The sequence below is a fragment of the Mus caroli genome, unplaced genomic scaffold, assembly GCF_978045245.1.
Source record: "Mus caroli unplaced genomic scaffold, Mus_caroli_1 scaffold_10, whole genome shotgun sequence".
Taxonomy (NCBI): domain Eukaryota; kingdom Metazoa; phylum Chordata; class Mammalia; order Rodentia; family Muridae; genus Mus; species Mus caroli.
Window position 1 is genome coordinate 73138040 of NW_028227265.1, and position 144179 is coordinate 73282218.

At 39.3% G+C, this 144179-nt stretch overlaps 2 protein-coding genes, 1 non-coding gene and 1 pseudogene across 8 annotated transcripts; 2 read left to right on the top strand and 2 right to left on the bottom strand.

Annotated features, from left to right (window-relative positions):
- Positions 1-23250: 23250 nt before the first annotated feature.
- Positions 23251-64481, bottom strand: Fbxo8 (F-box protein 8). 2 transcript variants are annotated; one of them, XM_021169668.3, is made up of 6 exons: positions 64230-64481; positions 50550-50886; positions 46051-46177; positions 27265-27383; positions 25081-25277; positions 23251-23875 (listed from the first exon to the last, which is right to left on the bottom strand). In XM_021169668.3, the coding sequence occupies exons 2-6, from the start codon at positions 50876-50878 to the stop codon at positions 23688-23690; spliced, it is 960 nt and encodes a 319-aa protein (XP_021025327.1). In that variant the 5' UTR covers positions 50879-50886; positions 64230-64481; the 3' UTR covers positions 23251-23687. The 2 variants fall into 2 exon arrangements, with proteins under 2 accessions (XP_021025327.1, XP_029336202.1); XM_029480342.2 differs by lacking the exons at positions 46051-46177; positions 50550-50886; positions 64230-64481 and adding an exon at positions 42382-42447.
- On the bottom strand, positions 53939-54572 carry LOC147002425 (ferritin light chain 1-like; annotated as a pseudogene).
- Cep44 (centrosomal protein 44) lies at positions 64474-88360 on the top strand. 5 transcript variants are annotated; one of them, XM_021169667.3, is made up of 12 exons: positions 64474-64918; positions 66236-66395; positions 68077-68213; positions 69996-70143; positions 71241-71387; positions 72463-72588; positions 74459-74626; positions 75586-75792; positions 76803-76875; positions 85903-86027; positions 86284-86321; positions 87050-88360. In XM_021169667.3, exons 3-12 carry the CDS (start codon positions 68125-68127, stop codon positions 87090-87092), a joined length of 1164 nt encoding a protein of 387 aa, XP_021025326.1. In that variant the 5' UTR covers positions 64474-64918; positions 66236-66395; positions 68077-68124; the 3' UTR covers positions 87093-88360. The 5 variants fall into 5 exon arrangements, with proteins under 5 accessions (XP_021025326.1, XP_021025323.1, XP_085700077.1 ...); XM_021169664.3 differs by lacking the exon at positions 66236-66395; XM_085843951.1 differs by lacking the exon at positions 66236-66395 and having other exon boundaries at positions 64474-64842.
- Positions 88361-95966: 7606 nt separating this feature from the next.
- On the top strand, positions 95967-96098 carry LOC115031814 (small nucleolar RNA SNORA17). The gene has a single exon (XR_003837475.1). It is a non-coding gene; the product is annotated as a small nucleolar RNA SNORA17 (small nucleolar RNA).
- Positions 96099-144179: the final 48081 nt, after the last annotated feature.

Sequence of the window (144179 nt, forward strand, 5' to 3'; positions counted from 1 at the left end):
CTCCTCCTCCCCCATCTTCCTCCCCTACTCTGCCTCCTCCTCTTCCTCCTCCTCCTCCATCATCTTCCTCCCCCACTCTGCCTCCTCCTCCTCTTTGTCCTCTTCCTCCTCCTCTTCCTCCTCCTCTTCCTCTTCCTCCTTTTCCCTTCCTTCCTCCTTCTCCTTCATCTTGCTAAGTAACTCAAGTAAGCTTCAAACTTGCTGTCCTCCTGCCTCAACTCACCCACCCTTCCCCATACCCAGCTATAATTGGTTTATCGGGTAATTATTTGAGTTATCTTTTCGCAGAATCTCCACCCATACAATCCTCTTATGAAATGTGGTATCTAATGGAATATAATTCAAATAAATGGTTTTGTGAACAAAAGAAAACCACCAATATTGTACTACTTGCCATTTTAAACAGAGTATAGTATTTGTACATACATTTTATTTCTTACTTTCAAGGTGGCCCCTCTAACTGATATTACAATAAATCACAATTTCAATTCTTAACCCTAACCTTGAGACATGCAGTTACTTAATAGTAATAATAGTCTCCATCTTCAGAAAGGTTTTGTCTTTTACTGAAAAAGAAAATAATAGTCTCCATCTTCAGAAAGGTTTTGTCTTTTACTGAAAAAGAAAAGAAGGAAAAGAAAAGACAGTTACCTTGAGAAGATCTGGTAAATGCTAATGACGCGAAGGAAAAGTTCTTTGCTGAAGAAACACAATGAAGAATAAGCTACAAGTTAGTTACAACTCTTATTTCAATATCATTCTCAATTGAGTATGGCATTTCTGAAACTCATAATAATGATATTTCTTTCTATAGGGAACTACTTATGAAACACAGTTCCAAAAATTGAATTTCCTTCTCAAGGCAGGGCTGAGGTATAAGGCATGACATAAATGTTCCCACCATCACAGAGGGCTTTTTTTTTAAATCATGGATTCCAACTGGAAAACAATTTAAGGATGTTTTTGATTGAAAACAAATTTTGAACCTTGCACACATTACATCCAAGATGCATTTATCACATTGTATTACAGTCGGGAGCAGGGCAACCATATATCCTTAGTTTATGCCTGTTAGGTTGAAGCACCATCTGGTTTGGCATTTTAGCACACTCAAAGGTGTCCTGGCTTAGACAATAAACCCCAGAGTGCCCCAATTGAAAGGCAGGTGCCTGATGGAGAGGCTAAGGCTCACTGGGGTGGTCTTAAGCTGAGCTGGGTCTGTTTGACAAATTACTAATGCCTAGAGATGTCAGGCTGATCTGTACACAGAGGAAGACATTGAGGAGAAAGTCAGGTGTCGGGTCAAAGGCAGAAATTATCAGTCGAGGTGTGTCTAGAGAGTGCCAAGGACTGTGGTAAGCCCATGCTGAAAGATTCCGCATCTCATTTCGACTAAGAACAGAAATGTTCTAGATAGCGCGAGTTCTGTAGATAACAGGACCTGTTATTTTTAAACCGGGTCTCTCTCTGTAGCCCAGGCTGGCCTCAAGCTCCCTATCCCCTTGCCTCCGCCTCCAGGATGCCAGTTTGGTTTCTTTAGCTTTGTGACTATAAGTGCGTTAGATGACAACACCTTTGTAAAGAAATCAAGAGCAATAAAACATCTTACAAGATGACGTGCTACTCCAAGGCGTTTCAACAATCTCTGAGACGTTCAGGGATGAGGTTGAACTTGGAGTGGTATTTGTACACATCATAGTCATTAGGGTGGGACTTAATTTGGGATAGTATAACTAGTTTTGAGTATTTTGAATATAAAATTAGTTACAGTCTATTAACTAATTAACAAATATTCTTGCCAATTAATTAATTAATTAACTTTATATCCTGACCACAGTTTCCCCTCCATCCTCTCCTCCCAGTCCATCCCTCTCTCCTTCCTCCCTCATCCACTCCTGCCTCTGGAACAGGAGAGGCCTCCCATGGATATCAACCAACCTTGGCATATCAAATTGCAGTGAGAATAGGCACATCTCCTTTTGAGGCTAGACAAGACAACCCAGTAGGGGAAGAGGATCCTCAAAGCAGGTAACAGAGTCAGAGACAGCTCCTGCTCCCACTGTTAGGAGACCCATGAAGTGGAAATTTCTGATTTGGTTGGAGACCCAGTTGTGTCTGGAGGCTGTTTTTGTTTGTTTGTTTTGGTTTTGTTTTGTTTTTGTTTTTAGAGGATGTGTTGCTGAAGCAGACGTATGAGAGGATGTCTTAGAACAGACACGTGGTGTGTTTTTCTGGATGCTGTCTGATGAAAGGGCATGTGATGTTCTGCTGGAGCAGACTCTTGAAAGGCCATGTGATGCTTGGAAAGAGCATGAGTATAACCCAACAGACCGTGGACATCACTCTGGCATTGGTTCAACTTGCTGGTCTTCATAGCTTCACTTGCCTAATTTCATTGAGAGAATGCAACAAAGAACTTCTGGTGATGTTCCAGCTGCTTCTTGTCACGTTGGCTGACTTGTGCCGATAGACAGAGCCTCTCAATTTCTTTATGGATGGAGCTGCTACTGCTGATTCATGTTTTGTTTAAAATTAAACACCTCGTCCTAAAAAAGGGTTTCTGATTTTAACTTTATAAATGGCCATTTTCCTATATGCCATATCTGTCATCTTCTCTCTATCCAGAGTCAGCCCTTTGTACCACTAAAGGACAAATACTGCCCCCTTTGCCCCCTTTCTCCCTTTCTGCCTTGTTCCCACCCCTCTCCCTCTTCTTCTATCTCCTGTCTTTGTCTCTTATCCTTGCCCTCTGTCCCTCTGGGACAAATACATCTCCTTTTGCTGAGAACTTGATCTGAGACCTTGGTTTGGGGTTCTGAGCTGCCTTCCCTTTCAAAATTAATGCAGCCTGGTCAAGACACATAAATAAAGACATGATGCTTCGCACTGCTTGCTTTGAGAACACTAGTCAAAATCAGCTTTGCCCACTCAATGAGTCCTTATTTAGCCTTTATTTAGGCCATGTCGCATGCTAAATACATATGACAATATTGGTCCATGTCCTCAATTTCTATGCTTTCTCCTATTGGCCCCAGATAAATTCCTCAAAGTTTTATCTCCCACCTGAACACTAGATTTTTTAATGAGAAATGTCCCCCACAGTCCTGGCGGTTTCCAGTTAGCGGCATTGTTGGTAGAGTTAATGGTACAGCCTTAGGGGAAGTACAGCCTTGCTGGGGGAAAGCTTAGGATTCAAATGGTTCCAGTACTGCAGTGTGCGCTCCCTGCTTCCCACTTGCAGTCCAGTATGTGAGCTCTCAGCTTCCTGTCTCTGCCACAACACCTGTTGCTTGCTGCAATGCCTCCACTCCACTACTGAGCAGCCTTTTGCCTCTAGAACCATAATCCAAAGATACGTTTCTTTCTATGAATTGCTTCAGGCATGAGCTTTGTTACAATGACAGAGAAGCAAGATTAACAGTCTAACTGCATATCACTCAAACAGAATTGTCACCTCTGTACTTGAACTGACTAAAAGTGAACATGTCCTCCTTCATACTAATGCCCCCCGCCCCCACCCCTGACGACCTATTGTCACTTTCTTCTCTACCATGAAAAGTGGGGACCCATTCCTGTTCACCTTCTGACAGTGACACTTTCTGCTCAAGTGGAGTAAGCCTTTCCCCCCTCAGCTTTGTATCCAACAGCCAGTAATACACTCTGATGATTCACTTCATAATTCTCTGAAACTCTTTGCTACCCCTTCTTCTTCCCTTGATATGGCTAAGGTTCATATTATATTTTACTCACATACAAATTTAAATCAGGACTGATTTTCCTAGTATATATTTTATCGCATGCCTACTTTACATTTTGGATTGGCATTGGGAAGAATGGAAACAGTTCAGGAATGACACATTTTGTTTTACAAAGCTCCAATTGTGTTCAAAAATAAAATACTGAATCTCTTTTTCAGTAGCATCCCCCGTTACATTTTTTTCAGTAATTTCTTGACTAAGCTGCTGCATGCATCTCACTCTTTTATCTATAATAGATTATCTAAGATTCCAGTACAATTTTGTTTCTGTACTTTGGTTTGAGAATTCCTGTCAAAATCACATTTTTGCCAATAAGAAAATATTAAGATAACATATTTTCTCCTGTTACTTGGGTTAGTAACTGTCTTAGGGTTTCTGCTGCTGTGAAGATACGCCATGAACATGGCAATCTCATGAAGGAAAATATTTAACTGGGGCTGACTTACAGTTCAGAAGTTTAGTTCCTTATCATCATGACGGGAAGCATGGCAGAGCGCAGGCAGCCACGGTGCTGGAGAAGGAGCTGAGAGTTCCACAGTCATATTGGCAAACAGCAGGAAGTGACTACACACTGGATGTGGTTTGAACAGCTGAGACCTAAAGGCCTGCCTTCAGTGACACATTTAAGACGCATCTACTCCAGCAAAGTCACACCTCCCAATAGAGCCTACTCCCTGTGAGCCTATGGGGACCATTGTACCCTTCTCCCAGCCTTGAGTAGGCTAAACAAACAACCCCAAGATGGTTTTACAACCTAGCTGGGGTCCCTGGCCTTGCTGCATTTCCAATTTCTTACCTGAGCTTTGAGGGGTTGATGGACTACCTGCTGGGCTTGCTTTGCAACCCAATCTAGTTAAAACAAAGGATGGGTCTGTGGGCTTTTCCTATATAAGCACAGTGCTGAAAATTAAACTGAGCCTTGATCAGAAACTTTGTCTTGGCTTTATCTTTTCTCTCACACCCATTCTTTTTCATTTCCAGACCCCCTTTCAGGTAACCCAGTTAATCCATGGCTGCTGGGCAGCTACAGACAGACCATTCTCTTTTAACCCATCACAGTGAAGTACACAAAATACTTTAGTGCCACAAAGGTACCATCAAGTCCCAGTGTTGCTTGTGGTCTCTATAATGATCATGTGATCCTTCAAAAGCCACAGCATCCCTATCAACTGCTATATTATGTGTACCTGCGTGAACTGTGATTGACCCAGCATGGATGTGCTTGCCTTCCCCCACCAACACCACTGCCTGGCTCTAAAATGGGATTTCTTTTCGTTTGTTCTAGATTAAAAAATTTAAATTTTGTGTATGTGCAAGTCCAGGAGGGAGGGATCTGTCCGTATGAGTACAGCTGCCAGCTGAAATGAGAGGATCCCCCAGCAGCTGGAGTTGTAAGTGACTGCGAGCCACCAGATGTGGGTACTAAGAACCAGCCTCAGGTCCTCTGCACGAGTCTGTGCTCTTAGCCTTGGGTTGCCTCTCCAGCCTCACAGCTGCCTTTATCTGCTTGAGAATTTAAATAATGTGAATGCACAAAAAATGCCTTAAATATATTGCCCTGTTACAGGTGCTAGGAGCTATGTAAACCTTCACTATACGGAGTAGAATATGAATATGTGAGAGATGCAAAGTTTTTTTTTTTTTTTTTAAGTGAGAAAACCATAGAATGCATCAGAAAGATGTGAGCCTTATATATTAAATGATTGGCTACATTGACATCATTGGTGAAATACTAAATATATTCTGAATCACAGTAAAGTGAGTAAGGAAAGAACAAGATACTTAAAATAAGAAATATGTTAAGTGATACCAGTAAAGTTGGTAATATGAAATTTTAAGAAGATTTTAATTTGCCTGATTCGATTTTTTTTTCTTAGTCTCCAACTGCATAGCCTCTGGCTTCACACAGCTTTCATCTGTTTCTATTTCTTCATCTCATTGTTCCTCTTCTCCGTGAACTTTTTTACACAACAGCGACAGAAGTCTCTTTAACTTGCTGCTTTTGGGAAATCTATGGTTAAATATGATCATATTAAATTGTTTTACTTACCATGAAACACAAGTTGACCTTATGAGAGAAAACACAAAAGGAAATACTGGTAATACCTAGAAGAGAGAGATTTTTATCGATAAAGTTTTGTGTGTGTAAAATTACCTCTATTTAAGAATAAATTTGTCTATTGTGTCTGACATAAGATATAAAGCACTTGATTTGGGTAGGTTCCCGTGTGCTGATTCCTTGAGCAGCAATGTTTTATATACTGACTAGTAAAGAGACAGAATTTACTCACAGTGGGTGATCAGTATGACATTTACCTTTGTTCTGGGTTTAAAATCAATGTCATGAAAAATACATTTGCCTGAGATGTGTTGACAAACCCAGCTTTCTGAATCTGAGAACCAGACCCCAGTCAGCACAAGTCCATCATGGTAATAAACTCTCCCCTGGGACAGCGGTTACAAGGCACTGGGTTTTACTCAGTGAGATCTTGGTTCCATACAAGATTCTAGAAGCTTCTCTAGCTTGCTACAGAATACTGCCATAATCTCTGATGACGAAAATTCTAGAAAACTACATGCATTCTCCTGTTCCAACATCAATTAAATGAAAAAGAGAAATGCATGCTGTTTTAATTTTGCAGGTAAGGAAAAAAAATCCCCAAAGAGAAGTGAAATGAGTAATTGTGACCTCCTTGTGAATACAATTGGATGTTGCAGTTTATTTCCATGAATAACAGATAATTCTAAACTGTATAAAGTAAATGTTGTGTGGGAATTTATGAGTTTTGAGCATATTTGAAATGCAATCAACTATTGGAAAGCCCCTTACATGGCTTTGGGAAAAACTCACTGCAGAGGGATGCGATGGGCGACTGACATACTGTTAACACAACACACGACTACTTCATGTTTTTCTTTCTTGTTGTCAGAGTAAAACCTGCAGCCCTGGCAAGGGAGGCCAAACCACTGGATACTCACCACGAATCCCCCTGTGATAGAAGGCTTGTCTGTGCAGTGATCAGACAACCTAAACTTGTGCAGCATCAAACATCAAGGTACTCATTCATTCTGTGCATTTTCATAATAGAATGCACATCGTGTTAAACTTCTGCAGAAATAATCGTTAGACATTTGTTACATGGTTAAGATTTTTTTGTATGATGCCTTTGTTGGAGGAAATCCCTTTGGTGTGAAACCTATCCGGCAGATTTAAAAATAAAGTCATAAACATTGGTACTTAACTGGTATCCATACTTGCTGCACATAACAATTTTTATGATGTTATTATGACTCAGCATTGGTATTGAGGTGAGTATTGAAAACTGGTATTCTTTATAATTGGCATTGGCACATGTTTACATTAAATACAGTATAATAATTTTATAAAAGCACATTCATAGTATCAATACAAAGAACAATTTTACTTTGCTTTTACTAAATAAGAAGCCATATTCATTCGGTACATTCGTGTCATCTCATCATGCAATTTATTCATAAATTTATGAATAAAATGGTATAATAAGTCAAATTTATTCTCACAAATTAGCTTAAAATTCAAGTAATTATCAGGTCATACTTATCTGTATAACCGTGCTTTAAAAGGTAAAAAATGATTTTTCTGTCCAACCGCTTTGACGCTTAAACAAATAGAAAGAAAAAGGAAATAGAAGGTAACCCGAGATCCTCATTTCTTTGTTTATTTTAATTTTTAAAATGCATTAGAGGGGAGGGAGGACAGCAGGAAAAAATTTCTCTTCAAATACTTTCCTTTGCAAACTGTCAAACCCCCCTTAGCGTTCTAATAAGTGATTAACTGCTTGAGAAGAGACTGGAAACAATATCTCAGGTTTGTGTCCCCAAACATACACATTTCTGGGGTAGACTTTTAAAGTGTCAATACTGGAGAGGCAGCTCCGCTGACTCAGACCGGTACTACTTCTCCTTCGTTAATTTCTTGCCTGGAGAGTGGTTTGGGGCGACAGAGTGGCGTCCCAGTTTCCCAGGTTGTTGCCCTGACAAACTGCAGTGGTGGTAAAGTCAAGGAGTCTGACAAAATCTCATTAATCATTTTAAATTAAACGCAACCATCCCATCTTACCGCAGCCAGAAGAAAGACCCTCCCCCTCAGCTTTAACAAATGAAAATTTGCTCAGTATAGATTTGGTATATTTTTCTTGTTGGCCTTTAATTCAATTAGACAAAGAAATAACATAAAATAACCTACTTTTCTACACTTGAAAACAAAACATTTGTCTGAAACATGATTTAGCAGAGCAGGCAAGTGTCCTAAAAATATAACAAACTTTGAATAAAAATATATGAAAACATTCTGAGGGCAAACGGTTTCAGTAAATTAGAAATAGTGTTTTTCTTTATTGTCTTTATATAGTTCAGTGAATTAATTTTGTTTTACCTAAAATGTGTTATTTTAAACATTTTAAAAAGGAGATTGAAAAAAAAACCTGCAATGTGATTTGGTATATTCTTTTCCCTTCCATTTTTTCCTTTGTAAGTTTTGATTTGTTTTATGTGGTAGTTGTACTTTATCTATATACTTATATACATATTTGTATATTTTTATACCTTTAAATGTAATTTCAATAAGTGGTTTTACATGTTACTAGTAAACATCACAAGGATGGATTTGGATCCACCTAACCAGTATGTTACACAGTATCTGATGCTTTTGTAAATACGCAACTGCCCCAAGATTAGAACATTCCAGATTCTTCCTTTTTTTCTTTTCTTTTCTTTATAAACAATAAATATCTTAAGCATGGTGTGCTTGCTTTGTTGTGTTTGCTATTATTTCCTGAAGATGGCTTCTTGGAAGAGAACAGATTCTCTTATGGATTCTTGACATGAACTCTGAGCTGTGGAATCAGCAGTGATATTTAGAAGTTGGAAAGCACATTTCAATTAGAAATCACTGCTATTTTAAATATTAAGACTTGTGAATAGGCTTGCTCTTGTGAGCATTATAGTCAGTGGTAATCGTCATATTATCATACATGGAAAAGAATAGTTAAGTAAAGAGTGAGAAGACAATGACTTCAACTTCTGAAGTTAAAAGCAATTAAAGGAGGGGACTGGGAAGGTGGCTCAGCCCTTAAGTACATGGGCTGCTCTCACAGGGGAACTGGGTTCAGTTCCTAGCATCCACGTGGTGGCTCATAATCATTGATTTCCCTAGTCCCAGGAGATCTGTCATCCTCTTCTGCTCTTCTAGGGAACGAAATGCACATGGTACACAGACACGCACACAAGCAAAACACTCATACATGTAAAAAATGCTAAATAAATAAAAGCAGGTCATGTGTTAATATTAAAAATTAAAGCACCAGTGATTGATCCAGTAACCTGAATTTAGGAGTCTTGGTGGCTGAACATTGTTATACTTAATCTTTTTAAAAAATTTTTATTAGATATTTTCTTTATATACATTTCAAAAGCTATCCCGAAAGTTCCCTATACCCTCCTCTGCCCTGCTCCCCTACCCACCCACTCCTGCTTCTTGGCCCTGGCATTTCCCTGCACTGGGGCATATAAAGTTTGCAATACCAAGGGGCCTCTCTTCACTGTGATGGCCGACTAGGCCATCTTCTGCTACATATGCAGCTAGAGACACAAGCTCTGGGGGTACTGGTTAGTTCATATTGTTGTTCTACCTATAGGGCTACCCCTTCAGTTCCTTGGGTGCTTTCTCTAGCTTCTCCACTGGGGACCCTGTGTTTCATCTTAGAGATGACTGTGAACATCCACTTCTGTATTTGCCAGGCACTGGCATAGCTTCATACGAGACAGCTATAACAGGGTCCCTTCAGCAAAATCTGGAATATGCAATAGTGTCTGGGTTTGGTGGCTGATTATGGGATGCTGGAGAGGATGTTGAGAAAGAGGAATACTCCTCCACTGCTGGTGGGATTGCAAGCTTGTACAACTACTCTGGAAGTCAGTCTGGAGGTTCCTCAGAAAATTGGACATAATACTACCAGAAGATCCAGCAATACCTCTCCTGGGCATATACCCAGAAGTTCCAACTGTTAATAAAAACACATGCTCCACTATGTTCATAGCAGCCTTATTTATAATAGCCAGAAGCTGGAAACAACCCAGATACCCCTCAACAGAAGAATGGATACAGAAAATGTGGTACATTTACACAATGGAGTACTACTCAGCTATTAAAAATAGTAAATTTATGAAATTATTGGACAAATGGATATATCTGGAGGATATCATCCTTAATGAGGTAACCCAATTACAAAAGAAGTCATTAGATATGCACTCACTGATAAGTGGATATTAACCCAGAATCACAGAACATCCAAGATACAATTTGCAAAACACAAGAAAATCAAGAAGAGGGAAGACCAATGGGTGGATGGTTTATTCCTCCTTAGAATAGGGAACAAAATATCCATGAAAGGAGTTACAGAGACAAAGTTTGGAGCTAAGATGAAAGGATGTTATACTTAATCTTGATGGTCAACTCTGTAAGCTCTTCAATCACCAGGGAAACTGTCTATTTGGAGTGAGAGAACCCGCCATTCTATGGGTGTGATCCTAGATTGTATAGAAAGGAGAAAATGAGCCAATCACAAGAATTCATCACTCTCCTTTTCCTGGCTCTGGACACAGTGTAATTTGTTTCAGATTCTTGCTGCCATAACGTCTCCATCATGATGGATCATACCCTTGAACTGTGAGCTGAAGAAATCCTTTCTTGAGTTGCTTTTATCACAGAGTATTCTATTATAGAATCAGAAAGTAAAAGGTATGTGCATATATGTTATGTGTGTGTACAGTGTGTTGTGATTGTGTGTGTGTGGTTTATGGTGTATGTTTGTGTCTGTATGGTGTGTGAATGTGTGTGTATAGTGTGTGAATGTGTGTGTATAGTGTGTGTGTGTTTGTGTGTGTGTCTGTGTGTGTAGAACACAAAAGTAGAAAGGGGATTATGAGAAGAGAGGAAGAGGTCTTAACAAAGTGGAAAAAATAGGGTAATGGACTACATGTGATATATTTAAGAGGACAGAGGAGGTCAGCATGAAGTAATTGGGGGGAGGTCACATGGGGGCAAATAAAAACAAAGAATAATGATAAATATGCATGAAAATGTCACAATGAAACTCATCACTCAGTAGCTAGCAAAATATCAGCAATAAATACAAAGCTGTTAATTGAACAAATTGTGCCAGGAAAAAGCTCTTGGTGACAAATTTGGAGGAAACTAAAAATATTTTAAGCACGTTCTCCTTCTCCTCTTTTTTGATTTTTCACCCTCTCTTCTCCTTTGCCTCAATCTCTCTTTTATTCATTCTTTACTTTCCATCCTCTTTATTCATCATTTCTCTTATTTCTTCCTTCTCTCCTTTCATTTGCCTTCCTTTGTGCCATTTCTTCTCAAATATGACTTGTATCATATAAAACATGACTAATGACTATATAAGAGTTTGTCCACTTGATTTGGCACATTGTAGACTTGAGACAACCCAGCTCTTATTGGGGAAGAAATTATAGACAGTTTAAGAAGCACTTTTGTGGGTTTCAGCAGAGGTCAGATTACATATTGGGTAAAAGAATAATTATTTAGTGATGATCTAAAAGCCATTAGCAGCACTGTGACCATTGAGCCTCAAAGAACTCAATCACAGATGGAAAGAGAGTCAAGAAGCCACAGAAGAGATGGAGTAACTAAAGTGTAGACTATAAAGTAAGTGTCACCCTCAATATCCTTTTGCAGATGAGAAGGGACTGTGGATTGAAGCCATCGCCTCACACGTTAAGCAACTTCTCCTCTTATACCCCAAGATCTCTGTATCCTTCTGGACACTTCTTCCTTATCCCTTACAATTCTATTTTCCTCCAGACTTTCTGAAGTTTTTTAAAGTTCCTTTTTCTGTCTCCCTTTTCTACCAAAATATAAAGTCCTGTTTCTCAATTTTTATTTTTAATTTTTAAAATATTCTGTGTACGGGTGTTGAGCTGCATGTGTGTACATGTACCATTTGAGTGGTGGCTGTCTGCAGAGGCATATGGGTGCTGGAAATCGAACCCGAGTCTTCCGGAAGAACAGCCAGTACTCTTAAGTGTTGAGTAATTTCTCCAGAGCCCGTTATTCTCTTTGTTACGTATTTTATTTCTTTTGTGTGCAGGGAAGTCAGAAGACCTCTGTTCTTTACACCATGATATGGCATGAATGTGAGAACACATACAGTTATTCTGAACAGCTATGTATGGATGACAGGAACTGCGGATAATGCTGTGTAAATGTGATCACATTCATTAGCTTCTGGAGTTGGTTTGTGGGAGGAATGTGCCCAACTATGAAACTACAGACTAGGGAAGCCCTGAAGTGCTATAGTCAGAGCTAAGGGAAGTGAGGAAGACCAGAATGCCAACCAAAGTACACATAGCAAATACTGGGCTTGTAGGGTTTCAGAGGAGAACAGAGACAGAAATGAATGCAAGCCATCCATGGTGTAATCTGGAAAAGCAGCCAACACATTCTGTCTCCTTAAAGTATAAAATAACTTTCTGTAGGCAGAGGAAATGTGACAATAACACACATTTAGGCAACAGTACGGTTACAGATTACTGTTCTTGACTACAAGAAATTTACAAAGAAAGCAGAAAACATGGAAAATTTGCATCTGGGCCAGTAGAAGAACAATATGTGAATTTCAAACTTTGGACAAAATGGCTGAGGAAGAGATGGCAGTAATTTGAAGAAATTAGGAAAAGTGAAATATTGGAAAATGTGTATGGTGAATCATGGCCTATAATTCTCAAATCTGAGAGACTGAGGTTGAAGGATTTCTGTGAGTTCAGGTCAGCCTGGGTTACATACTATGTTCTAGGTAAACCTGGGGAGGGAAAAGAAGGGAGAGGGAAGGAGGGAAAGACACACAGAGGGACAGGGAGATGGATGGAAGATAGGATGCACTTACACTAAACTACACTACACTACAGTACACTACACTACACTATACTACACTACACTACACTACATGAATAGAGTCTTGCGAGCAAGACTCCCATCAAAGTCTCCAGGGTATAAAAACAGAACTGAATTTCACAGTGCCTAGGAAGGTAAGAACTTACAGGGTACATGCTATAGTGGGGTTGTCTGGAGAAGTGATTCCCCAGGTTCAGCCAGAATGGCATATAGAAACTACACCAACTGTGGTCCAAATAGGCCAGGGTCTATCTTGATCTGGCATATGAACTTGGGGGTCATTATTGACATTAATGTTGGCAGCATTATGGGAACATTTAGGCTTACACCAAGAACTAGAAAGCTATCGAGGCTAGGCAAGGTGTAGCAGGGACATTTTCCCTACATGGAGTTTCTGAACGAAGTAGGGAGCTGAAATTGAAATTGATTTGTAACTTACAATGGAGACCTCTGGAAACTGGAAATTTCAGAATAATGGGGTATCTTCCAGGGAAAGCTGAAGGGACTGAGTATAGCTGGTCTAAGAGGAGGGTCATGTGTACTACAAGTGGCAGAGTCTGGAGCCTAAATGACATCATGAGTTCCAGATCCCAGACAGGTGTGGAGTTTATTGTTTCTACTGCTGGGTTTTGATCTCGCTTTGTTCCAATTTGTCCTTGCTCTGGCTACATTCCTCATGTTTGGAAAGGGATTCTGTATGGCATTGCATACTTGAAATATGTAACATTTTGTGGTTTGCATCTTATTTTACAGAAGTGCATCATTAAAAAGGTTGCTTTAAGGTCCTGAAGATACCAGAGTTTGGGCTTTTGAAGCATTTTTCCATGGAGATGTTCATAATTTTGTGGGGCCCAAGGGAATGTTATCGTTTGAATGGGATGTTTCCACCAGGCTCATGTGTTGGGACACTTGGTCCCCAGATAATGGTATTATTGGAATAATGGAATTGGTATAATGGAAGGTTGTGGAACTTTTAAGAAATGAAGTTGGCTGTCAGAAATGAATCTTTATGAGCAAATTTGTGTTATTGCCAGGCCTTGCTTTGGCTTTTGATCTATGGAGATGTAAGGGGGCCATGTTGTATGTCCTAACCTCCTAAAACCTCTCACTGCCTTGGATGAAGCTGGTCCCAGTTCTCATGCCTCACCTACAATGCCAAACTATAATCTCTATAAATCATAAGCCAAAGATAAACCCTTCTCTAAAACGGGGGCTGCGGGAGGGAGACAAAGGAGAAAGACATTGGCAGATTGGCATGCCTGCATCCCTGCCCCACAGCCTTGTCTATCTCCCAGGAGGACTACTCTAAACGGGGACACAGTTGAGACCACTGCCCCAGTACTCATGCCAGCTGGGACTCCACAGAGCTGATCAGACATGGGATCTATCCCTCCCCGCTGGAGCCCCATCACCTTTTTGGTCAGTATTTCTACCTGCTCCCATGGCAGATGAGTGTACCTGCTTCCCCCTCCCCAGAGTCTTGCCTATCTCTCAGGAGAACATCTCTAACCAGGGATGCAAGTGGTCTATTCAAACCAGAGAAACAAAACTGCCTAACTTCCAGGAGGCCTGCTGTAACTTGGGACATACAACTGCACCTGGCACTGGGGAGGCCTGCTCCAATCCTAGACAGCCAGACCAGTTAACACCAGAGAAAACCAGATGTTAAAAGTTAAGTAAGAGAACATAATCAACAGAAGCCAATGCAAGTTGGCATCATCACAATCCAGCTCTCCTACTACAAGCATCCCTGGATACCCCAAAACACTTGAAAAGCAAGCTTCTGACCTTAAATCTTATCTCATGAAGATGATGGAAGCCTTTAAAGAGGATATAAATAATTCTCTTAAATTAATATAGAAAACCACAGTCAAACAGGCAGAGAAACATTTATTAAAGAGGAAACAAATAAATCTCTTAAAGAAATTCAGGAAGGCTCCCAATGGAGAAGCTAGAGAAAGTACCTAAGGAGCTAAAGGGATCTGCAACCCTATTGTTGGAACAACATGATGTACTAACCAGAACCCTGGAGCTCTTGTCTCTAGCTGCATATGTATCGAAAGATGGCCTAGTCGGCCATCAATGGAAAGAGAGGCCCATTGGACTTGCAAACTTTATATGCCCCAATATAGGGGAATGCCAGGGCCAAAAGAATGGGAATGGGTGGGTAGGGAAGTGGGGGGCGCTATGGGGGACTTTTGGGATAGTATTGGAAATGTAATTGAGGAAAATATGTAATAAAAATATAAAAAAATAAAAAAATTAAAAAAAAAAAAAAAAGAAAAGAAATTCAGGAAAATACAATCAAAAGGGTGAGGGAAATGAACAAAAGAACCCAAGACCTAAAAGTGGAAATAGAAATCAGATATGGAGAAATGGAGGCAACTCTCAAGATGAAAAACCTAGGAAAGGGAAAAGGAACTACAGATGCAAGCTTCACCAAAGAATACAAGAGCTAATAGAGAGAATATCAGGTGTAGAAGATATCATAAGAGATATTGACACATTGGTTAAAGAAAATGACAAGTGTGAAAACTTCCTAACTCAAAACACCCAGGAAATATGGGGCAGAATGAAAAGACCAAGCTAGAATAATAGGACTAGAAGAGAGTGAGGATTCCCAGTTCAAAGGACCAGAAAACATCTTCAACAAAATTATAGAAGAAAACTTCCCTAGTCCAAAGAAAGTGATAGCCATAAATGTAGAAGAAGCCTACAGAACACCAAATAGATTGGACCAGAAAAGAAAATCCTCCTGCCACATTATAATCAAAACACTAAATGTACAGAACAAAGAAAGAATATTAGAAACTCTAAGGGAAAAAGACTAACAAATATATAAAGGCAGACCTATCAGAATTGCACCTGACTTCTCAACAGGGACTCTAAAAGCAAGAAGATACTAGACAGATAACTTGCAGTCCCTAAGAGACCAGAGATGCCAGCCCCTACTATTATACCTAGTAGAACTCTCAATTACAATAAATGGAGAAACCAAGAAAGTCCATGACAAAACCAAATTTAAACAATATCTTTTTACTAATCTAGCTCTCCAGAGGATACTAGAAGGAAAACTTTAACACAAGGAGGGTAACTACACCTAAGATAACACAAGGAATTAATCATTTCACAACAAAAACAAAAGAAGAGAATCCCCACCACCACAGTCCCACCTCCAACAACAAAATAACAGGAACTAACAATCACTGATCATTAATATCTTTCAACATCAATTCCCCAATAAAAAGAGCTAACAGATTGGATGTGAAAACAGTATCCATCCTTCTGATGCATACAAGAAATACGCATCAGCAACAAAGATAGATAATACTTCGAGTAAAGGGCTAGAAAAATGTTTTTGAAGCAAATGGTCCCAAGAAACAAGCTAGGATAGCCATTCTAATATCCAATAAAATAGGCTTTTAACAAAAATTAATCAAAAGAGATTCATAAAAGAAACTTTACTAAAAATACAGTACACGTTGAACCCCACACCATAAAAGTGGGAGATGTCAACATACCACTTTCAATAATGGACAGGTCTTTGAAACAGAAATTAAGCAAAGACACAATGAAACTAACAGAAGTTATGTTAGCACCTTCTTAGCATCTCACAGAACCTTCTCCAAAATTGACCATACAATTGGGTACAAAACAAGCCTCAACAGATACAAGAAGAATGAAATAACCCACTGCATTCTATCAGACCACCACCATGGAATAAAACTGGACTTCAACAAGAGAAACAACAGAAATCCCACATACTAATGGAAACTGAACAACTCTCTACTCAGGGATGAAATAATGAAAGAAATTAAAGACTTTCTAGAATTCAATGAAAATTAAGGCAGAACATACCCAAACTTATAGGACACAATGAAAGCAGTGTTAAGAGGAAAATTCATACCACTAAGTGCTTTCATAAAGAAATTAGAGAGACCCTACACTAGCAACTTAACACCACACCTGAGAGCTCTAGAACAAAAGGAAGCAAACACACTCAAGAGAAGTAGAGGGCAGGAAATGATCAAACTCAGGGCAGAAATCAACCAATTAGAAACAAAAAGAATGATACAAAGAATCAACAAAACCAAAAGCTGAGAAAATCAACAAGATAGACAAACCCTTAGCTAAACTAACTAAAGGCACAGAGAGAGTGTCCCAATTAACAAATTCAAAAATTAAGAGGTAAACATAACAACAAAAACTGAGGAAATTAAAAAAGTCATTGAATCTTACTACAAAGGCCTATACTTGACAAAACTGTAAAATCTAGATGAAAGAGATGATTTTCTAGACAGATATCGCATGCCAATGTTGAATCAAGATCAAGTAAACTATCTAAACAGTCCCATAACTCCTAAGGAAATAGAAGCAGTCATTAAAAACCTCCCAACAACAACAACAATAACAACAACAACAACAGCAGCCCAGGGCTAGATGGCTTTAGTGCAGAATGCTACCAGACCTTCAAAGAAGAGCTAATACTAGCTAATCACCAAACTATCCCATGAAATAGAAATGGAAGGAACACTACCTAATTCATTCTATGAAGCCACAGTTACCCTGATACCTAAGCCACACAAAGACCCAAAAATAAAAGAGAACTTCAGACCAATTTTGCTTATGAACATAGATGCAAAAATACAAACTGAATCCAACAACACATAAAAACATCACTCTCCAAGATCAAGTAGGCCTTATCCCAGGGATGCAGTGGTGGTCCAATATACAAAAACCCATCAACATAATCTACTACTAAAAACTTACTCAAAGAAAAAAAAATCCATTGATCTTCTCATTAGATGCTTTTATAAAAAGCCTTTGACAAAATCCAACTCCTCTTCATGTTAAAAGTCTTATAGAGATCAGAATTCAAGACATATCTAAATGTAATAAAAAGCAATATGTGCAAACAAATAGCCAACATCAAATTAAAAACTTGAAACAATCCCACTAAAATCAGAGACAAGCCTGCCCTCTCTCCCTATCTATTCAATATAGTACTTGAAGTTCTAGCCAGAGCAATAAGGCAACAAAAGAGATCAAGGGGATACAAATTGGAAAGAAAGAAGTCAAGGTATCATTATTCACAGATGATATAATGGTATACATTATATCATGGATTGGTGGGATTAACAAAATGAATATGGCCATCTTACCAAAATCAATCTACAGATTCAATGCAATTTCCATCAAAATTCAGACACAATTTTACAGACATTTTACAGACATTGAAAGATCAATTCTCAACCTCATATGAAAAAGAGAAAAACCTCAAAATAGCCAAAACAATTCTGAACAATAAAAGAACATTTAAAACAATCACCATTCCTGATCTCAAGTTGTACTACAGAGCAATAATAAAAACTTCATAGTATTGGTACAGAGACAGAAAGGTTGATCAATGGAATAGAATACCCAGAAATAAACCCACACATACTTCTGAACACTTGATCTTTAACAAAGAAATCAAAACCATACAGTGGAAAAAAATGAAAGCATCTTTAACACATGGTGCTGGTCTACCTGGCAGTCTGCATGTAGAAGAATGCAAATCGATCTCTATTTGTCACCCTGCACAAAGCTCAAATCCAAGTAGATCCAGGACCTCAACATAAAAGCAGATACACTTAATTTAATAGAAGAGAAAGTGAGAAATGCATTTAATGCTTTGGCACAGGAGAAAATGTACAGAACAGAACACCAATGGCTCAGGCTCTAAGACCAACAATTGATAAATGGGACCTCATGAAACTAAAAAGCTTCTGTAAGGCAAAGGACATAGTCAATAGGACAAAACGGCAGTCTACAGATTGGGAAAAGATCTTCACTACCCCTACATTCTATAGAAGGCTAACATTCAAAATATATAAAGAACTCAAGAAGTTATAATCTTACAAACCAAATAACGCAATTTTTAAAAATGATGTACAGAGCTAAACAGATAATTCTCAACAGAGGGATTTCGAATAGCTGAGAACACTTTAAATGTTTGACATTCTAAGTCATCGAGGAAATGGAAATCAAAACAACCCTGAGATTTCACCTCACACCAATCAGAATGGCTACAATAAAAAGCAAAAAACAACACCCCCCCCAAAAAAAAAAACCTCAAAGGACAGCACATGCTGGCAAGGATGTGGAGAAAGGGGAACACACCCCTCTATTGCTGATGGGATTGCAAACTTGCAAAACCACTCTGGAAATCAATCTGGCAGTTTCTCAGAAAATTGAAAATAGTTCTACCTGAAGACCCAGCTATATTGCTCCTGGGGATATACCCAAAAAAGTGTTCCACCATATCACAAAGACACATGCACCACTATGTTCATGGCAGCGTTATCTGTAATAACAAGAAACTGGAAGCCCAGATGTTTCTCAACTAAGGAATGGATACAGAAAATGTGATTCCATTACACAATGGAATACTATTCAGCTTTTAAAAATAAGAACATCATGAACTTTGCAGACAAATGGATGGAAGTAGAAAATACCATCCTGAGATAACCCTGACTGAAAAGGACATGTATGGCATGTACTCACGGATAAGTGGATATTAGCCAAAAAGTACAGAATACCATGATATACCCCACAGACCCTAAGAAGTTAATAAAGAAAGATGGTTCAAGTAAAGCGCTTAATCTCATTTAGAAGGGGAAACAAAATGATCACGGGAGACAGAGACAGGGAGAGACGTGGGTGGGAATGGCAAGGGAGAGGGAAAAAGGGGGACAGGATCAGGTATAGGGGAGACAGGAGAGAGGCCCAGAGGGCCAGAAGAATGAATGGAAATATGCAGCTGCCAGGGGTGGGGTGGGGTGGGAGTTGGGTAAACCTCTAGGAAGTTCTAGAGACCTGGAATGGGGAAAACTTCTAGAAGTCAATGGGGTTAGCCGAAATGCCCAATAGTGGGGATATGGAACCTGAAGAGACAACTTCCCGTAGTCAGACAGGACCCACAAGAGGACAGATGGGGAAAACAACCCACCTACAAAACTTGATACCCATTTGCTCCTGTCTAAAAGAAATATAGGGACAAAAAATGGAAAAGATTAAAGGAATGGCCAACTAGTACCAGCCCAACTTGGGATCCATCCCATGGGCAGGCACCAGTCCCTGACACTATTACTGATGCTATGTTGTGCTTATAGACAGGAGTCTAGCATGACTGTCCTCTGAGAGGCTTTACCTGCAGCTAATTAGACAGTTGCGGATATTCACAGCCAAGCATTGGACAGAGGTCAGGAACCCCTATGGTAGGGTTAGGGGAAAGATTGAAGGAACTGAAGGGGATGGCATCCCCATAGGAAGATCAACAATGTCAACTAACCTGGATCCCTGAGACTGAGTCACCAATCAAAGAACATCCACGGTCTGGTCTGTGGTCCTTGGCATATATGTAGTAGAGGGCTGCTTTATCTGGCCTCAGTGGGAGAGGGTGCACCTAATCCTTCAGAGTCTTGATGCCCCAGTGTGGTGGGATATGGGGGAGACACCATCTCATAGGCAAAAGGGGAGATGGGGAAAGAACTCTGCAAGGGGGGACCAGGAAGGGGGACATTTGGGAATGTTGTAAATAATACAAACACACACACACACACACACACACACACACACACACACACGCATGCACGCACACATACCAGAAGAAAGGCATTAAAGTAGAATTGCATATTCAGCAAGAATTTCTTCAAAAAGAATGTTATATTCAAATATAACAATGAGTCCCACAATACAAGCTAATATCCATGTATATATGCAGAGGACTGGGATCAGGTCCATGCAAGCTCCTTGCTTGCCCATAGGAACCCTGCTTCGTTGATCCTGTGGACCATGTTCTCTTGGTGTCCTCCATCCCCTCTGACTCCTATAAATCACCCAGTCCCCGCCTCTTCTGATAGGAGCTGGATGGAGAACTCCAAGTTAGACTCTCTCTGTGCATAACACCCGGCTGTGGGGCTTAGCACCACTCCCTTATGCTGCCAGAGGAGGCCTCTGATAACAACTGGACAAGGAAGTATGACCTGAGTGCCATTAGGAATCATCTCATTGATTTTGTTTTTCTTCCCCAAGTCATATTTGGTTCTCTCACATAGTGCCTTGTCTTCTTATATCTTTTGTTTTGTCCTACTTGGCTGTGGACTCTTGGAGGCCTGATCTTTTCTGATCAATGTGGGGAGTGGCCCTGGGGGACAAGAAAGTGTGGGGAGCTGGGAGGAGTGACGAAGGGGAAACTGTGTTTGGGATGCAGTGTCTGTGAGAGACAAATCTATTTCAATAAAAGTAAAACAACAACAAAAAAAATCAAATAAAACTATGATGGTTTCTAGCTGACTCCAACTTGAATGGATGTTCTCATTTTGAAAAGAAAAATATTGTAAAAAGGGCTTGAATCTTCACAAAATAAGTATTTAAAATTGTATTATTGGCAAACATGAAAGAATATTTTTTTCCTCATTTAAAGATGCTTGTTAAAAAAGACTTTGGATTTTGTAACTTAACAACTCTAAAATTGTGGAAGAAACTTCATATAACTGACATATCAATTTAATTTGCATGGGATAGGCATTTGTAAAGATTCACATATTTTTACATTTTCTTAAATGTAAATTATACCTGGAAGTGAAAGATGGTAAAAATGTAGACCTTTCATCAATGATATATAAATGTATGTGCTTAGCAACAGAGAATGTAGATTTTTGAAATTAATTTTGCTATGTTTAAAACATAGCAGCCTTATTTATAATAGCCAGAAGCTGGAAAGAACCCAGATGCCCCTAACAGAGGAATGGATACAGAAAATGTGGTACATTTACACAATGGAGTACTACTCAGCTATTAAAAGGAATGAATTTATGAAATTCCTAGGCAAATGGATGGATCTGGAGGGCATCATTCTGAGTGAGGTAACATATTCACAAAGGAACTCACACAATATGTACTCACTGATAAGTGGATATTAGCCCAAAAACTTAGGATACCCAAGATATAAGATACAATTTGTTAAGTGCATGAAACTCAAGAAGAACGAAGACCAAAGTGTGGACACTGTGCCCCTTCTTGGAATTGGGAACAAAACACCCATGGAAAGAGTTACAGAGATAAAGTTTGGAGCTGTGAAGAAAGGATGGACCATCTAAAGACTGCCATATCCAGGGATCCATCCCATAATCAGCTTCCAAACCCTGACACCATTGCATACACTAGCAAGATTTTGCTGAAAGGACCCAGATATAGCTGTCTCTTGTGAGACAATGCCGGGGCCTAGCAAACACAGAAGTGGATGCTCACAGTCAGCTATTGGATGGATCACAGGGCCCCCAATGGAGGAGCTAGAGAAAGTACCCAAGGAGCTAAAGGGAACTGCAACCCCATAGGTGGATCATTATTATGAACTAACCAGTACCCCAGAGCTCTTGACTCTAGCTGCATTTGTATCAAAAGATGGCCTAGTCGGCCATCACTGGAAAGAGAGGCCCATTGGGCTTGCCAACTTTATATGCCCCAGTACAGGGGAATGCCAGGGCCAAGGGGTGGGGGTGGGTGGGTGGGGGACTGGGGGGGGAGTGTATTGGGGACTTTTTGGATAGCATTGGAAATGTAATTGAGGAAAATACCTAATAAAAAAAAATAAAAATAAATAAATAAAATCATTCAGATGAGTTGATGGGTGGAGGAATGGGTTCATATATGCTGAATAGAGTGGAACTCTGATTGTAGGATCTAGGTGGAGTGTTCAGGCTTTCTCTGTAAAATGCTTATATTTTCTACCTGAATAATTCCATTGGAAAATTATATTTAAAAAAAAGGATATAGAGTGTGGAAATTAAACTTTTTTTTTTTTTAAATGACAGTCAAATTGAGAAAGAGAGGAGATAGAGAAGGTGGGAGATTTCAGGTGGTAACACAGATAGCTACAGAAAAGAGGTCGGGGTAGACAGAGGGAGAGATCAATGCATCACACTCCAAAAAATAACAAGAGAAAATAAATTCAGCAGTTTTCCCCTTATTACACAAGCATGTGCCATCTCTGAATGCAGAACTCATGTCCAGGTACCAGTACTGTAATGGAGCATAGGATACAGCACAGAGAAAGCCCTTGATAAATATTTGAAGAATGTGATTCACAGCATAGTATCCTATTATTAGTTAACTAATCAAGAGATCAAGATTAGGAAAATAGTTAACACTGAGTATTTCAGAAACAAGGAAGTAAATACCTCCCTGAGTTCTAATCACATTTTATTCTGTTTATAAATGTGACTTCTAAATTCTGACACATTTTTATATTCTCAATGTTTAAGTGATATGCTGAAACTTTATTAACCCAGAAGTTTTAAAAATGAATCAAATGATATGTTATACAAATAAGGCCAGTTTTGCATAGTATATTAATATAGTAACAAATCAACCCTCTTTTCAAAGTTCAGAGAAATGGGAAGCTGGTATTGGTTTCTAGGGTCAGATCCAACTTTGACAAAGTCAACAATATTCTTAGTTCAGAGTCAAATAAATTTCCAAACTCAGTTCAAGAGAAAAGGAAAACCTTTAGTTAAAATCTTTACAATAAAATAATTATGATTATAAATCTCTTCAGTTAAATATGCATACATTACATGGTATTTGTAAAAGGATGGAAATGGATAGTTTCCAGAGCAATCTAATGCACAAACACTCCATTTACAGAGCATATGTCAGTTTAACATTCTCTAACAGTTGTGTTAGACAGTGGCTGTTTTGTGCAAACATGATGAGCAAATTAAGAAAGTTCTGTAAAATTAGTTAGTTTTGAGATTTCTAAACTAGAAAACAGTGAAACAAAAAAGGTGGGTTCAGTCAAGCTGGATTTTACACACAGGCTGGACTGGAGTGACCAGTGCTGATGCAACCCCGCTGCCACTAAGTCTGTCCCTGGGTAGCCTCAGTCTGGAGTAAAAAGTTGAAGTTCAAACACTTGTGCTTTTTTATGCAGCCACATGGCCAATAAGGTAGATGTTGTCATAAAGGTGTCCTACAAAATCTTCACTAATGTTCTGAGCAGCACGGCGCGTATTTCGAATAAACTCTCTTTTTGACATTTTATTCTTCACATGAGGACTAGTGAGGTCAATGGAAAGTAGAATCAAAGAGTAGCACAGTACATAGACAGCATCTGGAAGGAAAAGGAAACACACCATTAGCTAGCTCAAGTATCCACAGGGCTTATGGAGACAAAAGTTCAGAATCTCAATAGATCACACAGGGTGGCCAATCCACCCTGTGGGCCTAGGCTTTGCTTCCAGGTTACTCTTTCAGCTTCTGTCCTGGGAAACTGTGAGATTGCACAACCTGAGTCAACATCATCCACTCTGACCTTCAAGGCGATGGGCACACTCTCCAGTTCAGAGGACCTTCAGGATGCTTTAGGAGTTTTATAGTGAAAACACATTCCGAATTTAATATTTCAGAACTTGCTTTTCTCCTGAGACACATCCAACTATGATTAAATAAGTTCCACCAGGATCTTATGATCCTGCCCGATAAAAAAAAAGGTCAGGATATTTATGTTTAAAGAATGCTTTTTACAAAAACCCAATTTAATTTGAAAGCATATTTAACGATATGAAATGTATTACCATGGTACTAAAAATCGAATGTAAAGAATTTTTAAGATCATTAAATCCCTATTCTCATTGGAGAGATATGCCTTTAAAGTGGGTGCAATCTGCACTTTTAACGCCAAAAATTAATCTTTAGGGAAAACATTGTGCTGACTGAGCTAGTACATGCAACAAAGTAGTTTTCTTTTTTCATATAGTCACAGGGCAATACTTGATGCTTATATCACAGCAGTAGCAACTATCATGATATTTGCTATGCTATTTACATTTTAGGATCCTGCAGTCTTAAAGACAGCTAAGTATTGTATCTTATGAACATGTTCAGCAAATATCACATAACAGGTAAATGTTTTGTCATCTTTGACTAATGCACAATTCTTAATACAAAGATACAAGTAAATTTGTAAAATGAACATACACGTATGAAAGTTGAGAGAGCACAGCATACATAAGTATATACATGGTGAAAACTAATTGTATTAAAAATAAATTTTAGTAGAAATATATTTTCATCTATATGCAGCTTATTAAAAGCTTCAACATAACCTTTACAGTCATTGGCAAAAATAACAAGAATAACTAAAGAGTTAATCAACTTTCTTCATAAAGCTATGCATTTCATGTGCAAAGGGTAAGTACATGTCCTCCTGAGTGTTCTATCCACACAGTGCAGCAGGTAAGCAAGTGTTTAGCATGTGTAGATTTATGCACACACACATGCACACGCACACGCACACGCACACTGAGCTATCCTTACCAGGACTAAGGCCAAGCTCTCGCATGAGGTCAGGATTGCAAGCACAGAACCTATGTGAGAACTTTGTTATAAGAGTTTCAAGGTACTCCCCACGTTCTTCAGGGGCATGAATATGACGAAAAAATTCTCTCAGTGCATTTGGCAAGAACTGATTCCTAAAATTATGCAAGGTTACAAGGTCATCCAAGACATCTCTCCTAAAGAAAGAGAAAAAAAATCATAATATCATTTTGTATAAAAGTACTTGATTATTGATTAAGATATCAGTATATTTTATCCTTACCCTTTAAAACAATTAAGTATGATTATTTACAAAGTTAAGCTACTTTGAACTTCTCAAATAGGCTAAAATAAAGCACATAAAGTAAAATACAGAATTCTACGAAGAACATAAGATTTCAAGTATTGCAAATGTTGCTCAGCTGGTGTGGTGAGACTCATGAAACTGAGGCAGGAGGATCATAAGTTCAAAGCTAGTCAAATCTACACACAGACAAACAACCTCCTTGCTATTTCTTTCCAAGTGCCCTCTGATCTATGTCCAAAGAGCTCTAGAGTTGATGTCTTTTAAATAGTAATGAGTCTTCCTCTATTGTACTAAAGCACACATTCAGAGCTAAGAGCTAGCCATGTATTCACATAGAGTACACACTGTCTTGCAGTCTGCTCTTCCTTCCTGATGGTTTATTGTAAACAGTTTGTGTTTAGAAATAGATTCACATCATTTTTTAATGGTTACTCACCATCCAAACATATGGGCATAGTAATTCTATGTATATATATATATATATATATATATATATATATATATATATATATATATGTAAGTGTTTATAATTGTATAAATATTATATAACATGTAAACATATGTATGTTATATATTTTAACCTATTGCATGTAATGTGCAGTGTGACTCTTTGTAACAACATTCTTCAACTGTTACTGAACTAAAACTTGATTACAGGATCACAGTCTTCATTTTGATCAATTACTTATGGCAAGGCTAGGCAAATATAGCCAGTGGGCAAACTTTGACCTACTGCTTGTATTTGTAAATAGATTTAATGGAACAGGACCATACTGCTTTGTTTATAGTTGGCCTGAGTCTGCTTACACAACACAAATGGCAGAGTTATAAGCAAAGGCAACAGAGATCATGAGGTCAGCAAAACTAAATATTTACAGAAAGATCTACAAAGAAGTACTAATCTCTAGGTCCTTAGCATTTAAATACAAAGTAGTTAAGGACAACACCTTCCTTTGGAGACTTCTTTCATGACCAGCATGCTGATGTAGATGCTCCTCTGAGTATTCTTATGTGTGCATTTAACTAGAATGTAAGGGCACAGGTGACTATCTCTCTGATGAAAATGTTATCTCATCCATCAACTCTACCTGAATGATTGCATATTAAACGTCACGGTTTTAAGACTTAAAAAAGGTGTAAGGATGTTTTTTGTCTGCATGCCTGTCTGGGCACTGTGTGCATACAATACCCACTGAGGACAGAGAGGATGAATGATCTGGCACTGGAGTTGTGAGCCACCATGTAGATGCTAGGAACTATACCCAGATCCTCTCTCTAAAGAGCAACAAGTTGTCTTAACTGAGCCATCTCTCCGGGTTCACTTTTGCAGAATTTTCAGGCTGCATAGAATCACTCTCTGCAACATTATGTGACTATTTGTATATCCTTATAGTCCTTAGGTTTTGAATATTACAATTTGTCTTTACAATAGAATTTTTAAATGGGCAGTTTTGGGATTTAGAACTTCTGGTTACCTAAACACTTAGCTCATGACTAACTATTAAGAAAAAGTCAGGGCTGCAACTTCTACCAGGATGTCTGCTTTTAATTTGCTATCCCAGGGATGTTGGGGCTATCTATCATAGTGTCTCTCTCTCTCCCCAGTTCTGGCTGGCAACAGATTTGGGAACCTCTGCCTCAGCTTCTGTGTGCTGTCAGAACAGCTGTGTCAGGCCATACATGGCCATTTCTTACTTTTATAATGGCAACCTTTTAGAAACATGTTAACAAAAAAGTCAAACCAACTGTAAGATATAATAATCTTTCTTTTATTTTTACTCAATTTTGCAACTAGATTATTCTATGTACTATAGCTTTTAAAATAAAGTTAACATATCACTTAACTCATTTCTGATAAAAATTTAATTTTGCTTTACCTTTCATCAAGATAGATTCTCAGCTTTTTCCAATTTAGTGTTCTGGTACAGAAGATAAATTTTGCTATTTCCTTTGGCGAATCATCTAGGATACCCTTGGACATAAAGTAGCTCACTCCCTAAGACAGAAAGACAAGGCTACATAAGCACATTTAGCCATGATTTATAATTTTAGTAATTAGGCAATTGCAGAACCACAGCTGGGGGTTCTTTCCAGCATTACTGTAGTGTTTATAGCTTTAACATGCAAAATACTAGCTTAAGTCTGATCTAAAACTAGGATGTAGTTGGTAATTTACATGCAATGAAAAGGAGGAAATTCAAAGTTAAAATTCATGAAGACATACTATTTTCAGGCTCGTGACAGGATAAATTAAGTATACAGAAATAGGGACTAATTTGGGAGGCGATGTGGTCAAGCCATGAGATATACTATAAAAGTGAGCTTTGTAACAATTACTTCCTTTTCCTAAGAGAAAGTAATTTTAAAGTTCACATATGTACACTGTGGTATATATTTTAAGGAAATAGTTTTTTGAGAGAGAGAGAAAAAAAAAAACAATTGGATTCTCCAAATGAAACACTAACAACTTTGTACTGGAAACAAAGATATTATTTCAGTTCCAGGACAGAAGGCAAACTCCAGGTTGGCTCAACATTGTCTTTAAACATCACTACATTTTGCAAGCATCTGGCTAAAATCCCACTGCGACAAAGCATGTAAGCTGTATTTGGCTGGTTTATCTTTGAATTTCCTTTTCTCTGCATGCAGAGTTGTCCAGAAAAGCATTACCCTTACATCTGTATCTACTTTGACTTAAGTCAACAACAACAAAACAGCAAGAGCAACAAAAAAATCCAACCGCTGAAAGCAATGTTCCCTCACATTCAAATAAATGACAGGTGCATTTGAATGTGCAGTTATTGAAATAAAAGGCAAGTGTGTTTATTTCAACTTGTAGTTCCAGATACATGCATTCCCATGAATGCGTATGTCTGGATACTAACATAATGTGTGCAGCTAACTGGCAGAGAATATAACATATGATGTACATGCAACATACTGCTTTCGCACATAAATTCCTTCAGCATTTCTTCACTTTACAAACACGTTGTACTCAGAAATACTGTACACATTAGAATCTTAAAAGTTAAGGATTTTTATGAAAGACTCTCAAAGATAAAAAAATTTCCTCATTAAAATTTTGTATTAAAAAGTTTAAAAAGCAATTTGGTACTAAGAGGGAATGCTTTTTGAAAGGTTATAATTATCTGCAAATTGCAATTTGAAGATAAGAATTTTTATATTAAGCTGATTTTATGAGCCATCAGAATGTTAACAGCAACATTATCAACTTTCATGTAAGATGCAAGACTATAAAAGCAATGCTCAGGCATCAACTAGAAGAGCAGACTATGACAGCATGAAGCTTTCCTGTCCGATCAAGCTGTATCCCACTGACTCCTAGAAACAAAGGCTACATGTGGTATTGTGATCAAGATAGAAAGCCTTTTGTGGGAGGGAGGCTCTCTTGGAAGTGAGTGAGGGGCAGGGACTACACAAATGTTAATGTTTGTTCCATCCTTTCCACTGTTTGTCTGAATGACTGAGAGTTGACTGTATGCTTACTCCTCTGCCTAGCAAAATGTGAGTCATGTCTGTTTCCCAAATGGCTATATGGAACAATGGCAAAATCCTTTAGAATTATTTCCAGTGGTTAATTTTAACTGAAGTGATTCAAAGACAAGGGGATGTTTATTATGCATTATAGTACTTTATTTATAATACTTTATTCAGACACCAATTACCAGATGAAAGATATAAAATTCTTCTAGTCTCCCTGTTAAAACTACACAAAAATAAATTTATAATTCTCTAGATACATGATGGTGCCATTTCAACATTATTTGATGTTATTTACTTGCACAGGAACCTTAATATGTGGCTCATTAAGTATCATAAAATATATTTAATAATAATACACTGTTGGTCATTTCCTTTTTATGGAACATATGTTTGGAAAGCTAACATATTTAATCTAACTTAAGTTCTCTAAAATAATTGAATGTGAAGAAGTGAGCATACATACAATTCAGAAAACTGGGAAAATGACCTGAAATAAGCCAACTTTATTGATTTTTCAAGGAAAAAAGGTACATGCCAGTTTCAAGGCTAGGATTTCTCTGAGCAGGCAGGTTAGCCTTGTAAGCATAGGAGGAGTAGCCAGCAAGCACAAGTATCAGTTCAAATTAGCATCACAGAAGAAAGCTCAGTTGCTCAAACTCTGTCATCTGCTTGATTCATTCTTCTTTTTTTGCTTTTCCAAAATAAACTTAAGTTTCAAATTTACTACTATTTAACTCCATTGCTTATTTAAATTTAATTCCTAGTTTGAATACTATTCTGTTCAACTTTTAGAATGACTTCAGCTGTTATGATCAGGGTAGTTGCTAGTCCTTACGTGTAGAGAATTCTAAAACATGTATGTCAGGTAATCAAACAAACCACAATGGTTATGGTCTTGTGAGAAGGCTCCAAGCCATAAAGATACGCTTAGCAGTTAAATGACTGGTCAAAGTAGGTGGCCCTTAGAAGTATTTCTAAAGGAAAGTTACTGTGAAGGTAAATATAATTGGTATAGAAAACCAGCATTATGCCCAATATTTACTCATAATGTTCATATTAATATCAATTTTTTTGTTTACTGTTTGGTTGTTTTTTGTTTTTCAAGACAGGCTTTCTCTCCATGTGTAGCCCTGGCTGTCCTGGAACTCACTTTGTAGACCAGGCTGACCTTGAACTCAGAAATTTGCCTGCCTCTGCCTTCAAAGTGCTGAGATTAAAGTTGTGTGCACCACTACCCAGCTTAAAAGTCTACTGCTTTCTATTTGCTTCAAAAAAAATATTCTTGCCAGGATTTACTCTTAAAGGAGGCCTGAAGGCTACTGATGGGCTCAGGCACCATGACTCACTGGAGTCATCTAATCAACTCCAAAGAATTAGAGGCCTTTAAGAAACTATCCATTTAAGCTTCATAGTTACATATAGTATCGGATACCCAGAGACTGCTTTATAAAACAGACACACGTGCATGTTTACATATCTCTCTATACATCTGACCTTGAAGCTTTACATAGGTACAGTATTGAGTAAAAGACAATGAGTAGTGTAAGACAAGTATGTTAGCCAAAGAAAATTTAAGGTTATTTGTGGTGATGACATAGGTATATAAATAACTAGAATATATCCATAAGACAAATTAATGATACAAGATGGTTGAAGAAAGCTTAAATGAACATGTAAAATAAGCATTTTTAACAGTCCGGTGCCAGAAACAATTACTAAGAGCTAGGACACTTGGATAAGATTTGAGGGAGTGAAAGGTCTCAATAGCTTTGATGAAAAACACACTGAAGAAAGCAGTTTTACTTTTCTGTATCATGAGAGCAAAGGTAATTCGAGAAACAAAGTTGGGCTCTTTTCAGGAAAGTAAGTCTAGGACTGAATTTTATGGCAAGATCTGTATGTTCTAGCCACATATAAGCAAAAACCTCTGAAGGCTACATAACAAAGTGAAGCAATGCTCTACAGTGTGACTTTGACAATGTAACAATTCTCTTAGTGTGGATCTGCTTTCTGGCCTGTTATTTAGTTAACCTTGGTACAGAAACACTTCCTAAAACTCCCCAAGTTTTAAGTTAATCACCATTTCGAATAGAGTAAAATCACACGTTTCTAAGCCCCTCCTCAGCTGCTCTGTGTCCCAGTTGTATATGACACAAGTCCCATGTTGGTTGCCCTGGTGTCACAGTACTTGTGATCAATGGACCATTAAAAATGCTCTGAAACACATGAACAGTAATGCTAGCAAAGGGACCCCACAATGTGACTCCTTTCAAAGAAAAGGTGGAAATGACATAAATCATATAGAGAACACATTCATATGCTTTCTATTACTGTATATTGTTGTATGCTTTCTATTTACTAATTCTTGTATTTTATTATTCTTCATGATGAGTTAAGTTTTATAGTTACATATGCATAGAAAAAACAAAATATATATAGTTTCAGGACTATCTACACACAAGAAGCTTTTGGGAATCTTGGAATATGTAGCCTGTTGAGACCATGAAGAAAAATAATGGGCTCTAAATTAAGTAAATGGCTATGGCAGTTATCCAGGTTTGAGCATGTACAAAACAGCAAAGTAGAAAATAATAGAGTCTAAAACATAATTTAAAACTCTATATGTCACATGAATGAAGTTAAGAGGTGAATATACTTGATAAATGTTAAGCATCAGTCTACAAGGCAATGAAGTGAAAGATAACCAATTTTCTGGTTTGATAAAGAGGAAAATGACTTCAAAATCAACATAACAAAACAAGAGATGGGCCATAGATGTGACTAGTTGGTCTCAAAAGTGCTTGTCTAGCATACATGAGATTCCATCCCCAGTACCAGATAAAAAACAACAACAACAACAAACCAAGAGTGTCAGTACACATTTGTAATCCTGGAATTCAGGAAGTGGAAACAGAATGAGTCCAAGGAGTTTGGGGCCAACATGGAATGGGGTATGTGAGACCCTGCCTCAAGACAAACAAGCAGTTGAGGGTGTTAAGGCCCAGGGAGAGCTCAGTGCTCGGTACTTGTTCACTGTGTGCAGAGCCCTGGGTTTCACTCCAAATAAGAGAGGAAAAAAGGGAGGGCATGGGCATAGGAGATGTATACACACACACTCACACTCACACACACACAAACCCTATCTTTCTGCTCTTTCTAGTTAATCTATTATTACTTCAGTTAACACTGTGTGTGTGTGTGTGTGTGTGTAAAACAATAATGAAAAATACAGTGCCCAGAATATGAGAGAGAGTATGGGGGTAATGATGTACTGATGAAATTATATCTTAATAAAAATCCAGAATAAAAGTATAGGGCTGGAAAGATAGCTCAGCCTTTAGGAAGCTGCTCTTCCAGAGGGCCAGGGACAGTTCCCAAGGATCATAGGATTGCTTATAACACACTCTAACTTCAGAAACAGGGGATCTGGCGCCCTCTTCTGGCAAGTCTGGGCTCCAGTCACATGTGTGTGTAAACATAATAAAGGTGGGGAGGGGAGGAGGAAGGGGGAAATACCAATACACATAAACAAACAAACAAAATAAATACAAATAAAAAGGAGACCCACAGTTGGGAGGAGTAGAGGTGTATGCGGTGACATTAGAGGAGGAATATGGGGTAGGAATGATAAATATGCGTAGTATGCACATATAACACTCTCTAAGAATTACAAAAAGATGTTTTTTTTTTTTTTTGGTTTTGTTTTGTTTGCTTTTTAGTATGGAATAGAGTTTATCAGAGGCATGGGGAGGAGAGTTGAAGAGGGAGTAGAGACAGAAAAAGGTAGAGAGAGAGAGGGGTGGGGGAGTAGAGGCCATGAACAAGTGGAGCAGGGGAGGGGAGTGGGGAGAGAAGGAACAGAGAGGGAAGAGAGTAAGAGGGCAAGAGAAGAATCACAAAAATATTATGCTAAAACTTAAACCAGTTTCCAGTAGGAGTTAAAACAAAATGAGTGGCTATTACAGACTTTGAACAAGAAATCTTACAGGTAAGTAGGATGACAGAAGAATGTCTTGGAATCTAAGAGACTGGGGTATAATAATAATAATAATAATAATAATAATAATAATAATATAATAATAAAAAGGATGTGTACAGGTCCATGTCAGCCCAGTATACAAGTATATCCCATTACCCCATTACCAAGGAGGCTGAGACAGGAGGGTTGAGGCTAGCATTGGATAAGCATTGAGTTTTTGGCTAGCTAAGACTACTATTAAATCCCAGTTTAAAGAAAAATTAACACCTCACATACAAACACCAAACGACCAAATGAAAGCAAATTGAAAAACAAAACCTTGAATGACAGAGAGAAGTTACAAGAAGTGGCATCATCACTAATTCAACAAAAGGGGTCAGCTGCTTCTGTCCATTGATTGGGTGCAAATACCTGCATCTGACTCTTTCAGCTGCTTGTTGGGTCTTTCGGAGGGCAGTCATGATAGATCCCTTTTTGTGAGCACTCCATAGCCTCAGTAAGGAGAAGGGTGATACTGTAGGAGGACCAGAAGTCTTAATTAATCTGGACCCTCAAGATCTTTCAAACACTGGACTACCAACCAGGCAGCATACACCAGCTGATATGAGGACCCCAACATACACACAGTAGAGGCTTTCCAGATCTGTGTTCATTCAGAGAGGATGCACCTAACCCTCAAGAGACTGGAGGCCCCAGGGAGTTTAGAGGTCAGGTGGGGTGGGGGGGTGCGGGCATCCATGTGGAGACAGGGTGTGGTGGGGAGGAGGTGTGGGATGTGGAATGGAATATGGAGTGTAAAAAATGAATTACAAATAAAATTAAAAAAAAAAAAGAAGCGATACCAAATCACGCTCTATGCTCTGACTACAGTGCTGTCACCTAATGATGTGAAAACAAGCTATTTACTTAAAACTTTCTGAGCCTCTTTCCTAAACAGTAAACGCCTTAGGAGAGCTTTTTTATGGTAGCATTACAGTGACCAAGGAAAACACAGCAGGTCTCCTTTTAGATGGTTCCAGGAGATCACGGGAAAACAGGGCAGCAAATTGGGAAAAATGAAAGTAGTGACTTTCCAGAAGTCTCTCCATGGACTTAGTCAAGTTCAAATTGACTACATAAGAAGTGAGCTCAAGGTGGGGAAACTGAGGAAGGCACACTCACCTGGAAATATTAGTACATGGTGGAGAGGATGGAAAAATTATTAAGAGAAAGAAGAAAAAGGTCTATCTTTAGAGATAATTTTGAACTATGTATGCCAAAAAATAAAAGAAACTTGACAGAGAAAGGAAACCTGGAGCAAAGCAGATGAATGAGAGAAGGTAAAGACCAAAGACCAGCCAGGGCGCACAGTGCTGTGCAGCATGGGACAGGGCATGGTATTAAGAATGCAAAACCAAAGCCCATGTTGGTTGATTGCTTTTACAGTAATTTCGAAGGTTTTCATAAGTCTACTACTTAAATTTTAGCAAAAAAAATTATAACACAAAATAATTCAATCTAGATTTCTAATTTTTCTTTCCTGAGGACTGACACATAAGTTTTCACATATCTGAACCATAATGAAACAGGAAATTCGAGTATGCTGCGCCATGTAGAGTAGAGTACATTAAGAGGTATAGCCCACTTCAGAAGTCCCCCTTCCTGGAGTGTGCACTGTAGAGCAGCTACAGACAGTCTGCACAGGAAGACTCAGGCAGAGAACAAGCACAGCACAAAGGGAATCTGCTCTGCTTGCTCCCAGTTTCTTTCCTATAGCACTGCAGGATGCTAAGGTAAGCATGAAATCTTACCTTCCTTACCTAGTCAAGGATAAAAAAGAAAATAAAAACAGCAAAGCTTGAATAATTTTTTAAATGTATATGAGTACTCTGTAGCTGTCTTCAGACATACCAGAAGGAGTATCAGATCCCATTACAGATGGTTGTGTGCCACCATGTGGTTGCTGGGAGTTGAACTCAGAACCTCTCGAAGAGCAGTCAGTGCTCTTAACTATTGAGCCATCTCTCCAGCCCAAAGCTTGAGTAATTAACAATGACTTATCTGGGGATATCTATCTGGGAATGAAAAAAAGCGCCCACCTTTTCATTTATGGTGAAATAAATGCACAAGATTTACTAATGAGAAATTTCAGTAAGTTTTTAACCTTGTTATTTCATCTTGTTATATACACTAAGTTTTGTAATATTTTCTTTCTTCTGTAAGTGTGCAAAGCCCTGTCACATGCTTAGAGACCTTCAGAATATAATTCAGAAGTAATGTGTGTTTTTAAGGACAACCTGAATGGGCCATCTCAAAATTCACTGCTTTAGCATATTTCCCAAGAGGGAATGATTCTGAGAAGATGACCTTTGTACAGACAAAACTACATCTGTCTATGTTACTGAAAATCTTGTCCTCACAAATAGTGACTAGACATAGGAACTCTTTGAAGTCTCTGTTGGTTATCTGTTTTAAGGAGTTGCCATCTTTCCTCTCAGGGAAACACCCATAAGGAGGTCAATGACTGCAAACCTGTATACTGTATGGCACTAATAGGAAAGGGTACACCAGGAATGCAAATGTCACCCGTTCTCCTAAGAGCAAAGGACATGCATTATCCACATTATGGTGAAGTGCCACTTGTGGGCAGTGTAGATGTCCTATGACTAATTCCCTCAAAGCAAATCTTATCATCCTAAAAGCACATTTCATCCACAGGGTAGGAAAATTAGATTATTCAGGCTGGAGTGTGGGATTCAGGAAGAAATCACTTTACTTATGGGTACTGTTTAAACTGAGGACTTTTGTTTCTATGGACTTTTGGTACATAAAAATAAAAGATGTGGAGAAATGGCTGAATACTGGCAATATGTACCTGAAATTCCTTGTGGCTAGAATGTGTCAATAGGAAGTCTCAGATAAAAGATAGACAGGTAAATAAGAATCCAAATGGAAATGAAAAACCTTTTTCAAAGAAACTTAAGAGATATGGAGGGTATCTACCAAAAACATACAAAAACATACAAAACAGATTTGTATGTTTTTTTTTCCAAAAAAGAGATAGCAATGACATTAGACAAATAACTTGAACCTTTTTAAGTTTTAAATAACTGAAAGCCCTGTTAATTAATTTAAATACCTTGAAACAGAAAATGAGCCACACCTGTGAGTTCCTAATGGCTCTTCACAGAGCCTCACCTTGTCACTAAGGTGCATCACTAAGACTGCACATACATAATGGCCCTTCTCAATCACAAGGTATGACACTTCATCACTGAAGTGGCTTAGCTGAGAAGAAGCCCTTGAAGCCCCTTCTACCTCAGCAGGCTCCAGGCTGGCAAAGAAGCTTTATTAGCTACAATGTGCTTAATGATAATCCAAACTAAGGAGACAGCGGTTTTTACACATGATTTGGAATTCTTGCTTAATAAAATGTCATATACAATTACTATCCTTGAAAACAAAATTATACTTTTTCATAATCCCTAGACACATGGATATCTGAGGTATATTTAGGAGCTTTGAAACCTTTTTAAAAATAATTATCAAATTTTTAAAAAGTATTAAGAGTACAGAAGTAGAGGAATGCATTCATGAAAACAGCATGCTACTGTGTATACCTGCCAGATAATATGCTAAAGTCAAAAGAGCTCACCAAAGCTTGGGGATCCTGGTCTGGCTGATGCACGCGACATAAAGAACCTCTACTCAAGCTACAAAGAGTTATTTACTAGAATCTAAAAGTTTAAGGGGAACATCAAGGCCTAAAGCAGAATCTGGCTCTTCAAATTCTCAGTTACCGGAGCTGTACCTGGAGAACACATATCTAGACAAATCTATGGAGCAGTTAGAAACACTGAATACTTAACTTGCCTTACTTTATTTAACCAACATAATACCACTAGTATTTGAACTACTTATTCCATGGAGGCACAAACAACACAGAGGTTATTTACTCCATATCAAAATGACATAACTCATGAGGTCAAGATGCTTATAAGACCCTCCCTGAGGACATGTGGAAATGCCTCAGATTTACTTCTTAGAGGATAGAGGATTGTTCCAAATCACCACCAGCAGTAGTCATTGTACACTAATGACTGGCCTAGAATGGTTCAGCCTTACAATCTTGATTTTAAAGAAAGTATCCCCAAAAATTTTATGATGAAAGAAGTCTTGTCTGTTGCAGCCAGAAGTTGGAAACAACCCAGATGTCCCACAACAGAAGAATGGATACAGAAAATGTGGTTCATTTACACAATGGAATAGTACTCGGCTATTAAGAACAAGGACATCCTGAGTTTTGCAGGCAAATGGATGGAAATTATCATCCTGAGTGAGGTAACTCAGACCCAGAAAGACAGGCATGGTATATACTCAGTAATAACTAGATATTAGCTTTTTTAAAAAGTACAGAATACCCAGGATACAATCCACAGAACTAAAAAAGGTTAACAAGTCATAGGGGCCAAATAAGGATGCCTCAATCCCACTTGGGAGGAGGAAGAAAGCAATCACAGGAGGGGGAAGGGAGGAAGGAACCTGGGTGGGAAAGGGGACAGGGAGGGGAAGAGGGGAAGAGGGGAAGATGATCAGGTATTGGGTGGGGGAACAGTACTGAAGCCCTGAGGGCCAGCAGAAAGAATGGAAACAGGCAACCTAGGGAGGTAGGCAGTGCAGGGACCGTCCAGAATGTACCAGAGACCTGGGAGGTAAGAGACTCTACAGGACTCAAACAGGGACCTTAGATGGAATGCCCTATAGTTGAGAGAGGTAACTTATAGAGCCCACCTCCAGCAAAAAGACAGGGCATCAAATGAGGGATGGGGTTGCCATCCCAGAATCAAAAACTCTGACCCATAATTTTTCCCATCTGAAAGAACTGCGGGGTCAAAAATGAAGAAGAGCCCGAGGAAAAGGATGTCCAGCGACAGGCCCAAAGTGGGATCCAGCTCAAGGGGAGGCCCCAAGGACTGGCACTATTACTGAGGCTATGGTGTGCTCACCAAAAGGGGCCTATTATGACTGCCCTGTTCTCTGAAGACCCAACAAGCAGCTGAAAGAGTCAGATGCAGATATTTGTACCCAACCAATGGAGAGAAGCTGCTGTCCCCTATGGTTGAATTAGGGAAAAGCTGGAAGAAGCTGAGGAGGAGGGCGACCCTTCAGGAGAACCAGTGGTTTCAACTAACCTGGACTCCAGAGATCTCTCAGACACTGGGCCACCAACCAGACAGCATACACCAGCTGAAATGAGGCCCCCAACACATATATAGTAGAGGACTTCTGGGTCTGGACTCAGTCAGAGAAGATACACCTAACCCTCAAGAGGCTGGAGGCCCCAGCGAGTGGGAAGGTCTGCTGGTATGAGGGCTGGAGACATCCTCGTGGAGAGGGTGGGGAGGAGGTATAGGATGAAGAACAGTCACAGGGTGGGCTAGGATGGGGATAATGTCTGGAATGTAAAATTAAAAAAGAAATCTAATGGATAAGTTCACACTCTGGTCAATTTGTTGAAAAATAAAATAATGTTATAGTTAGGTTTTTCCATACTTGTAAAGCCATGACTAAGCTTATAGAAACCTTACACTTGAATACTGAAGCTGAGGGAAAACTGTCATTTACATTTCTAATTTAGCAGCCATGTTGGGAACATCAACACATAAATTAAAGAAGAGAGGCAACTATCTTACGTATTAAATCTAGAAAGTGATATCAAGGATTTGAAACTATTCGTGTATCAAGTTAGAGGAAACCTAGTCAGAGAAAGTATGCTAAAAGAAATTATGGAAAATACATTTTTCTTTAAAATGAACTTAAGATAACCAATATAATAAGATTTCTAAGTATATTAACTAAATTGGTAATAAAAGCACAATTTAAATGAAGAAAAAGACCCCCTCACATAATACTGCCTACCAACACACTGCCCATTAATTTCACTTAATTTTTATTTCTTATGATGATTTCACAATGGACAGCAAATCAGCATTTAACATAGATACTAAAGGAGACAGCGGAAAGCACATCAGGGGCTCTGACAACACGAGCCAACTGTGGGAAATCCATTTCTCTGAAAAACGTTTCCTTTGACTCCACAACCTGCATGTAACGTACTGCAATAACTCTAGGAGACAGGACAGAAAGGGAAGACCTGATAGATAATAAAGTTGATTTCACAGGCAGGATAAAGTTGTTTTCTTAACTATAAAATTATCTATAAACTAGACTAGATGTAATACATACATGCATACTACATAAACACACATTCATATATACATACAGTATTCTCATCACAAAGGCAGATCCCCCCACCCCCATTCCCCATACTTAGGTTTACAAAAAAGTTACAAAGACTTCAGTATAATTCTGCTGATGTTGTAGTTTACAGGACTAAATTACATAAACACTTCTGGGTCAATAGAAAAAGGAATAGAAAGGATTGCATGGTTGGTTTAGGCCTGTAACTCAGATATTCTCTTAAGTAAGATGCTAGAAGCAGAAAAGAGGGACTCACTCAGCCTTTGGGTAAGCACTCCTAATAGTGACTACTTGCAAGGGTTTGATTCTCTCTCCTTCAGTTATGATATCTGCTGGGTTGGAGGCCTTATACCCCAAGGAGGGACACTGGTACCAGAAGCATAGCAACTGGAATAGATAGAACACTACAAATTTATCTTCATATTTGATGTGAGAGTTTAATTGGTGTAAAAGCAGCTAGTTGATAATTAGATAAATTTCCAACTCAAATACAGCTTACCTAGTTTTTCGTCGCCAAGTTAATACTTTTAGTCTGTTAATTGGTTATAATATGTCAAGTCATGCAAGATATACTGGGGCAATGGTGGCCAGTCAATCTTTGGTTTACTTTGGGGCTATGCCTCAAGAGAGAGCCCATGCCCTACACTGCCTGGATGGTCAGCAACTGGAAACTAGGTAGTACAGAGACCTAGGATAGAACCAAACACAACTGGCAAACCAACAAACAATTCCTAATGAACTATTGCTATATTAATTATACTAATAGACTGGTATCTTGTACAGTTGTCACCAGAGAGGCTTCCTGCAGCAGCAGATGGGAGTGGGTGCACACACCCATAGCCAGACTTTATGCAGTCTAAATTGGAGGTCTTCATCAGGTCCCTCCCCTCAAAGTTTGGAGAACCTCCTGGAAGAGCTGGAGAAAAGACTAGAGGTCAAGGGGAATGAAGGACACCAGAGAATCAACTAAGCAGGGCTCACATAGACTTACAGAGACTGAAGCAGCAAGCATGGAACCTGCATCAATCTCTGCCAGGCTGATAGATAGCTTGATATTTTTGCTGGGCTCCTAACTGTGGAAGTGGGTGTGACTCTGACTTTTTTGCGTACTCTTGAGACTCTATTCCTTCTGTTGGGTTGCCTTGTCCAGCCTTGCTGTGAGGGCTTTTTGCCTTGTCTTGTTGTATCTTGTTTTGTCCTATTTGGCTGCTATTTCTTGGAGGCCTGCTCTTTTCTGAAGAAGAAATGGAGGGGGAGTAGATCTGGAGGAAAGGAGAGGGAAGGGTTGAGATGGGAGGAGTAGAGGTGGGGAAATGGTTTGGGATGTACTATATGAGAGGATAATCCATTTTCAAGGAAGGAAGGAAAAAAGGGAGGAAGAAAGGAGGGAGGGAGGGAGGCAAAGAGATATGGCAGCTCTTCCAGTCAAAGTCTACAGACTATCAAAGATGAAATCACTGCATCACTGAGACATCTTCCTCAAACACTTTAAGTCACTGTCAGCTTAGCTGGTCCATGAAGCCAAAGCATTCTGCTTGATAAATACTGCAGGTATCAGTTCATAAAATGGGGCGCCGGCTGAGAAGCACATCGGCAGCTACTTACTGACCCAATCATTTCAAGATAAGCTTCTGCTTATATCCTAGCCAAGAATCAGAAATTCAACTTTCTCTATCTATAGGCTGTAAAAGATTGCTCAAGGTATATACATCTTCCTGTCAATAGGGCTTATTCTCAATTACTTACAACATATAGTTATTACTGAGACTGTTTTCTATTAAAAAAATAAGTAAGTAAAAATTTCTAGCTCTGTAAACCTAGAATTAATCTCAAAATGTAGAGCATTTTCCAGAATACCTATATGGCCTGCAAGTCTTCACTGGAAATACAGGAGACATTCAGATTTTATACAGCTCATACAGAGAATAAGATAGCAAAGATTTTATTACAAATAGTCAATAATACAAAATTACTTTTCAGGGGCATTTGTATCACTCTATAGCAATATTGAATAATGCTTTAGAGGTTTATTTTCTAAAGTAACACTTTCCTTAACAAATTAAGTAATAACTAAAACACAAAATATGAAAATTATTTCAGTCTGTCAAGACACAACAAAACTGTTATTTTTAAATAGTAAGAACTATCAGACAATGGAAAGGAAAACAAGAAAATGTAGGTATAGAGATTCCATTATAGAGATGGTAGGTTAACTTTAAAAACAATTATAAACCAACAGAGCTTTATCAGATAGCTGCAGATATATGACATCTCAGCCATTCTTAAATTTGTAAGTGTATCTCTAAGTGTGTTTCTTGGAATGTTCCTTAACAATGTCTCACACTACGTGTACTTGTTGAATCTTCCCTATATGCATCATGCATTATAGGCTTTACAAGCTGTAGTGTAAGCAAGCCGGCTAACTAGAAATCTATCCTACTCAAAATTACTATGACTTGGGAATTCCTTCCTTACCGTGTAACTGAGAATGGTCTTTATGTTCTGACAAAACCAATTGGGGTTATCTATCCTTAGGAGTAAAAGTTGAGATATTTAAACTACCGTCCCTATGCTATGAAGTAGATAATAACCATTTTCAGGCTATACATAGAAAACTTAGTCAAATCTCTAACAGTAAGGTGAGTGCCTTATTAAAATTGCTCCTAAAAAGGAAGACGTTATATATTTCCTGGTTAAACAGAAAAAAAAATGTTGTTTTAACAATAAACTGTGTATCTACTTAATTCATTTCCATGTAAAATAGGTCAAACAAAATACTTTCCGCAATTGTTTTTTATCCAAGTAAAAAATCATAATATGCATATTAGTAAAATGCATAAGGGTGTATGTAATTAGTTATTTCTGTATGAATATAGAAGAAATTTGCTTACCTCGCTAATGCATACTTTTATATTGTAAAGATTATTTAAAACATACTTAGAGAGTTGAAAACAAGTCTATATTCACTATGCTTACTATCAGTTTTTAAGACTCTAGATTTAAAAATAGCTATGTCCAGAAAATGTTCTAAACAAGATGGATGAAAAGTACAATTTATCACGACACTCCTAGCAGAATAGAATTGACACACTGAACTTGTACATGCAGGGAGAAGTACAACTTAGTGTAAACAGAGAGTACTCCGCACATTCCTTTACTAGAATGTGGTCACTGCCACACAGCACACAAGCTCATGCACAAGATCAAGACATTACATACAGCTGGGATCACAACGTCATGCAGATAACAACAGCGTGCTAGATAATCGTACCAAATTGTGCAGATGTTCTCCCCCACCCCATGAGCCACTGCCAGCAGCTGCTATGGAGTTTGGTTACCCATATCCATGACATGACGGTGTCCTTTGGAGAATCTTGTTCCCTGTGGCTGTAAGTATTCTTATTTTTATATTTTAATGATGTTTGCTACGAAAAAATCTTACGTACAAAATCATGGAAAAATACACGTTTTATATTCAACAAATATTTGTAACTTATCTCAAGTAGCTGCAATAAACACCACTTATATATGAACATATCATCAACAATAATTGACTGCTTACTTAGATAAACCCCAGAAAATTATGTCTGATGACAGTGCTCTAGTGAGTGGGGGAAAAAGAAATCTCCAAAAAGTCCTTTGACTCTAGCATTCCATTCCCATGATCTGGCTATACTCATATTGCCAAGTTCTCCATGAGAATATCTTTCTGATAACTTTCTTTTATGTGACTTTGATTCACTTTGTAAGCAATAAGCAAACTGAATTTGTATTTGTAATGAAAAGTAGGATAAAGTCCTTAAAATTATTTCCCTCATTTTTCTGAATACATTAAATGGATATCGGTATTTAAATACCTTTTTGGGGTGGCCTATTTGTACTATAAGTATATTTTAGTAAATATGAAATTTTTTTTTGCTTTAGGTAATATCTACTAAAGTACTGATATTCACAATAACATAAAATTAGAGTTTGGAACCACAGACACGTGGAGTGGCTCAGCTCTGTGCGTCTGGGCAGCACCTTTCTGAACAGTAAATTTATTTACTCAGGAACACTCTAAGCTATTCTAAGCTACTCTAAATCAGGCTTGTGCATGAAGAAAAGAAATACAGCCAACTCTCAATAACAATGAAAGGCAGGATGAAAAAGGAAACTGAGGATCTAAAACTCTTATCTTGATAACTTGAATTCCCTTGCTGAGCAAATATTTGAACTAAAAATTTAAAATTCTAATTACATTACAAACAAACTTGAGTACTAACTTTTTTCTGTCTTCCCTCAAAACATTCTAGGAGTTACTAACAAAAGCTCTATGATATAATGTATCCAGCTGCAAACATAGAAACATACTTTTGTGTCTAATTTTTCCAATTTAAACATTTAAAGCTATCTAGCCCATATCCTAATGTATGAGGTCAGAAGTTTTTTTCTTTCTTTTCATAAAAAGCATGACTTTATAATTTGTTTTTAGAACTACAAGACACTTAGGAAGAAACAACTACTTACCAGAGTTAGTACCAGCAATGATATCTCACTTTTCTGACTTTGTACAACTCGGTACTTAACAAGTTATACTTTGCTTACAATGGAACATTTGCAAGACATGCGAATTGAAGATGGTACTCTGATTTAACATCCATATAATTTATGACAGAAGCCAGTGAGACTTCACAAACTGGCATAATAAGGTGAGGGCTTACAAAAACTGTCTCTCCTCATTTACATATCCAGGAACAAAACACTACACTAGTTGTCCTCAGTTCTTCTCCAGCAATCTCCACGCAATTGCTAAGCAGACCAAAGCAAAACATTTGACAGCTCAGTATATGACTGTTTTAATGAGCAATCAGTAAGGTCTAATTATAATTAAAATAAGAAAGGCTATGAAACTGATCCAGTCTATGAATAACTATAGTGAAATTTCTGTACATTTGACACAGTGCATGACATGCTTATGGTATCTGTTTATACAGAAGATACTGTGAAAAGCAACTATAGTCTACTACTGAATTGAAAAATTATAATAAAGAAATAACCAATAGATTCAAATATATGGTAATTCCTTACTGTTCACCATAGTCTAAGAAGTAGATTTTTATATTATAATGGCTTCAAATATATATTGAATGCTAGCTTTTAATAAATCATCCCATTTTCATTAAGAATACTGTGGGTTGTTTTATTTTTCTTTCTTTTTTTTTTTTTTTTTTTTTTTGGCATGGTGGCACACTATCTATAGTCTCAGCATTTCAGAAACTAAAGCAGGAAGTTTAAGGTCAGCCTGAAACATTACAGTAAATTCAAGACAAGCCTGGTCTTTAAAAGACACTGTCTCAAAAATCCCAAAATAACAAGAACAACTAGAAAAGGCATTAGAGTTTCATCTGTTTTAAATCATTTGTAAGAAAAAAAGAAAAGATAATTGTTATCTGAATGTGAATACTATAGTAGGTTTTATAATGAACCATTTGTTATATTTGTAATGATTAAATGATAAAGTATATGTTTAAAAATGGTATTTAGCTTTATAATTGTGCAAGAAAAATTTGACAAGGAAAGTATTCGTAGTAAGTGAAAATCAATTTATTTAAAGATGTATTCTCACTGCATTACTTCATTCATAGCTATAAGAACAATAGATTAGATTTAAGCTTAAAATTTAAAAGCCGGTAGAAACTCTTTCCTACTTATAACAAAATTAAGATAATTTTAGAACTTGGCTGCATAGTTCAATTATTTTTTCCCTTTTAAAGAGATTTATCGATCTATTTATTTATTTAGTATGTATTTTACATATATGAAATGTATATGAATACTCTATCTGCATGTATGCCTGCATGACAGAGGAGGGCATCAGACAAAAAGTGTATCGGATCCCATTACAGATGGTTGTGAACCACCCTGTGGTTGCTGGAAATTAAACTCAGGACCTTTAGAAGTACAGCCAGTGCTCTTAATAACTGAACTATCTTTCCAGCTCCCGACTTAAATAATTATTAGTAACTTTTTAACAGATGGTAATTATTTAAAAATAACTATTAAGTTAAAGTAGTTCTAGTTAATGTTTCCACAGAAAACAATGCATGAGAAGCAGTAACTCTCAAGTAATATCATTTCCATTGAGATCTGAAGGCAAGTCCAGTAGCTGTGGAAGCATTTGTAAAACTCTTTTTTTCCAAGATACATTAAAATAAGATTAGAAAAAAGTCGAAGGAAAAGTTTTCTTTACATTTTTATCACTTTTAAATATTATAAAACAATTAAACAACATAACCAAGAAGAGGTTTTAGGAAACATGAAATTATATTTTTAATATCAAATTATTATTATATTAATATACATGTATGTGTTTGTGCCACAATACAAGTAGTGTGTAAGTTAGAAGGCAATTTCGTAGTCTGTTTTCTCCTTTCACCTTTATATGGTTTCTGAGGATTGAATTCAGGCTGCAGACTTGAATAGCAAGCTCCTTTCCTACTGAGCCATCTTGCCAGGTAAAGTTATTACCAGTCAGCATTTTGATACAGGACACTAAGATGATGTTTTCTGGGATTATCTCTAATACAAGTACCTCACTACCTGATAGAGTACATGGGAAGATAATGCTGCAGATATAAGTTGATGAACATATTACATGAGTGCTCTCATTAACAAAAGTTTATACTCCCTGATAATATGTATCAGACCGGCAAAGTAAAGTATATGCCTCAAGAATACTGCCATACAGGGTTAGCAGATAGACAGGTTAGAATATAACCAGGGAAGGCAGACAAAAGAGACTATGCCATCTAACAGTAACCAGAGGCTTGGTCTTTCAGAGATTGGAAAGGCATGTTCAGTTACTTTGAATTTCCCCTAAAGGTTACACTATTAGAAGGCAGCAGCAGGATCATACGCGTGCACCTGAGGCAGATAGATAACCCTGTTCTCCACTTACCTCCTCTGGGTTGGCATTAAAGGTGAGGCTTCCCTCATCTAGCTGCATATACAATTTTCTAAAAGAAAATCCTAAAGGTGGGTTCTTATTGTATATAGAGCAGTGACCCCATGTGGATTTACACAACCTGTAAACATAAAAGAAAATATGACAAAAGTTACTATATTCCCTAAGAGAGGGCATACATTCACACAATAAAATTCTGAAATGACACAAAATTACTATCTAAGACTGGAATCATGTGAAGGAAATTTTGAATGCTTTCATATAAAGGAAACAAGAGTCTTAGTGACCTTGCTTTCTTCAAAAACATGGAATTGCTCTTGGAATATGCTTTGGGCTCCTCCCAAGGATAGCAGATAGAAGTGAATTTACATCAGATTATTCATTATAGCTACTATTGTTATTTATTTAGATGCCTATGTGGAAAAAACATGTTTTTCCACATAAGGCTTGTCCTTGTGACTCAATCCCTCACTCATATGGTTATTCTTAGTACTTAGAGTATAAACTGTCTGACACTGAATAAAACTGATTGTTCCTTAAGACTTAAGGGTTTAACCTTCATGTTTAACCTTCACCCTCCCAGGTCCCACTGCCTCTAGAACAGTAAACAAACTTTTATTTTAAAAAGTCTGGTTTCATAGAATATAATAGAATGGATACAATTAGCATTTTTGGTAGCCCTTAAGAATTTCACTCACAGAGATTAATCTTATTCCTGAATACTATCTGAAGTTAAGCACAAGCAATCAAGAATAAGATCAATGATAGATGACAATCACTTAAGAGATTACTAAATTACAGTCACTATGTTCAGGGTTTTAAATGCACTGGCTTGTTCAATCCTGTCAACAGTTCTCTGACGTCGGTGGACCACACAAGAAACTGTGACAAGCAAGATCACAAACACTCCTCCATTGCTGTACACAAACTTGTACAATCACTCTGGAAATCAATTTGACGGTTTCTCAGAGAGTTGGGAATAGTTCTACCTCAAGACCCACTCTTGGGCATATATACAAAAAATGTCCCACCATACCCAAGGACACTTTCTCTCCTATGTTCATAACAGCTTTATTCGTAATAGCCAGAAACTGGAAACAACCCAGATGCCCCTCAGTAACAACAAAAAATTATGGTTCTAAATTTATTTATTTAATGGTTATTAATTAATTTATTCACTATTTATCTGGATCACAGAGCCCCCCCCCCCTCCATGTCCCCTTCCCCTTCTCCTTTGAGACAGGGGAGGGCATCCTTTGTACTAACTTCTCCAGGCACATCAAGTCACTACAGGACTGGGCACATTCTAGAAAGAAAATATGGTTCATTTATACAATATAACACTACTCAGCTATTAAAAACAAAAACATCATGAATTCTGTGGGCAAATGGATGGAACTTGAGAATATCATCCTGAGTGAGGTAACCCATTCCCAAAAGGATATGTATGTACTCACTGATATGTGAATATTAGCCATAAAGTACAGGATACCCATGCTAAATTTCCCACATAGCTAAAGAAGCCAAATAACAAGGAGAACCCAAGGGAGGATGCTTGAATCTCACTCAGAAGGGGAAATAGTCAGTGGAGGAAGGGAACTGGGTGAGAGAGGGGATAGGGAGGGGAATAAAGGTGTATGGGGGAGGTGGATCAGGAGTATGGAGACCAGGTAGAGAGGGCCTTGTGAGTGAACGGAAATCAGTGGCAGCCGAAGGTGGGTAAGAATCTCTAGGACATGCCAGAGACCTGGGATGGGGGAGACTCCAAGGGGTCTTATGAGGGTGACTCTAACTGAGACTCCTAGCAGTGGGGCTAGGATATGGAGCCTGAAGTGGCCACCTCTTTTAACCAGGCAGGACTCTCAGTGGAGGGATAAGGACACCAACCCACCCACAAAACCTGCGACTCAAAATTTGTTCTGACAAGATGTACAGGACAGAGACTTTGGAAATGGATGCCTAATGACTGGCCCAACTTGAGACCCATCCCATGGGCAAGTGCCAATCTCTGACACTACTAATGAAACTCTGTTACTCTTGCAGACAGGCTTCTCGTATAACTGTACTCTGAGAGGCTCCACCAACCAGCTGACCAAAACAGATGCAGAGACCCATAGCTAAACATTAGACAGAGCTCGGGGAGTCTTGTGGAAGAGTTGGGGGAAGAATTGTGCGGACTGGAGTGTAACCTACCCCCCTCCCCCACCCCCAACCTGAAGCAGGCTGAACCAGACCTCAACTTTGCTGCCACTAAGGAGATTACCTAGGGTGGAGCATGCCTCCCTAGATCACTCTACTGTTCAGCCACTGTCACTGCTACCTGCTGGGAGTCCAACTAGCTATTCCAGAGACTACACCCTATCCTGCATGTGGTCACCTGCAGCTGGGCTCCAAGGATGAACTGGCGGGAATGGGCCTCCCCACTCCTTTATAAAGCACATCCGCCATTAAACATTTGAACCTTGAGCAGACTAGCATGTCTCGGTTCCATTACTTCTCAACCTGCCTAGGTTCCCTCTTCTCTTTCAGCTCCAGGCTGCCTCCCAGGCTCGAACCCAGACATGAGAGCCGCAGGCTGGCCCCAACACTGGAGGGGATAGGGATTCCACCAGAAGACCAATAGATTCAACTAACCTGGACTGAAGTACCAACCAAAGAGCACACATAGGCTGGACCTAGGTAGGTTCCCACCCATACATACCATATGTACAGTTTGGTCTTCATTTGGGTTCCCTAACAACTGGAGCAGGGGCAGTGCTTGACTCTGTTGCCTGCTTGTGACTCCTATTCTTTCCTCTGACGAGGCTGCCTTGTCTCAGTGGGAGAGGATGCAAGGATGCCCCTAGTCCTGCAGTGACTAGATGTGCCAGGGTGGGTTGGTAGCTAGGGGGCCACCCCCTTCTCAGAGGAGAAGGGAAGGGAGGAATAGGGGAAGGGCTATTGGGGGTGGGGGGGTAGAAGGAGAGGTCAGGGCTTCTATCGAAATGTAAAGTGAATAAATAAATTAACTAATGAAAATTTTTAAAAAGTCTCCAAAACACACGCAACTAATATACATTCCTGTACCACCTAGATATAAGTCTTACTCAGAGCTTGCAGTGTTAAGCTAGCTGGGACCTATTAAGTCCATGCCAACTTTGAAGTAACAGTAAATGTTGGTAAAGGAGACTTGTCTTTTTTTTTTCCCAAAAAAGAATACATAAACAACAAATTAAACACAGCGCCATTCCACAACTATGAACATCAAATGCTGTGATGCTAAGCATGCTTAAGATGCTGTTCCAAAGCCATGACTCTTCACTACTACAAAGACGTGCAGCTGTTAAAATTTTATTCAACCTTGAATAAGGACTGTATCTCTTAATAAACTATTTTCTGTAGCATAGGATCATGTGTCTCAAATTTATACAGATGTATTGCTTAGCATTTGAAAGCTAAAGTATTTAGTGAAATGCCTCAAAGTTCTGGAATCTATTAGAGCACATTAAGACAAAAATACTGAAAATGTATTTTAATATATTTAAATGTCTTTAAAGCTCTCATAAAAACATTTTCAGACTAAATCAGCTAGGTATGGTGGTGTTCACCTGCAGCTCTAGCAATGAATGAGAGGCTGAAGCAGGAGTTCCAGGACTTTGAAGTCAGTCTGGGCTACAAACAAATGAACAATGAAGCAAAAAACCACAAATTATTTGTGGAAAACGCTAAGATGTGAGGGAAAAAGATGACCAAGAATAAGCCAGGTGTAAAATATTATTCTAATCTTTTATAATAGTTCAATTATTAAAAACTCATTTATTTTAAATAATGCTATAAGAATTTGTACTCACACAGAAAGACAAGGCCACAAACAATAAAACAGGTTGTTTATGTATATTAGCTGACAATAAATACTTTTATACTACAATCTGGAGACCTTAGGAAGATCAAATCAGAAATGCTGCTACTGAAAATATACTTCCATTGGAATTTGGTAATTTCAATTAATTTATCAAATCTGTCAATTAACTTCCCAGTCTAGGTATACTACTACTATTGATAAGTTCTTTATCATTATAAAGGCTACTTTAAGATGGGACTTAAGTTTTGGGAAAGAATACTAGAAAATCTGAAATCCAGTGATTCTTCTAATTGGTAGCATTTTCAAGACTGAAAAAGAAGGAAGAACCCACATCATGGCTGTTTAGGAATAAATGAGATTAAGAAAACCACTGTTTCACAAGAGCTCAGAGTATGGTTTAAATCGACACTGGTGCAACAGCTGTTAAGATTTATGTAACAAACCGTCTGTCATGCTTTTCCAATGTTCACCTGCTTTCAGTGATGAAAGGAGTTTAGAAAAAGCAGAGGTGAAATTGTCATAATTTAAAAACTGATGCTAGCAAACACTGTAAGCTCATATTAAAAGAAATTATTTCACAGTGCATACGTGCTATGAAAAGAAGATTAAACTGGATAGGGATCTTAGTTAACTATTGGTGAGTTTATCTTACCCTTGCCAGAGAAGTTCATCATTAGCGAGGTCTTGCCAAACACAGGAAGCTAAGCAAAGGTCAGTTGCATTCAGGTAGGATAAGATGGTGAAGCTCAGCTCAGGAGGCAGCATTTCCAAGTTTATGAACCCCTCCTGTTCTTTAGACTTCCTTGCCTTCAGAAGATGATAGATATCGATGCCTCCTTGGGCTTGTTTCCGGTGGCTGGTGTGAGAAATGTTGCTTGAAGCCACTCTCCTGCTCTGTTCTCTGCTGAGGTAGCCTGTCTCACTGTAGGCTTCCTGTTGGAGATGATGGTTTCTGGCCACTCTCCAGAGTCCTTGACCCATCTGCAAGCCTGAGAGAAGGCCAGAGAGTAGTAAGGGTGACAAAGCAACAAACCATCTTTCCCAGAGGTATAACAAATCTGACACAAAACATGTTTATTGGAATTAAAAGTTCTCATTAAATCATAATATCAAAAAGAAAACAATCCACTTTAGAAGAGACTGGTAATAGCTCAGCAGCTAAGAGAGCTGCAGGGTGCTGAGCATGGTGGCGCACGCCTTTAATCCCAGCACTCGGGAGGCAGAGGCAGGCGGATTTCTGAGCTCGAGGCCAGCCTGGTCTACAAAGTGAATTCCAGGACAGCCAGGGCTATACAGAGAAACCCTGTCTCAAAAAACCAAAAGAGAGAGCAAGCGAGCTAGCTGCAGGGTATTATAAGGAAGAGCTGGGATGCTTCAAATGGAGCACTTGGAAGAGAAGTTTAAATACCTCATTTGCTCATGGCCTCTCCACGAGCTTGCTTGCTAAAGACTTAAAATTCACAAGTAACATAATCATTTGTTCATGTAGTGGGAATTAAGTTGCTGATGTCCTGAAAACACAAGTTGCATTTACTCAAACTTATGGGCTAGTATTAAATCCAGCTCTGATTGGAGCCCAGGACTCAGTTAAGCAGCCTCCAGACCCTGCTTTTTATCACAACTCAGGCTCAGCTAAGCTAGTCCCTTTTAACCAAACTCCCAGATGCATAATAGCTGTGATGCAGGCTTTCCATTTAATTCCTGCCAGTCTACACTTAGGCTGTAGACAGTAATAAAATGTAACACAGGCCCTGAAGTCTAATTCAAACCTTATAAATTAGACACCTAGAATAAATTTCTCAGCAATAACTGCCTATTTGGTTTCATGGCTGCTTAAAAATAAAAATGTAATTTAGAGTAATTTTTCAACTCTTCTCCAAATAGCCCTGTGGATTTGTCCAACACACCTGGGAAAAGATATAAGAAGGTGTGTTCGTCTCCGCCACCTACTTGTCACCTGTCGGAGCAGCTGTTAAATATCCTGGATCCCCCATGCACAAATATTTAGAAAATGACTGGCCTAAACTTACTTGATATTACTTTCAAAGCTAGAAGTTTTTCCTGAGAAAATAAACCGAGGAAACAAAAAACTAAATCAGGAAGACTATTTAATACAAATAATTACTTTCAGGAATCTCTTTCAAACAAAATATTCTTGTTTCACTAATCTGAACTATTCCAAAATTTTAGAAAAAGAATACTGATTTTCACATGAAGTCAGTAAAATAGTGACATGATTTTCTTGGTATGATTTGAACCATAGATGGAACACAGAAAGAAAAAAATCCACCCCTGTTAAACAAATGAAACAAACCACTAGATACCACTATGGAAAGGTCCTAGAAATAACTTCAGCATCCAGAAGAACTTCAAAAATGTAGAGAACATTATTTTCTTAATTAAAAAGAAGTCACATGTATATTTACTAAGTTTGTGGTTATTATTGGGACAAAAATTGAGGTTATGGATTAAATAACCTGTCTGTTTACCTCTCTCTCTCTCTATCTCTCTCTCTTTCTCTGTATGTATATATATTTATATTTATATATATATACATGTGTATATATATGTATATATACATATATATGCACACACACATATATATGTATATGTGTATATATATATATATATATATATATTTATATCTATTGCAACTATGTTCATAATAGCCTTATTTGTAATAGTCAGAAGCTGGAAACAACCCAATTGTCCCTGAACCAAAGAACAGATACAGAAAATGTAGTATATTTACAAAATGGAATACCACTCAGTTATAAAACAAGGACATCATGAATTTTGCAGGTAAATGGATGGAACTAGAAAGTATCATCCTGAGTGAGGTAACCCAGACCCAAAAGGGCATGCATGGTATGTACTCACTGATAAGTGTATATTAGCCAAAAAGTTCAGAATATCCATGATACAACTCACAGACCATATGAAGTTTAACAAGAAAGAAGGCCCAAGTGTGGATCCTTCAATCCACACTTAGAAGGTGAAACAAAATAATCATGAGAGACAGAGGGTGGGAGGGGAAGGGAAAAACGGGGGCAAGATCAGGTATGGGGGAAGACAGGGGAGAAGTCCAGAGGGGCCAGGAGAATGAATAGAAATATGCAGCAGAGTGGGGTAGGGGATGGCGGGCATGGGATCTCTAGAAAGTCAGACACCAGGGATGTGAGGGGCTCTCAGGACCCAATAGGAATGACCTTAGCCAAAGTGCCCAATAGTGGGGAGATGAAACCTGAAGAGACCACCTCTAGTAGATAGGCAGGGCCCCAGTGGAGGGATGGGGACACCCACCCATCTCAAAAATTTTGACCCAGAATTATTCCTGCCTAAAGCAAATGCAGGGGGGAAAAATGGAGCAGAGACTGGAGGAAAGGCCACCCAGAGACCTGCCCAACTTGGGATCCATTCCATGCACAGGCACCAAACCCTAACACTATTGCTGATGCCATGTTGTGCTTGTAGACAGGAGCCTAGCATGGCTGTCCTCTCAGAGACTCTATCAGCACCTGACTGAGAAGATGCAGATACAGCCAACCATTGAACAGAGGTTACGGATCCCTATGGAAGAGTTAGGGGAAGGATTGAAGGAGCTAAAGGGGATGGCAACCCCATAGGAAGAACAACAGCACGAACTAACTGGATCCCTCAGAGCTCCCAGGGACAAAGCCATCAACTGAAGTGCATACATGGGCTGAACCTTGGCCCCTGCTACATATGTAGCTGAGGACTGCCTTGTGTGTACCTCAGTGGTTACTCATTGCTTGATGCCCCAGAGAAGGGAGATTCTAGAGGGGTGAGGTGGGAGTGGGGGAGTGGGGGAGCAATCTTTTAGAGGTGAAGGGGAGGGGTGATAGAGTAGGGGCTCATGGGCTCACGGAGGGGGGACAGGGAAAAGGGCTAACATTTGAAATGTAAATAAATAATTTTAAAAATTAAAGTAAAAGAAACTGGTAATGGCTCAGCTGTAATGAGCACTTACAACTCTTTTTTTTTTTTTCTCCCTGTTTCAAAAGCTTTATATTTATTTGATCAAAGACTAGGGAGAGGCTCCAGGACGGTTACAAAGCTGCCTAGTGGCTTGAGAGGTTCATTCAGGTGGAGGTTCTGAGGCAGGCTGGTGCAGAGCAGAGGAGGGAGCCCCGTGGAAGGCACAGACGCCTCATAGTCGTGCTTGAGAGTGAGCTGATCAAAGAGATACTTGCCCAGAGATGTCTGAAACACTCCAGTCTGTGCCGGTTGTGTCCCTGCCAGCCTATGGAGGCTGGTCAGGTGGTTGCCCATCTTCTTCATGAGCTTCACCTCCTTATCCAGGAAGTAGCTTTCCAAGAAGTCACAGAGATGAGGGTCTGTGCAGGCAGAACCCAGGGCATGCAGATCCAAGAGGGCCTGGTTCAGGTTCTTCTCCAGGGCCAAGGTAGCTTCCATGGCCTTCTGGGTTTTACCCCATTCATCTATCTGGAGATGCCTTCAGCACATGACGAGTGCACGGCCTCCAAGATCGTTCTACAACTTGAGGAGGCGCCCTCGAACTTATCCTTGGCCAATTAGCAGAAGAAGTGGCCAAGGCCTCCAAAGCCACGTCATCCCGACCAAAATAGAAGGCCAGAGAGAGGTAGGTGTAGGAGGCCCGCAGATGCAAGAATTTCAAACTGAAAGTCACATTTTTTTAAAATACTTGCAAACATGAGTTTTAGTGTAAATATGAGTTACTGTGATAAAATTACAGCTGGCTATTTATATGTACTAAGGAAAAAAGATAGTTCTATCTTAAAAATATTCTTGTAGTACAGGCTAGTTTCCATGTATATAGAAGTTACTTCTCATTTTCATGGCAGTGCCTTCTATACAGTTGTTATAAACACTGAAATGGTGAATATTCAACCACTGCTCTGTGGAAAATGAAAGGTTAGGTTCAGGCAATGGGCAAATAGGTAAATGAATGTGGTGCAGTAATGTGTGGTCTCCTAAAATTATGCAACCACAACTGACTATCAGGTCCTTAGTTACTACTTACAGCTTACATTATCAAGTACTGTGTGTCTCTCAGAGACATTATATACATTTCTGGTTTAAGAGTAAACTAACTCATATTCAGTTCAGAATACATGTATACATTAGAGTAATGGACAGGGAATTCTGGAATCTTACTCTCATGGCTGCTGAGTGACTGTGAACACTCTGGGAACATGTCATCGAGACTGAAACATGGCTGTTTTTAATTAACTTTATCATAAGATTTTTATATTTTGGTTTCTTTATTAACATTTCTTACATTTCAATTTGATGATGTGCTCCCAAATTTCTATGTTGTTATAGTAGAGTAGCTGGGCTGACATAAATAGAAACAAGATTTAAGATGGATTTGAAAACAAAGAAAACTTTTGAAAAATATTTCAATATTTTAATCCATAAAATATTGTAATCCATAAGCTCAATTAGCTAAAGCTGTCTTCAAAAATGAACAGCATATGAAATGGCTTAGCCCCTAAAGGCACAGACTGATGATCCATGCTGGATTCCCAGGATCCACATGATAGAAAAAGAGAAATGACTCTTACAAGTTGTCTATATGTAATGACAAAGGCACACCCACACACATCCTAACGTACTCATACAAATATAAAACACACATATAAACACGTATGAAATGAAACATATACAGAGTATATCAACACATGTTTGAAAAGGGGAAAGGCTACACTCCTTTGAAGACATAGCCACTGGTAGGTGACTCAAGCCACTGGGGTCATGACAGGAACTAGGGCGATCCAAAGTAAGGTAACAGTAGATGGCTATGACCAAAATACATTGTACACATGTAGGAAAACTCAAAGAGTTATTAAAATATTATTTTAAAAGAGATAGATTAGTTTAGAATACTGCAGATAAGGAAGCAGAAACGTATATGTCCTAAAAATGACAAAAAGGTGGAGGACTCAAAAACACACACAAAAAAGGAGAACAATTCAGGGTGAGATGAAAAATGGAAAGCAGGGGGTTAATTTCTCTGGGTCACTGTTTCCTTACCTGTACAATAAGAATAGAAAAGATCCTCCTTTGGGGCCTGGAGATAAGATCCAGCAGTTAAGAGCATGTACTGGCCTTGCCCAGAACCTGAGTTAAGTTCCTAGCAGCCACACTGGGCAGCCCACAACAGCCTGCACTCCATCTTGGTGGGATCTGATATTTTGGCTTCTGTGGGCACCTGAACACACATGCACATTACCTCACATAGACATAGAACACATACACATAATCAAAACTACATCCTTTTATGCACAATAGTTACCAAACAGCCCACCCAAAAGTAAAGACCATCAGCCTTATTGGGGTCTGTACATCTTAGGTCATCAACAATTTATTTTCACAACAATCTAATGTGAAGTCATTAAAGTATTACCAAAACACATACACAACATCATACAAGTTTTTGTATTCAGTGACTTTTCAGTAAAGCTTAACAGTTTTCTGTGTATATTGGTGTATTGGGAGGTTTATTTTGGATGTGTGTGTATACATTTGCACATGGAGGTCTGAAGTCCTTGATTGCTCTTCACCTTTAGTTAACGATGCTGAAGCTGAAGCTTATGGATTTTGACAAGGATGGTCAGTCAAGAAGCTTCAGGGTCCACCCCTATAATTACAAATCCACTCTATATACTGCACATTCTTGGGAGCTGCTTGCACTTCCAGAAGATGAAGCTACTATGAAAAAGTTCATCTTTCAAGTTTCACCTTTCCAGGCTACTTGGTATTTCCTTAAAAACTACCAATAACATTTGCCTCCCAGACATAGTTTCTCTATATATCCCTGGCTGTCCTGGAAGTCACTCTGTAGACCAGGTTAGCCTTGTTGGGATTAAAAGTGTATGCCATAACTGCTGTGTGTGGCAGTATTTCTTAAAGATGGACTGAGTTAACTAAAGGCAAACTATAACAAAAGCAATTATAATACTTTGAAAAGGGAACCTTGGAATTAACTTGATTGTGTGCCTAATGGGCAGATGTTGGACAATTTGGATATAAAGTATGAAGGGAAATCATGGATTATATTATATTAATATTAAAAAACCTACAAATCTATATAAGTGACTAATGAAAATATAAATAAAATAGAAGAGAATGCTTTTTTCAATATTATAATCCCCAATAAAGACAAGGAATAATGAAGCTAGAAGTCATTTCATAACCTTCAGAGAAAAAAAAAGCAAGGTACAACTATCAATAAATCTAGAATGGAATTTGGTAGAGAATTAGCAGAGTTACTCTCCAATGAGAAACATTAATGAATTAGTATGTGTATGCATGTAATATATGCAGGTGCCCAAGAGACCAGAGGGGAGCATCAAATCCCCTACCAGACATGGGTGCTGGAACCTCAACTCTGGTCCTTTTGAAGAGCTCTTTAATTGCTCTCTTTGACCATAAGAATAATTGCCCCCGCCCCCAAAGTCAGAGGAAAACTTTTACAGAAAAAAGAAAAAATATATATCCCAGGTATTTTTTGGATGTGGAGAGTTAATTCTTAGATGCTCTGGTCTTGTCTTGTTGCCTTCCTTTTGTTCATAGTATAGCTGGAACATTTATGTAATACTCAAAATAAACATTAACCAATTATATTGTTTCAGTGCTATAAATCAGTTTATTTACCATTCTGTAATAACCACTCAAAACTTGTATATATCATTACACCTTAATTCTCACAATCATCTTCAAGGGTCAATGCATAGACATACATACAGATAAGATGCCCATATACATAAATAAAAGTAAGTCTCAGAAAATATAGGAATTCTCAGACCTAGAAAACATTACAGGGCAATTAGCTCTTGCAGATTGGCATGCCCCAGGGGATCCGCTGGGCAGCGGATTGGGCGGGAAAGGGTCTAACCTGGATGTTCCTGGTACAGAAGGCTTGGTGAAGTCCAGGAGGGCTGTGGCTGGACAATGGTACTCTGGGGACAGCATGCAGCTCAGTGCAGCTGGGCATGCCCCCCAGAGGACCCCGTTTTCTACACATTTACTTCCAGTATATGGCTACATTAAAAAAAAAAAAAAAGATGCCATTTTGACTGATCTCTCTCTCTCTCTCTCTCTCTCTCTCTCTCTCCCTCACACACACACACACACACAGAGGCTGCACACACACACACACACACACACACACACACACACACACACACAGAGGCTGGGTCCTCTTAGATCACTCACTAATTAAGAAAATGCCCTGCACTGCATCTGGATCCTCCACAACTACTGGATGTTAGGTAGGCATTTTTCAGTTGAGGCTCCATCCTTTGAGATTCCAGTCAAAATCTATACAGAGGCCAACAGGAACAATAGGAATAGAAGAGTCTCTCAAACTCAGATTCTAATGATTTATTTTGTCCTCAGGCAATCTGATTCCATAAAGTTCTTTCTAAGCTGTGTTAAGTTATACATATGTGATGACTGACAAACCATTTCATGTGAATTTCATGTAAATTCTCATCATATGATGCTAATTTATTTCACTATGTTTTACATCTCAATAGTGGAAGTATAATTTGTATATAAATATACTAACTCAGATAAAGTGCTAACATACTATGTTTAAAATACAGATCCGATTCAATTTTAGAGATTTAAATTTTAAGTAATTATTAAAGAAAATTCACATATTGGGTTTTTTTTTGTTTTTTGTTTTTTTGTTTTGTTTTGTTTTAGAGAGCTTTTCTCAAACAGACCATAACAACTTCATGTTTCACTATTTTAGGTCTTAAAATCTTCAGGTGTCATGAAGTGGTATTAATGGAGAAAGAACGTGTGAGAGTCTGAGAGAAAATACTTTCAGTGAGGCACTCAGAATCAGATTGGCAGCCAATAATTTATGTCTGGACACCCGCAAAAATAGACAAATAGACCACCAAAGTTGTTTAGAGTAGACCAGTAACATATTTTTTTTTTTAAAGAAACACCTGATAACCAAGCACAGTCCTAAAATTTAGAGTCCACAGTTCAGAGAAATGAAGGAAGGTCATTCCACAAGGTGGTCTTTCTAAAGAGAAAAGGGAAACAGCTAAGCACTAAGAGGTCACAAGGCACATGAAACACATAAAAGCCCCACTCATTAAACTTAGAGATCTGGCCCTGAAAGAGCAGGCTTTTTTTTGTTTTTTTACTAAAAGGCATACCATTTGTGGGTCGCTTTAATCCAAAAAGATTTACAATATTGCCTTGTTTTCTAAAGGTTGCCGCTACCCTCACCCCCACCTCTAATTTCTTCCTATAAATGCTAGCAAAATAGCATTTAAATGTATGTAAGAACATGAAAACATGTTATGCCAACATAACCACAAATCTGAGAACTTTAGGTTTATTCAACTTCTTCAGTTTGCTTTGACCCAAACATGATGTTGTTTTAACTTGTACATACAATTACTGTGTCATATTGCTCACAGATACCAGTTTCAAAAACTTGGTTCTTCTTTGACAGAATTATTATTTACCCTGCACAGCTATATGAGCACCCAGGACGATGGCACATTCTTGCCTACCTCTCAATGCACATCACCTAAAGTATTAAAACAAAACACTGAGGGTGATCTGAGCTAGGGAGAGAGTCAGAAATGACATGACTTTAGGCTTCTTCCATAACAAATTGTGAGAACCAGGCAAGTCTCATAAAACCTTGAAGTCTCAGTTTTCTCACAGTATTTGGTTAAAATAAAGGTTCTGAGCTTGATACCACAAATCTCTTTCAGCTATACATGTTTTTTGTTTGTTTGTTTCCTGCAATTAATAAAGAAATGTAAGGCATCCAAGTAGGGAACAAAAAGTAAAACTATCTCAGTTAGCAGATATGACCTTACATAGTGTAGAAAGCACTAAAGATTCTGCAAAACCAAAGTAAAACAGAACTGAAATTCACACACACACACAAAAGTCACACACATGTTAATGATTCTCTTTCAACACTGACTGATTGGAACTTTGTGTTTATGGACAGCTGGAATGTAGATATTCAGAATCAAATTATCTTGAACTATTTTTAATCCCCAGTAGCCATCCATTGCTCACTGTGTCTGACCTAACATCCTTATGACTGTCACATACAGCTTTTTGGGGTGTATTAACTTAATAGAGTAACAAACTTCACCAACCAAAATGCTAAGCATGTATCAGATAACAACTGAAACCTGTGGCAGAGATTTTCCTGATTTCTTACAGCCCACCTTCCTCATACTTCTATCCTCTATTTGAAAAGGGCCTTGATCCAGACTTTCTTCTGTTCTGCGGTTATAAAAACGTCAAAAAATGTTAAGGTTGGAACACAGTAGTTGGAACAACCTGAAGCCATGTTCTCAGATATGGAGTCATGTTTAGCTCCAGAATAACTATCTTTTATCCTCTTTGAAGTGAGAGCTGTGTTTTTGTGTCAAAAACAAAACAAAACACCATATAATTAACAAATGACTTCAGGAAAAAGACAGTAGGCTAGGTCAGCAGAAAAGATTAGTTGTATTTCTATACAGTAATGAACAATCTGAACAGGAAATTAAAGAAGATAATTTCATTTGCAAGAATACAATATTTAGGAATTAATTTAATCAGTCAGGTGACTGGGGACTTGTACAGTGAAAGGTACAAGCACTGCTGCTGGAAGTGAGAGGGAAATAAATAGAAATACATTCCTACCCATGAACCAGAGAACTCAATATTGCTAACATTTCAATACTACATAAAGACAATAGACATGATACTGCTTATGTGAAATACTTAGTGTAGACAAAATCATAGACATAGAATAGGATTGTCAGGACCTGGTGAAGGGAGTAGGGAAGGGGTGGTTGATGGACATACACTTTTAGCTGTATAAAAAAATGTAAGTAATTATGGAGGTAGATAGTGGAGATAGTCACTAGCCACTATAAATATATTGCATATCATTGACTGGTACATTTTTAACTGAATAAACTGATAAATTTTATTTTGTGTGCATTGCTTTACCACAATTGAAAACTTGAAAGACAATTCCATGATTGTGTAAAAACAAAAGAGGAAAATTACCAAAACTTGAATACCAGGGAAAGATGGTAAAAGTGGTGAGTTTATTTAGTATCTGAGGTTCCTGTCACTTGTTTCTCCACCCCCACCACATCTATAAATAACTAAGCAGTATGGGCAGAAAGGCTAAGTGTGGTTTACTTCTTAAAGCTGGCTTCTTCATTTAAATGTTTAAACAATTCTATATGCACTCTATTCTGGAAGAACGTGTAAATGGATAATTCTAGAACTAAGCACCTTAAATTCATTGCTCAAACTTGAACTGTGTATATCTGTTTTGTGCCCATAAAGTTGGATAACATTTTGCAAATAAATAAGGATTCCCAGTACCTGTCAAACATGGGAAGAAGCATGGACAATTTTATATTGGGTCATAGTCGAAATAGTGCCATAACAAACATGAAGCGAGAATCTTTTGCTCCCAACAAGCTTTTAAGGCTAGTCAGCAAAAGCTGTACTGGTGAAGTGCAATCAAGTGTATAGAATGAAGCTGGTGCCAGTGGTGCAGGACAATCAAGGGGGCTTAGAAAGGGAAGAGACTTGCAAATCTGTACTTGCTAAGAACCAATGAGAATCAAAACAGTCTTGACTTTCTTGTGAAGCATGGGTAGTAAAGGTTATTGTTCTTTTTTAAACCTATGTCTTTATTGGATCACACTCGAAACTATATAATATACAATAAACCAACATAGTTTATTTACTAACAGAATGCTGACTAGATAAAAACAAGTAGATCTAAAACAGGTTTATTTACTTTAAAAAAACCTTTAAATAATATAACTTTAAAGGCCATCAAAATTTTATGTATTGCTATTGTTAACACACTTTAATATAATTCTATCTTGAAAAGCCCAAGATCATACTTAGGGTGTGTACCCTTGTTTTATTAATTCCCTCTCTCTCCCTCTGTCAATGTCCTTACTAAAACTGTATTAAATTTATTTTTAATAAACCTTGCTTTATAAGTCTCATCCTACATTTTGTTGCTGCTGCTGGTTTGCAGCAAGGTAAAATATTCTGGCTTCAGCTGAGTAGAGGTCTTTAAGGAGCACACCTTGGACTGATATACACAGCAACATGGAGTATAGTTCTGTTACCCACTACCACTCACACTTGCCATCTAAATATTTTTTTTAAAAAAATCAAAGCACATTTCCAAAACACACTTTTCCCACCCCCATTTGATCACACGGGTTTAACAGAAATTTTCCACTGATCTGCATTTTATCTATAACCAGCCCTAGCCTTTTCCTAACTGTTTTCCTTTTCAAAAGCTATCTTCGATACATTTATTTTGACCCAATTTCAGCTATGTAAAAGGGTAAAAGATAACCTCAAACACTCTTTTCAGATTCTCTACCCTTCAGGCAACATTAAATAATATTCTTTAGGATAATTAATATAAAATATTTCTAAATTATTTTTCTGGAGGAGCTGATGCTAGTATAGTTCACATATTACTTCACAATCAGGCTTTTTTTCCTTGTCAGAATTAAATTCTTTTGGACATACTTTGGCTAAGATATTCTTATGTAATGATTACTTTTAACTGCTAAAAGTACATGTTAATAACATGATACATGTTATCAGCCACATTTGTTCCAGGTGCCTCTAAAATCGATGCTCCCATCGATTTTGCCTCCTGTGTTATCCTCTGCCTCTCTAATGTGGGTTGGGTTAAAGACTCTTAACAAACACACTATGACAGCAGTGATAGGGTATCACTTCTAAGATTAGATTATAAAATATAGGTATCTTCCCTCAGTTGGATGCTTTCTCCCAGCTTGTCTGTTGTAGGGGAAATCAACAGCCATACTCTAAGGTAGTTTTCTGAAGAAAACCCACTTAGCAGAGAATCTAGTGCAGCTGGCAACTATGTGCACGCACTTGGAAGTACAACCTTAGTCCATCTCAATGCAGTCTCTCAATAGTATCACAAGTCCCAAACACAGCCTAACCACTACCTCACGAAACAAGCTGAATTGCTCTGTTGAACGTTGCCCTGATACTTGACTCAAAGAAACCAAGATAATACATGTTTGTTGTTTTAAGCTGCATTAAATTTGGGGATAATCATAAACCAGCAATGTGAAACTAGTGACGATACTTAGGTAATTGTTAATTTAGACAAACTGTATAAGCAAGAAGTTTCTGAATTATCCTGAAAATAATACATTTATTTATTGTTCATTCTGAGACCTTCTCTACATTGTAAAAACAAAATAAAAAACAAACAAACAAACAAAACCCAACAACAAAAACCTTTCACAAAGGTAACCGGAAGCTCTTCTCCTCAGAGTGAAAGTGCCAAAGTCCAAACAACCAAAGCAAAGAGACGAGGACTTAGTGACCTGTTGCAAAACCATACGTCCAAGCCTTTGGAAGGCCAAGAAAAAGGATTGCTAGCTAGGGACAGTCGGGGTTACACAGTGAATTCTGGGCCAGCCTGGAGTACACAGGAGACCCTGTTTCAAAACACAAAGACGGAGTGCAAACACTGACATGAACAACAGTTTGTATTCAATTGCAGTATTGAGGGAAATGCCTTGAAGAGAATATGGCGCGCGCGCCGGTGTGTGTGGGAGTGTCTTTAAAAATAAATGTCTCACTTATAAATTAAGTCGTCACAATTATTAATCAGTAAATACAGAACGAAAAATAAACCAGAAATATATCGAGTAAGAATTGCAAACTGCTATGGGTTTTGTCTAGACAATGTGTACTGAGTACATAAGATGTGGGAAGTGGAGCGTAGCCACATTAAAGGAAAACGAAAAGGAAAGTGTTGAACCAATTTTATAGTCTGTTTGGAGACTGTAGCAACGAGCAATCAGCGGAGGTCTTAAACTGGATATGTTTGAATTCGTATTAAGGGGACGCCGTAAGAAATGAAGCGTGCCTGGGCATCGAACGACACTGTAACCACCACAAAAGCAACATGTGAAACTGAAGAAAGTAACCTCCACCGTTTGTCATCTTTCAAGAGGGACGACACCGCGTCGCTACCGCGAGTCCCAAATCGACCTCTATACCAATGGCCTAGAAACAGAAGAGACTCACACCCGCCTCTCGACTCTGATACATCATTTTAATAAGCCACCGCCGCTGTCACTCAAAATGTCTCACAATACCCATTGGTCCTAAACTGTTGCTTGCTGGGCCGGGGCTACCAAGTGGCAAGCATCCCTAGCCCTCACTTCGGAGGAGAAAAGTGAGAGCGTCCGGGCGGGCGGAAGAGGCAAGGCATCGGAAGCCTCTGTGCCTACGCGAGTACCTGAGCGACCTGGGACCTCCACCGCCGCCGCGACGACTCGGCCTGTGGGCGGGGGCTGTCAGCCGAGAAGAAAATGGCTCAGCCGGGAACTGGTGCCCAAGCCATGGAGAGGCCTGTCCAGAGCGCACGTGTTCGCGCTGGAGAACACGATGGCTGCGAGGGAACCAGAAGGCTCCCCAGACTCCCGCGAAGTCACAGCACCTCAGCCTGCAGAAGCCCGAGTGGCGGACCTTGCAAGGGTTTGACGTTTCCTATTGTTGCCGGAAGTGACGTCGAGGAGCGGCTCCTTAAAGGAAAAAGATTTCCGTTTTCCTCATTCAGATTCGCCATAAAGTCTTTATGTTTTCGCTTCTCATTCTGAACGACTCTGGCCATCAAAATTATGCTAATTTGAAATGTGACAATCAATAAAAGACACGCAATTGATAAAACTTTCATGACAGTCGAGTATCCTGAAGAAGCTGCGCGAACGCAGTGTGGAATCTGCACCTAGGAATGCCAGCATTTGGGGCAGCCTGTGGCTCGGAATGTTTAGCCGCCGTTCGAACTCTCGGCTCGAACTCTGAGTTCTAAAAACAAACCGTCGGCACGAGGGGCGACCCGAGGCGCGGGCGTAAGGCTCTGGGGCTGCAGACCCGGTTCCCGCCACGTTCTCGGGTTTCTTGTGCGCCCTTCTTCTTTCTGTGTTGGTACGGTAGCCTTGGGAACCTTTCAGTTTGCTTAGGGGCTGCTGGCTGAGCCAGAGCTCGTGAACAGGCTGTGCTCTGGCTTGGACGGAGGTGGCCCTTCTGCTGTCCTCACCGAAGTTCCTGGGTTGTAGGCGAACGATCAGGTCTACCGTCTCATCCCTTTAAATTTAGAGGCAGAAAGGGAATTCGAGATGGGACTTGCTTGTGTACCAACTGGTATGGTTTTGGAAGGCATCAAGTAGAATGAATCGGAGTCTGCCCTCTTTGAATTGTTTTGTAGATGCCTTTAAGTTTCTTTCAGTCAAAAATACATCTAGCTCCAAAAGACTGTCCGGAATAGAAAAAGTACTCCTTCCTTCGTGTACTCTCTCTCTCTCTCTCTTTCTTTTTCTTTTTTTTCCATCTTCATGGTGTTTTTTTTCCCCCCAAAATAATTCTCCATCTACTTTGAGGCCTACGATTGCTCTGTATGAAAAGAAAACTAATTTTAACATATGTATTCTAGGCTTACTGCTACACTAGACTATTTTACAGAATTATTTGCAAGCATTTTAACAGTGTTTTATGCGTGAACACAGCGGTTCCCTCATCGAATCTTACAACAGCATTTTCCTAATATCTATTACGGAAAGATTTTGTAAATTTAGTTTCTACAGATTTGTATCCCTCTATCTTAAAGTTTGTCTTTTAGATATGTCAAGCGGAATCTCAAAATCCTAGCTATCCACTGTGATTATTAAAGGCTAGTTACTTTATCCAGGGCAAAATGATTTTGAAGTCCTGTGACATGTTTTTAAAAACCTGTAGCAGCTATGAAATTGAGCTGGGTTTGAAACAAAGTATCTTAAACTGCTGAGCTGGGAGACTAGCTCAGTTGTAGAGCCATTGGGTATGCCAAGATCCTGAGATCGGTTCTGTTCCCCACCAAACCATGTTGTGCGGTGCTCACAATGTCTTCCAGCAATTCGGTTGGTGGATTTGATTTGTTCCTAACTCTTCAGAAAGCTAGTTAGACCAGTGAGACCTTAATGATTGAATCTGTATATGGTCTTCATTTAATATCCTGTGATAAGTAATATAAAGTGAAAATGCTAATTTTATTTTTAAGTAAGTTTAATTTTATCTCAGGTTAACTACGGTCAAGTGTAACATATGTATCAGTACTTGATTAGCTTCAATTCATAGTAATAATTTTAGTATTTACTAATTAAAAAATACTAGGAAAGCCTTTCTTGAAAACATACTTCTATGATCTTGTTTTTTTAAAAATACCTTTATGTTTTTCTTTTCTGTCATATCGTTTCCCTCCACCTACAGATACAAGCTGTACTTGAATCTTACTCTTCTTTAAAATGTTTATTGTGCTGGTAATGAAGAGGATGTGTTCCTGGGGCATACTTTATTGTCTGAAATTTCATTACCAGAGGTAGAAATAATGTAAAGATAAATGTCTTCTATGATACCAGCAAAAGAAAAGGTAGCACCGAGTATTGGATAAAATCGCATGTCCTGGGAAGATGGGATATGAACAGAACTAACAATTGTGTTGTCAGATGGGTCTGGAAACTAAAACAAGATCAGACCTGCAATCTTAAATCCCAGGCACAGTGTTTGTAGTTACAGCAGAGGCTAGAGTAGTTACCACGTCACCTTTCTTAGTCAATAAAGGTTGATCTGGGAAGTCTGTCTTAACATATCTGTATGTCTTTCTAGCCCAGGCATCTGGAAAGATGGGAAATAAGCCTTACTGTTTTGACCAGTATGTTGTATAATTTAATTTTAGGATTTCTTTCCCCGTCCCCCCCTAAAATCCTCATTGTCTAAATATATTACTATTTAGTAGGTAATTTGGTGTTTCAAACATGCTGACCATAGCATCAGTGCAAGGATACTTAAAAGTACATTCAGCAGCTCGCTCCTCAGGAGCAGACTGAGAATAGGATGCTATCCCATGGACATGGAATAGGTGCTCAAGTCTAGAGAAATGGCCACAGAAATGGTGGTGACCCAGGCTTAGAATTCTGCACATTGCCAGCTTTATATACTCCTCCTGATCTATATAGATGCAGAAGTGTCTGGGAAGGGGTGATTTATATGTCGATAGTTGCTGAAATACAGTGCGTGGACAAAAATCCCTAAGTATAGTTAATCTAATTCTTGAATTGTTCTTTCTTTCTTTCTTTCTTTCTTTCTTTCTTTCTTTCTTTCTTTTAATATCAGTGATTTCATTTTAAAGGAGCTCCAGTTTCAGAGAATCTCTTTTCTGCAGGAACTCTTGTCATTTTCTTGAGCAAGATATTAGTGAACTATGAGTTTGGTTTGGATTTTAATATAAGCATCTCTAATTGGCAACTATATGAAATCCAAACCCTGGGGATAATAACTTAAATCTGTGCTAAATTTATCTTCATTTTTTGGTTTATACTATATAGGTTTTATAAACATTCAGGGCAATTAATGATAGCGGCCATTTCAACTTGATATTTTTTTCCAAATGGTACCAGCTATGATTTGATAAGTGTCCTCCATAGGCTCATATGTTTGATAACTTGGTTTCCAGCTTGGAGTTCTAATTTGACAGGTTGTGCAATCTTAGGGAGGTGGGACTTAGCTAGAGGAGGTTGCTTGGGGAGTGAAGATGCCTTAAGATGATAGATAGCCTGATACCAGTTCTTGGCTTTCCTTCCTCTGGTCTGGGGTAATGTAGGCTAGCAGCTACTGTGCATTCCTGCCACCTTGTGCTGCCTGTCACCATGTCACGATGGCTTCTACACTGTGAGGATCCATAGCCCCTCAGGCATTGGGCCAATAAGTCTCTTTTTCACTGAGTAAAGATTATAGTGTATTATCATTCAAGGTAAAACATTTGGGAGAGTGCTAGATGAAGTACATTGGAAGAACATAAACACAAGACATACTTATGTTTTTCGAAAGGAAAAAGTAGAGGATGAGGTTGAAGCCAAGTTTGCACTTAGGGTTGAGAGTTGGCACAAGGCAGTAAGCCCTTAACCTGCCAGAGAAGTGCTAAGTTCCGAGGAGTGGAAGTAGGTGGTGTAACCTGCTGGGGAGACACACAGAGTAGATGAAGGAGATGTATGCACAGTAGAACAGAGCAACTTCCCAAAGTGTTAACCAGGACTTCATAATTTCATTTTTAGATGAGAGGTTGTAAGATTATTTGAGAGTTGGAGCTGAATCGGAATATAATGGCAACAGGTGACTTAAAAAGAAGCTTGCGGAAGCTAGAACAAGTGCTTCGTTCACTAAATTACCCTAATGAGGTGGATTATGTCGGGTAAGCTGTAATGCATTTGATATTTGAAACTTACTGGTGGTTTTCTTTTCTTTTTCTTTTTTCTTTTTTTGTTTTTTCCAGACAGGGTTTCTCTGTGTAGCCCAGGCTGTCCTGGAACTCACTCTGTAGACTAGGCTGGCCTCGAACTCAGAAATCCACCTGCCTCTGCCTCCCTAGTGCTGGGATTAAAGGTGTGAGCCACTACTGCCCGGCTAGTTTTATCATTATTATTATTATTTTGCAAAACGTTCGAGATACATATGACATGATGAAACTAATAATTCTTTTTAATGGACCCTATTTAAATTCACTTTTGGGCTAACAGCTTGGTACAGGGACTGGCTGCCCAGCCTGATGACCCTGATTTCAATCCCCAGGCCTCACACTGAAACAAAAGATCCAGCTCCCTCAAATTGTCCTTTGTCCTTCAGAGGTTCCTGTACTGTTGTAGATGAGTGTGAGTGCGCAGTGAACAGCTGTAATAAATTCAAGAGAAATGTACTTGTGTATATACATAGCTAATGTTATAATATTCAAGTATATGTATTTAAGAAAGCAGAAAACTGTAGGAACTTATAAGTATGAATAAAAATTTCAACCCAAGAGGATTTAAGATGGCCGTTTGTTAGCTGTATATATCTCAGTCTAGATGCTGTCTCTAATTTTAAGCTCACTGGAGTATAATGGATTTTATTAATTATATAATCTGCCGTTCTCTCATTCTGCAGGGTAGTAGTATGTTTAATATAGCCAACATGAGCAGTGACCATTTACTTCATGTGTTCTCTAGCATGGAAGATTCTGATTAGTGGTGTTTCTTAAGGTAGCCTCCATGCTATAAAACTCTTATTAAATTTTGAGTGGAGTGTTGGAAAGATGCCAAGAGCACCTGCAGCTCTTCCAGAGAAATAGAGTTTACTCCCAGCCATCCCATCAGGTGCCTTCCATCTGCAGTTGCTGTGGGCAGGAAACATACAAATAAAAACAAAAGGCTTTTTAAAACTTTGGGGTGGCGATGGGGAGGCTTACACACACATTGCAATTCTGTGGAAAACATTCTGTTCATATGTAAGCACAGTATAACTTCAGCTGGCTGCTAACTGAAGATAGAATTCATCTGCTTCTTTGTGCAGGATTCAGCAAGTCATTACCTACCAGTAAGTAAGTAAAGAATTAGAAACAGACAGTATGAGGCATCAGAGACTAAGAAGATGGCTTCATGAGAACCAGCATTAAGTAATGAGTCATAACGAATACGTACAGATAAAGGCAGCATGTAGGGCCCTCCTCCTAGACATAGCACAGGCTAGGAAGGTACAGCTCTCGAAGAAGCAGAGTGGCACCTCATCACAGCATAAGCTCTTCCAGTGGTTCCTCATTCATAACTTAGAGTTTGTAAGGTTAATTTTTGCAGGTTTGTGTAGGAATATATGCCTTAATATAACAAATGTTGCAAAGTATAAAATCTTCTTGAGAACTGTAAGGCAGTACTTTCTTTTCATTTATAGGAGATCAAGTAAGAATACACGTTAGAAAAGCCATAAAAACTGTAGGAGATAGGCTGTCCAGCAATAGTGAGGTTCAGAGCACATGAAAGTGAACAGTGTTGTTTCTTAATCTGATCAGAATGGCTCAGAGTAGCAAAGAGAGTCTGGAGAGTCATGTCTATCTTCATTACTGTGTCTATAATGATAACCAAGTTATTGACAACACTGCTAATTATCCTTAATCACCCAGGCTTTGGACCTATGTGAGTTAAGTCTTTTTCCCTTTTCCCGACAGCCTGATAAAGGGAGACACAGCAGCATCCTTGCCCATCATCAGCTACTCTCTCACTTCATACTCGCCTTACGTAGCAGAACTCCTAATGGAATCCAGTATAGAGCTCATAGCGAAGAACGACGTGCGATTTACAGATACTGTTTACAAGGTAGTCTGAGTTTATGAAACAATAATTCTTTATTGAGTGATTTTTAAAATCAATACTTTAGTAATAACTATCGAAACACAGTTGCTTGTTCACTTACCAATGGTATATACATCTGAGAAATGCATTGATAGGCAGTTTTATCATTGGAAAAATATCAGAGTGTGGTTGCAGAGACCTAGATTTGTCTATATGCATAGCCTATTGCCCTTGGGCTACAAACTTGTAATGAGTTCCTGTTCTGAATATTGTGTGAATTATAGTGCAGTATAAGTATTCATATGTCTAAACATGGATGTAATTAAGTTTAATTACTAGGCCATAGGGAAAAATTCAGCTTCATTATAATCTAGGGCTATTATCATATGTGGTCATGTGTCACATGTGTATATATTTGACCGAGTATTTTCATAAGTGTTTATTTCATTAACATGTGGTCTCTATTGCAATAAATATACAATTCCTGTTTGCTTTTCAACATTTCCTATTAATTATGGCAACTGGTAAACATTTGTCATTGGCTGTAATTTGCCTGCTTTCTATGAAATTTTAGTAAATGTTTGTATACTGGAGGAAGCAGGAGAGAGAACCTTATAGTATACACAGTGAAGCTTTCATAGTTTGTTCCTTGAGATCCGAGACAAGATCTATCTGCAGTAGCATCTAGACACTTGAATGGAGACTGAATTTGATCTGTTGATTTCGATTTTTAAAAACTTAATGTTTACCATTAATTTTATCAAGTGCTATGAATTTTGTGTGTGTTTGTTTTGTTTTGTTTGAGACAGGGTCTCACTAGCTCTGGCTGTCCTAAAGTGCTCACCCACCTCTCCCTCTTCACTCCCTCTTCCTCTCCCTCCCTCTTCCTCTCCTCTTCCTCTCCTTCCCTCTTCTTTTCCCTTCTGCCCCCTACTCAACATATCCCTAGCAACTTGTCTCATTCCTGAGCATAATTCAACACCAACTCTATACTTTTAGTAACTTTACTTAATGGCTTGATCTTTCTCTCAAGGGTAGTCATTACCTTCTGATCAGGTGGTTATATAATTTTGAATTAAACAAATAAATTGTTCCTAATTATTACCTTTATTCCTTTGCAGCTTCTTCGTGATCAATTCGATTATAAACCAATTTTGACAAAAAAGCAATTTATACAGTCTGGATTTGCTGAATGGAAAATTGAAATTGTCTGTGATATATTGAATTGTGTGATGAAAAAACACAAGGAATTGATTGGCCTTGACAAGGTAATTTTACAAATAGATTTAGTTCTAACTGATGAAAAAAAAAACCCACTATTTAAATCAAATCAGCAGCAAATTATTTAAAAGTGCATGGTCAGTGGACCCCAGAGGTTCTTTGGCTGTCAGACTCCTATGATTAGAGAAAGCATGGAGGACCTTCGTAGAAGAGACTTAAGTGCAGAAGCAAATGCACTGAGGCAAAGCAGCAGTGTTCTCGTCGGGGGAGGGGTGGGCAGCTAAGCTTCGCAGGTGACTACACCAACTGTTACAGATGTCAGTGTGTTATGAAATGAAGGGGATTCTTGCTGTTAATGGTATACGTGGAATTGGGGAATTGTCTAGGAATTTCAAGGGCAAATCTAGGAACTAGGATTAGTTTCTACCAAAAATGAGTTGTATAGAACCAAGCTGGGAACTGGAAGGGATGTGAATGTGTAAAACCACAGAGGTGCTGAGGAGTCCGACCTCTAACTTTTATGTCTCAGAATCTCCTCTATAGGGCAAAGATTTCACAGCGAGCTTCTTGCCAAGGACAGGTCACTGTAATACCAGGATTTCCTGCAGTCTGACCTAGATCAAGCCATGAGCAGCTACTTAATCTAGATCTCATTGCTCATACAGCCACATATCAGATGCCATGGTTGCTCCATTATACACAGATAGGGTACAGACTGTCAAGGGTCGTGATTTCTCCGATACTAGTCACATGTCTTACACATTATGATCTGAACCTAAATTAACAGTTCAAAGATAATGTATTTTTGACACTTTTTAAAGCTTTTGTTTTATTTTCTTGTGTAGTTTTGTTTGTTTTTTTAACTATGTAGCCCCAGGTGCCTCATAGTTTCTGTGTAACTAATGCTGACCTCAGCCCTCCGTCCTCAGTCTTCTGTGTGCAGGATTACATCACCAACAAACCAGTCTCACTTAAATGTACAGGAAACAAACAAACCAAACATGCTTCATTGTTTCCACTATTTACTATTATCAAAACTAAGTATTTAAAGAATAGAATTTAAATTTATATCATACTTTTCTACAAAATGTACTATTTTGTCTACTTCTTTTCCCTTCTTAGAATAATTCATCATGCCAAAGGAAGAAGAACGTTTCTGAAAAGCCAGAACCTTGTTCAAACAGTGAGAAACGCCCTGCAGAGGCTGTTGGCATTGATATCACGGGCAGGTTTATGACATCAGGAAAGGTGTGAAAAGAAAAGGGACAGTAGCATCTGCGTACAGAGAGATGGAGTTCTCCACTGCAGCAGGCAGCACAGATACAAGGCGTTTTTAGTAGTGAAAACGAGTTTTCTTAAAGGCCTTCTTTTCATTTATTTATGTGTTTTGATCATATTTTCTCGGATGCTCTCTCTCTTAAGCCACTTCACTTTCCTCCCCACAGTCTCAGCAGGTGACTTCTTAGTGACATTTGGGGACAATTCCTAAACTTGTGAGAAGTGTAAACAGGAAAAATTGTATAGGCTTCATATTTCTAATGTTGAATTCTTTTTCATTTTCCAGATAAAATGTAGTAAGGTTATTTTATAGAGGCATTGACATACTTTTAAAAATATATTTATTTTATCTTACATGGTTGTATATCAGAAGGAAGCAAAAAAGTGTGTCATATCCCTTAGAACTAGAGTCATGTGTGGTTGTAAGTTTCCATGTGAATACTAGGAACCAAACCTGTCTTTTGCAAGAGTTTGTAAGTGTTTTTTAACCTGAGACATCTTTGCAGCCCTCAGCGTATACTCTTAATTACATATCTGATCATCCCTAAAAAGATGTGTATATGTATTAAGTAATCCACTAGTAGCAAGAGTGATTTTGAAGGTTCTTTTAGATGCAATGAAAACCAAGATTATAGATTCTTTAGTAATCTGGTTTTGATTATTCTTTATTTTAGGTATTCGCTGTCTCTGTCTTGAGCACCTGCAGCTAAATGAATTCCAATACATCGAGTGACAGCTGCTTTTCATATCCAAGGGAGCTCTAAGCTAGTATTCCATTTTAATAATAAATGTCCTTCTAGCTATTTTCCTTTTGGGGTGAGGAGGCAGAATACAGATTAATAATCGATGTAGAATTAGATAAAAGGTATAAATTGTTTCTAAATAAAGTGAAATACATAGAATTACTTATTCTTTAATCCAAAATATATGACTAGAAAAGCTTTAATACCAGAAACATGAATAACTACTAAAGAGCTGGTAGTATTAATAATCATTCTTATATTTCTTTGTTGACAAAGAAGTTGGGACAGTGCTGAAGCAAATTGTCTCCTTGCTGATGCCTCATGTCATTTAGATTGTTTATGATTTCTTCATGTGTTAGGGTTTTCTTGTGTCTCTACAAACAATCCATAATAATAATAGGCAGGCAGACCGTGGCTAAAGTGTGAAGTTACTCTTAGTACTTCCCTTTTTTCAGTATTTTAAACATTCAATGAAAGGTAACCTATGTACTGTGATTTGATCAATAGTAAAAATTTTGGTGAGTTCTCACATAGCAAGTTGTTATTTAACTTGTAAATTATGTCACAACTTTTGTTTATTTATTCATTGACAGAATCTCACTATATAGCCCAGGTTGGCCTGGTGCTTCTAACCCTTCTGTCTGGGCTTAGTAAATGCTGGGATTACGGTTCTGTGCTACCACACGTCATAGATATTTTTGTTTTGTTGTTTTTTGGTTTTGGTTTTAACTTTCTATCATGTAATATTTCAAACATTTATAAAATCTGAACATTAACCTGTTTCAACAAATAATCAGATCTTTGCTAATCCTGTTTCATCTTTACCGTAACCACTTTGTCCAGCATTTTGAAACCAAGCTAAACATCTTCTTTAAAATATATTTCAGTATTTAACCTAAGACATAAGAAAGCTTTTTAAAAAGTTGAACTATGTCTCCCAAGCACTTAAAAAATATGTTAATATTAGCATCTTATATTATGATACATTATTGTGGTAATTTAAATGTCTTTAAATCTTTATACAGTTTGTCTAGAGTATACTTAAAGGAATCGTGGCAGTAAACCATGGAAGTGTCTGTTGGTGTTTGTCTCTGCAGAAGAAAGCTGTGGTGATCCGCCACCTGTACACTGAAGAGAAGGTTGGCGTTCCTGAAGGGACAGTGACCTTAGCAGACATCAGTCAAGGCTGCAGTGAGTCAGCAGAGCAGAGTTCTGACATTCGGATTCCTGAGGCCCAGGCCCCTGAGGTCAAGGCTGAGCTGCAAGTGAGGCCTTGCGGGCTCTTTAACACACTGCTGTGTCTCTGCTTACTTTAGTCTTTGAAACCTGGACTGTTTGTCAACTCTTAAATTATGGCACCTATGTTATTACTTAAGAATGAATCAGTCTTACTGAATGGGGGTCAGTGGATTCCAGTTGTCAGATCTGTTTGCAGTTTCCCTCCTGAGTTAGAAGTAAAGCAAAGAGAAATGAAAAAAGGTTCCTGCCCCAGGGAACTTGCAGTCTAGCAAGATAGATGTGCCGCTTTGCGTGGTAGAGTTCTCTACCACTTGTAAGCTTGGCATTTTATCCCATTTTCCCTTTGTCAGCAAAGGGAGTTTTTGCTTTATTTTCCCCAAGGGGCATGGTCTTGCCATGTAGCTTTGGCTGCCTTTATATAGCTCAAGGTGGCTTCTAATTGCAAAATCCTTTCTGCCTGGCCTTTTTATAGTAGGGTTGCAGATCTATGCTGTCCTACCTGACTCCTTGCTAGTTTTCCATTTCTGTTACTCCTTTTTAATACAAGCACCCTCATGTATATGATCTCTACTGTTTCTGATACAGTGCTCTGCCTTGGGATCTTTATACAGTTTGGGTTACACTTGGATTTATGAACATTTATTTATGGGCCCACTTTGTGCTATGTGACACTAGCTAGTGAGCATATGTCATTTTGTCTTGCTTATTTCCTCTTGGGTTTTATATTAGGCAATGTTTCAAGGAACTAAGTAATGGCAGTTGTATTGTGCTACCTAATGTGAGAGCATCGTACAGATGACTTCACAAGTCATGGCTGTGAAAATGAAGTCACTGGGGTCACATCTGACAGACTAGTGCTGTCTAGGTCCAGTCTGTCTGCCGGAGGGCTCTGTTGTCACACTGTGCTCCTTCCTGAGCTATCAAAACAACACAAAGGAATGAAAATGTCACTTCATAACATCTGTGGTCTTGTTTATCATTTTAGGATATATGTGATAATCCTGAGATTACCGCACTTCAGATCACACTGGCCGAATGTCAGGAAAAGCTGAAGCAGCTGACTTGGATAGAGAAACGGCTTGAGCGTTTGGAAGCTGCAACACACGGAAAAGTGATGGTAGATGAGAAGGCCTGGAACAACCTTCTAAGTCGTGTCACTCTTCTTGAAACAGAGATGCTGTTGTCCAAAAAGGTATCGCTATGGAAAGCTGTCGAGTACAGTAAAGTGTTCATCTTATTACATCTGTGTACTGCTACACGAGGGGCTACTTAGGAAAGAAATGTTTAGTTAGAATAAAGTCTGCTTAAGTTGAACAAGTTTTGTTATACTTCTTAATGGCTGTTTTCCTCTCAAATAGAATATTTTGAAAAACTTGTAAGTTGAGATTTTAGTGATTAATAGATTAATACTTGAAATACTTGGAATGAGGTAAGAATTTTTGAAAAACTGAAAATTATGTATTTTAATAAGACAAAGTTTACAGAAAAAGTTGTAGAAAAGGTAAAAATTGAAATTCCAACTTTTTCTTCTTTATGCATTAACTTCAATCATAAAGTGAATTTAATAGAAACAGTTACCAAATTTACTCTTCAGTCAGTGTTCTGTTGCTGTGAAGTCACACCATGACCAAGGCAACTCTTATAAAGTAAAGCCTTTAACTAGGGGCTTGTTTACGGTTCAGAGAGTCAGTCCATTGTCATCATGGCGGGAGGGGGCAGGGATGGAAGCACACATGGCTGTGACAGTCACTGAGAGCTATATCCTTATCAACTGAGAGATAGACCTCAAAGCCCACCCCTGGTGACACACTTCCTCCAACAAAGGCCACATCTCTTAATCCTTCTCAAGTAGTGTCCCTCCTTGGTGACTAAGCATTTAAATATATGAGTCTGTGGGGTCCATTCTTATTCAAACCACTAAATTTACCATTGCCTTATAGAGTCTGAGAAATCTCTTTTATTTCTTAGGATTTCAGTTTCTAGTCTGTCTTCCTCTTTTAGAGACTGGAGTTGTAGATTCAGGAATGTTACTATCTGCTTCTGCATCTAAATGGTTGTTTCTTAAACAGAAATAATTATATATTATTTGTAAACAAATTTATTCAAACTAAACATGCCCTGTGCATTGCTTCTATTTTGTGTTTAGCAGTGTAAAATGAAACACCTTGCATTTTATTCTAAATATTTGCCTGTACATTCCAGAGTGAATCTGTAGAGCGTAATGTGGCAAGTCAAGACTGTGAGTCAATTAGTGATGTGGACTTTGTACCCTATGGTAAGTTCTTAAATTATATTAATACTCTTGGCTTGCAAACATGTTTAAAAGAGTAGTTTGTATGGACATTTGGCATCTTTAGCATTCTCATCTATGCATGTGTGTGTGTATGTGTGTGTGTGTGCGCGCTCGCGCGCGTGTGCGTGTGTAAGCCAGAGGTCCATATTAGATTTCCTTCTCAATCACTCTCTGGATTATTCTTTGAGATAAAGTTCTCACTGAACCTCTAGCTCACCAACTTGGCTATACTTGCTAGCCAGCAAGCTCCCAGGATACCCTTGTCTCCATCACCCTAGCAGTCAGACTGTAGATGCAAGCCACTACACCTGATTTAAAACAAAACCTAAAACAAAGAAAACCATAGTTTTAGAAATCAAATTAAGCAAATTTACTGATCAAGTCATATCTCCAGCTTTTATTACACATTTCTATTAATAAAATAAAATTACAGAGCTCTTAGAAAAAAGAAAATAGAGAACCACAGACTGCCAATGATTGCTTATATAACCAGAGTATATATCTTTCAGGGTATAGAGGATGAATATACTCTGGCGTACAGTCTTGTAGACCTTGGGGGATTTTTACTTTGAATCATTCTAGAATAACAGTACTGTCAATAAGAAAATCAGACCTCTAAAAGTTCTGCTTACTGACAGTCATACAGTGAGAATGGTGTAGAGCCCGGGAGGTCTTTTCCATGCCACAACCTTCTTCGGATAGACTCCATGTTACTGAGCATCAAGGATCTCCGGTTTCCACAGAACCTTTTATTCTTTTGAGTCTTAATTTAGAAAAAGCAAAGGGCCACATTTTACCTCATGGTGTGATTAAATTATGTTTGTAAAGAAGATGACTTCTATGATTGACAGTTTATCATGAGGTTAAATTTCAGTTTTATATATATGTGTGTAACATCATTAGAGCTTTTCAGCTACTATATGTTTAACAATCCGCATTTTACAATATGCAATTTAAGAAACTGCATTGTTCTAACTGCTGTATTAAGTCATTTCATTCCTAATACAGCCATGTAAACTAAGTACTATTATTATGCATATGTGACTGTCTCAGATGAGGAAGATGAGTTTCATTGAAACTCACTGGTCAGTATTCCAGTGACCACCCAATCACTGAGTGGTGGACAGAGTTGAATTAAGGCAACTCACTCTAATAGGTTTCCTCAACACTACACAGTTAGTGCAGATGCTGCTATCATCTCACAGAAGGCAATTTCAGGTGATCTGATAGGATGCATGGGACAATTTCAATATTATTGTATTTAGGCCTGATTTGTGACCAATTATATGGTCAGTTTTGGAGAAGGTACCATGAGATGCTGAGAAGAAGGTATATCCTTTTGTTTTAGGATAAAATATTCTGTAGATATCTGTTAAATCCATTTGTTTCATAACTTCTGTTAGTTTCACTGTGTCTCTGCTTAGTTTCTGTTTCCAGGATCTGTCAATTGATGAAAGTGGGGTGTTGAAGTCTCCCACTATTATTGTGTGAGTTGCAATGTGTGCTTTGAGCTTTACTAAAGTTTCTTTAATGAATGTGGCTGCCCTTGCATTTGGAGCATAGATATTAAGAATTGAGAGTTCATCTTGGAAAATTTTATTCTTGATGAGTATGAAGTGCCCCTCCTTGTCTTTTTTGATAACTTTGGGTTGGATGTCCATTTTATTGAATATTAGATTGGCTACTCCAGCTTGTTTCTTCAGACCATTTGCTTGGAAAATTGTTTTCCAGCCTTTCACTCTCAGGTAGTGTCTGTCTTTTTCCCTGAGATGGGTTTCCTGTAAGCAGCAGAATGTTGGGTCCTGTTTGTGTAGCCAGTCTGTTAGTCTATGTCTTTTTATTGGGGAATTGAGTCCATTGATATTAAGAGATATTAAGGAAAAGTAATTGTTGCTTCCTATTATTTTTGTTTTTAGAGTTGGCATTCTGTTTTTGTGGCTGTCTTCTTTTTGGTTTGTTGAGGGATTACTTTCTTGTTTTTTCTAAGGTGTGGTTTCCGTCCTTGTATTGTTTTTTTTCTGTTATTAATCTTTGAAGGGCTGGATTTGTGGAAAGATAATGTGTGAATTTGGTTTTGTTGTGGAATACTTTGGTTTCTCCATCTATGGTAATTGAGAGTTTGGCTGGGTATAGTAGCCTGGGCTGGCATCTGTGTTCTCTTAGTGTTTGTATAACATCTGTCCAGGCTCTTCTGGCTTTCATAGTCTCTGGTGAAAAATCTGGTGTAATTTTGATAGGCCTGCCTTTTTATGTTACTTGACCTATCTCCCTTACTGCTTTTAATATTCTATCTTTATTTAGTGCATTTGTTGTTCTGATTATTATGTGTCCTGAGGAATTTCGTTTCTGGTACAATCTATTTGGAGTTTTATAGTTCTTGTATGTTCATGGGCACCTCTTTCTTTAGGTTTGGTAAGTTTTCTTCTATAATTTTGTTGAAGATATTTGCTGGCCCTTTAAGTTGAAAATCTTCATTCTCATCTACTCCTATTATCCTTAGGTTTGGTCTTCTCATTGTGTCCTGGATTTCCTGGATGTTTTGAGTTAGGATCTTTTTGCGTTTTTGTATTTTCTTTGATTGTTGTGCTGATGTTCTCTATGGAATCTTCTGCACCTGAGATTCTCTCTTCCATCTCTTGTATTCTGTTGCTGATGCTTGCATCTATGGTTCCAGATTTCTTTCCTAGGGTTTCTATCTCCAGCGTTGCCTCACGTTGGGTTTTCTTTAAGGTCTTGGATGGTTTTATTCAATTCTATCACCTGTTTAGTCGTGTTTTCCTGCCATTCTTTAAGGGATTTTTGTGTTTCCTCTTTAAGGTCTTCTACCTGTTTAGCTGTGTTCTCCTGTATTTCTTTAAGTGAGTTATTAAAGTCCTTCTTGATGTCCTCTACCATCATCATTAGAAATGCTTTTAAATCCGGGTTTAGTTTTTCGGGTGTGTTGGGGTGCCGAGGACTAGGTGGGGTGGGAGTGCTGTGTTCTGATGATGGTGAGTGGTCTTGATTTCTGTTAGTAGGATTCTTACGTTTGTCTTTTGCCATCTGGTAATCTCTGGAGCTAGTTGTTATAGTTGTCTCTGGTTAGAGCTTGTTCCTCAGGTGATTATGTTAGCCTCTATCAGCAGACCTGGGAGACTAGCTCTCTCCTTAGTTTCAGTGGTCAGAGTACTCTATGCAGGCAAGCTCTCCTCTTGCAGGGAAGGTGCCCAGATATCTGATGTTTGAACCTGCCTCCTGACAGAAGTTGTGTTCCACTCACCGGAGGTCTTAAGATCCCACGGAGGGTCCTGTGAGGGTCCTTGCAGGTGTCCGGAGACTCTGTGGGCAAGGAACCCCGGTGCTGGCGTGGACTGGAAGGGACTTGTGACACTGATCAGGCCAGGTTTTCTGCTTCCCTAATTAATGCAGTCTCAGGTCCCGCGCGATTGGATTGGAGCAGACGCTGTGTTCCACTCACCAGAGGTCTTAAGATCCCGTGGAGGGTCGTGTGAGGGTCCTTGCGGGTGTCTGGAGACTCTGTGCACAAGGAACCCCGGTGCTGGCGTGGGCTGGAAGGGACTTGTTGTGGTTTTTGTTATTAAGAACCTAGATCTTCAGGTTAATGATCTAAACAGCCCTATATCCCCCAAAGAAATAGAAGCAGTCATTAATAGTCTCCCAACTAAAAAAAGCCCAGGACCAGATGGGTTTAGTGCAGAGTTCTATCAGACCTTCAAAGAAGATCTAATCCCAGTTCTTCACAAACTATTCCACAAAATAGAAACAGAAGGTACTCTACCCAACTCATTCTATGAAGCCACAATTACTCTGATACCTAAACCACAAAAAGACCCAACAAAGATAGAAAACTTCAGACCAATATCCCTTATGAATATTGATGCAAAAATCCTCAATAAAGTTCTTGCTAACCGAATCCAAGAACACATCAAAACAATCATCCATCCTGACCAAGTAGGTTTCATCCCAGGGATGCAGGGATGGTTCAATATACGGAAATCCATCAACGTAATCCAGTATATAAACAAACTCAAAGACAAAAACCACATGGTCATCTCGTTAGATGCGGAAAAAGCATTTGACAAGATCCAACACCCATTCATGATAAAAGTCTTGGAAAGATCAGGAATTCAAGGCCCATACCTAAACATGATAAAAGCAATCTACAGCAAACCAGTAGCCAACATCAAAGTAAATGGTGAGAAGCTTGAAGCAATCCCTCTAAAATCAGGGACTAGACAAGGCTGTCCACTTTCTCCATACCTATTCAACATTGTACTTGAAGTCCTAGCCAGAGCAATTCGACAACAAAAGGAGATCAAAGGGATACAAATTGGAAAAGATGAAGTCAAAATATCACTTTTTGCAGATGATATGATAGTATATCTAAGTGACCCTAAAAATTCCACCAGAGAACTCCTAAGCCTGATAAACAGCTTCGGTGAAGTAGCTGGATATAAAATTAACTCAAACAAATCAATGGCCTTTCTCTACACAAAGAATAAACAGGCTGAGAAAGAAATTAGGGAAACAACACCCTTCTCAATAGTCACAAATAATATAAAATATCTTGGCGTGACTCTAACTAAGGAAGTGAAAGATCTGTATAATAAAAACTTCAAGTCTCTGAAGAAAGAAATTATAGAAGATCTCAGAAGATGGAAAGATCTCCCATGCTCATGGATTGGCAGGATCAACATTGTAAAAATGGCTATCTTGCCAAAAGCAATCTACAGATTCAATGCAATCCCCATCAAAATTCCAAATCAATTCTTCAATGAATTAGAAAGTGCAATCTGCAAATTCATCTGGAATAACAAAAAACCTAGGATAGCAAAAACTCTTCTCAAGGATAAAAGAACCTCTGGTGGAATCACCATGCCGGACCTAAAGCTCTACTACAGAGCAATTGTGATAAAAACTGCATGGTACTGGTATAGTGACAGACAAATAGACCAATGGAATAGAATTGAAGACCCAGAAATGAACCCACACACCTATGGTCACTTGATCTTCGACAAGGGAGCTAAAAACATCCAGTGGAAGAAAGACAGCATTTTCAACAAATGGTGCTGGCACAACTGGTTGTTAACATGTAGAAGAATGCGAATAGATCCATTCCTATCTCCTTGTACTAAGGTCAAGTCTAAGTGGATCAAGGAACTTCACATAAAACCAGAGACACTGAAACTTATAGAGGAGAAAGTGGGGAAAAGCCTTGAAGATATGGGCACAGGGGAAAAATTCCTGAATAGAACAGTAATGGCTTGTGCTGTAAGATCGAGAATTGACAAGTGGGACCTCATGAAACTACAAAGCTTCTGCAAGGCTAAAGACACCATCAATAAGACAAAAAAACCACCAACAGATTGGGAAAGGATCTTCACCTATCCTAAATCAGATAAGGGACTAATATCCAATATATATAAAGAACTCAAGAAGGTGGACTCCAGAAAGTCAAATAACCCCATTAAAAAATGGGGCTCAGAACTGAACAAAGAATTCTCACCTGAGGAATACCGAATGGCAGAGAAGCACCTGAAAAAATGTTCAACATCCTTAATCATCAGGGAAATGCAAATCAAAACAACCCTGAGATTCCACCTCACACCAGTCAGAATGGCTAAGATCAAAAATTCAGGTGACAGCAGATGCTGGCGAGGATGTGGAGAAAGAGGAACACTCCTCCATTGTTGGTGGGACTGCAAGCTTGTACAACCACTCTGGAAATCAGTCTGGCGGTTCCTCAGAAAATTGGACATAGTACTACCGGAGGATCCAGCAATACCTCTCCTGGGCATATATCCAGAAGATGTCCCAACCGGTAAAAAGGACACATGCTCCACTATGTTCATAGCAGCCCTATTTATAATAGCCAGAAGCTGGAAAGAACCCAGATGTCCCTCAACAGAGGAATGGATACAGAAATTATGGTACATTTACACAATGGAGTACTACTCAGCTATTAAAAAGAATGAATTTATGAAATTCCTAGCCAAATGGATGGACCTGGAGGGCATCATCTTGAGTGAAGTAACACAATCACAAAAGAACTCACACAATATGTATTCATTGATAAGTGGATATTAGCCCAAAACTTAGGATACCCAAGATATAAGATACAATTTGCTAAACGCATGAAACTCAAGAAGAAGGAAGACCAAAGTGTGGACACTGTGCACCTTCTTAGAATTGGGAACAAAACACCCAGGGAAGGAGTTACAGAGACAAAGTTCGTAGCTGTGATGAAAGGATGGACCATTTAGAGACTGCTGTATCCAGCGATCCGTCCCATAATCAGCTTCTAAACGCTGACACCATTGCATACACTAGCAAGATTTTGCTGAAAGGACCCAAATATAGCTGTCTCTTGTGAGAAGATGCCGGGGCCTAGCAAACACAGGAGTGGATGTTCACAGTCAGCTATTGGATGTATCACAGGGCTCCCAATGGAGAAGCTAGAGAAAGTACCCAAGGAGCTAAAGGGATCTGCAACCCTATTGTTGGAACAACATGATGTACTAACCAGAACCCTGGAGCTCTTGTCTCTAGCTGCATATGTATCGAAAGATGGCCTAGTCGGCCATCAATGGAAAGAGAGGCCCATTGGACTTGCAAACTTTATATGCCCCAATATAGGGGAATGCCAGGGCCAAAAGAATGGGAATGGGTGGGTAGGGAAGTGGGGGGCGCTATGGGGGACTTTTGGGATAGTATTGGAAATGTAATTGAGGAAAATATGTAATAAAAATATAAAAAAAAAAAAAAAAGAGAGGCAGTGACATTATAGATTTGTTACAGGTATGCCTACAAACTGCCTGTGTAACTCCAAGATTATTTCAGTGGACAAATCAGTTGAATGGAATGAAGAATAGGAAATAGCTGGATTAGATAGAGGTTTTTGTTTTCTTTCATTTTGTTTTTTGATACAAGGTTTCTCTGTGTAGTCCTGGAGATCCTGGTACTAGCTCTGTAGACCAGGCTGGCCTTGAACTGACAGCTTCATCTGCCTCTGCCTCCAGGATATTGGGAGTAAAGGCATGGGGCCACCACTGCCAGGCTTTAGACATAGATTTTTTTTTTTTTATATACACAGACACACACCAGATTTAACCCAATTTAAATCATTCCTTCTCTTTTCATTAATTGATGAAATAAATTTACAATACTACACTCACAAAATCATTTTTAAAAATTGATCAATATTCAGAGACTAAACCACCAATCAAAGAGCATACATGGGCTGGTTTGGCACATATGTCGCAGAGGACTGCATTGTCTGGCCTAAGTGGAAGAGTATGTACCTAATCCTGTAAAAACCTGATACTCCAAGAAAGGGGAATGCTGACAGGCATATGTGTGTGTGTGTGTGGGAGTAGGAGGACTAGGGGAATGAGGGGAACAGGTGGGTGGGTGGAGTAGCATCCTCTCAGAGGCAAAGGGGAGGGAGATGGGGAGAACTCTGGCATGGGCAACCTGGAAAGGGGACAACATTTGGAATGTAAATAAATAAAATAATTTAAAAAAAAAAAAAAAAAAAAGAACCTAGATCTTGAATTTTTAACTTTTTTTTACCATATGTTAACTCAAGATTGGATCCCTTTTGATATTAATATATATTTATTATATTTATACATATTACACACATGTTTTTTGTTGTATATTATAACATAAGTTTATATAATATGTAATATAGATAAATAAAATATATTTGTGTTATAATTATATTTTTGTTATAGATGATAACACACATATATATATATACATAACTATATTTAATTTTATATATTAAATATATGAAATGTATGATTATAATATAATATTTGATTATACTATATATCATATTAATATGATATTAATCATTAATATGATATATAAGTGACATACTTATATTCATTATTGTTTATTTTATATATATATATTATATATGTGTGTGTTATTTTTTTATTTTGTTTTGTTTTGTGTTTTTGTTTTTTCGAGACAGGGTTTCTCTGTATAGCCCTGGCTGTCCTGGAACTCACTTTGTAGACCAGGCTGGCCTCGAACTCAGAAATCTGCCTGCCTCTGCCTCCCATGTGCTGGGATTAAAGGTGTGCGCCACCACCACCCGGCTATATACATGCTATATATGATATATTTTGTATAATGTATAAAATATAAATATCTATATCATTTTATATTTATTTTATATATCATATTATTTATATAATAGTATATACAATAATTATATATTATATATAAATGTAATATATTTTTAATTTATATATCTAAATATATTATAATATTTATATACATATAACATATATATTTAGTCAGTTTTTATAATTGCCACTAGCCACAAAACAAAGATAGAGAAATTTTGAAATTACTTCGACATTGCTATAATAAAGCATTGTGACAAATCTCTCAGTATTCAATTGTTATAGATGTCACCATTTTAAGAAAGGAACACATCAATAGGTGGTTTATATTTATTTTTCAAAATATATTCATGTATCTTATGTATAAGAATGCTCTATCTTATGCACATCAAAATACGGTCTCATATTCCATTACGATCATTCTTAGCCACCATATGATTGCTGGAAATTGAACTCAAGTTGTGAAGAGTCAAGGGCTGTTGATTGCTGAGTAGTCGCTCTAGTCCCAAGTAGTTTATAGTTTAACTTACTAACATTCCTATATGCTTAAAGTGATTCAGATCATGATAAAGGTAAAATGATTTTGGATTGGGGGACCATGGGGAGACAGGGTTTCTCTGTATTGTTTAGATCAGCCGTAAACTCATGCTTCTCAGCTTCCTAAGTCTATGTGATTACAAGCATGCACCACAGAGCCCAAAGGTATTCTAAAACTTTTATTAGAGAATTTTTAGCATCTGCCTTTATAAGAATAAAATGTATGAAAAACTCATTTTATTTATACCAGGTAACCATTTTACATTATTTTATTTGTAAATACTTGGCTCCTCTGTATAATGGAAAGGTATCCTAAAATGTAATTTCTTCCCAGATAAAAACTACAGTGTGGGGGGAGCAGCAGGAAACTGTTGCTCGTCTGGCTGTAGTGCAGTCTCGTCGGAAACAGCACCCGGGAGCTCCATTGTTAATTACTGTGTCTTGAGAGAGTTCTCAGAGGTAAGAGAGCCTGTCAACTGCTTAGATGATGTCTAAGGTCGAGAAGAAACAAGTACTGTGTTTACTATATCCTAGTAGGGTATAGTATACTGTTGGCAAGAACATGGTGACTTACAAATGTAATCTCTCATGGGGTCTGTGTGTTGACTAGTCTCTTTAGGCAGTGTTTCCCAGTGTGTCTTCTATAGCCATGGTCTCTCTTTGAGGATTGTTTACTTTGAGAAATTGCCTAAATTTGTTCCTTTTCAAATTAAAGGAAACAACTATCCAGAAAATGGAAAGGATGAAAAAAATGTAAGTAACAGAGAGGGTGAGAGAAGCCATTGCTCTGTAGGAGCTGCCCTGGAGTGCAGTGTGCACAGACTGTGCTTATGTCCTCACACCTTGAAGTCTCCATCAGCTGTGGCTTTTCCTTCAGACTCAGTGGGTCATTGCTTTGCTTCCTGTGTGTGTGTGTCTATGTGTGTGTGTGCATGTGCGTGTGTGTGAGCTAAGTCATTTTGTTGGCTCCCAGCAAGTGGTGTAACACACTGTCCACAGAGTTAATCATAGTTAGAGGGCAGAGATGTTGCTAATTAACTCACATCTTTCTACTTGTGCTGATTGATTTCCCAACCGTTATGAGCATGTAGCGGGATAGCTGGAGACATTTTCAGTTGTTAGTCCTGCTGGCCTCAGGATGCTATTGATAAAGGAGCACAGTGCTGATGCTTTAGTGTTACAGGGGGGCAGTGCATCTAGTTTTGGCAGAGAGCAGTGTAAAGAAAACATATGATGAAATGGTATCACAATATTATGTACCCTACTACGTTAAAAAAGTACAAAGCTCTTTAACATTAGCCAACGTCTAAAATAACTTAGGCTATGAGGATTGACTTATTTATTTTTTCTCTCTTCTATGTGCATGTATTAATAGTAATTATATATAAAAAAAAGGAACACTCAGTTTATCTTAGGGTCAGAAACAAAGTCTTCCATTATGAGCCATGCCCTTAGCTAACACAGCATTTGTTCTGTTCCAGGTTTGAAGAGACAGCAGAGTTACTGAAATGCTCAAGTCGCTAACTGTAGAATGTTCTGCATAAACGTTCCTAGGACTTTGGCTACTTATATATATTCAATATTTAAGAATTCTGTATATAATTTTAATATATGATAATTTTTATTAAGAATTTGGATTCTATTTGATATGTGAGCTTTTTCACTCTTAAATAAATACTTTTAATATTTTAAGCTGTATTTGTGCCAATTTTCTCTTCCAGTTTTCTTGGCAAAACTTTCTGTTTCAGTATATTGCTCTTACAGTGTGAAGTCATTACAGCACGCTCTGTAGTTTTGTGTTGACATTCACTGGCAGTGAGCTAGGTAATATGTTTTTGAAAGTATGGGCTGGAAGACATGGTCTACATCCTGCTGGAGATAGTCCAACTGGGACTTGCATATTGTACCCAGGAGGCTCTCAGATGTACAATCTTAGCGTAGGTGTTGGTGAACAAGTTGTAACATGTTAAAACGCTCACTGAAAACTAAACAAATCTAGTTCTTCATGTATAGTCAGTGCTGCTTTATCACTGCAATGGTGACAGCGGGCGTCTTTTGTGTGTTTCCTGAGGGAACCTTGTCGGGTGTGTGAATACTCTGGTCTGTAACCCTAGACCGTCAGCACCGACCCAAATGCTGGCCATCCATGTGATATGCAGTGGAGGTGGTCTGCACTTTCTAATGATGGAACGTTAACAACTTTTAAGGAGAGGAAAGGTCTTAAAGTTAAATAGAAAGAAAATCAAAATCACTGAGAAAGTTACTATGTGAATACCTTCTAACGTTGTAAATGAATACATAGCAATAGTAATTCTGGGTAATAGTCAAAATTATAGGAAGTTATTATATTTTACATCAGTCACCTCATTATACTGTATAATTTTATTTTAATGTTAAGTAGAATATTAAGCTATAACTAGAAATAACTTGAGGAAAACTTTTCAGTATTCTAATAAATGTTTAATGTTTACACTTTTAAAGTATAATCTTTTATGTTAGCATTGAGAAGCATACAACCTTGAATTTAGTAACATTCCCAAAGCATATCTAGAATTAATGTTTTTTGAATTTCCAGGTCACTTAAGTTAGAAAAATGAAGAGAATTCAGTTGTGAAATGCTGTTATGTCCCCAGTATGAGAACCAGCATGGACTCACAGCGCCACCTTGTGGTCTCCACGCCACTCCATTGGCTTTTAATAAAACAAACGAATCCTCATAAAACTCCCGATTTTTGAAAAAGAACATCTTTCAAGTTTTTCTGTTGAAAGACAGAATAAAATTGTTTCTGTCCCTTTGTCTCTGTCCTCCTCTTTTCTCCATCTGTTTTGGTAAGTTAAATTTTTAGTTTTTACAAATGACAACTTGTCTATATAATAGGCATTGAGTAATAGAGTAATACAGTATCTCAGTGAGAGGGAGAAATATACTTTGTGAGAGAAAATCTTATTAAATAGATCTAAGAATAATACACTTTGAATTAAACGAACCAAAATAGTCACACAAGAGAACCATTGACCCCACAAAGTGGTATGTAAAGAAGGGAGAGGAAAAACCTGGGAATTTATGTGCTAGGAGGTCTCTATTGAAGTCAGGAAAGCTCAGATCTCTTTTTCTATTTGGAAACGTAGCTCCATACATTTGAAGGTCAAGTGATCTTCCCTGAAAAGAGGAGATTAGTTCTGCCCCTGATCCCACAAAAACCTGCAGTGCACACCTTTACCCATCCAGCCACGGCACGGTTCGTACAGTTATCTGCTTTTTGTGTAGTATCATTTATGTTCGGATTTTACAAATCTATTATCTCACTCTGAAGTCCTCACCGCAGACAGCAGTGGTGTCAACAGACCTGTAAGGTCCTATGGTGACTGTAAGCAGCTACAAGGACCTGAGGAGGTGACCCTATGGTCCAGACAGCTACCATTTCCTTTTCTCTGTCATATCCCATAATACAAAATGAGATGGACTATTTCTAATCTAATAGATATAAAATGTATAAAACAATAGATATTAAATAAAACAGCAGAAACTAGAAATTAGGAACAAATTTTCTTATGGTGTTTTATAACAACTTAAAAATTAATGAAAACATATAGTAGTATTGTATACTTACCAAGAGACTGACTTTAAAAACAACCTCTAAAATAAAAGTTTGACTCATTGAAATTGTTGAAGAGATGGAAATAATTATCCTCATTTAGAAAATGCTTTCTTGGGCTAGGAAGATGACTTGGTGATTAAGAACACTGTTCCAGAAGGCTTGGATTCAATCCCCAGTACCCACGTGGCAGCTCACAAGTGTCTATAATTCCAGAGCTAGGGGATCCGACAGCCTCTATCAGACACACATGCAGGCAACACATTAATACGCATAAAATGAACCATTAGAAAATTGTTTTAGGGCATCTGATAGTGGTTTTTCATAATAAAGCATCCCCTTTGGTTAAATGAAGATCATGAGGAAGGTGTAATTTCATCATTTACCCTCAGCTAACTGATTTTCATAGAGTCTGTCCCTTAAAATCGTTACTTGTCAGTAGTAGCTTGTTCTGCCCTGGAGCCATCGTGCATTTTTTCCTTATGCTGAGAAGCCAGGAAACAGCTGTGAATGGTCTGGCTGAGAATGTGCAGAAATACTGCAAGGAATGTGGAAGGGAAGTACCAGGCAGGATTGAAAAGGAACATCAAAGCAAAGGACTGGGTGCGCTGAAGAAGGCAGCTCTGTCCTGATGTTGTAATGGGAAGTTATAACCGGGCATACATACCATATAAAACTTAAAGGCCGTCTTAGGCGGTTCTGCCTACAGAGCTCCCTGGAATTGATCAGCACCTGGGGAAGCATTAAAGACTAGAAGGACCTTGTCAGTTTTATACACACCAGCACTTTCCTTTTAGCTCAAGTGACATTGCAGCTTTAATTTTTAAATGTCTAATCCCAGGTTGTCTTTCATTTTCTCAGAGACTGAGTGCAGACTGAGGGCAATGGAGTGGGTAGCGGATAGAGTAGGTATCGTGAAAAGTTAAACTGCAAAACCAGGGCTTAACTGCTGTGTCTCTTGAGCTTCTGCACTGAAAATGACAGGTTTCTCATTAGCAACAGACACCTGGAAACAGGACAGGGCCAACAGCAGCAGCCCAGCTGAGAACACTCAAATTGTCTTTTATTGGGAATTCTTGAAAATCTAGACTTTTGTCGTGATTTTTTAGGGACACTTGTAGGACCAAGGGCCACCCATGCCTCTTTCCCTATTAGATTCTCTAAATCAGCAAATTGAAATTTCTTTCCTCGTTTTTGAAGTACCATGTTTAAAGCCAGCCTCCCCCATTACAGAAGTGTCTATAGTAATGTGCTAACATCCAAGCTCTTTTATTTCCATGATGAGCTAAGGTCCTGCTAAGATAGTGAGGCTACCCTTGTGTGATTCTCCTGCTTTGTATTCCCTAGGAGCTAGAATCCTAGGAAAGGACCCCCATGGTCCACGTGTGTGTGTGTGTGTGTGTGTGTGTGTGTGTGTGTGTGTGTGTGAGAGAGAGAGAGAGAGAGAGAGAGAGAGAGAGAGAGAGAGTATATGTGTGTTTATTTGTATCTGATAGGATTTCTCTGTGTTGCACACATTGTTCTCAAATCAGCAACCTACAGATTGGGAAAAAAATCTTCACTATCCCTACATCTGATAGAGGGCTAATATCCAAAATATATAAAGAACACAAGAAGCTATCCTCCAAAAAGTGAAACAGGCCAATCAAAAAATGGGGTGTAGAACTAAACAGAGAATTCACAATAGAGGAGAATGGTCAAGAAGTACTTAAAGAAATGTTCAAAGTTCTGAGTGATCAAGGAAATGCAGATCAAAACAGATCTGAGATTCCACCTTACACCAATCAGAATGGCTAAGATCAGGTGACAGCCGATGCTGGTGAGAATGCAGAGAAAGAGGAACACTCCTCCATTACTGGAAGGATTGCAAACTGGTACAACCACTCTGGAAATCAATCTGGAGGTTCCTCAGAAAATTGAAAATAGATCTACTTGAAGACCCAGCTATACCATTCCTGGGCATATACCCAAAAGATGCCCCACCATGTCACAGGGGCACATGTTCCACTATGTTCATAGAAGCTTTATTTGTGATAGAAGCAGGAAATAACCCAGATGTCCCACAATGGAAGAATGGTTACAGAGAACGTGGTTCATTTACAACAATGTAATACTACTCAGCTATTAAGAATGAACACACTGAGTTTTGCAGGCAAATGGATGGAACTAGAAAATATCCTGAGTGAGGTAACTCGGACCCAAAAAGACATGCATGATATACACTCACTAATAAGTGGATGTTAGCCAAAAATGTACAGAATACCCAGGACATAATCCACAGAACTCAAGAAGGTTAGCAAGCCAAGGGGCCCAAGTAAGGATGCCTCAATCCCACTTGAGAGGGAGGGAATTGGGTGGGAGAGGGGAGGGGCAGGGACAGGGAAAAAGGGGGAACATGATCGGGTATGGTTCTGGGGCGGGGAAGTGAAGCTAGCAGAATGAATGGAAATATACAACTTCGGGAGGTCAGAGATGGAGGACCCTCTAGAATATACCAGAGATCTGAGAGGTAAGAGACTCTCAGGACTCTAATGGAGGGACCTTAGATGTTGTGTCCAACAGTGGGGAGAGGGAACTTGTAGAACTTGTAGAGTCTACCTCCAGCAGAAAGACAGGACATCAAGTGAAGGGATGGACTGGGCTGCCATCCCACAGTCTGACCCAGAATTGTTCCTGTCTAAAAGGACTGCAGGGACAAATAAATAAATAAATAAATAAATAAAAATAAATTTTAAAAAAGGAGAAGATACTGAGGGAAAGGAGGTTCAGTGATAGACCCAAATTGGGATCCATCTCAAGGGGAGTTCCCCAGGCCTGACACTATTAGTGATGATGTGATGTACTTACAGACAAGAGCCTAGCATGGCTGCCCTCTGAGAAGTCCAACTAGCAGCTGACTGAGACAGAAGCAGTTACTTACAACCAACCATTAGTCTGAAGTCATGGTCCCCTTTGGTTGAATTAGGGAAAGGCTGGAAGAAGGAGGGCAACCCCATAGGAAGATCATAGGAAGAAAGCTGGACCCCTGAGATCTCTCAAGCACTGAGCCACCAACCAGGCAGCTTACACTAGTTGGTTCGAGGCCCGAGACACACATACAGCCGAGGACTGCTGGATCTGGCCTCAATGACAGAAGATTCACCTAACCCTTGAGAGACTTGAGGTCCCAGGGAATGTTGAGTCCTAGCAGGGTGTAAGGGTGGGAGTTTGGGGTGTGTGTGGGGATGAGGACATCCTCTTGGAGACTCAGGGGGAGGGGGAGAGGCAGGATTTTTTTTTAATGAATTGTAATACTTACTGTATTTATTTAATATAGTAATCATACTGTAGTCATTTAAAACCATTAGTTTGAACTACAGTGGAGTCAGTAAAGCTGGTGGCTAGTCAGCTCTCCCTTGCAATGCTATTCAAAGGTAAGCCCCTCATCCATACATTATTAACCAATGAATTCAGAATGAAGGTTGATTGAATATTCAAAAGGCACCAGTGTGCAAGACACACACTTGAATGGTGCTGTCCTTTATCCTCAGGAAGCTTTTTAGTGTCACAAGGCTCACTGGCCAATTATTGTTCTTAATGTGTGTGCTACCAATGTCCTGTGCAGAAACACTTTTCTTGTGCCTGCAAATTGCAGCGCATCCCTAGCTTTCTCCAGTGTTACATTCAGGGTATCAGGTCTCATGTTGAAGTCCTTGGTCCATTTGAAGTTCAATTTTGGGCAGGATGAGAGGTGAGCTTCTAGTTTCCTTCTTTCCACCTTGAGCTATCTTGGTTGACTAGCACTACTGTTGAAGATGAAGATGTCTTTTTCAATGTTTCTTTGTTTGTTGCTTCTTTGACAAAAATCAAGTGAGAGTAGGAATGTGGGCTTGTATCTGGGTCCTTAATTCTATTTCATTGATCAATGTGTCTTTTTTTTATGCCAATGCCATGTTGTTTTGATTATTATAGCTTGAAATTACTGTATGGTGTAACTTTAAGTTAGGGATGGTGTGTATGTATATGCATATACATGTGTGCCTAGTGCTTGTGGAGGTCTGAAGAAGGCATTGGATCTCCTGGAATTTCAGAACACCATGTGGTTGCTTTGGATGGAAACTTAGTCTTCTGTGATAGCATCAACCACCCTTAACTTCTGGGCTATCTTTACAGCCCTCTGCATTGAAATCTGATGGGACTGTGGTGAATCTATTAAATGGCTTAGGCAGGATGGCCATTTTCATGATATTAATCTGACCAGTGTGTGAGCATGGGATGTATGTCCATCTTCTATTATCTTCTTCAGCTTCTTTCTGCAGTGTCTTAAAGTTTCATTGTAAGTCAATGAAACTTCTTTGGCTAAATCTATTCGTAGATATTTTTTAAAAAGGCTATTATGGGTGGAATCATTTTCTTGATTTCTTTCCTCAGTATGATAGATAGTTTTCATATCATCTTGACATAGGCTAGAATAATTCTGGATGAAACTTCAATTGAGAAAATGCCCCCACTAGATTGGCCTATGGGGGAGTCTATAGTACATTTTCTTAATGAGTGACTCCTATGGAAGGGCCTGCCCAGTGTGGGAAGTGCCCTGAGTTGGTGATCCTAAGTGCTGTATGAAAGCAGGTTGACGAAGCCATGGATACAAGCCAATAAGAGCCTCCATGGCCTCTGAGTAAGTTCCTGCCTCCCAGTCTCTGCCTTGACTTCTTTGGAAGACAGACTGATTACAAGCTGTAAAATGAAATAAACCCTTTCCTCTAAAAGTTCTTTTGGGCCGGGCGGTGGTGGCACATGCCTTTAATCCCAGCACTTGGGAGGCAGAGGCAGGCGGATTTCTGAGTTCGAGGCCAGCCTGGTCTACAGAGTGAGTTCCAGGAGAGCCAGGGCTACACAGAGAAACCCTGTCTCGAAAAACCAAAAAAAAAAAAAAAAAAAAAGTTCTTTTGGTCATGGTATTTTTATCGCAGCCATACATACCCTACTTAAGACACTTTGTATGTTTGTAACTTCTATATAGGAAGGCTACTGATTTTGGTTATGTTAATTTTCATAAAAGTAGTATCCTACTGCTTCTATGAACCTTTGTCAGGTGTAGAAGTTTTCTGGCCGAATCTTTACAATCTTTTATGTGTAGAGTCATATTCCTTTGGCTTCTTCCTCTCTCATTTGAAGTCCATTTATCATCTCTTCTTGTCATATTGCTCTTGATACCACCTTGAGCACTATATTAAACAGGAGTAGAGATTGGACAACCCTGTCCTGTTCATGATAATAACGGACAATTTTAAAACAAAATGCAAAAAAATGAAATTATCTAGAGATACAGATAATATCTGTTTCATAAGTATAAAAAAGCTGAGCTGAGCCTGGCTTCAGTGTGAAAGGGACTTTTATTTTTAGCTTATTGAACAAATGTGCTAGGGGGCAATAACATTAATGTCAAGTAACTCTATATATAGAGAAAACAATTAAGTTGTATCCATTTGTGGACTTCTTCCTGAGCAAGTGTGAGAGTCAGTCAGGCATGGGCTCCAGGCCTGTATTCTCAGCCATATTAGTGAAGAAAATATTGCTAGAGTTCATAAAAGTCCTGGTACCATCCCAACTCACTGCTTGACAAGTGTCCACAAAGTCTGGGTGTGTTTGCTGAGGGACAGTTGCCTAGACCTGTCCGAAAAAGTGTTGCCAAAGTTGGTCTTAACAACTACATAACCAAGCCCTGCATGCTTCAGATAATTTATATGTGCATATGCACAAAACACAGCACACTTGGGAACCATAAGTCACTACTGGGAGTTTTTTTTTCCTCTGACAAGTGAAGAAGTAAAATGATTACTTTTATAGAATAATTTATATAATTGTATGGCAAAAGTAGAAAATTATTTGCTACCCAGCTCATACCTCCTTCCTTGGGGCATATGCTCAGCTTCCTAGTGGGCGATGAGCTAACTCAGGTACATGCTTACACTAAGAGCTCCTTTTTATTCAGAGGTACTGATTGACAGATGGAAATATAGCGATAGGAAAGGAGTGTTTGTTGACCCTTTTAGGAGAAAGTCTTTTTTTCCCCTCTCCATAGCAACTGCCAGAAGGGACTCTGTACAGTGTAAGGTAAGGATGGAAGCTTGAATTTGATAATAATTTGTACCTGATCTCCTACATGGAAATAATAATAAAACACATGTTTGAGACTGACCAAAGCTAGGCATTACCATATATATATATATATATATATATATATATATATATATATATATATACTTGGTTTTGTTATTTCAAGACAGAATTTTTCTGTATAGCCCTGACTATCTTCGAATTTGCTCTGTAGAACAGACTGGCCTTGAACTTGGAGATACTCCCGCTTCTGCTAAATGTACTATGAACTTTTAAAGCATGTTACTAAATACATTTCCATTGTTGTAAGGACTGTTAATGGGTATGATGTACATAGAAAATCCTCTGTGATATTCAAACATATTTTTATTTGTTCAATGACAAAGAGATGCTATTGAATAACAATGAGTTTCTTTTTTTCCTGTCTTTTCTTTTCTTTTTCTTTTTAAAAAGATTTTAATTATTTTATTTATATGAATACATTGTAGCTGTCTTCAGACACACAAGAAGAGGACATCAGATTCCATAAGGGATGGTTGTGATCCACCATGTGGATGCTGGGAATTGAACTTAGGACCCCTGAAAGAGCATTCAGTGCTCTTAAGCATTGAGCCATTTCTCCAACCATTTCTAAACATAATGCTTGTCACCCGTAAGAGATACTGTATAACTTAAAGTAATTACAATCTACAAGTTTCCACTACCTGCCCCTAGAGGCATTGCAGGTGTGGCTGCTGTGTCACACGTGTGTCAGTAGCTGGTAGAAAGGAGAGAGGCTGTGTCTATAGCTTAATGTTCTGACTTACAGACATCTGAATGATTAGCAGCCTAAATTCCCTCAAAAAAGTGGGCCTGAGTTGACTACCAAGCCAACACCAGGACCTCCAGACTGGGAGCTGGCCTGAGATGACCACCAGGGGGCCTCCAGACTGGGAGCTAGCCTGAGGTGACCACCAGGGGGCCTCCAGACTGGGAGCTCACTTAAGGTGACCACCAGGGGGCCTCCAGACTGGGAGCTCCCTGAGGTGACCACCAGTCCAATGCCAGGCAGGCCCAGACAGGCTCCCAGGACAGGAAGCAAGCTGGAAACTAGAAGAACCCTGCGTAGGACCACCAGCTCCTGTCACAGTCAGCCTGAGACAGACAACTCTCTCAAGGGGCCAGTCAGGTATGGATTGGGCGAGGATGAAGCCTGAGATGTCCTAAAGATTGACACCAAGGGACCTGGACAGGGAGCTAGTCAGAGATGATGACCAGACCAGTGCTGTATAGGCTGGAATTGGGGCAGACCGTGTTGAAGATGACCCCTGCTTGGAGCCATAATTCACAAGTGGGCATAAGCACTCATGAGACCACTCCTGAGATAACTCTAGACATGTAGAGACCCTGGACACCACTAAGAGAAGCAAGTAAGTGGTGAAAAAATGGAAGAGAAAGAGAAACAGAAGGAGGTGGGTACAATGAAGAGATGCAGAACTGGAGACTCAAGGGTACTGAGGAACAGCCTGATGTGAGAAGCCATTGTTGCTACCTGGGAGCATAGTAGGATTCTGGGTCCATGGCCCTGCAGCAGCATGGGTCTGTTACCATCAAAGACCAGGTGGACATCCCTGATCTTGGCTACCACCAGACACATGTTGATGTCTGAAGGCTATTCAGAACTGGCTCCACCACTCACCTAGGCATCCTGAGACAATTGGCCCTAGGGGCATGAGAGTAGGAGAGCTGACCCTACCCCTAGCCATCTGAACTCAGGAGAGTGGGTCCAAGAATACCAGTCCTACCTGGCCCTACCATTTGTCTCCTGTGTGGCAAGGATGAGGGAGAGTATGAGTGTGGGAGAACTGGCCCTGCCTCTCATCTGCTGCATCACTTAGGAGAGGGGGTCCTGCCCCTCACCTGCTGCATCACTTAGGGGAGGGAGTCCTGCACATCACCTGGGTAACACAGTAGAGCTGGTCCTGGATGCGGAGGTGGCAGGTCAGCTGGCCTGGAGGTGGAGAATGCAGATGAGCCCATCCCTGCCTCTTGTCTGCTGTGTGGTGGCACAGACATCTATGACAGGCAGTAGAGCTGGCCCTGGGGTCATGAGAGTGGGAGAGATGGCTCTGTCCCTCACTAACTGCAACACTCGGAAAAGTGGACCCTGGACGTCACCTGGGCAGCAGGGTAGATGTGGCCCTGGTTGTGGGGTGGGAGAATGGAGGCCTGTTTTTGGTGAGCTGGCCCCAAGGAGAGACGGAGGGCTGACCAGCTCAGATACCTCTCAGACCTAAATATGTTGATTCGAATGGATCTACCCCAACATCTACCCTGTCAATGAACTGTGGAGTGCCTGAAGGGGCCGGTTCTACAGATCCAAAACCACAGGGTCTCTAGGCACAAGGCACCAATGAGATAGCTGAGAGGAGCCCCAGTGAGGTTCCAGTAGAGACGGACTAGCAAAAGCCAGAGGCCTTATACCAGACAAGTCACTGCAATGAACACTGGCAAGCAAAGAAGTGTGGACAAAGGGGCATACTGTAGGACACACTGCGACGCACTACAGCTTCCATGAGGAGATATTTTTCTCTGTGGTGGGGAAGGGTGCAAGCACAGTGGGTAGGTACAAGGGGCAGGGAGGTGAGTGGGATTGGGGTATATGACCTGAAATTTACAAAGAACCAATTAGAAGTTTAAAACATGTGAACATGGAGGTACACAGCTGTCATCCCCTGGCTCTAGAGGCTAAGGAAGAGGTTGACATGGAGGCCAGCCTGGGTTGGTTGTCATTACATAATGATAATCTATGTCAGAAAATAAAAAGGTACCAACAGCTCTTAGTCTTTAAGGTCCTACCACTATTTAGCAATATGAATTTCAATAGCTTAGTATGCAGTCACCTAGAAAGCTGCATGGTAATGCAGTAGCATTAGCGTTTAAATTTAGGAAGTACATGGTCATGGCAATTATAATTTTCCACTTTATTGTGATGGTGAATCAGACAAGGTACAGGAAAATCGCAGATACAAGTGCCGGAAGAGTGCTCAAGTGCAGGAATATTGTGCATGTGACAGGATTACTCGTGAGATTGCCAGATGGTTGTTAGTCTTGCTTTCAATGCAGTTTTGCTGATTTAAGTTGTAAAAGCTGGAGGAGACACATGCTTTGTAACTGGTCTGAACTATCTTCTCAGCAACCAAAGTTATGGTCTGTGTTAAAGTGCCTTTCAGGCTTCAGCAATGACGTTTGCTTCCTGGATAATGTGCTCGCTCCTTATGGCTTTCAGAATGTACTTCACTCATGGGAACGGGAAGTGCTCTGTCTTTCCCAAGCCAAAGAAGAAAAGTTCAAGAGGCCAGCCATGCCCCACCCCCTTCTTTAGAAAAGGGATAAAAACTGTTTAGTTAGAAAAAAAAAACTACTGAGGAATATATGTCAACCTTTAGGCTATCACAAGTCTTGTTCCATTTAGATTTGTGGTAAAAATAGACTCCTAAACTGCCTTGTTGAGTTTTCAACACTGAGTTTGATTGAATCACTATATCCCCAGTTTATAGGTTAAGAGGAATATATAAATCTAATATGTATATGTATATATATATATGTATATGTATACATATATATTACACAAGGGGAATATTTTATTCAGAAATGAGCTTGTTTATATTTTGGTGTATCTCTTTCTATCTGTATTTGTGTGGATTGTGTGGTATTAAAACTGAACATTTTAGTATAAATGTAATCATACTTTTTGCTTGGCATAAAACCATAATCCTAATTCATAACTCTAAACCAAACCAAATCCTAATTCTTTTCTTTTATGTGTACTTCACTGAGTTCTCAAGTTCTTTTTTTTTAAATTAGGCATTTTCCTCAATTACATTTCCAATGCCATCCCAAAAGTCCCCCATACCCTCCCCCCCCCCCACCCCTACCCACCCACTCCCACTCCCTGGCCCTGGCGTTCCCCTGTACTGGGGCATACAAAGTTTGCAAGTCCAATGGGGCTCTCTTTCCAGCGATGGCCAACCAGGCCATCTTTTGATACATATGCAGCTAGAGTCAAGAGCTCTGGGGTACTGGTTAGCCCATAACGTTGTTCTACCTATAGGGTTGCAGATCCCCCCAGCTCCTTGGGCACTTTCTCTAGCTCCTCCATTGGAGGCCATGTGATCCATCCAATAGCTGACTATGAGCCTCCACTTCTGTGTTTGCCAGGCCCCAGCGTAGTCTCACTAGAGACTGCCATATCAGGGTCCTATCAGCAAAATTTTGCTAGTGTATGCAATGGTGTCAGTGTTTGGAGAATGACTATGGGATGGATCTCTGGATATGACAGTCTCTAGATGGTCCATCCTTTTGTCTCAGCTCCAAACGTTGTCTCTGTAACTCCTTCCATGGGTGTTTTGTTCCCAATTCTAAGAAGGGGCAAAGTGTCCACACTTTGGTCTTCGTTCTTCTTGAGTTTCATGCGTTTTGCAAATTGTAACTTATATCTTGGGTAATCTAAGTTTCTGGGCTAATATCCACTTATCAGTGAGTACATATCATTTGAGTTTTATTGTGATTGGGTTACCTCACTCAGGATAATGCCCTCCAGGTCCAACCTTTGCCTAGGAGTTTCATAAATTCATTCTTTTTAATAGCTGAGTAGTACTCCGTTGTGTAAATGTACCACATTTTTTTGTATCCATTCCTCTGTTGAGGGGCATCTGGGTTCTTTCCAGCTTCTGGCTATTATAAATAAGGCTGCTATGAACATAGTGGAGAATGTTTCTTTCTTACTAGTTGGAACATCTTCTGGATATATGCCCAGGAGAGGTATTGCTGCATCCTCCGGTAGTACCATGTCCAATTTTCTGAGAAACCACCAGACTGATTTCCAGAGTGGTTGTACAAGCTTGCAATCCCACCAACAGTGGAGGAGTGTTCCTCTTTCTCCATATCCTTGCCAGCATCTGCTGTCACCTGTATTTTTGATCTTAGCCATTCTGACTGGTGTGAAATGGAATCTCAGGGTTGTTTTGATTTGCATTTCCCTGATGATTAAGGATGATGAACATTTTTTCAGGTGTTTCTCAGCCATTCGGTATTCCTCAGGTGAGAATTCTTTGTTTAGCTCTGAGCCCCATTTTTAATGGGGTTAATTGATTTTCTGGAGTCCACCTTCTTGAGTTCTTTATATATATTGGATATTAGTCCCCTATCTAATTTAGGGTAGGTAAAGATGCTTTCCCCATTTGTTGGTGGCCTATTTGTCTTATTGACGGTGTCTTTTGCCTTACAGAAGCTTTGCAGTTTCATGAGGTCCCATTTGTCAATTCTCAATCTTACAGCACAAGCCATTGCTGTTCTATTCAGGAATTTTTTCCCTATGCCATATCTTCGAGGCTTTTCCCCACTTTCTCCTCTGTAAGTTTCAGTGTCTCTGGTTTAATGTGGAGCTCCTTGATCCACTTAGATTTGACCTTAGTACAAGGAGATAGGAATGGATCAATTCGCATTCTTCTACATGATAACCGCCAGTGGTGCCAGCACCATTTATTGAAAATGCTGTCTTTTTTCCAATGGATGGTTTTAGCTCCCTTGTCGAAGATCAAGTGACCATAGGTGTGTGGGTTCATTTCTGGGTCTTCAATTCTATTTCATTAGTCTACTTTTCTGTTGTTATACCAGTACCATGCCATTTTTTATCACAATTGCTCTGTAGTAAAGCTTTAGGTCAGGCATGGTGATTCCACCAGAGGTTCTTTTATCCTTGAGAAGAGTTTTTGCTATCCTAGGTTTTTTGTTATTCCAGATGAATCTGCCGATTGCCCTTTCTAATTCGTTGAAGAATTGAGTTGGAATTTTGATGGGGATTGCATTGAATCTGTAGATTGCTTTTGGCAAGATAGCCATTTTTACTATATTGATCCTCCCAATCCATGAGCATGGGAGATCTTTCCATCTTCTGAGATCTTCTTTAATTTCTTTCTTCAGAGACTTGAAGTTATTATCATACAGATCTTTCACTTCCTTAGTTAGAGTCACACCAAGGTATTTTATATTATTTGTGACTATTGAGAAGGGTGTTGTTTCCCTAATTTCTTTCTCAGCCTGTTTATTCTTTGTGTAGAGAAAGGCCATTGACTTGATTGAGTCAATTTTATATCCAGCTACTTCACCGAAGCTGTTTATCAGGCTTAGGAGTTCTCTGGTGGAATTTTTAGGGTCACTTATATATATATATCATATCATCTGCAAAAAGTGATATTTTGACTTCATCTTTTCCAATGTGTATCCCTTTGATCTCCTTTTGTTGTCGAATTGCTCTGGCTAGGACTTCAAGTACAATGTTGAATAGGTATGGGGAGAGTGGACAGCCTTGTCTAGTCCCTGATGGGATTGCTTTCAGCTTCTCACCATTTACTTTGATGTTGGCTACTGGTTTGCTGTAGATTGCTTTTATCATGTTTAGGTATGGGCCTTGAATTTCTGACCTTTCCAAGACTTTTATCATGAATGGGTGTTGGATCTTGTCGAATGCTTTTTCCACATCTAACGAGATGATCATGTGGTTTTTGTCTTTGAGTTTGTTTATATAATGGATTACGTTGATGGATTTTTGTATATTAAACAATCCCTGGATCCCTGGAATAAAACCTACTTGGTCAGGATGGATGATTGCTTTAATGTGTTCTTGGATTCGGTTAGCGAGAACTTTATTGAGAATTTTTGCATCAATATTCATAAGGGAAATTGGTCTGAAGTTCTCTATCTTTGTTGAATCTTTCTGTGGTTTAGGTATCAGAGTAATTGTGGCTTCATAGAATTAGTTGGGTAGAGTACCTTCTACTTCTATTTTATGCAGAACTGAAATGAGATCTTCTTTGAAGGTCTTATAGAACTCTGCACTAAATCCATCTGGTCCTGGGCTTTTTTTTGGTTGGGAGACTATTAATGACTGCTTCTATTTCTATAGGGGATATGGGACTGTTTAGATGGTTAACTTGATCCTGGCTTAAATTTGGTACCTGGTATCGGTCTAGAAATTTGTCCATTTCATCCAGGTTTCCCAGTTTTGTTGAGTATAGCCTTTTGTAGAAGGATCTGATGGTGTTTTGGATTTCTTCGGGGTTTGTTGTTATGTCTCCCTTTTCATTTCTGATTTTGCTAATTAGGATGTTGTCCCTGTGCCCTCTAGTGAGTCTGGCTAAGGGTTTATCTATCTTGTTGATTTTCTCAAAGAACCAGCTCCTTGTTTGGTTGATTCTTTGAATAGTACTTCTTGTTTCCACTTGGTTGATTTCACCCCTGAGATTGATTATTTCCTGCTGTCTACTTCTCTTGGGTGAATCTGCTTCCTTTTTTTCTAGAGCTTTTAGGTGTGTTGTCAAGCTGCTAGTGTGTGCTCTCTCTAGTTTCTTTTTGGAGGCACTCAGAGCTATGAGTTTCCCTCTTAGAAATGCTTTCATTGTGTCCCATAAGTTTGGGTATGTTGTGGCTTCATTTTCATTAAACTCTAAAAAGTCTTTAATTTCTTTCTTTATTCCTTCCTTGACCAAGGTATCATTGAGAAGAGTGTTGTTCAGTTTCCACGTGAATGTTGGCTTTCCATTATTTATGTTGTTATTGAAGATCAGCCTTAGTCCATGGTGGTCTGATAGGATGCATGGGACAATTTCAATATTTTTGTATCTCTTGAGGCCTTTTTTGTGACCAATTATATGGTCAGTTTTGGAGAAGGTACCATGAGGTGCTGAGAAGAAGGTATATCCTTTTGTTTTAGGATAAAATGTTCTGTACATATCTGTTAAATCCATTTGTTCTATCACTTCTATTAATTTCATTGTGTCCCTGTTTAGTTTCTGTTTCCACGATCTGTCCATTGATGAAAGTGGTGTTTTGAAGTCTCCCACTATTATTGTGTGAGGTGCAATATGTGCTTTGAGCTTTACTAAAGTTTCTTTAATGAATGTGGCTGCCCTTGCATTTGGAGCATAGATATTCAGAATTGAGAGTTCCTCTTGGAGGATTTTACCTTTGATGAGTATGAAGTGTCCTTCCTTGTCTTTTTTGATAACTTTGGGTTGGAAGTCGATTTTATTTGATATTAGAATGGCTACTCCAGTTTGTTTCTTCAGACCATTTGCTTGGAAAATTGTTTTCCAGCCTTTCACTCTGAGGTAGTGTCTGTCTTTTTCCCTGAGATGAGTTTCCTGTAAGCAGCAGAATGTTGGGTCCTGTTTGTGTAGCCTGTCTGTTAGTCTATGTCTTTTTATTGGGGAATTGAGTCCATTGATATTAAGAGATATTAAGGAAAAGTAATTGTTGCTTCCTATTATTTTTGTTTTTAGAGTTGGCATTCTGTTTTTGTGGCTGTCTTCTTTTTGGTTTGTTGAGGGATAACTTTCTTGCTTTTTCTAAGGTGTGGTTTCCGTCCTTGTATTGTTTTTTTTTTTTTTTTTTTTTTTTCTGTTATTATCCTTTGAAGGGCTGGATTCGTGGAAAGATAATGTGTGAATTTGTTTTTGTCGTGGAAAACTTTGGTCTCCATCTATGGTAATTGAGAGTTTGGTTGGGTATAGTAGCCTGGGCTGGCATTTGTGTTTTCTTAGTGTCTGTATAACATCTGTCCAGGATCTTCTGGCTTTCACTGTCTCTGGTGAAAAGTCTGGTGTAATTCTGATAGGCCTGCCTTTATATGTTACTTGACCTTTCTCCCTTATGCTTTTAATATTCTATCTTTATTTAGTGCATTTGTTGTTCTGATTATTATGTGTTAGGAGGAATTTCTTTTCTGGTCCAATCTATTTGGAGTTCTGTAGGCTTCTTGTATGTTCATGGGCACCTCTTTCTTTAGGTTTGGGACGTTTTCTTCTATAATTTTGTTGAAGGTATTTGCTGGTCTTTAAGTTGAAAATCTTCATTCTTATCTACTCCTATTATCGGTAGGGTTGGTTTTCTCATTGTGTCCTGGATTTCCTGGATGTTTTGAGTTAAGATCCTTTTGCGTTTTGTATTTTCTTTGATTGTTGTGCCGAAGTTCTCTATGAAATCTTCTGCACCTGAGATTCTCTCTTCCATCTCTTATATTCTGTTGCTGATGCTTGCATCTATGGTTCAAGATTTCTTTCCTAGGGTTTCTATCTCCAGCGTTGCCTCACTTTGGGTTTTCTTTATTGTGTCTACTTCGCTTTTTTAGGTCTTGGATGGTTTTATTCGATTCCATCACCTGTTTGATTGTGTTTTCCTGCAATTCTTTAAGGGATTTTTGTGCTTCCTCTCTAAGGTCTTCTACCTGTTTAGTGGCGTTCTCCTGTATTTCTTTAAGTGAGTTATTAAAGTCCTTCTTGATGTCCTCTACCATCATCATGAGATATGCTTTTAAATCCGGGTTTAGTTTTTCGGGTGTGTTGGGGTGCCCAGAACTGGGTGGGGTGGGAGTGCTGCGTTCTAATGATGGTGAGTGGTCTTGGTTTCTGTTAGTAAGATTCTTATGCTTGCCTTTCGCCATCTGGTAATCTCTGGAGTTAGTTCTGTTAGTTGTCTCTGGTTAGATCTTGTTCCTCAGGTGTTTATATTAGCCTCTATCAGGAGACCTGGGAGACTATGTCTCTCCTGAGTTTCAGTGTTCAGAGTACTCTCTGCAGGTAGGCTGTCATCTGCAGGGAAGGTGCCTAGATATCTGGTGTTCAAACCTGCCTCCTGGCAGAAGTTGTGATCCACTCACAGAGGTTTTAAGATTCCATGGCCCTGTGTATACCTTACAGGTGTCTGCAGACTCCATGCCCAAGGAACCCCTGTGCTGGTGTGGACCGGAAGGGACTTGTGCCCCTGTTCAGGCCAGGTTTTCTGCTTCCCTACTTAATGCAGTCTCAGGTCCCGTGCGATTGGATTGGAGCAGATGCTGTGTTCCACTCACCAGAGGTCTTAATATCCTGTGGCGGGTCTTGTGGGTAACTTGTGGGTGTTAGCCGACTCTGCGCCCTAGCTCTCCCGGTGCTGGCAGGACCGGAAGGTCTCAAGTTCTTTAATATTAAAAATTACCAAGCAAATGGAATGACTAATTAAAAAAAGAAAAATTACCAAAATAAACATCTTTCCAATGTGTCTTTGATAATTTGCATTGCTGATATTTGATGATATGTTTTCATGGCATATGGTATCTAAAGAATCTGATATCTGTTACTGCCTTACATTATGTTCATAAAAGTTATAATTATTGCCTGCGCTTTTGTTCCCCCTGGTAAGAACACGCTCAGGGCAACCAGAATCTTCTGTGGCACAAGCTTTATTGCTTACCCCATCAGGAGCCAGTGGCGAAGAGAGCCGGAGAGGGAGCCAGAGAGAGAGAGATAGAGAGATCCCCTGAATGGCGAAAACCCGTCCCTTTTATGGAGGACTGTCCTCCGCCTCGGACGTGTCGCTCCCTGATTGGCTGCAGCCCATCGGCCGGAGTTGTCGTCACGGGGAAGGCAGAGCACATGGGGTGGGAAACTACCCCAGCGCATGTGCAGATGGTTTGTTTACACAGGTGCCAGTGCCATCATCGCCATCTTGTAATGGCCAATGTGAGGGCGGCTCCTTACATCTAATCATTTTTAGGAATTTTTGCTTAGCTACACTTTTTTTTTAGAAATATTCAATTATATTTAGTTACTGTGTGTGTGTATGTCTGAGCATTCACATGCTGTGGCATGCATATCTCCATGGAGGTCAGAGCACAATGGCGGGAGTCACATCTCTTCCTTTCACCAGGATTAAGCCCAGGTAGTCAGACTTGGCAGCAAGTGCCTTTGATGACAGATGAACTGTCTCTGTGGTCCTTACATGTACCTCCTCAACAACTGAATATTTTCATTTACTAAGTCTTTGCTAATTAGTACATAAATTATGTTGTTTCATCATAATCCCTTTATTAAGGTGAAGATAATTACCTTGGCTCTTAAAAATATCTTCATTTCTCACAATTGTTGAACATTTCAACTGTCCTCTTCAGTGTTTACATATTTAGCCTTATAGTTTATGTTTGGTCTATATCGGCATTATTTGTAATACCTGCTATAGAAGAAGATACTACTATGATACTGCTCTAGTTCTAATACACAAGGCATGTCGGTGCATTTATATCACATTATATGATGACGTTTTTTGTAGATGTGACCTACAAAAGTGTAAGGAAAGAAGGGTGTATCTTGGCTTTTGGTTTCAGGAGATAGAGTCCATCGTCTAAAGGAATACATGGTGGGGTTTGTGGCAAAAGGAGCTTGTGACTTTGACTCCTAAAATCTCAGCTTTCTTAGGGAGCAGAATGATATCAGGTCTGAAACAGGGACTGGATATAAGAAGTAAGACCAATCTCACACCCAGTGACACTTGGCCTTTCTACTCCCCAAACAGAGCCATCAGCTGGAGAATGAATGTAACACATGGGCCTATAAGAACATTTTACAGTCAGCCCCTAACAATGCTTTTATGGCTGTTTTTGTGCTTTCTTCCTAGAACCATTCTACATGGTATTATCCATCTCATCATGATCCTTGCTTTGGCTGCTTCTGTGATTATTCCTCTTCTTGTTGTACTCTGTATCAGTTACTCCAGAATTCTTACTGGAGGACCAACTTCCTCTGTAGTCCCAATTCTTTCTATGTGCTAACCTAGGGAGGGGCCTGCCACTTTTTGCTAAGTCTCTTCTTCAGGAATTTATTAAAATATCTGATAATCTCTTGTCCTATTTTTCTTTTGAGTTTATAGCTTTCACATTTCCTTGAAAAGTTATTCCAAAAAGCTTTATTTTTAACTTAATGTTTTTTAGTTTTGGTAATTTCTTATATGACTATTCCATTTTCATAATCTTCATCCCTCCTTCTGTCCCCTCCAACTCTTTCTGTGTCCTTCCCTACTCTTTGAAATTCATAACCATTTCTTCTATAATTATTATTATTATACATATATACTTGTGTGTGTGCATGTGTGTGTATGCAACTTAAAGAACCCAGTCACTGTTATTCTTACATACATATATCAGCCAACACACCATGTGGCTAGAGAGTTTATACTTCTTTATTTTCATTGTAAGTGAAGAGTATGAAGCATGGAGACATATCTGCTTTCTTAGACTAGAGGCTTTGCTTCAATAGATTCAATTTTTATTACCTAAAAATTATACAGTTTGCACAAAATCACAGAAAAATTCAAATCCTAACATTTTAAATTAGTCAGTTCTTGTCTACTTTCTTCTTTCTCGATGAGTTTGCATGCTGGTGCTGTTGTGAATACAAACTGCCTAAGGAAGTAAGAATTACTAAACATTCAATAGTGAAAGAGGTGAGCAGAGCAGCTATAACAATCTTTTGTTGGTTTGGTATGTTTGAAGGTGTAGGGTGCACATAGGCTAGGGCAATACAAAGAATATAAAGCAAGCTCTTTGAAGATAAGGGTCCGAAACCTTGGTTGATTATATATTCTATGCACTATGGCAGTCCTTTAAACAGAGTAGGACAGATGGTGGCAGTAGAGACAAAGAAAAACAGTAGTGACAACATTAGCTCATCCTGGGAACAATGTCTAGGGATACTCTACTCATTGACTCGACTACATCTAATAAATTATATTTCCATAGGCAGTATGTAATAAGCCTTGACTTCTTTCATATTTATTAACTCTTTAAAAAGCTAAGACATTCTTTCTTCAATTTCACCAAATAAGATTCATTGTCTTTTTAGTAAACTATTTACAATGAAAAGTAACTTGCTGGATTAGCTGTATCTCAAAGCTTCACAACTGAATTGGCAAAAGCCTCCAACAAAGGTCATGTGTTAGTCACGACTACTTACTCTTTTGGCTCACATGTTTGCACAGTACACAGGTTTAGAATCCAAGCATGCCTTTGGGTAAAGGGAAATTATCCTCAGAGTTGACCATATCCAGGAAATCATGACTGAAGCAACCGCTTCTTCCTTCCTGGAATACTGCTGTTGAACATATGAAGACGACCTTGTCTGTTTGTTAACAGAAACAACTCACCGGGATCTTGAGTTGACACTTCTTGCCCAGGACAGAGAACTTCTTTAGAATTAACCAATAATAGAAAACTGACTTCACTGGGCAAAATGGACATTTGTATTTATGGAAACATTTAGATAAGAAAAGACGTATAGAAAGAAGTCAGAAATCACCCCAGGGAGTTTTTTTTTTTTTTTTCAGAAAAAAAGTTGTAATCTTTTATTCTTACAGGCATAAATGATTTTTTTTGTATCTATTGATGGTGACACCAGTGTGTATGGTTAATTGGAAATTTTAACTTAAAAGGATGGATTGCTCCAACACCATTTTAGACCTTTTTTTTTCATTACTATAGACAGTCTGACTCTGTGGTCTGGCAGATGCCCTGTGCTTATTTATGTAGTGTGCATACCTTTCCACAGCTGGATTTTCAAATATGATTATAAAGTTCACATGATAGAACTATCCTGGAAATAAATATGTCAGCAAACTTGCCTTTATTTTATGCATTTATTCTGGATGTCACCTAACTTGGTACAAACATTGACTACAGTTTATGACATTTGGCCAGAACTGTTCAATATAGAGAGCATCACTGGGGATTATGGAGGTAATTTAAAAACACCTGGGCTTAATATTTATATCCGTGCCTTAAGTCCAAAAGCCTTGCTTTTTATAGTCCTTTGGGGGAAAGATGGGGACTACATTAACACTTGTCAGCATAACAGATAATGCAGTACTGAGACAAACTTGTAAAAATTTTGAAAGGTATACACAAGACATGAAAAGAGTATTCGAAGGGTCAGCATTTCAACAGGATTTATATAGGCTTAGAAATCTATCATTTAGTCTTTATTTTTAGAAACATACTTTAGCGTTTGGGAACGGAAAGCAAAAGTTTGTTGGAATACATTTTAAATCTTACAATTAAACGAGTATCACTATTTTGAGCCAGGCTCTCATGTAGCCCAGGATGGCTTTGAACTCCCTACCTAGTGGGGAATGGCTTTGAAGGCCTGATTCTTTTGCTACCACCTCCCAAGTGCTGGGATTGCAGGTTTGTACCATGCTTTTGCACTGCTTTGTGGTAGAATCTAGTTAAAAATTCTAATTAGAGTGAGAGTAGCCAACTCCCATCTGATTGGAATTAAAGCCTACTCTGTGAGTAGGTGGCCAAGAACCCAAGCACAAAGACTCAATGGTCCCAGGGGAAAACCAACTACCTTCCTGCTGATGGAATAAGGGATAAAATGACTCCTTCTGCTGTTCTCATAAATCAGTCTCTTGCTCAGCCACCACGAGAGAAGCTTCTTCCGGCAGGAGATGAGAGCAAATACGAAGACCCACAACTGGTCCATGTGCAGAAAGTAAGAGTCCTTGGAACACTCAGTCCTACACAGGACACTCTCCATCAAATCCCTCTTCTCAGAGCTCAGGAAAGAGAAGACAGCAAATTGAAAGAGCCAATGATAACGATGATAACAGTGAAAATCACCAGGGAAACTAGGCCTCCTAGACACAGCAAGGCTGACACACAGCTGAATCCACAGATACTGCCACAGCAGGTCTAAGCCACATGGGGTCTCAGCTCTGACAGGGGAAGTGGACACATGCCCCTATCCCTGACCCAGAAGCTATCTCCAGTTCATAATTGCTTGCAAGGCAGAAATGGTTTTCCCTGGCAGAATCTGACTAGATACTCAAACCACACTTAAAGGAAGGCTCAGCATTAGATGGCCAACACAAAACAAACCTAAAGGAATTCTTGGCAGTTTTTGTTTTACATTATTTTGTTTTATTGTTGATATTGTTGATGTTGTTGTTTTGTCTTCCCCCAACCCTTACAGAATTTTTGGTCAGGTATTATGGTTTCTGGCTTTCTTGAAAAATGTGTTTTCTATGTGTACAAATGTATCTCAGGGTCTGTAAGAGTTTTTCCTTTGATTATTTTTTTTCTGTTTGTTTTGCCCTGGTCTCATTTGTTTTTGTTGCATCATCATCATCCAACGGGATTTTTCACCTCATCAGAAATGCCTCTGAGTGAGACTCCAGAGGTGTCATGGGTGAGAAAAGCTTTGGATATATGAGACTATATTTCTGGAAAAACTAATGTAAATCAAATAAGCAGAAAGAGACACAAAATAACATTTCCTCCCTTCAATTCTACACCCATCTTTTTGAGCAAGCCTGGGTTTATTTGATCCAAAACTAGTTTGATTCACTAATATCGATACTTTTTCAACTATCAAAAATTCTTTTGTGGTGACTGATGTAATTTTGAATTCCAGATGACTGTTTTCCTGGGGACATCTACCCATGGATTCAGTTCAAACCTAAATCAAAACTTTTAAGTTCTCCTCTTCTTTTGATTATAAGTGAAGGCTTTAATTTCTGTCTCTCTTTTTCAAATTTTACAGTTATTCCACAGGCTCCACCACCTGGAGATTCCTCAAGAAAACAATTGAATTTCACTCTTACATTCTGCCATTGACGTTGGCTCAGAGAGCAGAATCTCCTTCTCACATTATTTTGTAAGTTATTTAGTAGGGTGAGTGGTGGGCACATGCATGTCAGTTGGAGGACAACCTGCGGGGGGTCACTTCTCAACCTTGAGTTCCAGGGACTGTCCTCAGCTGCTCAGTCTTCAACAAGTGCTCTTAGCCTTAACCAAGCCAGCCTGCCCTCCCTCAGCAAAGTCTTTAGCCACTTGCTAGGAAAGGTGGCTTTCCTGCCTGTTCCAATCCCTTTTAGTTAATTTCTGTGATGGATCATTACAGTTGCTAAATGTTGCCTGCTAGGCATAGAGGCTCATCCCTGTAATCCTAGCAATTGGGAAGTGGAAGTGGGAGGCAGGAGTCTCAGAGAACATCGCAGGTATGTAGTGTGTTTGACAGTAACCTGGGCTACATGGGCCTTTGTCTCAAGTCTGACCAATCTCAGAATAAAAAACAGAAGAAAAAATAAAGAATTTATTATGCTAATGTCCTGTTCGTATCCACTTAGACAATCTTCATTTGATATTAGTTCCAGGTCAAGAAACAGCTCAACTAGATGATATCCAAGAAGATTCAGGACTCTCTTTAGCCCTTTCAGTGACGTCACCAGAACTGATGACCTTGTTCACACCACTCCAGCACGTCTGAAACATGTACCTTCAACACTCAATGTTTCCACATCACCCAATTCTAAAGCTAAGTTTAGGGATATTTGCTATCTAAGCAACCTTCTTCTGGGTAAAACGTTCTCTTTAGTATATCTGGAATGCTACAACACCATAGTAACTGGTAAATAATAGCTCATTTCTCTTACTTCTAGAGGCTGCAAAATCCACAATGGAGCCTCAATCAGTTTCAGTGTCTAGTTAGGTTTCACTCTCTGTTTTCCAGATGGGGCTTCTTGCAGTGTTTTCACCTGACAGAATGGCTGAAGGGGTGATCCCTTCAGCCTCATGTACTATGACTTATTAAAGCCATTAATCCCATTCACCTAACCACTTCCTAAAAGATCCACCTTTCAGTGCCATTACTTTGGCAATGAAGTGCCAAGTGTTAGCATTTGATTATTGGGGAGCTATATTCAGTCCACAATACTCACCAACATTTGACATGGGTATGTCTTTAGTTTTACCTAATTACTGGTATTGCAGTGGTATTTTGTGTGATCCTAATTCATATTTTGGCGCTACTATTGATTATAAGGGTATTTCAATCCACAAATCCATTTTCAATTTTCATCAGTGTATTTATGTTCTTTTGTGAAGTGTGTGTCAGATCTTTGGTTCATTTTAAAACCACTTTGTTTGTGCTGGCCAGTGAGCTCAGGTGCCTGTCACCAAGCCTGACAACCTGTGTCCAATCCTTGGAATCTGCAGAGGAGAAGGAAAGAAGTGACAACTACAAGCTGTTCCCAGACCTCTACAGGTACACTGAGGCACAAGCTTGACACCCCTCCCCCCAAATTAAATAAAAGTATAATTTAAAATGGATTTGCTTGTCATACTACTAAATTGTAAGAATTGTTCACCACGTGTTTGTGTGTGTGCGCGTGTGCACATGCGCATGCGCTGCTATATTTGAATTTATGTGAGAAGTGTGTGCACATTAAGAAGTCATTCACGTGGTTCCTCAGACCTGTTCTAGAACTCACCGGATTAGGCTACATTAGACTAGAGTCCAATTGTCTCTGCTGACCTACTCCAGGATTGCCAGGGTTGTTTTGTTTAATTTTTAAATTAATTAATTAACTAATTAATTAATTAATTTTAATCATAGATATGGATTCTGAGGGTTAAATTCAGGTCCTTGTTCTTGACATCAAACACTTTACAGACTGAGCTATCTATGGTCCCATTTCTCCTGTGTTCTTAATTGAAATCTATTGCCTGGCATTTTCACTATGAATATTTCTCTGGTTTCTTATTTCCCTCCCTCCCTCCTTCTTTCCTCCCTTTCTTTTCCTTTTTGTCTTCTTCCTATCCTCTCTCCATCCCTCTTTCTCTCTCTTCTTCCCTCCTTCCTTCTTTCTTTCTTTTCTTTCTCTTTTTTCTTTGAATCAAAGTCAAGCCTTGCATATGTATTCTACTGTGGAGAATACTACATCTCTAGTTTCTCATTGTTATTATTATTATTATTATTATTATTATTATTATTATTATTTTGGTTTTTCGAGACAGGGTTTGTCTGTATAGCTCTGGCTGTCCTGGAACTCACTTTATAGACCAGGCTGGCCTCGAACTCAGAAATCCACCTGCCTCTGCCATTGAGTACTGGGATTAAAGGCGTGCGCCACCATACCTGCCAATTATTATTTTTTTAATAGAATGTTCTTTTAAGGACCAAAAGCTTTTCATCGTAAAGAAGTTCCATTTCCATTGTTTCTTTCCTTATTTGTCTTCTGCCTTTTATTGCTTTGTTTTAGAATCAACCAGTGGATGAAAATATTTGGGAAAAGTTAAAACATGTCCTCACTTGTATAAAGGTAAAGTCAGAAGTGGACAAAGTTCTTTGTTTTAAAATCTCACGTAAATTTTGCATACTGTTTAATATAATAACATTTTTCTTTAACATAACCATAATGGCTTACATATGAGTGAGTTTGTCACATGATCCAAGATGAAGTGCCATCTTTATTTTATAGCCCAGGACTACATACCTTCAGAACATAAAACCCCTAAGTTGATGAAAATAGAAGAAAAGGTAGTTTAATTGCTTCAGAAATCATAGCATTCATTTTTAGTCAAAATGAGTTCAGTGTTAACAAAAGGGGGAAATCCATAATTAAAGGACAAAAGAGGAATTGCTATAGAAATTTTATATATACACAAATATATATATATATGGAGAGAGAGAGCTCTGTTTTATTGTTTTCTGACATCAAAGATATCATTAGTTTTATGAATATTTACCAATATATATAGGCTACCAATAAGCCCTCCATGGATGAATACCCACTGAACAATTGAGCATAAATGAAAGCAGATGTCCTGAGTGAAGAAGACCCAGACCTGTCATCAACCCTTCACAGTCACTACATGTTTTCTCTAACAAGCTCATGGGCTCACAGCACATTGCCAGAATTTATTGACTTCTTCCAAACATTCTTTATTGCAACTAGAATTGTGATCTCCCAGGGCCCAAGACTGATGACTAAAGAGTGCCTCTTGCTGAGCTTGTTCTTCCAAAGACAGTGGAACCCATAGGAGTGTGGTGGAATCTCCTTCCACGGCTCACAGACGCATTCTAGGGCATCACTAGCGTAAATCTTTCTCTGTGACTCCAGCCAGGGAGGAGGTAGGATAACTGAATATCTTTATCTCTCCCTCCTTTTCTCCAGATCCAATCTCCTAGTCAAACTTCCAGGTCCATAGTAGACTACCTCCTGCTGCCTCTTTTCCTTCCCTGCCCCCATCTCTATTAGACCACACAGACCTTTCCCTCCAACTTCCTATCCCCCAATTCATAGCTTTATCCCAGACTGCAAATCCAGCCAGCATTCCCTGGGAATCCACAGACTAACACAGAAGGAAAGGAGAGCATGCAGGCCAACTGCAGATCTTCACTTCTCCCTCCTCTTCTCAGAATATGATGCAGGGACTGAGAGACCTTGGAATGCTCAGCCCTAACGTGTGTATCTGCCTCAAATATCTACCTTCAAAGGCTCAGGGGACTGCAGAAAAGGAGGTGGAAAGACTGTAAGAGCTAGAGGGGGTAGAGAACACCATGGAAACAAGGCCCTGTAAATCAAAGGCACATATGAAGTCACAGAGCCTATGGCAACATGCAAAGGGGCTTTCATGGCTCCACACATGATGGTGTTCTTGAGCTGAAGGCTACCCCTCTGTGTTTTGTTTTTTTTGTTTTTTGTTTTTTGTTTTGTTTTGGTTTGTTTTCCACATCTTCACAGTAACAAGGGTCAATCGTTATCTTTAACGTGATTTACAATGATCCACCCAAATCCAAGATCCTTCTGGTAGTGGGATAGTTAAAATTCCAAGAAGTTTGCTACCTCTTTTCAACAAAAGAAAACCATAGCAAATTCTGTGGAATACAGGATGAGGTGACACATCGTTGCTGTGAAATGTTAAGTCATCTGTGAAGAGACTGTGGAGGAACACTGTACACATAAAACACTTCCCTACTAAAATGGTCCAACAGTCAGAGAAGATGCACTTAACCCTCAAGAGACTTGGAGTGGAGAGGTATGGTGGAATGGGGGTGGGGTGGGATGGGGTGGGGGTGAAGCATCCTTTTGGAGAAGTAGGAAGGAGGTGTGGGATGTGGTACAGTCTGGAACAGTCAGAGGGTGGGTTGGGAAAGGGATAAAGTCTAGACTATAAAAAAAAAGATTAAAGAATAATAATTAAAAAAAGGTTCACAGAGTGCACATAAGAGAGACGGCTTTAACTCTTTGGTTGCTGATCTGCAGTACCCTGTAGTAAAGATATGAACTAGAACCAAGGAAGTTGCATTGTCTCTGTAGAAATCAGAATCTTAACTGAAATTTCCAGAGCACTGTGCCACACACTAGGACAGCTTGTCACAGCAACAAATGCTTCCTTCCAAATGTCAGCAGTGTTTTGACAGTTCACGGCATATTTTGCAAGTCTACTGAGACCTCTGGGATTGTATTAAAGGCAGAATTTAGTTCTGTTTCTATGGAAACAACAACTACTCTGTAAGCCTGTTAAACAAGACAGTTTGTAATATGGTATCTTAGTCAAGACAAATAGTCTTTGCAAGACATCACTGACAAATTTTTTTTCTCTTTGGATTTCAACATCTGCCTGATTCAACATCTAAATATATGATATACTACAATAAAAGGGCCAGCCAGCCATGACACCAGCAAGCTCTGCTGCACTTCCTAGCTTATGTGGATATCAGATGACTTGACCTTATGGAGAAGGGATTCTGCCCAGCAACAAGGACTAACATTCCTTCTTTGCCCCGATGAAACACTGAATTTCCCTAACCAACTTCCTGTCATGTTTCTGATCATTTCTCTCTCATTTCTACTACAAAGGGATTAAACCATTTAAAATTAAATTGGTTTACCACCATAAGAATATTAAAATAAATAAATTCAGCTCGGTGGCTGCAAAATCTTCTGACGTTTTACTCCTTAAATATAAAATTCTGAACTCATTTTAATGATCCACGCGTTCAGGGCAAGCAGGATTTTGGCTGTCCTTGTTAGGTGTTGAGATTTTGAAACATGAAATATGCATGTCAGTTTGTATAAAAGTATCTTTTACTTGCCTATTAATTAGATTATTGTCTTGGAGGCTTACTGCTGAATAAGCTCACCCTTTCTAGTTCTTTCTGAATTCTGGTTACCTGGTTTAACTCAGCTGTTATGACTCAAACTCCTCTCCAAGATGACTGATTCAATGTGGCTTCCCTCAGCCACATTTTAACTGAATTGTCTTGCTTGGCCTCAAGCTAACTCTGGTAATTTGTTCTAATTTTCTGGCTTCTACTACCTCTACTGTATGAAGTGAATTGAACTGAGCACAACTCCACTCCACTGCCTCCTGTGCTGGCTGACTTAACTGAAAACTAACTGAGCAGAGCTGACTGACTAGAACTCAGAGATCTGCAAAGGCATGTGCAGCAGCTAGAAGTAAGATATATTATTGATCTTTTATCTATGGAGAAATTCTAGAAGGCAGATAACGAGATTGATGCAACTCATGAGTCTATTTGTATGTCTGGTTTTACACACACACACACACACACACACACACACACACACACACACACTCGAGAGAATGGGGGGATTTTAATGCAGCCAAACATGGCTGCTCTGGCAAGAGATCACATCCAAATATATGATATATGAATGTAGAATGCATGCATGCCCTTAATTACAGTGTGATCTGGCTGGAATTCACCCCCCCCACCCACTTAGTATACACCTTTAATCCCTGACAATAAAGGTAAGGCTAGTTTGTAGAAGAAAGAAGCCATGTTTGAAAGTGAAATCTAGTGGAAGGGTAGTCAAAATGACCAATCAGAGAAAGATTTGACAGAGTAAGTAAGATATAGGATATACCCAACTCACAGGAGAACAGGGAGAGAAGAAAAAGGTGGTGTGATGTGTCTATATGGCAGGCTTACTGGAATTGTTCTACAGAGATGGGTTACAGAGAGAACAAACTAGACATGAGGGAAGACAAAACTAGCCAGAAAATGAGAAGGAGCCAGAAGATTAGAACATATTGCCAAAATTAGTATGAGGCTCCATGAAGAACAATTTAGTTAGAAGCTGAGAAAAATCTGCATTGAACCAGTCAGCTTTAAAGATTAGAGTGGAAGCTTCCAGGCCTAGACCTCAGGATATTTAGAATAGAGAAGAAAATGCTCTGGGCTCAGCCCAAGCATGTATTCACACATATTGGGTACAGCTCTCATCTCATCACTTCATCTGAGGAAATAAAAGCAAGATTTACACACACACACACACACACACACACACACACACACACACACACACACAAACTTGTTTTGACTACATTTCTAATGAAAAGAGTTAACGTTCATTTCTGTTTAGCCCTGAATAACATTTCATTGTCTGGATGAACTGTGGGTCTATTTACTCATGAACATATTGATGGCTTTCACATTTTGATAATTATAATGTGAGTTTGATAAATATCCACATGAATATTGATCTGTAGATATTTTCCAATTCTATTAGGTCAATGCCAAAGAGCATGATTGTTAGACTGTTTCAAAAGAGTATTTTTTTCTTTTTTTCTTTTTTGGCCTGGGGAGCTAATACTGAGCAGTTTTCTAAAGTAGCTATGTCATTTTGCCTTCCCACTAACACTGAGTGAGAGTTTCTGCTGATCCACATTTTATCCAGTACTTTATGTTGTGATTTTCCCAGATTTTAGCTATTCTAAGTGCCTGTGTAGGCATATTTCATTGCTGTGGTCCAGAAAATGGCTGGTATTCTATGCCAATGTATGTTGGAAGTATGTGATGTGCTTATTGATTTTGATTTTACAGAGGATTACAGTGAAGGGATTGCCTTGAGTCTCAGAAGAGACTTTGAACAGTGACCTTTAAAACCATGTTGAGACTTATGAAGTTGAATTAGATGCATTTTTTGCATTATGATATGGCTACAAAGCTATGGGCACCAGGAAGTGGGATGTGGCGATTTGAATAAGAATGGACCCCATAGGCTCATACATTTGAGTGCTTGTCGCTAGGAAGTAGCACTATTTGAAAGGTTTAGAAGACTCTTGAATTGTGGTCTTACTGGAGGACATTTGTCACTGGTGGTGCTGGGCTTTGAGGTTTCAAAAGCCATGCCAAGCCCAGTCTCTTGTTTTCTTTGCCTGTGGTTCAATTTGGAGCTCCCAGCTACTGCTCTGGCGCTGGCCTGCCTGCATGCCACCACACTCCCCACGCGGATGATAATGGACTAAACCTCTGATACTGTAAGCAAACTCCTAATTAGGTGATTTCTCTTGTAATAGTTGCCGTAGTTATGGTGTCTCTTCACAGGAATTGAGCAGTGAATGAGATGTTGGCTAAAGGTAATTGTTGTCAAGCCTGATGGCAGAGTTTAGTACCCAGAGCCAAAATGGTAGAGAGAACCAGTTCTCATGGCTTCTCCTCTGACACTGTCCACTGAGTGTGTGCCCATGCCAATGCATACACACAAAATAAATAAATGGAAAAGAAAATTAAAGAAAGATTATCTCATTGTTGTATTAATTGTATTTCTCTTGGGGAAAACAATACATGATGCATTTTATTTATTTATTTATTTTTGTTTCTGAATGTCTTTTTGGTGTGATATCTACAAAGGTTACTACCTTGTTTTTCAACTGCTGGGGTGGAGTGGGGTTCTTTTTGTTTATTTGTTTGGGTGTTTGTTTGTTTGTTTGTTTGTTTGTTTTGCAAATTGCCAGAGTCCTGCTCTGGTGGGTTCCAAGGCCCCAGAAACATAGATGTGGTGTCAGCAGAATGAAGGGAATGACCACCAACTTGCTGTTAAGGAGATGGCCCCGAAGAGTAGCTTGAGTCTTTTTATATTTATTTCGTTTCAAAGTCACAAAGCATACAATTTCAGTTTTATTTCCTCAAACATGTTCCAAGAAGGTAGGCAATAATTCTGAGTGCTTCTCATAAGTTTCTTTCTCAAACACTTTGTTTTCCCCAGGTTGATATTTAACCTCAGGGCCTCACGATTCAGCACATCTCTGATCATTGTGATTAGCACGCTCTATCTCAAACACCTAGCTGGTAACCCGCACAAGCACAAGTTCTACAAGTTTCTATCTTAATCTACTTGGACAGTATCTATATTTCTGTCTTGCACAACCATAGTCAAGATGAAGAGATTTAATCTGTTGGTACAAGAGCTAGTTGACTCTTGGCTGACCCTCCTGTTTTCTGAAGTGCTGGTACCTACCTATACAGATGAGTTCCTTGCTCCTGAAGTAATATCTTCATGTGTGTGTGTGTATTTATGAACTTCCCTAATCGATTCTTGTAAGGGCTGTTTTCTGAGTCAAGAGTGTGCTATGTGCTTTTCTGAGACTAATTATGTGCCTCAAGGAACTGTATGATTGCTATTTTACTCTCCTTTAAAACTTTTTCTGGATTTTAAATTGCATCACATATCATCTCGATTCCATCATATATTTTCAATAAATCCACCTTAGAATTATTAAGAGATTTCTACTATGTCATTGCCATACCTGCTACAGACAAAGTGAGAGACAAGGCTACCAAAAGCATACATAGTGTTATACTAGAGGAAAGGAATTGTTCCTTGGCCAGTTCCAGAGAAAACAGCTGAGGCTGTTCACACTGGTCTTTGCCAGACATACAGGGCCTTCTTCTTAGGTATTTCCCACAAGGAGAGCCATCTGCAAAGCACTCAGTTGCTGTTCCATGGAATAGAGCTAGAGCTTCCATGAGCAAATTCTTTGGATTGTTTGAATAAGAATCCTCCTATATGAGACATACCTTTTGCAAACATTTTCCCCAGTGGCTTGTCTTTTTATTCTTGCCATGGTGTATTTTGCAAGTCAGTTACTTGATTAAAAATTAACTCCCCTAACTTAATTTTAATGTTTAAAGATGTATTGATGTTTTGCCTGCGATGCTCATGGAAGGAAGAAGATGGTGTCATACCCTCTGAAACTGGAGTCAGAGATGGTTGTAAGCCAACAAACAGGTGAATACTGAGAATAGAACCTCTGGCCTGTGAAAGAGAAGCAGTATTCTTTTAAAAAATATTTTCTTTAAGTTTTTTTGAGATTATACAATAATAATTGCTGTGCTCTTAATTGCTGAGCAATCTCTCTAGTTTCTCCATTATGTATAATGAAGCTCATCCTATCTCTTACTTCTTTCATGGACTGTTTTCATGCCTAAAGCCATTGTCAATCCCAATGCTGTCACTCTCTCTCTTTTATTTTCTTCTAGGAGTTTGACAATCCTGTGTTCTACATTTAGGACTGTCTCAGTCATTGTTCTATTGTTGTGAAGAGACAGCATGATGAAGACAACTCTTATAAAAGAAGGCATTTGATTGGGGGCCTGTAGCTGCCCAGCGACCATGGAGAACTGGGCTTACCTGGAAGGAAAGCTGGGGATGGAGTTAAGATGGGCAGATGAGAGAAATAAGGAGTCAAGACATATGTTTCTGATCAAGGCTCAAATATTATTGTATAGCTCTGAGTATATATATATATACTGCTGTTCCATGGAATAGAGCTAGAGCTAGAATATCTAGCTAGAATAGAGCTAGATATATATATCCCAAGGACCAATCCCTTTGTTTCAACTGGGTTCTGTTGCTTGTTTCAGCTTGATTGAGTTGCAAAGTAAGCTCTTCAGCAACTCAACAGGTGGATGGTCAGTTTGCAGTTCTCAGGTCTCTGGCAGGAAGATCTAAATGTAGCAAGGCCAGAGGACTGGCTCCATTTGTTTAGGCAACTCAAGGCTTTGGGGAGGCCACAGGGGCCTGCTCACAGTTTCAAAGGGTTATTAGTCCATTATCATCATGGTGGAGAGCAGACAGGAATGGCACTGGAGCAGTAGCTGACAGCCATATCCTGATCCATAGGCATCAGGGAGAGAGTAGAGAGAAGAGAGGTATGTGTGTGTGTGTGTGTGTGTGTGTGTGTGTGAGAGAGAGAGAGAGAGAGAGAGAGAGAGAGAGAGAGAGAGAGAGAGAGAGAGAGAGAGAGAGAGAGAAGACTGGAGGTCTGGCATAGACTTTTCAAACCTTCCAGCCCACTCCCAGCGAAGCATACCTCCGCCAACAAGGCCACACCTACTAATTCTCCCTAAACAGTTTATCAACTGACAACTAAGTATGAAAATATAGGAGCCTGTGTGGGTCATTCTCATTCAAACCACTTCAAGGACTATGATCTACTTTGAGCTAATTTTCATAAAAGTCATAAGATTTGTGTGTAGGTTTGCTGTTGTTGCTGCTGTTGCTTACATGTGGCTGCCACGCTGGAACCATTGGATGAAGAGAATAAACCATCCTTTAAGTTCCTTTTCTAAAAGGTTACGATGATATTCTGTCTTGTTGCTCTTTTCTTGTCTTTCCCTGGGTCATGGGCCAGACTGTATTCTAGTAGACTATAAATCAATAGACAGGTTCAGAGACTGTCTAAAATTAGAGTCAAGAGGGACTGTGTGCTGGAGTGTGAAGGCAAACAGCACATTCCAGGGCAGTGTGTGTTCAGGAACCCTTTCCCCCTACATCACTTTGTTCTTTTCTTCCTGTCAGGATCTGTAGCTCTGAGTCCCATATGGACCCAAGCCACTGCCCAACTCTACTTTTAAGTGTAAATATGAATTAATATTTATTATTAGTTATTTTACATACAGTGGATTAAGAGAGCTTTAACTATAAATCTCCCACCAAAAGTCTAAAGTTAAGGCAGTGACTTAAAAGTAGAATAATAATGTACCTGTATCAAAGTTTGTTTTTAAGCCTGGCATGGTGTGACAGGCCTATGATCTCAGTACTTAGGAGAAGGAGGGAGAATGATTCAATTATGTAGTAAAATATGGTCACAAAAGAAAAAAGTCAAAAACTTTCTTAGAAAGCAAAGCTAATCTGTGTCTTTAACGTCTTCATTCAGTAAAAGACACCTTATTAAAATATCTTATTGTTTTATTCAGTCTATGTAAAAACCTATATTATTACATTATTAGAAACTCTGTCATTAGGCAGATTATTTGATTATTTGAATGGATTTATGTATAATAGTGTATGTATATATGGTGTATACACGTGTGAGCTCATGAATGTGAAGATATATGATTAATCCCAAAGATCTGAGGAGAAAAATCTACCAATTGAAATCACCATGGCCAAAATTTAGTTAAAGCAAGCTTTTTTATTCATGTATACAGGCTGGCTCTCTCTAAGAGATTAGCCTTCGGCTTGCAAAATGCAAGGTTTTTATAGCTCAAAAGTAGAGATATCCAAATGGAAGGTTTGATAGGCAAAAATAGGTGGGGGTTACAGGAGCAGAATATAAATGTAACAAGTTAGTCATAATGACCTCCTGAAACAAAGACATGATGATATCTTTAAGAAACAATAATCACACTCTGGAAATCAGTCTGGCGGTTCCTCAGAAAATTGGACATAGTACTACCGGAGGATCCAGCAATACCTCTCCTGGGCATATATCCAGAAGATGTCCCAACCGGTAAAAAGAACACATGCTCCACTAGGTTCATAGCAGCCCTATTTATAATAGCCAGAAGCTGGAAAGAACCCAGATGTCCCTCAACAGAGGAATGGATACAGAAATTATGGTACATTTACACAATGGAGTACTACTCAGCTATTAAAAAGAATGAATTTATGAAATTCCTAGCCAAATGGATGGACCTGGAGGGCATCATCTTGAGTGAAGTAACACAATCACAAAAGAACTCACACAATATGTATTCACTGATAAGTGGATATTAGCCCAAAACTTAGGATACCCAAGATATAAGATACAATTTGCTAAACGCATGAAACTCAAGAAGAATGAAGACCAAAGTGTGGACACTGTGCACCTTCTTAGAATTGGGAACAAAACACCCAGGGAAGGAGTTACAGAGACAAAGTTCGTAGCTGTGATGAAAGGATGGACCATTTAGAGACTGCCGTATCCAGGGATCCATCCCATAATCAGCTTCTAAACGCTGACACCATTGCATACACTAGCAAGATTTTGCTGAAAGGACCCAAAGATAGCTGTCTCTTGTGAGACTATGCAGGGGCCTAGCAAACACAGGAGTGGATGTTCACAGTCAGCTATTGGATGTATCACAGGGCTCCCAATGGAGAAGCTAGAGAAAGTACCCAAGGAGCTAAAGGGATCTGCAACCCTATTGTTGGAACAACATGATGTACTAACCAGAACCCCGGAGCTCTTGTCTCTAGCTGCATATGTATTGAAAGATGGCCTAGTCGGCCATCAATGGAAAGAGAGGCCCATTGGACTTGCAAACTTTATATGCCCCAATATAGGGAAATGCCAGGGCCAAAAGAATGGGAATGGGTGGGTAGGGAAGTGGGGGGCGCTATGGGGGACTTTTGGGATAGCATTGGAAATGTAATTGAGGAAAATATGTAATAAAAATATTAAAAATCAAAAAAAAAAAGAAATAAAACATTATTCCAGAAACAAACAAACAAAAAAAACAAAACAAACAAACAAACAAAAAGAAACAATAATCACAAACAGGAATGAACCTAATTCGTCTTTCCTGTAAGATGGCTTTCAAGTCTAAGATGTAGGCAGGCTGGCTCATCAATACTGGTTATATATGTGTGTGTATACTTGTGTGTGAAGAAGTACTTGCTCATGCACACATGTGTGGGAGTCAGAGATTGACACTGGGTGTCTTCCTCTGCTATTTCTGTGGAATAGGGTCTCGAGTCCAGCTCTGTTGGGGACTAAAAAGGGGGCCCGGGGAAAGAGGGGGGAGGAAAAACCCACACCCCGCCAGAGCTTTACCTATTCTCTGGTCTGTCAGGCATGGGAGGGCTGCTATCTACCTTCTACTCAACCCCAGGTGGGCATCTAAGCCTCTTTGGGGGTGGCAAAGGGGCAGCCCTACTTGGGATTCCCGGAGCTACTTTGCTAAAGCCACCAGGGTTATGGGAGAGAGGGATGAGGGAAGAGGTTCCCAACACTGATAAGAGTGAGTACAGTGGATCTATCTTGATAACCAGATACTCTCTATGGTTTTAGAGCTTTAATTATAGAAAGGCAGGGAGAAAGAGAGAAGGTAGAAAGAGAGAAAGAGAAAGAGAGAGAGATAAAAGGCTAGAGAGAAAGAGAGAGTAAGAGGGAGAGAGGAGAGGGAGAGGGAGAGGAGAGGAGAGGAGAGGAGAGAAGAGGAGAGGAGAGGAGAGGAGAGGAGAGGAGAGAAGAAGACAAAGAGAGAGGAGAGAGGGGGTGAGAGTAAGGGGTAAGAGAGAGACAAGTAAGAGAGACAAATAAGAGAGCAAGCAGGGGCTGAACAGCCCTTTTTATGGTCTTCACTGTTGCTAGGTAACTGGAGAGGAGTTTAGCCTGAAGGTCAGAAGCTTGGGCCATTGCCTATGTGACTTCTAGCCATGCTTCTCTTGTGGGGGCTCTGGGGGGTGGTAACTTAAGCAGGGGCCAGAGTTCTAGGAGCATGACATGCCTACTGTGTCATGTAGGTGAAATACCACCCTTCAGGGTTCAGACTTCAGCTCGACTGGAGACCAGCCTGTCTGGTCCAAATGCCCACACAGCTGGGTAGTCAGCCCTAGGGATCTGCCTACCTCCATTCCCCACCCAGAACTATGGATACATACATGTGCAGCCATAGTTGGCATTCATTTGGGTGTTGAGGATTTGAACTCATGTCCTTATCTCATATAGCAAGCACTTAACCTACTGAATCATCTCCATAGTCCTTGACTAGATCTTTTGAACTGAGACTATTTTGAGGTGAACTTTTAGCGTTATTACATGCTATTTTGATAATCCTGGACAATATCTTCAACGCTCACTAACCATCAGTGGTCTCACAAGTGCAGGCAATACTAACTTTCTTATGGAGTTCTGTGAAGATTATGAAAGTAAAATGTGGTATGCGTGTGAGAGTGGCCCAGTCACTGGGCTGATTAAAGCATATTAAATATAAGGCTGTGTGTCTTTCATTTGGGAATCTAGAACATTGGGTCTTTTAGTGAGGAACTGGGGGAATTATAGTGAATTTTATCAACTACAGCAATAAGAGGACTTGGAGGAAACATGGGGTGCAATCTAAAACAGTGCTTGGAAATAACATAATAGAACAAATGTTCTTTGAGAGTACAAGGAAACCTACCAGGGATGAAGGAGAAGAAAAGGGCTTCAGAGATGCTGAGAACAAAGGCCATCTGCACCTGCATGCAGTAGTTTCTGAAAAGCTAGCAAGACTCACAGCAGGAAGGTACTGGATACCTCTGGAAACAGGACCTCCTGCAGACTCACAGATTTTGTCTATCAAAAGGAGACAACAAAGACTGCCAGAGCTGAAGATGTCATGGTGTCAAGGTTACCCGATAACTTGGATACTTGTTTGGATAGTAGTAGATGACCAGATGGCCCTGGCGTCATGGCATTTCATGAGACCCTTGAACCAGAGCACAACTCTTGACTGAGCAGCAAAATGTTCTAGGAAAATTTTCATCACAAACCAGTGGGAGGGAGGCTGAAGATTTACATTGAGTTTCTTTGGAAGAGAATGAAGAATCAGAAACTAGCTGGACATGGTGGCACTCATCTGAAATCTCACAGCTTGGAGGCAGAGGCAAGAGAATTGAGAGTTCAAAGTCAGGGTGGACTACATAGTGAATTCCAGGCTAGCCTGGGCTAAATAGTAAGACGAGATTGTGACAAAATAAATAAACAAATAACAAGAACTAGGAGCAACTGTGTTTAGTAAATGAACCCATATCTGTCAACAATTGGCAAGGACAGCTATTATCCATTATCCATAGGGAATAAGTTAATAAAAGAAACACTCTTTAAGCTCCTGACTCCTATATAATAGCATTTGACTCCAAACCTGCTATAATACCTCTTATACTCAAACACCTATATCTTTCTTCTGATCCATTCATTCCATCACATTCGTTTCCTTCTTTTCCTCATCACATTCTTAAGGTTAGATATACATGTGCCCGATTCCCTGACTCCTGCTGCCCTCCCCAGCTGCTTCTATTTTTATTTTCTTGAGATTGAAGGGATCTTTTGTACTATGAAGACAATAACCTATCATAGATCAAATTCATTTACAAATAAGAAATCCTACATCCATTTAAACTCTGAGTACTAGTGGGCACTGGATGCTACTGCTATGTATAAAAATTAAATTTGGCACAGTTGGATTAGTCGGGGTTCTCTATAGTCATAGAACTTATAGAATGTCTCTATATACTAAGAGACTTTATTGTAAGGACTTACAGTCTGCAGTTCAACTAACCCAACAATGGGCAGTTGTGAATGGGTAGTTTGAGAATCCAGTAGTCGGGCTAGAGAGATGGATTGATAGAACCTAGTGGGGAAACCCCCACTCAATTTCCGATTCAGCATGCACCCAAAGAATCATGAATAGACCGCCCTGATGTAATTACATGAGGTAGTTTAATGACGGAGCTCCGGACCGACATGCATCCCATACAGGAGATAACGGATGTCGGCCACGAGGCTCGGAAGCTAGGAGTTTTTATGAGGTAAGGGGCTTAGGGGTGTGGAATTCAGCATAGCAACACACTATTGGCTTATTCAAACATTAGCAGAAAAATTACATGTACGTGCAGGGTGTCAGAGTTCTGTAAGTTGTTGACTCAGTTCAGATAGCCCTGTTATGTCCTCACATTTCTCTTTATCTTTAAGGTTAAGCTGTTCCCAGGAATGTTTTAACTACGGGGCATACCCGGGTTTGTTATTCTTTTTTTCTCAGCCCCAGGCAGCCTCTACGCTCACAAACAACCAGCAATTTCTGAGTACTTTATATGACTTACAGGTCTTGAAATTTCATCTTTCTTTCAGGATCAGCGGTTGAGAGAGCCAACTATCTACTCTTCCGAAGGTTGTGAGTTCAAATCCCTGCAATCATGTGATGACTCACAACTGTCCTTAATGAGATTTGATACTCTCTTTTGGGGTGTCTGAAGACAGCTACAGTGTACTTACATATAATAAATAAATCTTAAAAAAAGAAAAAGAATCCAGTAGTTACTCAGTCCCATGAAGCTAGGTATTTCAGCTGGTCTTCTGCATAAGCTGGAATCCCCGAAGTAGGTTTCAACAGATGTGCTGGCAAGTAAGTGCAAGCAGGAAAGAAGACTGAGTTTTCCTTTTTCCATTGTCCTCATGTCAGCCTCCAGCAGAAGATGTGTCCCAGATTAAAGGTGTGTACCACTACACCTAGATTTGGAATTTGCTCTGTTCCAGACTGGCCTTGAACTCAAAGATCTGCTTTCCTGCATCTCCTGGGATTATAGGCACATACTACCTTGCCTGGGCCTAAGCTTTTCATGGCCACTATGCCTCAAGATCAAAAGAGTCATGTTATCCCATGTCAAGATTCAGGTCAAAAGCCTGTGTCTTCCAGCTTCAAGATGTGTATCACAGGTGTGCTCTCCATTTATGGATTGTAGTTCACTTCAGATGTAGTCAAGTTGACAGCCAGCAATAGCCATCATAATAGCGCAAGAATATTTTTAAAATTTGGTATAAGATGATGCTGAGAACGGAAAGCACCTTTCCCGTTTTTAGTTCTTTGTCTAAGGCTATGGCTCCAGTGTTCTGGTTCTCTAGCCTGTACGTGGTGCCTTGTCCTGAGTGATGCCACCTTAAAAAAAAAAAAAAAAAAGAGCATTGTGCTCCATTCTGAGGAGGAAATGCTGAGGTGAACGACTCCACATTTGGATTGTATAAGTAACTACCATCTGTCCAACACAAATCATGGTGTCCAGATTGACAAATACAGAAGAAATGCCATAGCTTGTGAATTCATTGTTATTCAGTGATTTCTGACATTGTGGAAACAAACACGACTATGTTTCTGGCTTCTGACACCATTGTCAGGTTTTGTTGTTTGTTTGTTTTTGTTGTTATTGTTCATTCTTTTAAAGAATTTTATGGGTCTTTCCTTTTGTTGTGCCCTTCCCTCAGCCTTGAGCAGGCTAAACAGACCTTAATTTTTTGCCACAGTCAGTCTTCCACTGACCTAGCCTACCTAGGGTGGAAGACTTCTGCCTTGCCACACCTGCAGTGTCCTGCAGGAGCAGACTGCTTGCTGTGCTTGCTTTGCAACAGAATCCAGCTGAAAGAAAAAATGGGCCTTTGGGTTTCCCCTATATAAACATAGAGCTGAAAATTAAACTTTGAGCCTTGATCAGAAATCTTTGTCTTGGCTTTATTCTTCTCCTGCCCACCCATCCTTTTTCATTCCCAGCCTCCCTTTCAGGTGTACCCAGTTCTCTGTGGCTGCTGGACAGCTACATTTTGTTAACTTATTTATTTATTAACTTACGTGTATGTGCACAATGAGTATGTCTGTGTATGTGTGCTTGTGTGAGGGTGAGCATGATTCAGTCAGAGCACAACCTTATATGTGGTTCCTCACCTTAAGCCTTGTTTAAGTCAGGGTGTAGTAATATATATTTATTATCTTGCCCTGGGGCTTCTACCCTGCCTTTGGTAAAATACACACACAGCTGTTATATTTTAAATAAGCCTTAAGCAGCAAAATTGCTGGGCAGCTACCTACCTTCCATGCTGTTAGAATCGACAACCCCGTTATTACTTACTCCAGAACAGGAAAAATCAACATTTGTAAATAACTTTTTACCAGGCCCCACTGAAGGCTTACTAACACAAACACTCCTATCCATGGATCTGTGACTCGACAACCCTTCTATGTGAGTTGCTTCACCCTACAGTCAGAGTGATTCTTCCTCAGCTGGCTTGAACCCTGTGTTCTGGGTGCTACCTGATTATTCAGTCTGTCTGGTGGTTGTATATGTCACAAGTTGTGCCCAGTTCGACAGTCTCTTCTGCTGCCTTCAGATCCAGATGTAAAAGTCACAGCTCCTTCTCCAGCATCATGTCTACATGCAGGCTGTTATGTTTTCCACTGTGATGACTGGGTAGACTCAACCTCTGAACCTGTAAGCCAGCCCCAACTAAATGGTTTCCTTTATAAGAATTACCATGCTCATGGTGTCTCTTCACAGCAATACAACCCAAACTAAGACATTTAGTAACTCTAAATTTGCTCCCCCGCCCACGTATATAAATGTTTGCATCCATTCTGCTTTTATGATGGTCTGTCTCTTATGATTATGCAAGGCAGGAGAACAACCAACCCATGGCATCTCTTACAAAATAGAGACGGGGCTCAGGTTGTCTATAAAATTGTCTGTGTAGGAAGGTAACAGTGTATCCATTTGCCTAGGACAACAATTTAGTTTTGCATAATGGCTTTCTAGCATTGAAAACAGATGTTCGAACTCAGTGATAAAACAAACTACTACACCCACCCCAGCAGAATCCCACTATGGCTTACATTCCCCCATTCGTCTTCAGCTGTGAGTTCTCTCAGTGCCTTGGAATGGCTGTTTGGCTGCAGCTGTATAAAAATGCAGTGATGATCAAGGGGTATATTTTGCCTAGTGTTCTGTGAGATGGTGTATGTGAATATTGTAACTGGTAGTTTTTTAATTTTCCTTCATTTGTTTTAAAACAGTTTATTGAATTCAGAGTTTTAGTGGCATTTTCATATATATAGATATATTTGGTTTTGGTTGACCTCCTGCCTCTGGGTTTTCTATTTTTTTTCCAAATATGATTTTAATTGAAATAGAGTTACATCACTTTCTACATCTCTTCAACTCTTCCCAGCTATTCTCCTTCAAACCCCACCCACACCTCTCCACTCTTAATTAGCCCCTTTATATTTTATGTACATTGTGATGGTTTGAATATGCTTGTCCTTGGGTTTGGCACTATAAGTGGATGTGACCTTGTTGGAGGAAATGTGTCATTGTGAGAGTAGCCTGTAAGACCCTCATCCTAGCTCCTTGGAAGCCAGCCTTCTTCTAGTGACCTTCAAATGAAGATGTAGAACTCTCAGCTCCTCCTGCACCATGCCAGCCTGGATACTGCCATGCTCTCACCTTGATGACAATGGACTGAACCTCTGAACCTGTAAGCCAACCCCAATTAAATGTTGTTCTTATAAGAGTTGCCTTGGTCACGGTGTCTATTCATAGCAGTAAAACACATGTATGTTTATAAATATGTGTAAGTACAACTTGCTGAACCTGTTTCTGTTTTTATGTAAATGGTTTTAATACTGGTTACTCTACATTGGGTAGTGATGAATTACCATCCTTGGGAGATAGTAATTATTCTTCACCCCACAATCATTAGTTCCTTGTAGTTCTTTGTCTGGCATGTGAGACCCCCCAATTTTTTTTTCCTTTTTCATTCATATTCATGGATTTTGCCATTATTCCAGTCTTCTTTTTTTCAGCCATGTCTAGTCGTTCTATGTGAATCCCTACACTGCCAACGTTCTAATTAGGGAAAAATTAAGAAACACCCTTTATGCATCCTTACTGGGATCCACATGAATGGCCAAGCTCAAGGACTGTGCCTTGTAGAGTGAATCAGGGAAGCTCTAGTCCTTCTCTGAGAGACATTAACCGCAATCTCCCACATGAGGGACATTTATCAGCTAATATTCAGTGACTGATATTCTTGTAGCTAAAATTCAGAAAGTGAAAAACAGATGTGGTGTTAGATACCTGGAATTAGGATACTAGGACACTTGGGAAGAACAGGCAAGAGGATCCGGCATTCAAGGCCATTGTCAGCTACATATAGTGAGTTTAAACACAGCTTGCATTAAATGAGACCCTACCTCATAACACACACCCCTCATAAAAAGACTTAAAGAACTGAAGTGAATTGAAATATTATAAAATTATGGATGTCACTAGAAAAATTTAGGTGTTTCATTTAGGTTCAGGAAAGGAAGCTGCTCAGATGAGTATTAATCCTTTTCCTAATTAGTTAATCAAAGATTTGAAAGTTGAATCTGATAGGCTTTGACTAGCATGCCAATATTTCAAGCTCACAAAGCTGGTAGCTTAAATGAATGGTGTTTGTGTGTTTACAGCTACCTGTGGCTTTAACTTCTTCATTGCAGGCACTATGAATAGCCCAGGGAATCATCTTTTAAGGGAACTTGAGCAATTTTGTAATTATAGCATGATGATATACGTAGCTGGTTTTACTTTTGGACACAATGTCAAGGAACCAATTATTAAAATGAGTTGCTTGCATCTGAGCTTGAAGATGCCTCATTAGGTAGAGATGCTGAAGTGCAGGCTTGATGACCTGAGCACAATCTCCTGGTTCTACAAGGAGGCAGGAGAGTTATCCTCTTTCTTCAGGGGCATCTGAGTACCTCCTACACAGAACACACACACACACACACACACACACACACACACACACACACACAAACACACACACACACAAATATAAATAAAATTATTTAACTCTAATGAACACAGATAGGCTGGCTTTGTGGCAATAAGACCAAACATATATCAAAGTACCAGAGGAAAGTTATTAATAAATAACAAGGGCTCTTGGAATATGAAAATAAATTGCTAATGCTTAATGAAAATGAGCATAAATTATCAGAATCCTACATTTTAAGTGAGCTGTTAATGGTCATGGTTCAAAGTCAAGTCGTTCTGGTTTATTCAACTAACTTGATTACCTGATAGAAAAAACCCCCTCTGACTCCTCTACTTTTCTTCAATTTCTAGACCTCTTATCATGCACGTCAGTCCTTGGCTCAGGGCTTGGCCTGCACACTAAAGTTCTTAAAAAAAAAAAAAAAAACAAACAGAACCAATGTAATACATATATTATACAAGAAGATTTGTGATGTTGGCTTACAAGATTAGAAATGAATAGTAGAATAGCCCCACAATGGATGTATGCACACGAAGACTATAGGACCCAATAGCTGCTCAGTCCAAGAAGGCAGAAACCTAAGATCAAGAGAAAGAGAAATAATGCTATCCACTGTGAGGTTTGGAATTTCCCTGTAAAATGGTTGATGAAGTCTCTAACTAGACCAAAGAAGCTGGAAACTAAGACGCCTACTACACAGGCAGTGGTGGCAAAGGCAGACAAATTTGTTCAGAAAAAGTATAACTTGCTTGCCCTACTGGCTTTTCTCCTTTGTGTTCTTTGGTCTCTGCAGGAAGTCAGCCTATTGGTTGGTATTGCTCATATTCAGGGTGTATTCTTCATCCCTCATATCCCCTTATTGTTGTTCCACGTGGCAATTATTTATGGAAACATCTTCACAGATACTTGTGATTCATTAACCTTATAGTCCTCTCTCAAAGCATTCAATTTGACAGTCGAGATTAATCATTACATGGGCCAATGAGGTTAGCTCAATGGGTAAAAGCACTGCTGTTCATGCCTGAAGACCTGAGTTTGATCCCCAAACAAAATCAGGGTTAGGAGAACACTGACTCTACAAAGTTATCTTCTAGTTTCAATGTGTGGCTCATGGCATAAATAAATGCCAGGAAAGAATGGGCGAAAGTGTTATATGACACATCGACTTGCAGAATGTTGTGTCACTGTGCTCTCAACTAGAGAACATTTCTATTTTAAAGTCTGTGTAAGTAAGAATAATAGATCTATAAGCATGTGTGATTTGAAGAGAGTCAGGGCTGAATCAGTTCAGACAGAGAAAACTAGGATGTCAACTGAATTAAGCTTAAGAAATTAAACTGAAGCTTTTCAATAGATGTGCAGAAGATAAAGGTCGTGTTTTTTTTTATTTTTGTTTCCTTCACCCACTACAGGTTCATGGCTACATGTCTGTATCAAAAAATAGACTAAAATAGAGAACATAATAAAACTTTATTTAATCAGTTTTATGTGACAATGGAGCCTTGACAAAGACACATCCAAGGACTCTTCAGACACTCCAGAAGAGGGCGCCAGATCTCATTGCGGATGGTTGTGAGCCACCATGTGGTTGCTGGGATTTGAACTCTGGACCTTTGGAAGAGCAGTCGGATGCTCTTACCCACTGAGCCATCTCACCAGCCCAAGGACATAGAGAAACCTCTATTATTCTGCTTAGATGTGATCAAGAATAAATAGTTGTGAGAAGAAAGACCGGATGGAATGGAAAGATTTGTTAGCAATGACAAGGAACTTATAATGTTATCAACAACATTAACCTCCAAAATTGACATCTGGGGTGGGGACAGGGGTTGCTGGGGTAACAGACCTTCTGGATCTGTAATTGCTTTCAGACTAAGATTTGAGATAGACCTCATTGTAAATTGTAAATTACTATGGGAATAATAGGAATTCCTACTTGTATGGGTAATAGAATTCATTAATTAAATATAATTTTTCAAATTTGGTTACCTAGAATTAATCATAATGCTACCCTGAATTTTTTTTTGAGACAGGGTTTTCTCTATGTAGCTCTGGCTGTCCTGGAACTTACTCTGTAGACCAGGCTGGCCTCGAAATTAGAAATCCACCAGCCTCTGCCTCCTAAGTGCTGGGATTAAAGGTGTGCACCACCACCGCCCGCTACCCTGAATTCTTACAGAGAATTTCTTATGCTTTGTGAGTTTGGATTTGAGGAATAAAAAAATAAAAATAAATACAGAAATAAAAATTAATATCTCTAGTTCCATAAACTTACCACCTTGCAAATTATGAATTACTAATAAGGAATATGACTGGAAACATTGACAGCAATGTGTAGTTGAGAATGTATAGGTGTTTGTTAATATCTCCTTAGGAGAAGTCATTGATTGGAGCCCTAATGGTGAGGTCCTCTAATCCTCAAGTACTATATTTGCTGGGAGGCTGCCCCAGCATTGGTTCTCCCTAGAAAGCAGCCATGGAGGTGGAGCATTGGCAGAGGGCAAAACTTGGTTTTGCAAGAGTAAAGTTTCTTAGTATAAATAATATTTACTCTCCTTGATTCTTTGTTTCTTTGAGACCAGATGGCTTCAGACGAAGTAGTACTTGTTGATTAACAGCCAGGGGGTGGAAAACGAGTTATTGCTAGTGTTCCCTTCTCTAGATGGCTAGAAACCCTTCTCTTGCTAATCTAGAAAACTCCTTGTGAATAAGAATGGAGAGAAAGAGTCACTCACACAGACACATACACAGTAGACAATGGCTCCATCACTACATTCAGATGGATGGATGGATGGATGGATGGATGGATGGATGGATGGATGGATGGATGGATGGAAGAGAGCCCCTCTCCCAAGTCACCCCATCATCTTTGTTTCTTTTCTCTGGCCCTTTTATAGACAAAGAGTTCTTAGAAAACTACCTCATAGATAAAATGTTACACACAATTGGGTGTTATAAAAGGATGTTGATATTAAGTTCAAATCAGTGTTTCATTCTGTAAACTCATTATAAATTCAAAGTAAGTCAGGCATGTTGGCACACGCCTCTAATCCTAGCACTTGGGAGGCAGAGGCAGGTGGATCTCTGAGTTCGAGGCCAGCCTGGTCTACAGAGTGAGTTCCAGGACAGCCAAGGTTATACAGAGAAACCCTGTCTCAAAAAACAAAAACAAAAACAAAAGTTCAAAGCAGCAGTTTCATATGGGCTTTTCTTATGACAGTGTGCAACTGTGTGTATCATAGTGCACAACTGTTGTTTCATCCTTGGACCTGAATGTTTTTCCTTGAATATAAATTTGTCTCAAGCCTATTTCTCCTTTTAGTGTAATTATGAAAGTTCACTTTATTTCTTATTATGCAGCCTTTGCTTACTATTATGAGGAGTGGGCATATTCTATTTTTGATTCTAACTTTATTACATCTTTCTAGCAAAACAATTACCACCTTATGCTTGCTGCCACACCCCTCTCTCCTACTTTGGTGGACTCTTATCCCTCTGGTACCAAAATAAATCTCTCTCTGTATGTACCTCATGCTAATCCTGGATTTACTGTATTTTGATTGCACTAGTGAATGTTTAGTTTTGATATACATATTCCACTTATGACAGCCAATAACAGATATGTGTTTACTATTAAATATGGTTCAAACAAGCCTTGGTTTATTAGCTGCTTTCTAGATGCCCCCATAATTAGCATAAGGTGGTAAAAATCCTTACACCACTTGCACTTTTTCTCTCTTTTAGCTGGTTGTTGTGATCACAGTTCTCAGCATGATGCACTATGGAAGGCTGAAAGAAAAGATAAAAATGTTCATGACTTGGCAGAGAAAGCAAAGATAAGTGGGTGTGGGGTTACAGGGTTAGAGAAGGGTGGGTGGGGATGGAGAGTGTTGGTTCAGTCACTCCTTAGGAATTTCTGGGTTATTTTTGTTGTTATTTTTCATTTTTAAGGGTTTTCAGTGCCCCATTAAGTGAATCATTTTCTCTGCTCCCATGCCAGAAATGATTTAGCTTTAAGAAGTCATTTATGTATCTTAACAGTACTTTGGAAAAGACAGGAACACAAACCTGAGAAGAAACACATAATCTATGTGTGTCGTGTAGCTCTAGGAATATTAAATAGCCTTTAGAATATTAAATATATGACAAAATAATTCATGGGGAAATGGAGACCATGAAGCATTATTAGTTTTTCAAAGATAGTTAATGGACAAGAATGAGTTAAATGATATCACATGGACTTTGTGCTTCAAGCTGGTTCTGTCCACAGACTGCAGAAATATGAACAACTTTCAAAGAATAATGTGAATAGTTAAGGCACGCGGAGTCTGGCCCAGTGACTATTTATTTAGCTTATAACGAGTTTCAGTGGGCTTCTCTGGGTCATATTTCCTATCTGGCTGGCTAAGAAGGCCGAGTGTGCTGAATGGAGGTGGTACCTTCTATGCTGCAAACTGATGAGCTGTCAGTAGGTGATAGTGGCACAGAGCCAAGGATTCAGTTTTGCTGAAACTGAAAATTCAGGTTTGCTTAGCAGATGTTGGTTTTACTGTCAGCTCGATGTTTTTTTTTAATTAGATGTTTTCTTCATTTACATTGCAAATTTTATCCCCTTTCCTCATTTCCCCTCTGAACTCCCCCCGTCTCCTATCCCCCTCTCCTTTCTCACTAACCCACCCACCCAACTTCCCTGTCCTGGCATTCCCCTACACTGGGGCATTGAGCTTTCACAAGACCAAGGGCTTCTCCTCTCATTGTTGTCCCACAAGGCCACCCTCTACTACATATGGGGCTGGAGATATGGGTCACTCCATGTGTACTCTTTGGTTGGTGGTTTAGTCCCTGGGAGATCTGGGGATACTGGTTGGTTTATATTGTTGTTCCTCCTATGGGGCTGCAAAATCCTTCAGCTCCTTGGGTCCTTTTTCTAACTCCTTCATTGGAGACCTGTGCTCAGTCCAATAGATGGCTATACCAGGAGAGAGCTATACCAAGCTCCTGTGAGCTCAATTCTTAAAAAAACAAAAACAAAAACAAAACAAAAACCAACCAAAAACCAACCAAAAACCAACCAACCAAGCAACAAACCAACCAACCAAAAAAGCTCCCCCGAAAACAAAACTAAAAACAAGACCCATCACCTTTGATAACAAAATAAAAACAAAACACAACCCCAAACAAACCAAAAACCAAAACCCAAAAACAACCTTGTAAACCACAAAACAAAACACAACACCCCACCAAACAAACAAACAAACAAACAGCAGCAGCACCACCAACAAAAACCTACAGTGCTATGAATTTTATCACTAAAGTCGTGAGATACAAACAGCAACAATGATCTAATGAGCCCTATGGGATCGCTTCGTTAATAATTGAGATTCTTAAGTATGCTAAGTTGATAAAATTCTGATGCTCTTTCATGAAAGATCAGCTTAATTTGTGTTACCTCCTCTTGGAACATCAGAGAAACTTAATTTCTATGCCCTTACTAAATATTTTTCTCTGTCTTTTAAAACTGGGTCAGGGGGGTAGCTAGAGCGCAGGGTCGGCTGACACCCGCCAGCTACCCACGACCCCCGCCACAGGATTTTGAGACTTCTGGTGAGTGGAACACAGCTTCTGCTCCAATCCAATTGCGCACGGGACCTGAGACTGCATTAGTTAGGGAAGCAGAAAAACGGCCTGAGTAGGGCCACAGGCCTCTTCCGGCCGGACCAGCACCTGGGTAGCTAGAGCGCAGGGTCGGCTGACACCCGCCAGCTACCCACGACACCCGCCACAGGATTTTGAGACTTCCGGTGAGTGGAACACAGAGTCTGCTCCAATCTTTAAACAGTGACAACGATAACAACTAACCCCAGAGATTACCAGATGGCGAAAGGTAAACGTAATAATCTTACTAACAGAAACCAAGACCACTCACCATCATCAGAACCCAGCACTCCCACTTCGCCCAGTCCAGGGCACCCCAACACACCGGAAAAGCTAGACACGGATCTAAAAGCATATCTCATGATGATGGTAGAGGACATCAAGAAGGACTTTAATAACTCACTTAAAGAATTACAGGAGAACATGGCTAAAGAGTTACAAGTCCTTAAAGAAAAACAGGATAACACAATCAAACAGGTAGAAGTCCTTAAAGAAAAACAGGATAACACAATCAAACAGGTAGAAGTCCTTAAAGAAAAACAGGAAAACACATCCAAACAGATGATGGAAATGAACAAAACCATACTAGACCTAAAAAGGGAAGTAGACACAATAAAGAAAACCCAAAATGAGGCAACACTGGAGATAGAAACCCTAGGAAAGAAATCTGGAACCATAGATACGAGCATCAGCAACAGAATACAAGAGATGGAAGAGAGACTCTCAGGTGCAGAAGATTCCATAGAGAACACTGGCACAACAATCAAGGAAAATGTAAAACGCAAAAAGATCCTAACTCAAAACATCCAAGAAATACAGGACACAATGAGAAGACCAAACCTACAGATATTAGGAGTGGATGAGAAGGAAGATTTTCAACTCAAAGGACCAGCAAACATCTTCAACAAAATTATAGAAGAAAACTTCCCAAACCTAAAGAAAGAGATGCCGAGTTAGGGAAGCAGAAACTGGCCTGAGTAGGGCCACAGGCCTCATCCGGCCGGATCAGCTCCGGGGAAGCTAGAGCGCAGGGTTGCCTGACACCCGCCAGCTACCCATGACCCCCGCCACAGGATTTTGGGACTGCTGGTGAGTGGAACACAGCTTCTGCTCCAGTCCAATCACGCGGGACCTGAGACTGCTTTGGTTAGGGAGGCAGTAATCCGGCCTACGTAGGGCCACAAGCCTCTTCCGGCCAGAAAAGCACCGGGGTAGCTAGGGCGCAGGGTCGGCTGACACTCGCCAGCTACCCACAACACCCGCCACAGGATCTTAAGACTTCTGGTGAGTGGAACACAGCTTCTGCTCCAATCCAATTGCGCGCGGGACCTGAGACTGCATTAGTTAGGGAAGCAGAAACCGGCCTGAGTAGGGCCAGAGGCCTCATCCGGCCGGATCAGCACAGGGGAAGCTTGAGCGCAGGGTCTCCTGACACCCGCCAGCTACCCACGACCCCCGCCACAGGATTTTGTGACTGCTGGTGAGTGGAACACAGCTTCTGCTCCAGTCCAATCACGCGGGACCTGAGACTGCTTTGGTTAGGGAGGCAGTAATCCGGCCTACGTAGGGCCACAAGCCTCTTCCGGCCAGAAAAGCACCAGGGTAGCTAGGGCGCAGGGTCGGCTGACACTCGCCAGCTACCCACAACACCCACCACAGGATCTTAAGACTTCTGGTGAGTGGAACACAGCTTCTGCTCCAATCCAGTTGTGCACGGGACCAGAGACTGCATTAGTTAGGAAAGCAGAAAACCGGCCTGAGTAGGACCACAGGCCTCTTCTGGCTGGACCAGCACCGGGGTACCGCCAGCTTCCCACGACCCCCGCCGCAGGATTTTGAGACTACTGGTGAGTGGAACACAGCTTCTGCTCCAATCTTTAAACAGTGACAACGATAACAACTAACCCCAGAGATTACCAGATGGCGAAAGGTAAACGTAATAATCTTACTAACAGAAACCAAGACCACTCACCATCATCAGAACCCAGCACCCCCACTTCGCCTAGTCCAGGGCACCCCAACACACCGGAAAAGCTAGACACGGATCTAAAAGCATATCTCATGATGATGGTAGAGGACATCAAGAAGGACTTTAATAACTCACTTAAAGAATTACAGGAGAACATGGCTAAAGAGTTACAAGTCCTTAAAGAAAAACAGGATAACACAATCAAACAGGTAGAAGTCCTTAAAGAAAAACAGGATAACACAATCAAACAGGTAGAAGTCCTTAAAGAAAAACAGGAAAACACATCCAAACAGATGATGGAAATGAACAAAACCATACTAGACCTAAAAAGGGAAGTAGACACAATAAAGAAAACCCAAAATGAGGCAACACTGGAGATAGAAACCCTAGGAAAGAAATCTGGAACCATAGATACAAGCATCAGCAACAGAATACAAGAGATGGAAGAGAGAATCTCAGGTGCAGAAGATTCCATAGAGAACATCGGCACAACAATCAAGGAAAATGTAAAATGCAAAAAGATCCTAACTCAAAACATCCAAGAAATACAGGACACAATGAGAAGACCAAACCTACGGATAATAGGAGTGGATGAGAATGAAGATTTTCAACTCAAAGGACCAGCAAACATCTTCAACAAAATTATAGAAGAAAACTTCCCAAATCTAAAGAAAGAGATGCCCATGAACATACAGAAGCCTACAGAACTCCAAATAGACTGGACCAGAAAAGCAATACCTCCAGACACATAATAATCAGAACAACAGATGCTCTAAATAAAGATAGAATACTAAAAGCAGTAAGAGAAAAAGGCCAAGTAACATATAAAGGCAAGCCTATCAGAATTACACCAGATTTTTCACCAGAGACTATGAAAGCCAGAAGATCCTGGACAGATGTTATACAGACACTAAAAGAACGCAAATTCCAGCCCAGGCTACTATACCCAGCCAAACTCTCAATTAACATAGATGGAGAAACCAAAGTATTCCACGACAAAACCAAATTCACACATTATCTCTCCACGAATCCAGCCCTTCAAAGGATAATAACAGAAAAAAACCAATACAAGGACAGGAACCACGCCCTAGAAACAACAAGAAGGTAATCCCTCAACAAACCTAAAAGAAGACAGCCACAAGAACAGAATGCCAACTTTAACAACAAAAATAACAGGAAACAACAATTACTTTTCCTTAATATCTCTTAATATCAATGGACTCAACTCCCCGATAAAAAGACATAGACTAACAAACTGGCTACACAAAAAAGACCCAACATTTTGCTGCTTACAGGAAACTCATCTCAGAGAAAAAGATAGACACTACCTCAGAATGAAAGGCTGGAAAACAATTTTCCAAGCAAATGGTATGAAGAAACAAGCTGGAGTAGCCATTCTAATATCTGATAAGATTGACTTCCGACCCAAAGTCATTAAAAAAGACAGGGAGGGACACTTCATACTCATCAAAGGTAAAATCCCCCAAGAGGAACTATCAATCCTGAATATCTATGCTCCAAATACAAAGGCAGCCACATTCATTAAAGAAACTTTAGTAAATCTCAAAGCACACATTGCACCTCATACAATAATAGTGGGAGACTTCAACACACCACTTTCACCAATGGACAGATCATGGAAACAGAAACTAAACAGGGACACAGAGAAACTAAGAGAAATTATGAATCAAATGGATCTGGCAGATATCTACAGAATATTCTATCCTAAAACAAAAGAATATACCTTCTTCTCAGCACCTCATGGCACCTTCTCCAAAATTGACCACATAATTGGTCACAAAACAGGCCTCAACAGATACAAAAATATTGAAATTGTCCCATGCATCCTATCAGACTACCATGGACTAAGGCTGATCTTCAATAACAACATAAATAATGGAAAGCCACCATTCACGTGGAAACTGAACAACACTCTTCTCAATGATACCTTGGTCAAGGAAGGAATAAGGAAAGAAATTAAAGACTTTTTAGAGTTCAATGAAAATGAAGCCACAACATACCCAAACCTATGGGACACAATGAAAGCATTTCTAAGAGGGAAACTCATAGCTCTGAGTGCCTCCAAAAGGAAACTAGAGAGAGCACACATTAGCAGCTTGACAACACACCTAAAAGCTCTGGAACAAAAGGAAGCAAATTCACCCAAGAGGAGTAGACAGCAGGAAATAATCAAACTCAGGGGTGAAATCAACCAAGTGGAAACAAGAAAAACTATTCAAAGAATCAACCAATCAAGGAGCTGGTTCTTTGAGAAAATCAACAAGATAGATAAACCCTTAGCCAGACTCACTAGAGGGCACAGGGAAAGCATCCTAATTAACAAAATCAGAAATGAAAACGGAGACATAACAACAGATCCTGAAGACATCCAAAACACCATCAGATCCTTCTACCAAAGGCTATACTCAACAAAACTGGAGAACCTGGATGAAATGGAGAAGTTCCTAGACAGATACCAGGTACCAAAGTTGAATCAAGATCAGGTTAATGATCTAAACAGCCCTATATCCCCCAAAGAAATAGAAGCAGTCATTAATAGTCTCCCAACTAAAAAAAGCCCAGGACCAGATGGGTTTAGTGCAGAGTTCTATCAGACCTTCAAAGAAGATCTAATCCCAGTTCTTCACAAACTATTCCACAAAATAGAAACAGAAGGTACTCTACCCAACTCATTCTATGAAGCCACAATTACTCTGATACCTAAACCACAAAAAGACCCAACAAAGATAGAAAACTTCAGACCAATATCCCTTATGAATATTGATGCAAAAATCCTCAATAAAGTTCTTGATAACCGAATCCAAGAACACATCAAAACAATCATCCATCCTGACCAAGTAGGTTTCATCCCAGAGATGCAGGGATGGTTCAATATACGGAAATCCATCAACGTAATCCAGTATATAAACAAACTCAAAGACAAAAACCACATGGTCATCTCGTTAGATGCGGAAAAAGCATTTGACAAGATCCAACACCCATTCATGATAAAAGTCTTGGAAAGATCAGGAATTCAAGGCCCATACCTAAACATGATAAAAGCAATCTACAGCAAACCAGTAGCCAACATCAAAGTAAATGGTGAGAAGCTTGAAGCAATCACTCTAAAATCAGGGACTAGACAAGGCTGTCCACTTTCTCCATACCTATTCAATATTGTACTTGAAGTCCTAGCCAGAGCAATTTGACAACAAAAGGAGATCAAAGGGATACAAATTGGAAAAGATGAAGTCAAAATATCACTTTTTGCAGATGATATGATAGTATATATAAGTGACCCTAAAAATTCCACCAGAGAACTCCTAAGCCTGATAAACAGCTTCGGTGAAGTAGCTGGATATAAAATTAACTCAAACAAATCAATGGCCTTTCTCTACACAAAGAATAAACAGGCTGAGAAAGAAATTAGGGAAACAACACCCTTCTCAATAGTCACAAATAATATAAAATATCTTGGCGTGACTCTAACTAAGGAAGTGAAAGATCTGTATAATAAAAACTTCAAGTCTCTGAAGAAAGAAATTATAGAAGATCTCAGAAGATGGAAAGATCTCCCATGCTCATGGATTGGCAGGATCAACATTGTAAAAATGGCTATCTTGCCAAAAGCAATCTACAGATTCAATGCAATCCCCATCAAAATTCCAAATCAATTCTTCAACGAATTAGAAAGTGCAATCTGCAAATTCATCTGGAATAACAAAAAACCTAGGATAGCAAAAACTCTTCTCAAGGATAAAAGAACCTCTGGTGGAATCACCATGCCGGACCTAAAGCTCTACTACAGAGCAATTGTGATAAAAACTGCATGGTACTGGTATAGTGACAGACAAATAGACCAATGGAATAGAATTGAAGACCCAGAAATGAACCCACACACCTACGGTCACTTGATCTTCGACAAGGGAGCTAAAAACATCCAGTGGAAGAAAGACAGCATTTTCAACAAATGGTGCTGGCACAACTGGTTGTTAACATGTAGAAGAATGCGAATCGATCCATTCCTATCTCCTTGTACTTAGGTCAAGTCTAAGTGGATCAAGGAACTTCACATAAAACCAGAGACACTGAAACTTATAGAGGAGGAAGTGGGGAAAAGCCTTGAAGATATGGGCACAGGGGAAAAATTCCTGAATAGAACAGTAATGGCTTGTGCTGTAAGATCGAGAATTGACAAGTGGGACCTCATGAAACTACAAAGCTTCTGCAAGGCTAAAGACACCATCAATAAGACAAAAAAAAAAAAAAAAAAAAAACCACCAACAGATTGGGAAAGGGTCTTCACCTATCCTAAATCAGATAAGGGACTAATATCCAATATATATAAAGAACTCAAGAAGGTGGACTCCAGAAAGTCAAATAACCCCATTAAAAATGGGGCTCAGAACTGAACAAAGAATTCTCACCTGAGGAATAGCGAATGGCAGAGAAACACCTGAAAAAATGTTCAACATCCTTAATCATCAGGGAAATGCAAATCAAAACAAGCCTGAGATTCCACCTCACACCAGTCAGAATGGCTAAGATCAAAAATTCATGTGACAGCAGATGCTGGCGAGGATGTGGAGAAAGAGGAACACTCCTCCATTGTTGGTGGCATTGCAAGCTTGTACAACCACTCTGGAAATCAGTCTGGCGGTTCCTCAGAAAATTGGACATAGTACTACTGGAGGATCCAGCAATACCTCTCCTGGGCATATATCCAGAAGATGTCCCAACCGGTAAAAAGGACACATGCTCCACTATGTTCATAGCAGCCCTATTTATAATAGCCAGAAGCTGGAAAGAACCCAGATGTCCCTCAACAGAGGAATGGATACAGAAATTACGGTACATTTACACAATGGAGTACTACTCAGCTATTAAAAAGAATGAATTGATGAAATTCCTAGCCAAATGGATGGACCTGGAGGGCATCATCTTGAGTGAAGTAACACAATCACAAAAGAACTCACACAATATGTATTCACTGATAAGTGGATATTAGCCCAAAACTTAGGATACCCAAGATATAAGATACAATTTGCTAAACGCATGAAACTCAAGAAGAATGAAGACCAAAGTGTGGACACTGTGCCCCTTCTTAGAATTGGGAACAAAACACCCAGGGAAGGAGTTACAGAGACAAAGTTCGTAGCTGTGATGAAAGGATGGACCATTTAGAGACTGCCGTATCCAGGGATCCATCCCATAATCAGCTTCTAAATGCTGACACCATTGCATACACTAGCAAGATTTTGCTGAAAGGACCCAAATATAGCTGTCTCTTGTGAGACTAT

What these genes read in the sequence shown, in the direction of transcription:
- Fbxo8 (XM_021169668.3), bottom strand. Translation starts at nt 50,878, where the DNA reads ATGGGTCAAGGACTCTGGAGAGTGGCCAGAAACCATCATCTCCAACAG. An exon ending in GATGAACTTCTCTGGCAAGG is followed by an intron (nt 46,178 to 50,549) that starts GTAAGATAAACT and finishes TTATGTTTACAG; the next exon opens with GTTGTGTAAATCCACATGGG. An exon ending in TTAATGCCAACCCAGAGGAG is followed by an intron (nt 27,384 to 46,050) that starts GTAAGTGGAGAA and finishes TTTCTGTCTTAG; the next exon opens with GGAGTGAGCTACTTTATGTC.
- Cep44 (XM_021169667.3), top strand. Translation starts at nt 68,125, where the DNA reads ATGGCAACAGGTGACTTAAAAAGAAGCTTGCGGAAGCTAGAACAAGTG. An exon ending in AGGTCAAGGCTGAGCTGCAA is followed by an intron (nt 74,627 to 75,585) that starts GTGAGGCCTTGC and finishes TTATCATTTTAG; the next exon opens with GATATATGTGATAATCCTGA. An exon ending in TCTTGAGAGAGTTCTCAGAG is followed by an intron (nt 86,028 to 86,283) that starts GTAAGAGAGCCT and finishes TTCAAATTAAAG; the next exon opens with GAAACAACTATCCAGAAAAT.